Here is a 129,935-nt window from a genome sequence, read left to right on the forward strand (position 1 = left end):
CCTCAGCTTCCCACACTGGCGGCACGGCGGGCCCTGCTTTGTCGGTCCAGGGGTAACTAAAGGCTTTTCCAAGGGAAGGGCCGCCTCCATGTCCACCAGGGCAGAGGGCGGCATGGCCACCTCTGAAGAGGCACCGGCCTCGGCTGTGCTGCCCACTGTCCCCCTCCACCCTGCTCAGCCTCCGGGAGCCCCAGGGGGACAGCAGACCCACATCGTGTGTCAGGCGAGCCCCTTGTCAGCACAGCAGCCTTGAGCCAGTGAGGGGGTAGCCCCAGGTCAGGGCTGGGGGCTCATAGGGTGCTGGTGTGTGCTCTGGTTTCCTGTTGGCTTTACTGGGATTTCTGGGGAAGAAGGCAGGGTCCACCGAGTCAGACCCTCCCAGAAGCACCCCAAGATGCAGGTAACACATGAACTGGGCATCGGCCTGCTGGGACCAAGGGCCAGGTGGGGATGCCCTGCTGCCTGTCCTCGCTCAGGAGCCCGTAGGACTGAGCCCCAGTGAGCACAGCACGGACCTGAGGGGCTGGGTTTTAAGCTCTAAGGTGACTCACTTGGCAAGGACTGACCTTTCAGAGCCATCCAGCGCCTCCATGAAAGCTGGTGCCTGAACAGAACTCCCCCCACCCCACCCCACCCACAAAACCCCCACGGGCTCCAGAAACCAACTTCCTCCTCCAAACGGAGCTGAAGTCTGTGCCACTGGCTGCCACCTGCCCAGCTCCAGGCCTGTGCCAGCCCCGCCCTGCAGAAGCAGTCAGGCAGGTGAAGGGACAAGGAGGTCCCGCCCAGGACATCACAGGCCCAGAGCTGGTGGGGGACAACGCCACTCTCACAGATCGTCTCCCAGCTCCTCCGTCCTTCTGTGCCTCATCCCAGCCTGCCCACGGCAGGCACTCGGGGCAGTGGGCTCCAGGAGCCAGTCCTGAAGCCCCTACCCAGGCAGAGGCACCTGGGAACCTGTGTCCTGGGCCTGATGGACGGGGCAGGGGTAACAGGAGCCTGCCCACCTTGCCGGTTGGAATCTCGAAGCTAACTCACCCTCTAGGGCCCAGGATCCACCTTGAACCTGCCATGCTTGCCCCCCAACCTGTCTGCCCATGTTCACACCCCTCCTCCACAACCCCCTTGACCCCCGCCCCAGGCAGCTTCTACAGCACTGGTCTGAGGCAGCCCATAGGAGCCCTGGCTCAGAAGAAGGAGTCCCTGTGGGCACCATGGAGTCATGTCCCAGCCCTGGGGCACCAGAAGAGGGTGGGCTCTGGGGACAAAGTGGCTGTCAGGACTTCCTCAGACCCCCTCAGTGCTGGGGCCCCGCTGCTGTCCTCACAGACCGGCGGAGAGAGGCAGACAGGCTCGGGGCACGGCCGAGGCTTCAGCACTGCTGGGAAGAGCTGGGGTCTGACACCCAAGTGGCCTCTTAATTTTTCCTCTGAGCGTGTCCAGATCCAAAACCCATGTCCACCTTGAGCCGACAAGTCTCCCAGGCAGGTGGGCGGGCCGCTGCCAGGTGGCATCCGGGGCGACGAGGGAGGGTACCTGGAACTGACTCTGCTGGTGGCCTTATGGCATCAGGATTGTCCTTGTCAACCACAGAACCATCTGCTTTAATACAGCTAAAATGGTAACAGATAAAAACAACCTGTGGTCAACCCGGAAAGTCCATGGGCCAGGAGTGGGGTGGGGGAGTGGGGGCCAGTGCCCTCATCCTGGGCTGTGTCGGGGCCAGCTGTGGGCAGGGGCCCTGCAAGCCTGTTCACCCTGTCCAAGAGGGTCCACCCAGAATGAGCCCTGCTGTCAGATGGGCACTGCCTGACCCCAGGTGGTCAACCGCCTCACTTTCAGCCTCTGTACTGACTTTAAAAAAAGATGGCTTTATGAGTTGACTGGTGTCCTCCAAAATCTGTATGTTGGAGCCCCGGTCCCCAGCACTGGAAATGTGACGATGTGTGGAGGTAAGGCCTCCAGAGACGTGACTGTGTTATAGGGAGGTCACCGGAGTGGGTGCAATTCAACGTGGCCGGTGTCCTTATGATCAGGGAAGATCAGATATAGACAAGGGACAAGCATGGGAGACACGGGGCGGGGACGGCTGTCACATGCTCAGGAGGAGGCATCAGAGGGATCCTGCTGACGCCTTGGTCTCAGGCCTCCAGTCTCGACTGAGAAAGAATAAACTTCTGCTGTGAAAGCCGCCCTGTCCATGGTGTCGGATACGACAGCCTGAGAGGACTGGGTTCCAAGCTTCCCCGAATGACCTCAGTCCCTGTAAGCTCTGGTGTCATCCCCAAGTCACGGACAGGCCTTTCGGGCTGAGGGCCCCACATCCCTGCAGGACCCCAGCCAGGGCCACCAAACCCACAGTGGACGTGGAGACTTCCGGCGGCAAGTCTCAGGGAACTTGCTGTTTGGGGCCAGATCAGAGAACCATGAGACATTTGATGAGAAATATTTTAGTACTTCTGCTATTTGACCTCAGCCCAAACAAGGAAGTACAGGGATGCATGCCACGGAGACAGAAAGTAAAGATAACATTTTCAAAAGGAGCCACAGGTTATGATGTCTGAATTCCATAAATTCTTCCCGAGCCCCACAGTGTGTTCCTGGGCCTCAGCCCCTTCGGGAATGCCCTTCTGGAGCCAAGAGGTCAGGCTGCACATGTTGGGGGGCTGGGGGTGGGGCCTGAGGGGCTGCAGCGTTGACCAGAAAGGCCAGGGCGGCCGCTGTCTCCACGTGGGAATCGTGGGCAGGGATCAGCAGTGGAGCTCCAAACTGAGCACTGCGAGGCCCCAAGGCCCACAGTCCCCAGGCCAAGGCAGGAGGCTGGGCCCTGTGGGCTGGGTCAGGCCCCACCACCTCAGGAGTAAATCACTGACCTCTGCCTTTAAAAGCAGCGCCCCTCCCCCGTCCAACCCTGTGTTGTCAGGACATTCCTGGCTTCCTGTTTCAGCACACCAACCCCCTGAGTCACCCTCCCCTCCAGGCAGAGGTGGGGACCCACACAGCCAGGCCCTCAGGAGCTGCGAAAGCCTTTCTTGGGGGTGGGACCCTGGGCTGCTGTTGTCATAGCAACAGGGGCAGCTGGGCCCTGAGGTCAGAAGTGACATCCCACCCGTTCCCCACACAAGGTTCTGCTGCCCCTGGCAGTGAAGTTCAGGGCTCAAGTGACTGAGTGGTGGTTGTTTTCTTATGGCTGCAGTGGTTTTCTAAGAAGGTAACTCATGCTATGTAATAATAACAAAAATAATAATTATTGTTTATGCAAACTGGCATCTCCCTGGCATCTATGCACACATTAATGCACACAACACACACACCAACACACGTATATGTACCCGCACCACACACAGAACCACACATGCCTATTTGTCTGTGCACACTCACATGACACACCAACATGCATGTACACGCCTATCTGCACACACTTGTGTGCATATACCCTATACACACATGCACATACTTGTACACATATACCCTATACATGCATGTACACACTTGTGCACATGTATGTACACACTCAACCACACACAGCCCAAGTCCTCAAAAGCCCCCATGAGCAGGCGCTGTCACCTCCATTTCTCTGTGGCCTCAGCAGTCATGAGATTTGCCTGTGGTCATGCAGGAGAAGGGATGAAGATGCAGACCAAACACTATTCTTTGCCCAGTAGTGCCCTGGGTTGGGGGGTGGGGTGCTGCTGGTGGTCACAGGACTCATGTGCCCACAGCACACAGAGGCCAGCACGGACCTCCCTCTGGCATTGGGCATAGGGCTCACATGCCCACAGGACAGAGAGGCCAGCAAGGACCTCCCTCTGGCAGCTCCAGTGGACGTGGAGCACCTGGACTCCTCCAGCACTCAAGCTCATGCCAAACGTCTACCCTCCTGGAAATCCAAAACACCCAACCTGTGTTTCCTGAGGACGGGCGTGGGGCCACTGGACCTGACCGCAGAGCTTCCAGGGAGCCGGGCCTGCCTCGCTGGGGAGGCCTGTTCTGGAAGCACCTGTTGCCCCCCGGGGAGCTCCAGTCCACACATAGAAGAGCCCCCCAGCACACACAACACCTTGGGCATTTATTCCCTGTGAGACTGTTCTGGTTCTCTCTTGGATGAACAATGGCTTTGGATTTTTACATCGGTGACTCCTGAAGCCCCTCACCACTCCTTTCACTGTGGACTCACCAAGCAACCCGGCTGCAGGGCCCTCTGCCCAGTGAGCCCCCTTCTCCAGATCCTTGGAGCCCAGGCCTGCAGGCATGCATATGGCATAACTGGTTGGGGGGACTCTGGTGAGCTGGGCCAGCGCTGGGTCAGTGTGACCCTCAGGACTTGAGCTGCTAACTCGAGACCCTCCCCAGTAGGGCGGTCGAGGGCACGGGAGTCCCTGGTATAAGGAGACACCAGCCACACAGGGCTGATGAGGAAAAGGGACTTGACCATTGGCAACTTCACCTGAGGCCAGCTCACTCCCAGAATCCTCCAGGGCAAGCTCAGGAACCCCTCCCCTGTGTAAGCCCGTGTGTGTGGGTCTCGGTTTTGGAATGATGCATTCTGAATCCTTATGCCCCACTTTTGAAATTCATCTTCAATTCACATCAAGGCAGAATTTACTTAGCTATTAAAAGGCCGGGGGAGGGGGGTGCTTCCCTGGTGGTCCAGTGGTTTGTTCAGTTCAGTTCAGTTGCTCTGTCATGTCTGACTCTTTGCAACCCCATGAACTGCAGCACACCACACTTCCCTGTCCATCACCAACTCCCGGAGTTTGTTCAGACTCATGTCCATCAAGCTGGTAACGCCATCCAACCATTTAATCCTCTGTCATCCCCTTCTCTTCCTGCTTTTAATTTTTCCCAGCATCAGGGTCTTTTCCAGTAAGTCAGTTCTTCACATCAGGTGGCCAAAGTATTGGAGCTTCAGCTTCAGCATCAGTCCTTCCAATGAATATTCAGGACTGACTTCCTTTAGGATTGACTGGTTTGATCTCCTTGCAAACCAAGGGACTCAAGAGTCTTCTCCAACACCACAGTTCAAAAGCATCAATCCTTCAGCACTCAGCTTTCTTTCTGGTCCAACTCTCACATCCATACATGAAAATTGGAAAAACCATAGCTTTGACTAGATGGACCTTTGTCAGCAAAGTAATGGCTCTGCTTTTTAATATGCTGTCTAGGTTGGTCATAGCTTTTCTTCCAAGGAGCAAGCATCTTTTAATTTCATGGCTGCAGTCACCATCTGCAGTGATTTTGGAGCCCAAGAAAATAAAGTCTGTCACTGTTTCCATTGTTTCCCCATCTATTTGCCATGAAGTGATGGGACCAGATGCCATGATCTTCATTTTTTGAATGTTGAGTTTTAAGCCAGCTTTTTAATTCTCCTCTTTCACTTTCATCAAGAAGCTCTTTAGTTCCTCTTCACTTTATACCATAAGGATGGTCATCTGCATATCTGAGGTTATCGATGTTTCTCTTGGCAATCTTGATTCCAGCCTGTGCTTCATGCAACCCAGCATTTCTCATGATGTACTCTGCATATAAATTAAACAAGCAGGGTGACAATATACAGCCTTGATGTACTCTTTTCCCAATATGGAACCAGTCTGTTGTTCCATGTCCAGTTCTAACTGTTGCTTCCTGACCTGCATATAGGTTTCTCAAGAGGCAGGTCAGGTGGTCTGGTATTCCCATCTCTTGAAAAATTTTCCAGTTTGTTGTGATCCACAGTAAAAGGCTTTAGCATACTCAATAAAGCAGAAGTAGATGTTTTTCTGGAACTCTCTTGCTTTTTGTATTATCCAACAAATACTGGCAATTTGATCTCTGGTTCCTCTGCCTTTTCTCAATCCAGCTTGAACATCTGGAAGTTATCAGTTCACGTACTGTTGAAGCCTAGCTTGGAGAATTTTGAGCATTACTTTGCTAGTGTGTGAGATGAGTGCAACTGTACAATAGTTTGAACATTCTTTGGCATTGCCTTTCTTTGGAATTGGATTGAAAACTGACCTTTTCCAGTCAACCTTTTCCAGTAACAACCACTGAGTTTTCCAAATTTGTTGGCATTATGAGTGCAGCACTTGAATAGCATCATCTCTTAGGATTTGAAACAGCTCAGCTGTACACACAATGTACAGCACAAACATTTCTGCTCTACAAAGATACGATCAGGAGAATGAGAAAAGCCACTGCTGCTGCTGCTGCTAAGTCGCTTCAGTCGTGTCCGACTCTGTGCGACGCCATGGACTGCAGCCTACCAGGCTTCTCCGTCCATGGGATTCTCCAGGCAAGAACACTGGAGTGGGTTACCATTTCCTTCTCCAATGCATGGAAGTGGAAAGTGAAAGTGAAGTCGCTCAGTCGTGTCTGACTCTTAGCGACCCCATGGACTGCACTAGGAATCCATGGGATTTTCCGGGCAACAGTACTGGAGTAGGGTGCCACTGCCTTCTCCCGAGAAAAGCCACAGACTGAGATAATTACAGAAGACGTATCTGAGAAAGGGCTGTTATCCAAAACATACCAATTCTTAAAACATAACACAAAGTAAATGAACAACAGATTTTAAAGTGGACAAGAGATCTGAAAACATACCTCACTGAAGATGCACACGTGGCAAACGAGCCTATGAAGAGATTCGCCACGTCACGCATCATCAGGAGGAAAACGGAAACAGTGGCTCTTGTGGGGCCGAAAGCCCACATGTGACACACCCAAGGCCAGGGAGGGCGCGGTGCCCTCCCTCACTGCTGGAGGGCGTGCGGAACGCCACAGCCATCGTGAGGGACACACTGAGGTCTCTTTCAAACTGAAATACTCCCACCGTACAATCCAGCAGTTGTGCTCCTGGGGGTTTACCCAAAGGAGCTCAAAACTGTGTCCACACAAAACACCTGCACACACACATCTACAGCAGCTTTTTTTTCACAACTGCCAAAACTTGGGAGCAAACAAGATGCCCTTCAGGTGGTAAAGGGATAAACAACGGGTCCATTCTGACCATGGAGTATCGTTTCAGCACCAAGAAGAAATGAGCCACCAAGTCAAGGCCTAGAGGAACCTTAACGAATACAGTACGTGAAAGAAGCCGGTCTGAAAAGGCTACAGACTGCTTCCAACTGCACAGCATTCTGGACAAGGCCCAACTCTGGAGACAGTAAGATCAGAGGCTGCCAGGAGAAGGCTGGGAGGGCTGCCCAGGTGGAGCTGTTTTAGAGCAAACCCATCTGTATGACACCACCATGGTATCACTGTCATTACACATGTCATGGTATCACACGTCATCACACGTGCATCTCGACACACAGGCCGTCCACCACCAGGAGTGACCCCCGGGCACACTGTGGACTCGGGCGGGCGGGGCATCAGTGCAGGCCTCTCAGCTGTAGCAGCTGCACATCTGGTGGGGTTGCTGACAGAGGGGGAGGTTGTGTGCATGGGAGGTGGGAACCCTGTACCTTCCCATCAACCTTCCTGCAAACTAAAGACTGAGATGAAAAATAAATCTGTGTAAGACAAACAGAGAACCATGTTATCACAGGAAGTCCTGCAGGAAGAGGAAGCTGCGGAAAAGCAGGTCTGTCAAGCGGAGGGGCCACGGGGCAGGCCTGGGGCAGGCTGAGGGCAGTACCAGGGCCTCCATGTGAGCCCCACCCCGGCCAGCAAGCTGCGCAGCTTCCGGTGCCCACTAGTAAGCTCACAGCCTGGTCCAGGGGAGACCGAGGAGCAGTCCAGTGTCTTCTCTTTCGGAGCTCTGAGTCCTTGTGGACAGGACCACTGACAAGCCAGTGATGAGAACATGCATATGCGTGTGCACAGGCATGTACACGTGGGCGTGCGCACACACACACACACACGGGTCACAAACCAAGAGTGCAAGGCAGCAAACCAGGGGGCACCACCTCAGCCAGACAGCAGGCAAGTCCTCAGCAGGGCGACACTGGGCAGGGAGCTGAGGGCCGAGGGGCTGGTAGTCCAGAAGCAGGCTCTCCAGGTAGAAGGGACTGGAGGTGTGGTGAGGAGGTGTCCACGAAGGGGCCCAGACAGGGGGACAGGGAGAGACAGCGGGGGCCAGGAGGGCCTTGGGGAGAAATGACAAGCCCTGCCCTTGGGGTGCGGGAGGAAGCGGCTTGGGGAGGCTGCCCACCGGGCGGGGTCAACCCTGGAGCCAGCACCAGGCCTGAGGATGGCTCTGCAGCGCCCCTGGTGGCCGCCTCCTGTCAAGAAGCCTCCAGGGACCCGCAGCTCTGCCGCACCAGCGCCTCCCACCATCAGTGCCCTGCTGGGCCCCTGCATGCCACTCCTGCCAGGACCGCTCTTCACACACAGCCACCTGCTCTCTCTGCCGTCAACCCTGCTCAGATGGTGACCGTCCCCTCCCTGGCGGCCCTCTTGCCGCACATATCCCTGCCCCTTGCACCCCAGCCAGGGGACACTGCCTGGCATGAGGCAGGCACTCAGTCCTTGTCAACTGGACTCGTGCCTGGACTCCCTCTGGCTCTGGTTTGCTGGTCCCTCCAGGGCTTCTAAATGTCTCAGATGTATTTCCAGAGCCACGTTCTTCGCTGGTCTTGCTGCCTGACCTAGGCCCCTAGTTGAGGACCCCTCCTACGGCTGGAACCACGGCTAAACAGGCAGATGCACAGCCCACACGACAGCGTGATGGCTGGCACCTGGACCTGACACCCACGTGCTTTGTGTGGAAGAGTCCAGCGCAGACAACGAGGAACCACATGACAACACCCAGTGACCACACCAACGTCCTTGGGGGGCTTTCTCATGAGCTCTCCCTGCCCTCCCTGGTCACCTGCACTCTGGGCAGTTCACGGCAGGTGGCAGCAGAGGAGAAATCCAGGGGCCCCACCCCTTGGACACTGAAGCTCCACAGCCCACAGCCTCGCCCCCAGTCGTGGGATGAACCCGAGCAAGCAGGGCCCCTGGTGGCCTCGTGGTGATGTTTCTCAGGCCGCCACACCACGCTGCTCCGTGGGCATGGCCCCGGGATTTCTGGAAGAGAAGGATGGAATGCAGAGCAGAGAGTTCCAGACCAACCACTGACCTAACACGGACGCAGAGTAACAGCAGACCCAGGTTTCAGCGGAAGCACAGGAGAACGTGACTTCCTTCCTGGGGAGGAAGCTCTTCCTCAGGACAGAAACGCAGGCAGCAAGGGGAGATGCACGCCTGACTCTGCACTGTGCGACGTGCATACGCAGGCACTCAACGGCACACACACATTTGTAGTGAAATTGTCCGTAAACAAGCTCCGTAGGAGGAGTTGTCACCCTCAGCTCCCTGACCTCCGCAGGCCCTGCGAGCCCTCTGCAGCTGCCTGGGGCAGGACAGTCCTGGCCAGCCAGGCTGGTGGCCCCAAGCGGGCCCAGGGGCTTGTGTCCCAGGGGACCCAGCCTCGTGGGAGGACGACAGGCAACCAGAGAACGAGTTCTCGGGGAGGAAAGAACGGCGGACATGAGACACGGGGGCGCTGAGGGGACTGGGCAAGCATGGACTCAGGCTCCACCGAGCCTTCCGCAGGCCCCTGCCCCACCCACGCTACCCAAGAACCCAGACAGCCGCTAGGGGGCGCGTTGTACCTGATGTGGGGTGGGGGGCCTGTCCAGGCCCCTGCCCAGGCCACCCAGACACAGCTCAGTGTGGACTGGGTCCAGCAGCCTTCTCGGGACCAGGCGGGGACGTGGCGGCACTGAGCGGCGGTCCCTAAGGACAGGCGGGCAGGGCTGTGCTGTCATGAGCGGAGCCCTGGGCTCTGTCCCGGGACAGACACCACCCCCGCTCAGAGGAGGGTGCCAGCCGGCACAGCTCACACTTCATGGCTCCGCCCTCACGTCCCGGTCCCCTTGCCCCCCTGCTCAGGGCACCACCCCCAGTGCCCACCCTTCCTTCCTGAAAGGAGCAGACCTGAGCCCAAGGTGAGGTGCTCATGCGGGCCGCCCCTCATTTGCGGGCTCAGGCCTGGACAGGGCGTCCTTATCTGTTTTGGATACAAGTTTACCCTCCCAGGCGATGGCCTGCTGCTCTAGAAAAGCTGCAGGTCGTTCTAATCAGGACACGTCTACTCCAGGTGAGAGAATCTTTAATTACCGATGAGATGGTATTTTGGTTTTCTAAATATGAGATTTGTAAGCTTCAAAAATGTTTCTTCCAAACGCTACATAAGGTGCCCTGAAGCGAGCCTGACCTCAGCCTGGCGTCGCCTCAACTGCTGCTTGTGCTGAAGAGCAGACTCGAGCTGAAGCCTGAGCCTGCAGAGCAAGTAGCCAGCGCTCCTCAGAGGGTGGGCCCTGCCACCCGTCCCTCCTTGCTGAGGGAATCTCTCACGTCAGCCTCCCAGCCGCGAGTGTGTGAGAAGTGGCCTCCTTACAGAGACGATGCCTACATGTTTAAGCAAAGAGTCAGCCCCTGCAAGGTCCCAGGCCGGCGGGAGGGTGGCTGTGCGGGGAGCTGGGCGGGCCTGTGCCGAGGCCTCAGCGGCCAGAGAGCTCCAGCACCTTCCGCACCATGGCGCCGATGCCGTCGTGGATATGGTGGAGGGCAGTGTCGCACATGAAGGCTGGGGTTGTGACCACCTTGTTCTTCTGGTCCACGTGAGCCTCGTGCACACAGGTTATGGAAAAACACCCGCAGGCAGGACCAGGATGATCTGGTGTCCAGCGCCACCCCGTGCCCCCAGAAGTGCATCCCCCTCTCGCCCTGCAACAGCACCTGGAAGGGGCTTCTGGCACTGACTGCGCTGCTTCAGCAAAGACCCGAGACCAGCCAGCGAGCTGCTGAGACTCCACGAACAGAGCGCTGCTTCCTGACCTGCATCCCAGTGGCAAGCCACTGAGGGGCCTGCTGCAGGGCATCTCCACACCACACAGCCACCCCCACCCCCACCCCCGCCATGAGCCCAAGACCGTCTCCTCGACCCACCCACGAAGCCCGAGTCTGAGGTGCGCTGAGGTCAGCGGGCACCACTGCGGGGACATGGGAACAAAGCCACTGCGCAGGAGAGCCATCAGCCTCTCTGCCACACCCATCACTCAGGTGCCCTGGGCACCCACGCCCTGCAGTGCCCCAGAGCAGCCCCGAGGGGCCGGAGGGGGTCCCCACACCACGCAGGCTGTTGGAAGGATATGGTCACGCCCATGACACAGTGCTTGGCACCCAGAGCTTTGATGACCTCCGCGGTCCCGGCATGTGGCCACTTGCCGCCTTCCTCCTGCTCATGGCCCACAGTGACCTCGACGCCTCTGAGCACTTTGGCCGCGAGCACGGGAGCGATGCAGCACAAGCTGAAAGGGGACGAGAAGGGGTCAGCTCAGGACCACACGTGGCCGCCTGGCCCAGGGCACAGTGAGGCACCTGGGGAACACAGTGAGCCTCAGAAAGGAGCGTGACCCCCGTGCCGTGGGCTCTGCCGGCTCCGAGGGCTGCAGTCTGACCCCAACCCCGGGCTGCCCGCGTGACTGACACCTGCGGAGCGTGGGGCAGTGGAGGGCCCGGCGCCAGGCTGGGGAGCCTTGGGGGGCAGTCAGCTGAGGCCCTGGCTGCCACACGTGCACCAGGCGCCCGGCAGCGTCCCGTGTCCCGGGGAGCAGACCGTACATGGGAGCACTGTCTCTGGCCAAGGCTTTCGGCCGGTTTATCACACAGCGCAGAGAAGCCGTACAGTACTGACCGGCTCCAACCCGACCTCCTTCTCTGGAGAGAGAGCAGGGCCTGGGGAACGTGGTCCAACCAGCAGCCTCGCCTGGCCTGTTGAGGGGAGGCGAGGGCCCTGTCCTAGCAGCAGGCCGAGCCCACCCCTGCCCCACAGAGCAGGCTGTCCCCAGAGGCGCCCAGCAGGTTCATGGGGACACCTGCCACGTGGGTGCCTGCTCTGAGGTCCTGCTCTTCATCGGGGGGCTTCCAACTGGCAGCTCCTGAGCCCCTGGATCAGCAAACACTGAGGCCCACGGGAGCCAGGGCTGCACCAGTGCCCTGCTCCCCAAGACAGCACGCGTGACACCTGCCACAGCAGCTCCGGGCCTGGCCAGCCCCACTCCCCTGGGGCCCAAATGCCCCCAAGGGGCTGTGCCCCACCTCCCCACCTGTTCATCTGGTCCTGAGCTGACCTTAAGACCAAGCGTGCACTCCCTGTCATAAAACGTCATAAGAATATAATCTTCACACTCACTAATTGGTACCCCAGCATCTGGAAACAAGAGAAATCCCTGCTGCCTGGACCAGGTGAGTGTCATCGGAACCAGCGCCCTGGGGGCCTGTCGTGTCACCAGGTCATAGGCACCTAACTCAGCAGGCGATGCCGAGGTGCAGGCTTCCAGGGGCTCCTGCAGTGCGGGGATGAATGCAGAGGCCTGGCACAAAGCTGGCTGCACCCCTACACCGTCCGTAATTCTGACGAGCAGGCCGAGGAGTGATGGGCAGGCGGCTTGGAAGCAGGATGTGAAGAGCCCTGACCTAGAAAGGGCATTCGCTCACGGTCAAACAACACGGCCACTCACAGAAACAAACGGGCGAGCTGCTGTAGGAGGCCCCGAACAGAGCTGCCCAGAGTGACCTGGCAGCCAGCACAGGGCCATGTCCCCACCCTGCGCCTCCCCCCGGCTCCCATGCAGCTCGGCTGAGGCGTCTGCTCACTGGAGCAGGAGTGCCCACTGGGAGGTGGAGGTGCGCCTGCCGGGAGGTGGTCAGTCTGCTGGGGACCCGTCCTGTTCGTCGTGCCATCGAATTCTTAAGAGAAAGAGCGCGAGGCCCTGCCTCAGCGAGGCGCCAGGGCTGATCAGCTGGGCTCTGCAATTGCTCGGCACCGCCTCCCACGGGCAGTCAGAGCATCCAGGGTCTGGGGCAGAGGTGTTGTACGGGCACATGCCCTCCGGAGCTATGGCCGCTGGCGCAGCAGGATGTGTGTCCTGGACGTTGAACCCTTGGTAGGCTGTCCTCTCCAGCCTCCGTGCTTCCTCCAGACTGAGCACTCTATACCTCCTTCTCCAGTTGGCCGAGATAAAGCAGCAAGCAGCTGTGTGATGGAGGACTGGCAAATCTTGCTTTCAATGCGTTTGTGCACCACTGTGCTCCTGGGAGGACTTCCCCACTCAGGGATGATCCCATCCCACAAGACCCATGCGCTCCAGCACCACTGTCTCAATAAAGCAGAACCAAGGAGCCCCCTGGGGATGCTCGTGAACAGGACAGCCTGATGAGCAAGTCTGATGATGACATGGCCATTTCTTGTCCCTGAGAGCCTCCTGGTGTGAGTTATAGCCAGTCTGTTGGGACCAGGACCGAAGACCAAGGACCAGGCGGTGAGGAGTGGCTGGCCCTGAATGTCGGCCCAGTGTGCGACCGCCACAGGATCTAGTCCCCAAAGCAGCTCAGCTGTGTCACAGGGGCCAGCATGGTGCTCAGGGTGGCTGTGGCTCCAGGAAGGACAGGCCAGCTAGCCTAGGGCCAGAGCAGGACCAGGGAACCTTCTAGACATGGACAGACTCAGCCTCTCCCCTCTCTGTTATGTCACCCAGAAACACTAATGCAACCACACAACTTCAGAATTCTCAGAGCTGGAAGGCTTTGTGAACTCACACAAAATCCCCTGAGTTACGGTGAGTAAAGGGCCGAGAGTTTCCAAAACCACACGGCTCCAAGCCCAGCTCCTGGCTGGGGGACCCGGCATGGCCACGCCGCGGGCTCCACCACGGCCCTCCCACCACCCGGCTATGGCCGGCCCTCCCAGCCGCACCTACCCAATGGGCTTTCCAGCCTGGTGGAACTCCTTCAGCACGCGCTCTACGTCTCTGTTGACCTTGCAGGTGCCCCCATCCACGGCAAATGTGCTCCTGCCACGAGAAGAGGACTCCTCAGACCTCGGGGCTCCACCTCCGCCGGCCTGGGGAGCACCCCCTCCTGGATCCCGAGTGCTTCGTCAGCTTCTCAGCAGCTGAAGAAGTGACATGTGTGCACACACGTGTGGGTGCTCAGCCGTCTGCTCAGTCAGCCCCGGAGCAGCAGCAAGTGCCACTGGTCTGAAACCCACGACGGAGCCTGCGTATCACTAACAGGGATGAGAGTCAAGTCAAACATGACCCGTCTTCTTCACAGGACAAGAGCACCGAGGGTCTGGATGGTCCCCCTCCAGCAGGTGGGCTCAGACCTGGCGACGCCACAGCAGTCTCTGCCACGAGCCCCCTCTGCCAGGCTCATGTGGTCAAGGCCTCTGCCCTGGTAGGCTCTCAGGCTGTGTGAGAGCCTCAAAACGGGTCGGACTTTACACTTTAACCAAATGCACATCAGCTAAACCCCCACAAGTGATAAAGAGTCCCGGAGTCTCGTCAGCCCGTCACTACATGATGGGATCTGCATGTACGGCACCTGTTAAGGGACAAGTCGCAGCTTTAACTGAAAAATACAAGGTGCAGAACAAGAGGCTACCATCTTACTGGATTTTTAAGACATGTGTGTAAATCTCGTGGAAAACAGAGTTGGCAGCGGTGCTGGAGAGGGGTCCTGGGGTCCCCTGCTGGAAGAACCGGGGTTCCACAGGGAATGGGTCACACTGAGCTCGCCTGCTGCCCCATGTGTATTGCACAGACCACTGGCAAGGAGCTGGCCTTTCTTCTGGAAAGGTCAGACAGAGCTCCCCGGGGTCTGTGAGCTCAGACAAGGATGCTGACCCGAGGCCCCGCTTCCTCACGACCGCTAAGTCACCTGAGGCAGGTCGTGAGCCACACCAGGGACACAACCCCAACCCCCTCCCCGGCACACACACAAGGACACACTGGTGCCGCTGCCCTCAGACTGGGCAGGGTCTAGGGACTGGGGCAGGCTCTGTGAATCCAGGCATTCTTCAGAGATGGAAGCCTGGTCCCACCAGGCGGACAAGCCCAGCTGACGCAGACGAGACCTACTACCTCCTGCCAAGAGGCTCGGGAGCACAGAGACGGTGGAGAGCACCCCAAGGCTCGCCGTGGAGAGGCAGTGGACACGAGGTGTAGCAGGAGTGCGAAGGAAGGACTGTGGAAACTGCTGGGAATGTGGAGAGAGGAGGCTCTCCAGGGACGTCCGCGAGCAGAGGGGAGCCTGGAGGTGAAGGGCCGAGGGCAGGGATAGACTCGGAATAGAAGCACCTCTGCTCTCGCTTCTGGGGGCACAGCACCCGGGCACAGCGCCAACTGGGAGGCCATCGTGCTGCAGCAGAACCACCACAAGTGAACGGCTCAACGGAGGAGAATGGTGGTGTTGGGCACAGTGCACCGCGCTGGAGCCCCAGAGCAGTGGGCACACCTGTCTGGTGCCTCCTGGCACAGCCCCAGCTGCAGTGAGCCCCTCCGTCATGGGAGCAGCAGCCCTACGCAAGGCGGAAGGGATGTGCTGGGCCCGCGAGGCCAGCGTAAGAGGACTTCCATGAAACGTGGAGAAGAGAGTTAAAGGAACGGAGAACAGAAAGAGGACCTGAAAGCCAAAACACGTCACGGCTGCGGTCATGACGGCCTCCCGGCTCGAGGCCCAGTTACCCTCTGGTTCCCCACGGGGCAGAAAGAACAGGGTGCCCGGCCTCATCAGGACCGTGCTCCAAATGGCCCCACTGCAAGGTCCACAGGAGGGCGGGTGTCTGTGGGGAACAGCTCCAGGGAGTGGCCTCCCAACTCCACGCCTGATGGCCTGGTCCGGGAGCCTCCTCCCTCTGGGGTCCCCTGTCCTGGGGCAGCTACATCATCACTGTCCCCCCACAGCTGCTCCTGTCACCATCGTGTCCCCACCCAACGCCCCGAGGGAAAAGGAGGAGAGCCCAAGCAGCAACACATACAGGTTTTTGGCGGCCCCGAAGCCCCCGGGGAAGATGGCCGCATCGTGGTTGACGGCAGTGAGCTTGGCCAGGTCAGTGATCTTGCCTCGTGCGATCCTCGCCGACTCAGTCAGAACGTTCCTAGGGAAGAGCAGAGGCCCCAAAGGGCCAGTGCGGACAGTCCATCCCTCAGCATGGATGGGGGTGGGGTGGAGCTGCCATGACCAAGAGGACCCATCCTTCCGGCTCACAGGCCACACGGTGACAGGGACCACTCAGTCTCCAGACCCTGTCAAATGGTGCTCAGAACCACTACACCTGGTCACTCAGACACCAGCGTCAGGCAGGGCCACCAGGTGGCGCTCAGTGAAGAGAGCAGATGGGACGGAACTGTGGGCGGAGTGTTAAGAGGTGACTTTGAGGGAACTTCTTCCCACCCTGTGGGCAGCCCAGGGCCAGGGTCCTCACCTGGGGCCCTCAATCCCAGGAGAGGGCACCACGCTTCCTTCCCACCACCCCGTCCCTCACTGTCCACACCCTGGCCTGAGGGCACCTGGGAAACACAGCCTCCAGGGGCCATCACCCCATAGCCCAGGCAGGACGGAATCCGAGAGCAGGGCTGCACGCCCTCAGAACAGAAACGCTGGTGGGAGTTGCTCACAGATATCTGGGGCCCAGGTGGGTGGATGAGGTTCAAGGCCAAAGGAACACACACGCCTTCGGTCAGAGGCAGGTATGAGAGCTCACTGCAGAGACCCGCCTTCAATGTTTCTGTAGCGCAAGAAGCGAGAACACCCCGAGGCCTGGGACAAGCCCAGGACCACTGCTGTGAAGTCCACCTGAACACGGACTCGGCTCACAGCTAAGACGAAGCAACTGTGGGTGGGCTCTCAGGGAGTTTCAACCCGCCCCGTCCTCACTGAGGGATGAGGCAGAGAGCTCGTACCTGGTCTCGCCCTCGGAAGGCTGTCCCTTGATGTGGTCAATCACGTGCATCTGAGGGACATCAGGGGCGAAGATCTGGACCTCGGCACCCCCGCGGCTCAAGTGGACCAGGATCCTGCATGGGGGGAATCAGACCAGACTGACCTGTGCCCAGCCCAACCTTTCCTGCCCACAGGTGTTTGTAAACACAGGGTTTCAGCTGACTGATAGGTGCACACTCCTCACACAGCTTAAGTCTCCTTGGTCTGAAAATAGCTATAGCTGGCTCGCGAACAACCCAAACGCCCTCCATGTGAGTCGCCGTCACTGACCTGGAGGAGAGCAGCCAGTGCCCAAGCTCCTTCTACAAACCAGGGTGTGGGGACGGGCGACCAGCTGTGGTCACTGCCTGGATGTCTGGGTTCCCAGGCGGCCTCTGGGCACTTGTCCTCCCACAGGCCAGCTCGAGGGTTTGAGGAGGGCTTCTGGTGGTCCTGGTCCCCTCAACCTTCCCCTCATGGGGGTGGGAGGCAGGAAGACACGCAGGCATCCTGGGAGCTGCTGATGATAGCAGCGTTGCCCAGGGCTGCTTGGTGCCAGCCCAAGCCCAAACACTGGCTTGTGATCCATCCCTGGCAGGGCTGTCACCACCCCCTTCCAGGGAAGGAGGTGGCATGAGAGCATGACCTCAAGAGAGATCACAGCCATCTCCTGGTAGGGCTGGGAATCCCTGGATCTGGTCTCCACTCCTCAGACCTCGTGTACATTCGACCCATGAAATTCACTCCCTGTCCAGCCAATACCAGCACACGCTGGCCACCCACAATGGGAGGGCTCAGTGCACACACCAGCGTCAGGGTCCTCTGGGGCCAGTGAGGTCCCAGGCTTGGCGGGGGGGGGGGGGGGGGGGTGTTCTCTAACCACTATCTAACTCTCCCGTCCAACTAACTTTGAATCTCACAGCCTCTTCAGTCCTGCTCACAGTAACTTCTCAAATAAATAAAAAGCCAAAATATAAACTACTTGGTAACAACTGACAGGCTACACCAGTAACACCTGTCTACAGTGAGGTCATTGCTGCTGCTGAGTCACGTCAGTCGTGTCCGACTCTGTGCGACCCCATAGACGGCAGTCCACCAGGCTCCCATCCCTGGGATTCTCCAGGCAAGAATACTGGAGTGGGTTGCCATTTCCTTCTCCAATGCATGAAAGTGAAAAGTGAAAGTGAAGTCGCTAAGTCATGTCCGACTCTTCCCGACCCCATGGATTGCAGCCCACCAGGCTCCTCTGGCCATGGGACTTCCAAGGCAAGAGTACTGGAGTGGGTTGCCATTGCCTTCTCCAACAGTGAGGTCACTGCACCACCCTTAACAATCACACTGTAAACACGGGATGGAGCTTGATCTCCAAAACACAGAATCTTGTGATTCCAACGTGTGTAACACAGGGGTGTGGAAAAACAGGAGGGGAGAGGGTGTTTACTGCTGGGTGACAACATCAGAGGTGACGCTAAAAAGCTTATTTTTTGTCTCCCTGTATTTCACATGCATGATTTCAAACGTTTTCCTTCGCGTCCACCATGGTCTCTGCCTTTCTAACCAGCAGTAAGGTTTCTCCAGACGGTTCAGGAAAAGGGGGACCGGCCCTCCCGAGGGTGAGCCGCCCGGGGGCTTACGATGAGGCCTCGTGGAGCTCGGTTCCATCATAGACCCCGCATCCAGACAGCACCTGCGGGGATGGAGGGCCGGTCACCAGGGTCAAGGGGTCCGCCGGGCGGCCGACCGCCTCCAACGTGGGTAAAGGACGACTTCGGGGGCGGGGAAGGGCTGGATAGCCGAGGGAGGGCGTGGGTGCAGAGGAGCCGACCGCGGGCAGAGACGGTGGGAAGGCGGACCTTGGCGCTCGGCCCCCACGGCCCCAAGTTCCAATCTCCCCAGGTGCCCCCGTCCGCTCACCACTGCAACCCGGGGCCCGGGGCGCGGCGCGGAGGCGTGGAGGGCCGCGCGCGAGGAGGGCACCGGTCCGCCGAAGGGCAGCGGCCACAGGCCGGGACGCGGCGCGAACCCGGGGGTCACCGCCAGCCTTGCCGCCGCCAGAGCCCTGAACGCCGCCATGCTGCGCAAGAACAGGGTCACAGGTCACGGTGGGCGGGGCCGCGCCTGCGCAGTAGCCCGGGAGTCGGGCTCCGCCCCGCGAGCGCAGGTGGTCCCAAGTGGTCTGCGCGGTCTCGAGCGCTGTCGCAGCTCCGCGCCGGTTTTCCCGGGGCGGGACGACGCAGGGTCGCAGCCCCCGAGAAATAACGTGCTGAGATACCGGTTCCGGAAAGTTAACTTCAGTGTCGCCATAAGGCCTCAACCTGACTGGCGTCACCGAGTGGCTGGCGCCCGCTTGTCCAGCTCTCATCCACGGCCCCCTTTCCGGTTCGCTGAGTTGGGACGGAGTGAGGGTCCCGACTTCAGCGGCCTGGCGACCTTACCCCACCCCGTCCCACCCCCGCCCCGCCCCCGCCACCGTTCCCCAACCCCCACCCCCCGCCGCTCTTCCAGTTTCCATTGACCGGGTTGTGCAAGGGGAAGGTCAGGTAGAGGCCAGGTCTTTGCGGAGAAAGGGCTTTATCCCACGGGGCCAGGCAAGGACCAGGGGGTGAAGCTCAGATGTGTATACCTGAGGGCTTCGAAAGGGCAAGGGAAGGGTAGGATTGATGGAAAGTAGCACCCAATTGCTAGGGTGTCCTGGGTTGCGGATAACGGCAGATCCGAGCTCTGTAGGGAGGCATTTCAGTACATCGTTAAGGGAACTGTCTAGTGGTGTGTGGGCTTTCCTAGTGGCTCAGTGGTACACAATCTGCCTGACAATGAGGGAGACATGGGTTCAATCACTGGTTAGGGAGGATCCCATTTGTCAGGGAGAAAAGTAAGCCCGCGTGCCTGAACTACCAAGCCTGCCTGCCTAGAGCTGGTGCTCTGCAGTAAGACAAGCCACCGCAGTGAGAAGCCTGCGCGCAAGGAGGAGTGGCCCCGCTTGCCACTAGAGAAAGCCCGCATGCAGTGCAGACCCAGCGCCGCCAAAAATAAAGACGCAAAAATCTTTTAAAACGACGAGAACTGTATAGCCGCATGTAAGGGGAAGTCAAATTAACACAGAATTTTGTTTCAGGAGTGGTCAGTCCTCTTTTGATTATTAGTCGGGGAGCCTGACTCCTAGATGGGCGTGGGAAGACAGACCCTACACCGCTCTTCACCGCCTGCTGCTGTAGTGGCTTTTGACAGTGATTCAGAGTGTTTGTGTCCCAATCTTGGTGGGTGACAACCACCAGCAGCGAGAGGGGGAAAAAGTCTGTCTGAATTCTTTTCAGGACCACGGGGATAGCTTACAGATGTGTCTGTGTCTGAACATACATAACCATCCATGTGTTTATTTTATAGCTTAAGACCCAATGATGGAAGAGGATCTGATAGATATTTTATTTACAAAAGAAAGGATTCCTCTGGAGGTAGCACACACGTTTCACAAGCAGATAGAAGGGCACCGCAAGGTGACGCACGGTCCCGACCGACAAGCAAGGACCTGCCTGCTGCTCTTCCCGGTAACAGTCCAGTGACTCCTGGCCACACCTCTGGAGACCTGCAGGCTGGGGCCTGTGTCCCGACCCTGGAGGCCGTCACTGCTGAGAGGCCAGGCGCCTGGCTGTGGTCTGGACCACCCTCATGGTGACCCTTCCTGATGGGCCTTGCGGGATGGAGTCCTCCTTGGAGCTGGCAAGCAGGTCTGACAGGTCTCCCTGGGAAGCCCATCCAGGCCCAGCCCTGGGGCTCCCAGGCCGTCTCCAAACTCAGAGTCCAGCAGATGCTCCCTGCTCCAACCCTGTGCAGGGAGATGGGGCTGGTGGCCAGGCCACCTGCCCAGCTCACCTGTTCGCTGGCATGGAGGTGCCAGCACGACAGTCACACCCAGGATACATTACAAACACTTTAAATTCAGAGATCAGCCTTAATACCTGTGTTTTAGAAATACATGTCTTTTTCATCCCTAAAATTATCAAAACTTTATATTAAAAATATAAAAATCCTCATACAAAGTTCGCATCTACACACGTTGGCCCACTAGCCTCTCTGCAAGGTGTTTTCAGCAGCAGCTGCTCCCGGGCCTGAGTGCTGAGCCGTGCCCGCCGGGAACCCGACCCCACGGCGGTGTTTGGTGCCTGCCGCGGAGCGAGTCCCAGTGCTGGGGCTCTGGCTCTCGGGACAGCTGCCCCCCGTGGTGGTGGCCCCTCCTCGCCCAGCGTCCCGACCAGAGCCGTGGGGTGCGGCCCTAGGCCAGCGGCGCGTCTGCGTGCCCAGGCCCTCCCCCGAGCAGGTGCAGACTGTCGTCGTCGTCGTCCTCGGACGCGCCTGCCTCCTCCTCGCTGCCCAGCGGCTCTGAGGGCCGCTTCAGGCCCCGCTGCTTCGAGACGGCCAGCGCATACTGCAGGTTGTAGCGGTTCCAGTCGCAGCTGTGAGGACACACGGGACTCGAGTCAGTGAGACTGACGCGGGGCCTTTGAGGCCAGGTCTGACAATGTGGGGAGCAGCCCTGGCTGGACCAGCTGGCGACAGTAAAAGCCCCCCACCCCCGCCCCCGGAGACGTCACGTACAGTTTGGAGACATCGTCCAAGTGGCGCTGGATGCTCTTCTGAAGGAACTGAATGGCCGGCAGCAGCGTCCCCACTCTGGAAAAAGACGTTCCTCAGCACGGGCCACCACCCGAGGCCCCTGGGACCCGCTCCACGCTGTCCCTGGGTAAAGACTGCTGCCCCCACCCCGACCAGCAGCCCCAGTGACGGGAGTCCATGGTGAGTGGGCAGGGTGTACCTGGACTTCAACTTCTGTCCGTGCACCATGAGCAGTTTCTGAGTCCATATCAGGTAGAATTCTAGATGGCGAGATACTTCAAAGGATGAAGCTAAAAATTCCAGCACCTTCTCCACGTACAAGTCGGGCAGGGAGGAGCTTACGACCTCGACTGTGAGGAAAGGACAGGCGCACTCAGCCCGCAAAGACCCCGTCAGGAGAGACGTGCTCACAGCTTGTGGCTTCTGAACGTGCAGAACCGGCCAGCACGTGTGAACGCAGGCCCCCAGCCCCCCCGCTCCTCCGGCCCAGGCTCACTCTCGTCCCAGGGCACCGCCTCCAGGGTCTCCTGCAGCAGCTTCCTCTCGTTGAGCCGGAAGGCTAGGAGGATGGCCCTGGTGAAGTCCCGCTGGCGCAGCGCCGCCCGGATCCGCACAGGGGTGACGCTGGTGTCCAGCTCAAACGGGTCAAAGAGCATCTGGGCATCCAGGGAGTAAATGAGGAGCCCCTCAGTGGTGGTGGCCGCCCAGCAGCGCCCTGCAACGAAAAGCAGACTTGAGAAAGGCTTCCTGAACGTTTTTTCCACTTCCCCCCTTTTTTGAAGAACAGGTCCTGAACACATCTGGGACCCCGAGTGCAAGTGTAGGGGGAGCCTGGGGATGCTGGACCCTCAGGAAGGGGTGCCTGGCCTCTGCTATGGCCCTTGTGAACCCCAGCCACTGAGACCCTGTCCTGTTCTGCCCCTGCCGGACACACCAGGGGTGGGGGCGGGCAGGGGATGAAGCCCAAGGATGACACCACTGTGGGGGGGTGGGGGAGCCGCCTGTCTCCGTGGCCCCATGCCAGGCATGTCTGCAGCCACAGCTGCCCTCCAGCAAGGACACAGATGACATCTGACCCCAGGGGGACTGCGGTGCCCAGAGCTGGCCCTGGGAGCAGGGTGACAGGCCCAGAAGCCCATTGGGACCAAGCCCACCTCTCCCACCCTGATGACCCAAAGCCCAGGGCTCACCGGTGGGGGAGAAGCGGAGCGAAGTCACCCTGATCTCAGGTTTGAAGTGCCGGGAGCTCATGTCACCTGGGAACAGAGATCCCCCTACTCACAGGGCTGCACACACCTCAGCACCCCCTACAAAGGGAGGCCCATGCTGCAGGGCCTCAGGTACTGCTTCACGGGTGCCAGCGGCCTCCAGAGGCAAACCCGCAGTGTAGACACTCCCGTGGGCTAGGGCCCAGCCTAGAGCAGCCCCCCCGCTCCTAGGGAAAGCCCCGCCCAGCCCAGGGCTGCCAGGCAGCGGGTTTCAGGGCCCGCACTCCTGACACAAGGCTTCCTCTCTGGCCACATGGGGGCAGGTACTAGGAGCAAGGCACAGGGCTGGGCACCAGCCAGACGTCCAGCTGCTCACAGAGGGGGCACCCAGGCCAGGTTCCTGGACATCAGTCGCTATAGCCTCGACAAGGGAGCAAAGCGGCTATCACCCAGGAAAACGGCCAGGGAGCAGGACGGCCTGCCACGGCCTGGCTGTGGGACACGAGAGAACCCCCTGCTCACCTTTCTTCACGCCTGGCAACGGTATGGCAACCCCGCCCTCCTCCGCAGCATCTTGGTCAATGAGCGCCAGGTTGCCGAACTCCGTCATTTTCCTTCGGTTCAAAAATTCCTGAAGGGCGAAACCCAGACGTCCCACTGTGGGAGGTGGGAAGGGTGCACTCATCTGCCCCACCTCCCCCTGTATCACCAACATGGGGCCCAATCCTGCCTGGAACCCAAACGGGACACAGGGAGCCCGAGACCAGACAGCCCGGGGCCCACAGTCAGGCCTGAAGAGGGTGGGTTCTTGTAACTCAACGTCTGAAGAGGGTGCACGTGACCTGCGAGGGCGGTGCACGTGGGGAGCCTCTGCTGCCACTTGCCTTGGCCTGTCCTGGGACAATGAGGACACCCCGGCCCTGACAGCTCGGAGGGGTGGGCTGCGGCTGCACAGATTAGCCCCTCACCCGGCACGAGGCCAGGACAGGTGAACCCAGGCAAGCACGCCTGTCTGGAGGGTCCCCAGGTTGCCTGTGGGGCCAGGGTGTGAGGAGGCCTCCAGGTGAGGCCGGACAGCTCTGGGGACCACGGAGCCCTGCAGCAGCCCCGGACCTCACTCACCTCCATGGCGTCCAGTGACAGGTTGCAGGAGATCTCGAACTTCTTCCTGAGAATCTGCTCCCTGACGTGATAGATGCACACGAACTTGGACATCCCTCCCGCCAGGATGCTCTGGCCATCCGCGGAGTAGCAGAGAGTGGTGAAGGCCCTGGGCAGAGGGCATGCAGGCTTAGTCACCACCCAGAGGGCAAATGGCACGCGCCCCTGCCCCCTCCAGGGCTCCAGCCCAAACCCTGCAGCCCCGTCACCCGGCTCCCTGGGGGGACCATGACCCCTGGAGGAGGTCAAGGACCGCGGCGCTGCGTCAGGGCGCTTCCAACTGAAGTCAGCACGGAGATGGGTCAGTCCACCCACTACCCCCACAGCGGCTGCGGACAGGACCAGAGCTCAGGCCTGCGCTGCCCTGGCTGGCTCCCAGAACTTGAGACTGCAACCTGGGGTTTGGCAAAGGATTCTTAGATATGACACAAAGAGCTCAAGTGACCAAAAGAAAACAAGTGGGCCTTTGTCACAATTAAAAACTTTTGTGCTTCACATTAACATCCTCGAGAGAAGTGGAGACAAGCCACAGGGGGAGGAGGTACCTGCAGATAGTGTATTTGATGCGGCCTCATATCTCGAGTCTGCAGAGAGCCCTTGCAACTCGGCACCACAGACATGCACCCATTAACACAGCCCACACACGATGGCCTGTCAGCCGACGAGCAGACGCCCAGAACACCAGTGCATGGGAGACGCCAAGCCCAGGCATGGCTACACCACCCCGCCGCCCGGCCCCCCCAGCGCAGCTGTGACTGTAAATCAGAGTAAAGAGCACTGCTTATGATATGAGGAGACCAGAAGCCCCTGCCCTGGACGGGTGTAAATGGTACAGGCTCTTTGAAAAACGGCCAGCGGGGCAGTAGACTGCCACGGATGCACCCCTAGACCTGATAACAGGACCCACAAACACTCATCCTCAGGGTGTGAGAACATGGACACCTGTTAACCCAAATGGACCCCAGGACAACCCGCTCCCTCTGGGGTCCCAGCCAGGGAGCCCCCAGGCTCCGGGACACACCCCGCTGGGCACTCACTTCCCCTTGGCTGAGTGCTTGGCGGTGATCTTGTCCAGCTCCTTCCGGCCTGTCTTGAGGTCGTGCCTGCCCTCGATGGAGCCCGTCTGCACCGCGTTCTCGGGGTCCCAGAAGGTGATCTGTGAGTTCAGTGTGGCCACGGCCAGCTCGGCACCATCAGGGCGAAAGGTCACAGCCAGAGCTAAGAAGAGATGTGTAATCAGGGCTGGGGAAAACCCTGGGCTCCAGCCATTGGGCCACTCTGCCCTGCCCTCATCCTGGCACCCTGAGGGTCTGGGGGCTGCAGGACCCACACAAGCATGACCGAGCCGGGCAGCCTGGTGACAGAGTCTGGGCAGGAGGTGCCATGTGGAGGCCGTGGGCAGGCTAGAAACAGACCTGCTGGAGGCAGGGTCAGTACAGGCCCCAAGAAGACGCAGGGCCCACAGCTAAAAGCCTGGATCAGGTCCATGTGGGGCAGCAGGAAGCCATGACCACCACAGAGACTGAGAACCCCAGGGCTGACGACTGGGTTCTGTGAAGGCTGGGCCCGGGCAGGCGGCGGGGTAGGGCCTCGCTCCCAGGAACAGGAGGGAAGCCAGCTGCAGCAGGGCCCTCGCTCGCTCGCTCTGCTGCGGAGCCTGATGCCAAGCCACACGACTGGGCTGCCAACCCCAACAGCCCACGAAACTCTGGGGCCGCCAGTCCTGACAGCACATGCGCTTGGGACCCTGGGTTTATCCAAGCACGTGACTAAGACCGGGCCTTCCCCTGGGTGCCACTCACCGTCAGAGGTGAGGGCCAGCGTCTCTGTGGTCCTCCAGCTGTCCGCCATGTCCCACAGACGCACTGTCCTGTCCCAGGAGGCGCTGGCCAGGACTGACTTCATGGGGTTAAAACACAGTCCGCTGATGGGCCCCTCGTGGCCGGACAAAACCTGTGGCCATTCAGAAGAGAGCTCTGAGGACCTGAGACCCTCGGGGTCCCTCCACCCCGGGGCCGGACTCGCCTGCTGGATGCTGGTGTGCCGAGGCCACGGCCCCTGGGCTGGGGGTGAGGGAACCCCACCTTGGTTGGGCCAGGGAGTGGAGACTGCCAGGAAATGCATGTAAATGGTGCCACCTGTGCTGGACATGACCCGTCCCCCACTCCTCTCGCGTCAGTAAGGCCCCCTCCCCACACCCTGGCCCCTCCCAGACTTGCGGCCCTTACGTCAAGGAGCCGGCCCGTCTGCATGGACCAGATGAAGACCTCGAAAGAGTCCTGTGCCCCAGCAGAGACGATCTCCCCGCTCGAGTCCACAGCCACGCAGGAGAACTGGGTGGGGCGTGGGGATGTGAAGGTGCGGAAGTTCCGGTACCTGTGGGAGGACGGCCCAGTTGGAACAGTTCCGGGGCCACATGCCCTCACCCATGTCTTCCCGACAAGCCCCGACCCCTTGACCTTGGCCTGAAGAGCCAAGGTCCCCACAGGAAGTCACCTGTGAAGATCAAAGGCGCGCACAGTCCCGTCCATGGAGGAGGTCACGATGACGTAGCCAGTGGTGGTGAAGGTCACGCCGGTGACCCCACTTGAGTGCTCCGTGAAAGTGACAAAGCAGAAGCCACTGAGGGTGTTCCACACCTTGACCTGTGCGGAGAGGCCACGGCTCAGGACAGCCCAGGTGGGTGCCCTAGTGAGTGAGGACTGGGGGCTGCGGGGGGGCCTCCCATGTCAGAGCAGCTGCTGGCAGCACGGACCCGAGCCACATATGGAAAATCAAGTCAGGAAGGGAAACAGACGCTACAAGGCTCTTCGTTCCCACCCTGGTGAGCCTGTGAACAGCTTCTCAGGAGCCCGGGTGGGGCCTTGCTATCGGGGCCAGACCACCAGTGCAGTACCCCCCGGCCGGTCAGCAGAACAGAGACAGGAGGGGGATCCCCCCAACCCCGGATGGGATGCAGCCGGCCCACCTTGCCATCGTCCCCGCCGGTCACGATGTACTGCCCGTCGGGGGAGTAGGCCAGGGACACCATGCTGTTGAAGTGGCCCTGCTGCTTGAGCACGTAGGACTCGCTCTGCCACTCCCACACCAGCAGCTGGCCCAGGCCTGCGGGGCGCACAGGACCGCTCGTGACCCCCGTTTCCTGTCCGGGCCTGAACACGGGGACCCAGAGCGGAGATGCCAGCCTCCCACATCGCCTCCAGAGGCCGGGGCCACAGACTAAGAGTTCCAGGTGGCAACGGGGCTCAGGACTCAGAGGAGCCTTTGTTCTCAAGGTTTCATCGGCTGCTTCTTCACAGTGAGCCAGTAGCCTGCCAGCCTGGCCCTGGAGCCTCGGAAGCAAGGTGGGGCAGGGCAGGCTTCCCGGGGAGGAGGAGCTCCACTCGGGTCACCTCATAAACCCAGGCACCAACCTGAGCACCCAAAGGCGATCCAGTCCCCAGAGCTGTTGATGGCGACGGACGCAACCCTCTGATCTGAGATGCTGGGGAGACACACGGGACCCGGTCAGCACAGCAAGGCCTCCGTCCCCACCCCAGGGTGGCTGCACGAGCCAGGACGGGCCAGGTCTCCTGGCTGGCAGCACCCACCTCCTCCCCACCCGGTTACTGTTTACTTCACTCGGAACAACAGAAAACCCAGAGCTTCTGCACCCTGTGTTCAAAAACTCGGAGCTTTTGTGGCTTCATGAAACCAACACTTCGATTTCCTCCACATTCCAAAGATACAGGCGGGAAAACGAAAACGGAAGATAAGAACATGACCCACATACACCTCCCTGTGACTGGGGGTGGGAGCGGCACATCTGAGATGGAGGGTGGCACAGCTCCCCAAGCCCCTCAACCCAGGACAGAGGTGGGTACAGGTGTTCTGGGAAGCCAACCATGCAGCCGGTCAGGCCTCCTGATCCCTCCATGGCCTCAGTCCTGGCCTCCTGATCCCTCCATGGCCTCAGTCCTGACAGGCATGGTGTGGCTTCCACCCACCCTGCCCGCCTGGCAGATGGAGAGCACAAATGTACACACAACTGCACACATAAGTACATGACTGCACACACAGGCACATGACTGTATACACGTGTGGACACGACCGCACACACAGGTACACGATCGCATACACACATAGGTACACGACCACACACACAGGTATATGACCACACACACAGGTACACGACTGCATACATACACAGGTACACGACCGCACACACAAGTATATGATCGCACACACAGGTACACGATTGCATACACACACAGGTACACAGCTGCACACACAGGCACATGACTGTACACACGTGTGTACACAACAGCACACACAGATACACGACCGCACACGAAGGTACATGATCGCATACACACACAGGTACACAGCTGCACACACAGGCACATGACTGTACACACGTGTGTACACAACAGCACACACAGATACACGACCGCACACAAAGGTACATGATCGCATACACACACAGGTACACGACCGCACACACAGGTACACGACTGTACACACATGTGTGTACACAACAGCACACACAGATACATGACCGCACACATAGGTACACGATCGCAAACACACACAGGTATACTACCGCACACACAGGTACACGATTGCACACACACACAGGTACACGACTGCACACACAGGCACATGACTGTACACACGTGTGTACACAACAGCACACACAGATACACGACCGCACACATAGGTACACGATCACATACACACACAGGTACACGACCACACACACAGGTACACGACCGCGCACACACAGGTACACGACGGCATACACACACAGGTACACGATGGCATACACACACAGGTACACGACCGCACACACACATGTATACAACTGCCCACACACAGCAGAAGCGCTGACCTCAGCGAGTGGATAAGGTTGAACTCTGGGAGCTCGTGAAGGTGGAAGATTCCAGAAGCAAAACCAGTGACCAAGAGGTGGACCTTCTTATGATATGCAGCAGCCGTCAGATTGTTAAAATCGCCTTCTTTGTTGAAAAAGTACCTAAACAGACAGGAACACAAGAACTGTTGGAGAAGGACCAGAGAGCCCGGCTGGTCCCACACCCTCACCCCAGCCTCCTCCCCGGCCCCCCAGGGCAGGTGGAGACCCAGCCCCCGAGGGCAGGCAGGGGACAGCAGGTTGGTGCTGCCCCGCAGTGCCCCAGGTCCTCACCCCCTGCCCCGGTGCAGGACAGGCACCTACTTGGCCACCCGCGAGTACTTCACTTTCCCCTGCTGCTCCTCGGCGGCCGGCGTGGCCTTCCCGCGGATGGTGGTCTCGCTCTCTGCCCCCTCCTCCTCCTCCTCCTCCTGCTCCTCCTCCCTCTGCAGCAGGTCTGCCTTCCAGCCTGTGGGGGCCTTCAGCCTCAGGCCCTCAGGAAGGGTGTCGCACTGCCACACGCACAGGGCACCATCCTGGCTGAGCGTGTACAGCTGCAGAGGAAGACGTGTGAGCCCAGGTGGTTTCCCCAACCCCCAGCCCACACCCACCTGGGCTGCGGGGACGAGAACATGGCCCGGTGCTGCCGAAGCCTGCCTGGCCCCCAGGGCTCCCACGTCCCCAGGGGAGGGGCTGCGATGGGGACATACGTCCAGGCTGCTGGCCTCGAAGAAGCAGGCCACGATGGCATCCTTGTGTCCCCCCAGCGCGTAGTAGATGAGGTTGTCCCAGCGCTCGGCCCCAAACACCCATGTGGACATGTCTCTGCTCCCGACTGCAAAGCACCTGGGGACAGGGGGTCACAGCTTGGCCTGGGTTCGCGGGTGTCCACCTTCCACAGCGTCCCGGGGCACAGGGGTGACGCCCAAGGTCGGCTCGGGTCTGCATCTGCCCTGGGCGGGGCCAGGGTCCACCTGTGCTTCTCCCAGGGCCAGGAGTCTCACTGCACGTGTGTTGCTGCCCCTCATTGCAAAACGGTCTCTCCCCTTGGCCCAGGGGAGCCCAAGGACCGACCACTGAGCCCAACGGAGGGCTGCCTGGGGGATCCTGTGCCTCCCATCTCCCTGACCCCAATCAGAGCCAACTGTGCTCTTGGCAGGAGGAGAGCCAGGTGTGGGCCCAGGCCATGCAAAAGGGCACGACCTCTTGGCTGTGGCAGCCCACAGCCCACCAGCGTCTCCCACGGACACACTGTGAGCCTGGGGCTGTTCCTGCACTGCAGCCCAGAGAACGTGGGAAGAGTTGGCCTGCCTACAAAGTGGCAGCCACCTCCAGCCACACCCCCTTCCCTGCCCCCACCCCCCGAACGCAGGGCAGCAGACACAGCCCCAGGACGCCTTTGAGGACAGCTGGGGGAGAGCACTGCCCAGGCAGCCCGACTGGGAGGTACTGCCAGCGCTCCCGCTGCCCACGGCCACCCTGGAAGCTGGGCCACAAGGCGCTGGCTCGGGCGGCCCTCACCCTGGGCCATGCTTCGCGCTGCTCTCCAGTGACCAGGGCCAGGCAGACCTGACTCAGACTCAAGAGCCAGGCCTGCATCCAACCCACACGAGAGGCTTGTGAGAGGCCATTTGAAAAAGAGCCGGGGATGTGACAAGTCACCCCACGTGATGAGACACTTCACAGGTGCCCCTTCAGGCCCCTCCTATGTCCAGTGCCCCTGCCTCACCGGGAATCGTCCGTCCAGTCAATGCATGTGGTCTCGTCGTATGGCCCAAAGTAGGTTTTGTCCAGGACGAATGCGTTGAATTCCCGCTTCCTCCCAGGGGCGTGGTACACCTGAGCAATGTTGCCTTTCGTGACGACGAATTTCCTGCCGTAGAAACGGTGTCGTCAACATCCGACACCAGGGCAGGTCCTGGGCCAAGGCCGGCTTCCCACAGGAGGCAAACCTGGGTGGGGCCCTGACCCTCACCTGCCTCTCACGGACCCCAGTCCCCTCTCCTCTGGGTGGACAGTCGGGGAAGAAGCAGACAGACTCTAGGTCACGCCACACTTCTGCCCTTTCAGGCCCTCCCACCAGCCTGGGAGGTGGTCGCCAAGGTCAGGGCAAACTCGGACAGCCCCGGCCCAGCACGCCCTCTACTGCGTTTCAGAGTGTGGACACGGAGCCGGGGCTCACAGCTGACCACTGGAGCGCCTCCTCCCCAACACGGCCAGGCTGGCCCAGGTGTGAGCAACCCAAGATCGAGCCCCCTTTCCTGCAGTCCAAGAACAGGCCAGGTCTGGCCCCATCGTCCTCATGGTGGACATTGAGGCCAGGGGCCCATGCCACCCAACACCATGGCTCCCTCAGGGCTCAGGGGCCGTCTGTGGCTCGGATCGTGGGCCATCCGAGCCCACCACATGAGTAATGCAGCTCCACGGCTCCCACCCTGCCCGCAGATGTGTACCTGCCATCGGGGGAGAAGGAGACGCTGTGCACGGCACCCTTGAAGTGGAAGTGGTGCAGCACAGACCTGCAGACCAGGCTGACCAGCAGCGCATCGCCCCCTGTGGGAAGGGAGAGCAGACCGAGGCCCCACACGTGGCACGCACGCACCAGGCCTTGAAGGCAGGCCCTGGGCCCTGCGGTGTGGGCAGCACACCGCCAGGGAGGATGCCTCATATGCCCACCCGAGGCCCACCCAGGCCCAGACACAGAAGCAGCCGAGGCAGTGGAGGGACTGTGTGGGCCTCGACCCCCAAGGGTCTCAGTGTTGGCCTCTAGTCATCTGGACACTACCACACCTGCCCCCAGTCAAGGCGGTTACCTTCGTCAACAATGATGGCCAGGCGGCCGTCCGGGGACAGCCCCACACACTTGATGTTGTAGCGAGTGGCCAGGGGCAGGGTGTTGGACTTGTTGCTGGGAGACAAAAACCAGAGCTGAGTCACTATGCTCGTGTCGTCGGGCGGGGGGTGGGGGCAGGCCAGCCTGCACCAGCAGCCCTCACCCCTGCACAAAACACATAAAAACCTTACAAATGGGTTTTGAACATGTCAGTTCTGCTTCTAGGGCCTCATACCAAGAGGACCTGCAAATATACAGTCAGGAAACCAGAAATGACCGAGCTGCCCAATAAGAGGGTAAGCCCAGGGATAGCACGCCCAGTAAGGCCTTCTGCAGGAATGAAAAAATGTAGAGTCATGGAAAACTAAGTAAAGATAAATAACCCCTGGATCACATTCTAATTCTGTCCTTTATCGTATCACTTTCCAGTTCTTCTTCAGCAGCCACAGGGCCTCGACCTTGGAGTGCCCCTGCCACACATCACTTAAACAGTTGACACCAGCAATGACCTGCCAGGAACTGGCCCAGGGTGCACCCCGCACTTCAGGAAACAACTCACAAGCAAGGCAGGTACTATGGCCCCATCTTATAGATGAAAAAACTGAGGCCTGCAGAGATTCAAGCAGCCTCTGCAACAGGAGGGTCTCACCCAGGCCACACTCATCTGAGAAGACAGGAACAGAGCCACGTGCGTGCTCAGTGGAGACAGAGTGAACCTGAGCAGGCTGGCCAGGCAGCAGTCCAGGGCTGGTCCCATGCCCAGGCATCCTCTACCAGATGTTTCAGCCAAGTGATACAACCTCAATACACAAGGTCCAGTGGAGAGGATAGAAGGGAGAAACCGGGACCCCTACAGCCAGTCCCGCTGCTGACCCATTGGCACTATGTGAATCTGCAGGCCCCTCTTGAGCTTTAGTAAAAGTAAAAGGTGTGCTTTAGACAGGTGAGGAAAAAGCTGTTTTTACTTGCAAACCACAAGCATCACTATTGCTAAGATCATTTTAGCATACTTACTTTTTCAAGTCGAACACAGTAACTCTGTTTCCCACAGGGCTGATAACTGAATTCCCATCACAGGTAAAACTTAAGTTTCCACACCGATAGACTGTCCCCAGCAAATTTGAAAACTGAAAAGAAAACAAAACTGTCTTTATAATATAAAGAAAACACAATTCTTGGAAACGACAAAGCGAGGCTTCTGGTCAAGGAGATGGTGCAGACTCTCACAGGCTCCCTGATTATTCCCAGGGTCCCTCGAGCCACCCCCCCTCCTCCCAGGACAGTTTCTGGGCACCTCTCAGTCCGGCCCCGAGCAAGAGAGAATACATAAACCCAGTCCCCAGGGGCTCTGAGCTTCCACTGGGGTGGACAAAGGGCAGGGTCAGCGCAAGGAAGCCTCCAGATAGGAGGCGTCTGCTGGAGGGAGGGGAGGACAGGACTCGTGGTGCAGGAAGAGAACTGCTGCGGAACAGCCTCCCGACTGCATGTGGGGTTCAAGGCTTCCTGAACAGGGTAACCTGCTGGCAGCCCATCCGTTCGATCATTCATTCAACCATCAACCACCTGCAGGTCCCATGACCCGCGTGTGGGCCACTGAGACGGGAGGGATCACCAAGGAGCATCTGGAGCTGCAGGCAGGCAGGGCCCTGGGAACCCCAGGAGGCTACGGGGGACTGGAGAGCCGAGGATGAAGGGCACACCGAGAGGAGCTGGATGGGGAAGGTTGGGTTCACAGTGGGGGAGCATTCTGAGCAGGACGACCAGATTGGGTAGGGGCAGCCTGGATGTGGGGTGGACCTGAGGAAGCTCCCGCTGAGGCTAGGGCCAGGCCAAGCCTTGGACGTGAGGAGCTGGGACCTGACAGAGAGAGAAAGGCTGGAAACGACGAACCTGCGGAAGAACAGCCTTCAGGGCAGTGGCAGCAGCAGGCAGGGCCGCGCAAACGCTCACGGCTCCAGACACACAGGTGGCCCGCTGTGCCAAGGGGACCGAGACGCGGGGAAGATGCAGAAGCGCGTCCAGCGAGCTCGGCACCCAGGTCCCGCCCTCTGCCCCCGCGTCCTCCCCACGTCTCTAGCTGCGGAGCCTGGGAACCAGGACTTCCGTCCGGGCTGGCCTCCGCTGCCCAGCTCGGATCTCGGCGTGACCCTTCCTTAGCGCTCCTGCTCTTTTCGTCCGCGCGAGCCGCTCGGTCCTAGTTGGGGCTCTGCAGCCCCAGGCCGCTCTCTCAGGCTGCCAGGTGAGGAACCGGTCGGTGGTGCCTGACCCAGTCAACCCAGGCTCGGTTCCCGGACCCCGAGGGAACAGTCTCGAGAAGCGACTCCATCCGGACCCCGAATTAAGAACCCCTCACCACCCTTGGCCCGCGCTCACCCTGTATGCGAACTTCATCCCGGCAGCCACACGTGTGTTGCTTGCAGTCTCTGCGCCCCGCCCCTCGGCCCGCAGCAAGCACTTCCGGGGTGGGAGCGCGGCCATGCGCCACAGCGCCCCCTCGAGGCCTGGAGGAGCGGCGCGGCCCGAGGTGGGGTCCCAGCCGGCCGACCCCGCCCCAAGGGTGGTTTCCTGGCTGCCGGTCCAGCCCCGGAGGCGAAGCCCCACCCACCGGCCCCTCCCCCAAGCGCGGGTTCTTTGCAGCCAGCACGGTCCCAAGGCGCAGCCCCAGCCCCCGCCCGCTCCGCACCCCACAGGTCAGGCTCAGGTCCTCTTGGGCTTGGGGTGGCTTGCCCGGCTGCTTTGACAAACCATCCCAGCACTATGGATGATTAGATCGTCCGATTCCACGTTTACTTGTTTAAAAGCTCTAGGTTATTAAGTGGGGGGCAAAACAGCAAGACTAAGTAAATGGAAAACCTTTTCCGAAGAAAAGAAATTGTATTAGTGAAGATACCAAATGTGACAGAGGCAGCTACCTTATCAGACTGTTGTTCAAGGGGCTAAGTGGTGTCCAACTGTCTGCAACCCAATGGACTGCAGCCTGCTAGGCTCCTCTGTCCTCCACTATCGCCCAGAAAATGCTCAAAATCATGTCCATTGAGTCGGTGATGCTATCTAACCGACTCTTCCTCCGCCACCCCTTCTCCTGCCCTCAACCTTTCCCAGCATTAGGGTCTTTTCCATGAGTCAGCTCTTCACAAAAGGAGGCCAAAACCCTGGAGTTTCAGCTTCAGCGTCAGTCCTTCCAATGAATATTCAGGGTTGATTTCCTTTAGGATTGACTGCATTGATCTCTTTGAAGTCTAAGATGTCAAACTGTAGGATGGCAAATATGTCTACAAAAAAACCTCAAAAACTCTCTAGACTCAGATGTCTTACTTCTAGTGTGCTATTGAGCAGTAAGGGGCTTCCCTGGTGGCTCAGCAGTAAAGAATCTACCTGCCACTACAGGAGACACAGGTTCCATCCCTGAGTCCGGAAGATCTCCTAGAGGAGAAAATGGCAACCTACTCTAGTATTCCTCCCTGAAAAATCCCATGGACAGAGGGGCCTGTCAGGTTATACAGTCCATGGGGTCGCAAGAGTCAGGAACGACCTAGCCACTAAAGAACAACAACTGGGCAGTAAGTTGTGAAAAACAATCCCTAATGTTACCCCCCCCCCCCAATAATTAATGTTTAGTAGTCAGGAACAAGGATTAGGGAAAGAAAACAAGAATATTCGTTTTTACACACTCAATTTTCACACGCCACAGGATAAGAATGAAGTCCAAACCAGCAGGTTTCTTCTTAAAATGTGTATTTTCAGAATTATAATGCTTACATTTTAAACAGTCTTAATACAATGGCTTTAGTCTAACAATATATTACAGAATAATGTGAAAAATGACTTTCATAGTAATCTATGAAAATGGAGTTAATACCTGCAGTATCAAAGTCACCAACTTGTCACCTTTTCCAGCCACGGAACGCCAGCAAACCATCTTGACCACACTCTCAGGTCTTACAGCCTGGTGCACAGGGTGAATACATTTAGAGAAAGGGGCATTTTCATGAAAAGTCAAATTTTAAAATCACATAGGATTTCTTTTAAAGATTACAATTGACAATAAAACATTTAGATCAGGTTAGTTTGTTGTTTTATAAAAAGTAGTACAAGTTTTCATTTCATATACACACCTGGAGTGTTTTAACTTCATTTTGTAACTCAGTTTTATTTTAAACACTACTAGAATTGACCAGAAGCCTGTGTGTCTTTTCTCCGCCAACTCTGGGATACCCAGCCCCATCACCTAAGACCAGGATGGGAACCTGGCCCATGAGAGGCTGAGCTGATGATGGAGTTGCAGGTAGAAGTCATTTTCAGATTAAATACAAGAATTCCCACATTAAGAGTTATAATTTTTCCAGTCATAGGAGACCCTATGAAATTCACCAAAATTATAACTTATTTCCTTTTCCATTGGCTAGTATTTACATCTTCCACAGATATTTGTAAAATGGCTGCATACCGCTTCTTAGGATGCACATTTCCGGCTTTACAGTTGTTTAACAGCTGCTTCATTTTTACCTACAAAACCAGCTTGTCTCAAACACATAAGCCTTATTTTAAACACAACAAAAATTCAGTTACAGCCGTTTAGACTAAAAAAAAAAGTTTTAGGTGACATTCTTCATTTATGTTAAAAACAACAACAACAGAGGTAACCATGTAACTTAGATTGCAAAAGATCTTCTTGGGTAATCAACAAGGAAAAAATAAACCTGTGATAAATTTCATGTCATTCAATTTTCAGACATAAGAAACCACCATAAACATTTTGTACTTCCACTTCATTTTTTCCCTTCTGAATATGTATATAATTAAGAGAATTTCATAGTGGAATCAGAACCCAGGGCAAAAGTCAACTGGGTATCGGGAAGCACAGACCCACATCCCCCTCTGGAAGGTCACACATGGAGGAGGGTGCCGCCCTGGACTCTTGAGGCTCACCATGCAGATGGGTGAGAGGCTTTTCCGACACTGGCGGATCTGCAGGGCAATCACCAATTTTTACAATAAAGCAAACTCGTGTTAGAAACTGTTAACTACCATTAGATTCTGAACTTCTAATTTGCTTAGTTTATTAGCTTTAAACTGCACACAAGGAAGGTAAATTTCTGAAAAATTTAATTAAATGTACCAGTATTTATCTTCTTTGTACATTTCTCCAATTTCTATAATGAAAACCAGGGGAGCAAGGATCACCACCTTTATTTGTTAAACAAGCCGGAAGACCATATACTGAAGAGACTGTGATGCTCTGCTCTCTGTTCATTTTGCCCTGTGCCTTCTTGCCCTCAGGCCACCAGGAGGTGACAGCCAGGGGCAGTGGTGGCTGCAGAAGCCTCCTTTTTCTCTAAGGCTCACACATCTGAGGTTATTCGTGAGGGCCCACCCTCTGCTGGACCGACTACACTCACTTGCATTAATCTGGTCAGGTTCAATTCCAAGCACACTTTCCTAATGAATTAAGAGTTCTCTATTTCATATGTACAAAAATACATCGCTTTGGAGAGCTGGAAAAGGTTTAATACATACAACACTTATTTACAAGCTGTGACTTTCACACCAATAAAAACAAACACACATTTATTTTGTCCTTGATTTTTGGTGCAACTTATACATAAACATCAGTTAGTATGTACTTTTAAAAATAATAAATCAACCATATGTACAATTAAATGTACAACCTAAAGCAAATTAACCCATTTGTATGGTATGACTGCCATGTAGCAGGCAGGAGAGTAATAGTCCAAGACTCTTGCCCTCATACAACCAGACTAGAAATATGCTGAGAAGACCCCTCTAATCGTTGTTTAAATGGAACCTCTTAATTTCTGAGACTTAAGGTGCAAAAGAAAAATACTGATTATACAGAAACAATTACATGTAAAGACTCAAAAGGAGAGAGAAAAACACAACATATTAACCCCCACATATAAAATGATAATTAAAATAAATATATATTTAATTCCAAGTGCCTATGATACCTAATCCACATGGGGGGAGAGGGGAGGAAGGGCTCCAGAAACATTTATGCCTAAATCATCTCAGTGCCGAGTGGTTTCTCATGCCCTGGCCTAGTCTTTAAGTACCTTTAAAATGGCTCCAGCTGTCAGATGCTCCAGGCCCTCCCAGTCTGACGTCCCAAGGCACAGAAGGGGTTTTTATTCCCTCCTCACCCCCATCCCTCTGCCCAGAGAGGGAGTTATTCTAGAAAAGCGCGACTAGATGACCTGGGGTAAAGGGCTGTGCTTTCCTCCTGAGGAGACACACAAGCCCACCTGGCCCAGAAACTGGGCAGCCATGTGGCAGAAAGGCATACGCGCCACTAACAAGCCCACAGGGCCTCTGTGTGTCCACCTGAAAGACATCTGGGATTCAGGTGAAGACTGGTAGATGACAGACTGCTCAGACGAGTGGGCTCCAGAAAGCTCTCCAGGGAGCAGGGAGGAGGAGGGAGGCGGCGGGGCTCTGGGCAAACCTGGAGGACATCAGGGGGCAGGGGGAGGAAGTTAACGGCCTCTGACACCCCGGGTGACATGAACAACCAGCTGAGCACGGGGACTTCTCTGACACTCCCACGGCCAGGCAGAGTCACACAAGGCAGGCTAGAGCGAGGAGGCTGCCATTGAGTCAGGATCCTTCCGGCGCACACACGCCTGGCCCGGGGACTGTGTGAGCCCTGTGCGTCATGTGACGCTGACCTCGAGGACGTGGTCGTCTTTGCTGGGGATGACCAGGACCTGCGTGCCCGCACTCGAGTTGAAGGCCTGGCCGGGGGGCAGTGCTCGGAGCCGGGGCATCGGCAGGCCTTTGTGCTCGCTGCTGGCAGCTGAGTGCACACTGCCCCTGCTCTTGACGCTGCCGCTGTCCAGCTGGTCATCCACGTGCTTGTCCACCGACAGGCTGTCATTTTCTATCCAGCTATCTGCAAAACGAACAGGAAGTGAGACAGAGGCTACCCTGCGGTGGCCTCTCCCCACCCCGGGGAGCTGCTTGCCTCCCAAGCCGCCCTTCAAGGCACAAGGATGTCAACAGCCGCCACGCCTTTGGAGAGATGCCAGTACACAGGTCCCGGGTGGATCATCCTCGGGAGCAGAGGCCCAGAACGAGTGACCCTGACCAAGTGTTTGGTACTAGAGCACCCCGGTTCCGAGTGTGGGGCTGTTGAGCAGCACGGAGCTGCCACACACCCCGCACCGAGGGCGTGCTGTGTCCGTTACCCAACAGGGTCCCTACCCGCGTCCAGCTGTGAGGACTGTGCAGAGTGGTGGGGGAGGTACTTGAATAGCCTGACGTCAGGGAGCGGCAGGTAGCCTGCAAAGAGCGGCATCACCTCCATGTGGACTCGGTGCGTGGCCTGGGCCGTCACGGGCATGGAAATGACTCCGGAGCTCTTCCCGCACACTGCCCAGTTGCTGCTGTTGTCCACAACTGAAACAGAGAGGGAAAGCGCCATGTTTACCCAGAAAGGGCCTCCAGAGTTCACACCAAAGAAGAGGCGGCCAGTCCACGCTCGAGTGAAGTCCAGAAGTGGGGGTTTGTCCCATATCTTGGTGCCCTGGAGCTGCATCTCAAAGTAGAACACCTCTGACTGAGAAAGGAAGGTAGAGGCTGGCTACACGGGGGAAGATGGCTTCTTTCTCCTCACGTTCGTAAGTGAGCAGAGTCAACGCTGTCTTGAAAGCCCCTTGAAAATGCGGTGTAACCTCCCACCCAGCACCACGGAGGCAGCATCAGGAGTGAGGATGGAGTTGGGCGCGGGTTCCTCCATTACGCGTGGTACTGACCAGCGCATCTGATCCGAGCTCTGCCGCTCACATCAGCCCCCAATGGTTTGGGAAAAAACGGTACACATGAAGCACGGAGCTCCTCTTCGGGAACCACGGGGAGGCCGCACACATGGCAGGCGCTGCTAGGGATGCTGAGAGACCGTGACTGTGATGTAACTCAGTGCGAGTCAAATGCTGGACTGAGCAGTCACCCACGGGCAAGGAGGGCAGGATCCTCGTTGGCTCAACAAAGGCCGATGAGGAAGCAGGGGCAGCAGAGGGCAAGCTGCCCGCAGCTGAGGCCGTGCAGAGGCCACAGCAGCACGGGGAGGGGCACACTGAGCAGCGGCTCACAGAGCTGGTCCTCAGGGTGCCCAAGGGCCCCTGGCCCTGCCTCACTGTGCTGGTGCGCCCTCTGGCAGGAAGCCCGCAGCCTGAGTGCTGGCCGGGCCACTGGCTCTCAGAGCAGAGGCACCGTGTTTCCCACCGCTACAGACTGAAGAGAAGAAACTGCTGCTGTCAGTTACGGATGCTCTGCACGTAACAGTCAAAATCTAATCAATTCAGCCCTTTCGTACACGTCGTTTTTTTAACTTTAACTCTGAGATGATTACACACTCACAAGAAGTTGCAAAATAGTTGTAGTGAGAGGTCCATGCACCCACCACCCGGCCTCCTGTGCCAGGGGACACAGGCCCAGGCCCAGCACAGGTCACCAGGCACTGGGCTGGCGGCCCTCGGAGGCGAGCTCCTCAGCGTCAGGTATTCAGCAGATACCTTCTTAAAAATCAGTGGCACAAGCCTGGTGCTTGGAAGAGGCTGCCCGTGGTACAGTTCAAAACTGACCAAAACTCAGCATTCTGGGAAACGTGCATTTGCCACTGTGAGCTTGGTAGAGTCCCAACTCAGAGTGCGGTGATGAGCCCAGAACTAGTGTGAACACACAACTGTTCGGAAAATAGTTCTTTCTCAAGAGCACTATCATTAATGGCTTTCCTAATATCTTAAAGAAAGTAAATGAAGACTTGCCTCCCTAAGCATTTTTAGAGCATAAAGGGCCTGACACCAAAACCTGAGAACCTTAGAGAAGCAGCCCAGGCCCCAGAAGAGGAGGGCTATCGAGGGGCGTCTGGGAGGCGGCAAGGAGGAGGGGCCAGGGTCTGGGTAGAGGGGTGAAAGGGGTGAAAGGAGGCTGGAGGGAGAGGGCGGGAGCGTGAGCACAGGATGCCTGGCCTGCTGAGCGAGGGGGCCTTGACTCACAGGCAGAGGACAGAGCAGCTCCAGGCATCACTGTGCCCCAGCCCCGAGCCCCACAGCTCCTTCAACACCTCTCAGAGCAACAGCTCTGCAGTAACCACCTTCAACACCCTGTGAGTCCAGGGCCACACCATACAGTGGGACATTCAAACATTCTTTCAACTCTAGAATGTTCTCTCTTCAGATGAGGAGCACTGCACGTTGTGAACGACAGGGCCGAGCACAACAGTCAGGGCCAAGAAGCCTCCAGACCCACCTTCATACATCAGCTTTGTTGAAAAATACTCGTCGGATTCCGTCAGGGCTTCATCCTTATCCACCTCCAGGAGGTCCGAGAGCCGCGTGATGGACACGTCCAGGGAGCAGAGTGAGCCTGTCCTACAGTGCTCCGTGCCCGGAGGGGGCGATATCTCCGCTCTCACGTTGTACAAGGTCTGGGCCAGAAAGGAGAGAGGGCAAAGGAGACAGTCAACAATCTGAGCAGACAGCTCTCTGAGGCCGTCATGGTGCTGCCTGCAGACTCGAAATTTCGAGAATGGACCAGAGGAGCAGCTGTGTGTTGGCGCCCTCTGACCGACTGAGTCCCTGTGGAGACATGTCCTCGGGAAGCCCCACCCCGAGAACCTTAAACTCTTCTTAACGTGAACATGGTCAAGCCTCTCAGGAGGAGGGAGGCTGGCCCGGTGACTCCGCACAGGCCTGTCACCAGTGTCACGCTTCACGAGCCTCCTCTCCCCACCAACACACACTGACTTATCTGCCGGGGCTACTGTAAAGCAGGCTCTGGACCTGCCATGTCACCCTGGACACTTCAGATGCGTCACTAAAGGACACAACGCATTACCACAACCAGTAAAATGAACAGAGTTCCTTGGAACTACCCCACAGTAAGTCCATCCTGAACCTTCTCCACGATGTTCCGTCTCTGTGACCTCCCTACCTGACAGTCACACCTGCTCACACTTGCTCACCACCCAGGACAAAGGCCCCAAACCCGCACAGGGGATGAGAGCCTGCCCCTCCATGTGCTGGCAGCCCCACTGCCACAGGAGAGGTGAACGGCCACACCAGCAGGGCGGAGGGAAGAGGCCCGGCCGGGGAAGCCCACGGCTGGAGCCCAGCTGTAATAAAGGATAGAGTCCTGACACGCTCCCCAAGATGAACGAATGCTGGAAACATCACGTCATATCAAAGCCGTCAGTCTCGAGACGATCACACTGAATGCGACTGTCCTTGCACAGGCAAGGCTCAGGCACCCTGCTCTAGAGCGGGGTAGCTCAGGGCTGCGAACAGGAGGGGGGCGTGTGAATGGGCACAGGCTTTCCTCTTGGAAGAATGAATACGATCCTGGTGCTGGTGGCCCAGCTCTTTCAATATACTAACTTCAATGAAGCGAACGTCCCTAACGGTGAACTTAATGGTGAAAGTGAAAGAGCTAGTCGCTCAGTCATGTTTGACTCTCTGTGATCCATCCACGGTATGGCCCAGGCAAGAACACTAGAGTGGGTTGCCATTTCCTTCTCCAGGGGATCTTCCCGACCCAGGGATCAAACCCAGGTCTCCCACATTGCAGGCAGACTGTTTACCATCTGCACCACCGGGGAACTTCATGGTACAGAAACGAAACTTTAAAAAATAATAATAATTCTGTATTTCTGGTCTTCAGAATACCAGTTTTGAAGACAGCAATCCACCAGGTATTTTTCTCTAGCTTTTTTACTAACCTTGTACAGGTCTAAAGGAAAATTTTTCCTATGCTCAATTTGAAAAGGAAGCAAAAAAGACAAAGTACCAGTGGAATCTGCTAATGAGTTCACTGTCACTGGCAGTAAGCAAACCACATTAAGTTTCTGCTGACTCTTCACCATGTGAATAATCTAATGTTCAATAGCTATCACCACACCAAAGGGGCATCTGCTTGTCCACAAAATGATGAACTATGCTAGTAGCTATGTTTAACTTTAAGGCCAATATGGAATACTCAGGAAAACAGGTGGGTTTAAACAGTCTTTTGGTCAGAAGGAGGTATTAAAAAAACCGCTAATATCAAGAGCTATGCACACAAACACCTTCTCAAATGAAGCGTTGCTTGACAGTCTCCGTCGTTTAGAGAAGAAAACACCACAAAGCTGTGTGTCCACACTCTGGTTTGCGTAACACCAAGCCCAGTCGTCGCACTGGACAAACAGCGCACGACGGCCTGACTCACCCAGCTCCGGGCTGCTGTTAGCTCCACACCTAACGTGCACGTGAAAGAAGATCTGCTTTCTTTTAAAAGCCTAGAGATGTAGCCGCTAATGCTCCAGATGAAAAGGAACAGGTGCAGGACACGAGGAAGTCAGTGTAAGGAAGACAACAGGGAGGAGAGGCTGCAGACGGTCATGCTCAGTGGGGGTCGCGCAGGAGGGCCCAAGGGGCAGACGCGCCACTGATGGGACCAGGGCTCTAACCACAGCTGGCCATTGCCCCCATGCCCCTACCGCTGGCCTTTTCCATGACGGGTTGCTTCATTATACTGGAAGATTTTGTCTGTTTGATTTTTAGAAGGTAAAGAATATGATATCACCTTCCATGCTTCCACCCCAGAACCCCACCAAAAAAATAAGGCGATACATACAAAAAAATTTTCCACTTGAAATTCATAGGTGTAGGGCTTTAAGGAGATAGACAGCTGTTCTTCGGAAGCTGGGGAGAATCCAGTGGAGAAGCGGCAGTGCAGAGAGGGGGGAGGCTCCTGTGTCCACTTCAGCTCCCAGACAAAGAACACGGCCTGCCTGCTGTGGATGCACTGCAAGAGAGTCGGCTGTCGCTGTGCACACGCACACACGCACACGCAGGCACACACACACACCAGACGCTCAGGGCAAGGTGTGTGTGCCCCACCAGGCGAGCGGGAGGGAGCTGGGAGGCTGTCCCCAGGCCCGCCTCCTGATACACAGGTGTGTGCTGCTGCAGCCCCACCTCCCAGCACCTCCCGAGGCCCTGCCTGCAAAGACCATCCGGAACTGGTCAAAGGGCTCGATTCCTCAGGATTCCCTAAGCTCGACAGCACAGGGGTAAAGAATATTTCTTAGTACACAGTATCCCATACGTTTCCCAAGTGGGAAATGTCATCAAACAATTACAGGGACACCTTTACACCATGACAATCACTATGACCTACCACTAAGTGAAGTGGGGAAAAGAACTGGTGCACCTCAGGCATCAAGTCCGCATCTTTAAGTGTGGACAGACTCAGGAAGCACTGAGGTTGGCCAAATGTGGGGGAAAGTCCTTTGAAAATGCTAGACATCAGATAGCCTTAAGAAAACCTTTGATCTTCTAAACACTCAGCACTGACTGTCTAAAAACAAACGCAACAAATGAACAGAAAGGCGGGGCCAGGATTCAGCCAGGCAGCATGAACACGAACGTGACTCCTTTACGAAGCTACCCTGACAACCCAGAGCTCGCCACTGGGCAAGGCAGCGTGTGACTGTGGGCAGGATGCAGCAGCCACTGTTGCTGGGGTGATGGCATCTACGCATCACCATGAGACTCGAGGAAGAGCTTAGAGTAAATCTGTGCGTGGAGTCTGACAAATGCAAGATTTAATTCTTCTAAAAACACAATCTGTTTCCTACTCTGTGCGCTGTGCCCCCTGGCCCACAGAGGACCCTGAGCGGGCATGTCAGGGTGCTCCTCCCTGGGCGTGCACGCCCCACTACTGCCTGCGTGGCTGCTCCCTGTACATGGTCAGCTCCATGACGCCAGCACACGCTTCTCACTCTGCATTCTACTGAGAGGTTACCTGTTCAGATTCCGTGTTTAGCGGTATTAGTCGCAGGTCGGTACTATCATGGGTGTCTACAAGACGACTATCTGACAGTTGAAAGTCAAGTTCTGACAAATTCTGGACACACACTTGAACATATTTCCTAAAGGAGAAAAAAAGATCCTGATGTTTGGGAACCTTATTAAATGCACTTTGGCTGTGTTAAGAAAACACTGGGGCACTTTCCTCGTGGTCCAGTGGTTAGGACTCCACCTTCTAATGCAGGGGGTGGGGGTGGGGGGCGGTGGCTACGATCCCACATGCCTTATGCCAAAAAACCAAAATGTAAAACAGAAGCAAAACTGTAACAAACTCCACTAGGTAAGTAGAATTAACTTGAATTTCTGTTATACATGAGAAATTTTGAAAAATCAGTCTCAAATGCAGCAACTCAGATTCTCTGTAAAGTCATTGGTGTTTTTAACCATTAATATCTACAGAATTGCTGAATCATTAATATCTGTAGAACTGTTGGTGTTTCTTTTTTTTCTAATTAATCTTTGGCTGCACTGGGTCTTCAGTGCTTTGTTCAGGCTTTCTCGAGTTGTGGAGAGCAGACGCTACTCTCTCTAGCTGCGGTGTGCGGACTTCTCATTGCGTCTCTAGCTGCGGTGTGCGGGCTTCTCATTGCGGCGGCTTCTCTTGTTGCAGAGCGTGGGCTTCAGGGCACAGGTGCCCAGCAGTTGTGGTTCCCTGGCTCCAGAGCATGGGCTCAGCGGTGCTGGCGCACAGGCTTAGCTGCTTCATGGCATGTGGGATCTTCCCAGACCAGTGATGAAACCTGTGTCCCCTACACTGGCACCACGGGAAAGTCCACTGCTGGTGTTTTCAAGCACCAGACACTGCATCTCCTGATGCCCAGACACATGAAGGGTGGGACGACACCCGCGGACTTCCTTGTTCAGACACTGAATCTGAACTTGGTCCAGCCTCCAAAGCAGCGGCTCTCAAGTGGGGCCAATGTCTGGAGACATCTGCGGTTCTCACACTGGGGGTAGGGAGGGTGAAGAGTGCCCCTGGCAAAAAGTGGGGGAGAGCCAGGGGTGCTGCCAATCACCCCCCACGTGGGGTTACCTAAGGGAGTGTCAGAAGAGCTGAAGTTGAAAACCCCACCTTTGAGGTAAGAGATGGCAGCTGACAGGGAACTAGTTACACAAACCCATGATGATGTGATCAGTGGAATCCAGGTTGGCAGCTGACCCAGGTCTGTCAACGGGCCAGTGGCTTGAAAATAGGGAAGGAGGGATAAAAAGGGATCTCAGAAACAGAGGAGACTGTCTGAATCCCACATCCTACAAACCAGCTGTGCAAACTCACTCCTGAGAGAGCTGGGGAAATCTAAGTAGAGCCCGTGCACTTAGGATACAGGGAATGACTGTGAATTTGACAGGTGGACCGCAGCATTATGGCTGTGATAAAACACGCTCAGCGTCACCAAAGTCAAGCTCTGAACAACAGGGCCTGCGTGTGGGGGAGAGTGGGAAAGAAGCAGGGCCTGAGGTCCTTTACCGTGTCCCGGACGACAGCAGGGAGTGCGTGGTCCTGAAGGGCACGCTGAATGTGAGCGCGATGACGGTGGAGTAGATGGACCATGGGCAATCGATGGACACCTGAGGAGAAACCGGGAACAGGTCTTCAGACCACTCGTCACAGGGACAGCCACCGCCACCCCTGGCCGGCCAGATCTGTGGTGGCTGCCAATTCCTAGACCGTTAATGTGTTTACCATTCCTTATTCAGAAAGAAAAACCCCACTGAACATACCACAAAGGAAGGAGAGAAAAGGGAGTCACCGGCATGTTTCAACGGCTCCCAAGCAGACACCGCAGCTGAAAGTGCAGCCACCACCCCGCCGAACATACACACACTATTCTCATATATGCGTGGCCACAACACTAAATGCGTTCTTTAACATGCAGGAGGATATGACAAAGTGCTTTTAGTCACATATGTGCAGATGACGCTAATCAATCATTAACTATTATAAAATTAAATGAATTGTCTAAACTCTTAATCCACATGACACTGACCACATAAACCAATCAATCTGAGGGCATCGTGGAGACCCTCCACGATGGAGGGTATGGCAGATCGACTTTTAATTTTTTGAGGAAATTCCATCGTGGAGGGTCTCCACGATGCCCTCAGATTGATTGGTTTTCAGCTTAAGGAAGCTACTAACTTCCTTAAGGGCAGGAACCAGGTCTCAAACTTCTATTTATTTCCCTCATGGAACAAATGCATATACCGAGTAAAGAGCGTGCACATATTGATGTACGTCTCGTCTCTGCTTCCTGACTCTGTATCAGGTAAGGAGGGAAGAAATTCCAAGGACTGAAAATTAAAACATTATTCTTCAGGTGCTGCCCTGTCTGATATTTGATGCCATAATCCTTCTGAAATGACTGCGTTTATTAGCCTTTTATCTTACTGCTTTTGTGCATATACTTCTTTTTGCACAAGTAACAAAAAACAAAAACAAGTAACAAAAAAAATTCACCCCTTTTTCTCAATCCCTTCTCCATACCTCATGCAGCCACCAACCTATTCTCCGTCTATGAGCTTGTCTTTATTTTTATTTTCCAGATTCCACATATAAGTTAGATCACGTGGTATATGTCTTTCTCTGACTTATTTCACTCAGCATCATGCCCTAGATCCATCCTCCACCCATGCTGTCACAAATGGTGAGATTTCATTCTTCTTTATGGCTCAATAATATTCTTGTGTGTGTGTGTGTGTTCATCTTAAACTCATTCATTGGTGGGCGCTTTAGTTTGCTTCCATATCTTGGCTACTATTAGCAATGCTGCAATGAACATGGGGTGCAGATATCTTTTTGAGTTAGTGTTTCTGTTGTCTTCAGAAAAATACCAAGGAGTAGAATTGCAAGATTGTGTGGCAGATCGATTTTTAATTTTTTGAGGAAATTCCATACTGTTTTCTACAGTGGCTGCACCACTTTACATCCCCCACCAATAATACAGGAGGGGTACCCTTCCGCTCACACTTGGTATCTATTGTCTTTCTGAGAACAGTCACTCTGACAGGTGTAAGACGTGATCTCATTGTGGCTTTGGTTAAACTTCCCTGATGATCAGTGATGTTGAGCATTTCTTTCATGAATTTTTTGGCCTTCTATATGTCTTCTTTGGAAAAATGTCTGTTCAGATCTTCTGCCCATTTTTAAATTGGATTGCTTTTTTTTGCTATTAAGTTCCATGAGTTCCTTATATACAGACACTTATCACACGTATGATCTGGGAATACTGCCCTCCGCTCAGCAGGCTGCCCTTCCATCTCGTTGAGTCTCTCTGCTGGGTAGAGGCGTCTTAGTTTGATGGAGCCCCATTTGTTTAGTTTTGCTTTTACTGTTTTTGGTGTCAGATTGAAAAAACCGTCACCGAGGCCTATGTCAAGAACTTACTACCTGTGCTTTCTTCTAGGAGTTTTACTGTTTCGGGCCTTACTTTCAAGTCTTTAATTCATTTTGGGTTCATTTTTGTGTACCGTGTAAACTCCAGTTTCATTCCTTTGCATGTGGCTCTCCAGTTTTACCAACATCTTTTACTGAATGTCCTTTCTCCAATATATATTCTTGTATCCTTTATTATAAATTAATTGACCATATATGCAAAGATTTATTTAAAGGCTCTCTATTCTGTTCCACTGATCTAGGTGTCTATTTTTATGCCAGTATCCTAGACACTGTTTGAATTACTATAGCTTGGTAATGTAATTTGAAATCAGAGAGCATGTTATTCCCAGCTTGTACCTCTTTCTCAAGACTGCTTTTGCTATTTGGGGACTTTTGTGGTTATGCACAAACTTTAGGATTATTTCTTCTATTTCTGTGAAAAATGCCATTGGAATTTTTAAAAAGGCTGCACTGAATCTGTACATTGCCTTGGGTAGTATGGACACTTGAACAGCACTAATTTTCTAACACATAAGCATGCAATATCTTTCCATTTATTTGTGTCTTCTTCCATTTCTTTCATAAATGTCTTTTCAGTGTCAATATACAAGTCTCTTACCTTCTTCGTTAAATTTATTCCTAGGTGTTTTATTTTTTTGATGCAATTGAAAACAGGATTTTCTTAATGTATCTGACAGCTCATTATTAGTGTAAAGAAATGTAACAGATTTCTACATATTGATTTTTTATCCTGCAACTTCATGAAATTTGTTTACTAGTTCAAATAGTTTTTTGTTGGAATCTTTAGATTTTTCTATATATAAAAAGGGGCTTCCTGGTAGCTCAGCTGGTAAAGAATCCACCCACAATGCAGGAGACCTGGGTTTGATCCCTGGGTTGGGAAGATCCCCTGAAGGAGGGCATGGCAACCCACTTCAGTATTCTTGCCTGGAGAATCCCCATGGACAGAGAAGCCTGGCGGGCTACAGTCCAAGGGGTCACAAAGAGTTGGACACGACTGAGACTAAGCAAACAATAGTTTTTTGTTGGAATCTTTAGATTTTTCAATATACATAATATCATGTCATCTTCAAATAGTGAGTTTTATTTCTTCCTTTCCAACAGAGATGACTTTTATTTTTCTTGCCTAATTGCTCTAAGATTTCCAATACAATATTGAGAAAAAGTGGTGAGTGTCCTTGTCTTTTTCCTGATCTGAGAAGAAGCGCTTTCAGCTTTTCACCGTTGAGTACGATACTGACTGTGGGCCCACCATATACGGCCTTTATTATGTTGAGGTACATTCCCTCTATTCTGACTTGGTTGATAATTTTTATCATAAATGGATGTTGAATTTTGATACACCTTTGCTGTATCTATCAACAAGACCATATAATCCCGTTTGATCATGGTGCATAATATATGCTGAATTTGGTTTGCTAGTATTTGGCGCAGGATTTTTGTACTCATGTTCATCAGAGATATTGGTCTGTAATTTTCTTTTCTTGTGGTGTCCTTATCCGGTTTTGGTATCTGGGTAATGCTGGCCTCATAAAATGAGTTTGGAACAAGAGTTCCTTCCTCTTCTATTTCTGGGAAGAGGTTGAGAGGACTGGTACTTGAATGTTCAGTAGAATCACCAGTGAAGCCATCTGGTCTTAGACTTTTGTTGGGGGTTTTCTGATTTCTGATTCAATTTCCTTATTAGTAATCAGTCCATTCAGATTTTCTATTTCATCATGATTCAGTCTTGGTAGGTTGTATGATCCAACAGATGTTGGCAATTTGATCTCTGGTTCCTCTGCCTTTTCTAAATCCAGTTTGAACATCTGGAAGTTCTTAGTTCACATACTCTCGAAGCCTGCCTTGGAGAATTTTGACCATTACTTTGCTAGTGTTTGAGATGAGTGCAACTCTGCGGTACTTTGAATATTCTTTGGCGCTGTCTGCCTTTGGAAATTGGAAAGAAAACTGACCTTTTCCAGTTCTGTGGCCACTGCTGAGTCTTCCAAATTTGCTAGCATATTGAGTGCAGCACTTTCACACCATCATCTTTTAGGATTTGAAATAGCTCAACTGGAATTCCATCACCTCCACTAGCTTTGTTCATAGTGATGCTTCCTAAGATCCACTTGACTTTGTGTTCCAGGATGTCTGGCTCTAGGTGAGTGATCACACCATCTGAGTGGTTATCTGGGTCATGAAGATCTTTTTTGTATAGTCCTGTGTATTCTTGCCACCTCTTCTTAATATCTTCTGCTTCTGTTAGATCCATACCGTTTCTGTCCTTTATTGTGCCCATCTTGGCATGAAATGTTCCCTTAGTATCTCAATTTTCTTGAAGAGATCTCTAGTCTTTCCCATTATATTGTTTTCCTCTATTTCTTTGCACTGATCATGAAGAAGCTTTCTTATCTCTCCTCGCTATTCTTTGGAACTCTGCATTCATAGTAGTCTCTTACGACACTATCTGTGAGGGCAGCTGTAACATCTCTTTCCTTTCTGATTTTGAGTTCTCTCTTTTGTTCTTGGTGAGTCTGGCTAAAGGTTGGTCAATTTTATCTTGTCAAAGAACCAGCTCTTGGTTTCACTGATCTCTTCTACTGTCTTTTCAGTATCTACTTCATTTGTTTCTCCTATGATCATCTGTAATTTCTTCCTTCCATTAAATCTGGGCTTTGCCCTTCTTTTTCTAGTTCCCTGAGGTCTGAAGTTGTTTGAGATTTTATTTCTTAAGGAAAGCATGTATTGCTATGACTTTCCCTCTCAGAACTGCTTACAATGGATCCCAGACATTCTGATATGTTATATTTCCACGTGCACTTGTCTCAAGGTAGGTTTTTATTTCTCTTTTGGTTTCTTCTTTGACCCACTGGCTATTCAACAGCACATTGTTTAATCTCTAGATATGTGTGCATTTTGCAGTTGTCTTCATGAAATTAATTTCCAGTTTTATACCACTGTGGCTAGAAAAGATGCTTGATATGATTTCCATCCAATTAAGTTTACCAAGACTTCTGTTGCAGCCCGATATACTCTATCTCGGAAAATATTTCATGTGTAATTCAGAAGAATGTGTATTTTGTTGTTTCTTGATGGTATATTCTGTAAATGTCTGTTAAATCCATCTAGTCTAACACACTTAAGGCCAATGTGTCCTTATTCATTTTGTCTGAGGGATCTATCCATTTATAGAAGTGGAGTATTACAGCCCCCTACTATTACTATATTGCTATTTCTTTGTTTAAATATGTTAATATTTGCTTTATATTTTAGGTGCTCCTGTGTTCGGCGCATAAATACTTACAAATGATATCTTCTTAATGGACTGACCCCTTTATAATTACCTAACATCCTGCCTTGTCTTTTATTAATAGTCTTAAAGTCTCCTTTTTCTGATGTAAGTGTAGCTACTGCTTTTCATTTGCATGAATTAGCTTTTCCATCCCTTTACTCCGTGTGTCCTTACATCTAAAGTCTCTTGTAGGCAACTTAAAGATGGGTCTTTTTTTTTTTTTAGTATTTATTGTTATTTACTTATTGTTCATTTGGCTGTGTGGGGTCTTCGTTGTGGTTACGTGGGATTTTTATTTGCAGCGCAGGAACTCTTAGATGTGGCACGTGGGATCCAGTTCCCTGACCAGGGATCAAACCCGGGCCATTAGCATAATTAGCATTGGGATCGCAGAGTCCTAGCCACTGAACCACCAGGGAAGTCCCAGATCTTGGTTTTTTAATTCATACAGCTACTTTGTCTTCTAAGTGGAGAACTCAGTCCATTTATATTTAAAGTAATTATTGATAGGTACATACTTACTGTCATTTTGTTAATTCTTTTCTGGCTGTTTTTACAGTTCGTCTTTGTTCCTATCTTCTCTTGCTCGCTTCCTTTGTGGTTTGATGCCTTTCTTTAGTGGTATGTCTATATTCCTTTATCTCTTGTACCCTTACTATAGGTTTTTGCTTTGTGATTATCATGATGCTTATATATAACAAATTATATTTATAACAGTCTATTTTAAGCTGATTAACAACTTAAGTTTGATCTCATTTTAAAACTCAAAATTTTAACTCCCTCCTCCAATGTTTGCTTTTGAGATAATCATATTTTACATCTTTTTATCTTGTGCATCCATCCCTCTTAAATAATAATTATAATCATAGCTATTTTCACTTTTTAAAAAACCCTTCATACTAGCTTTATAAGTGACTAACCCATTACCTTTATCAAATCCATTACCTTTCCATTGTGTTTCTGTTACTATAATTAAGAGTATCTTTTCATCTTAAAGAAATCTCTTTAACATTTCATAGATGGCCAGTTTAGTGGTGATAAACTCCTTTAATTTTTACTTGTCTGGAAAACGCTATCTTTCCTTCAATTCTGAATAACAACTTTGCCACGTATTCTTGGTTGGAAGTCTTTTTCCCCCCAGCATTTTAGTACATTGCGCCCCTCCCTTCCGGCATCTAGTCTGCTGCTGACCCCCTCTAGTGTATTTTTCAGCTCATCTATTGTACCCTTTCGGAGAAGGCAATGGCACCCCACTCCAGTACTCTTGCCTGGAAAATCCCATGGACGGAGGAGCCTGGTAGGCTGCAGTCCATGGGGTTGCTAAGAGTCGGACACGACTGAGCGACTTCACTTTCACTTTTCACTTTCAAGCATTGGAGAAGGAAATGGCAACCCACCCCAGTGTTCTTGCCTGGAGCATCCCAGGGACGGGGCGCCTGGTGGGCTGCCGTCTCTGGGGTCGCACAGAGTCGGACACGACTGAAGCGACTTGGCGGCAGCAGCAGCAGTGTACCCTTCAGCTCTGAGACTTTTATTTGGTACTTTCTTATGTCTTCTCTCTATTTGCTGTTTTTGTCCATTTTTCTCCCAGTTCAATACGCATCTTTACGACCATCAGTTTGAATTGTTTATCAGATAAATTACTGATCTCTGTTTCATTAAGGTTTCTACTGAGGCATTACCTGCTCTTTCATTCTGGAACACGCTCCTCCGTTCCTCTGTCTACACGGTGGCTGAAGCAACCACCTCTCCCAGTCCTGACAGAGGCCTCACGTAGGAGACAAACAGTCCGCTTTGCCCCAGCTCTCGGTTGTCTCTGTGTTTGCCCAAGCAGCCTATTAGATTTTCAATGGCTCCAGAAGCTGAGGATGCGCCAGGACCTGTCACAGTCCCGAAAGGGAGGATCTCAGCAACTACATTCAGGCTAGACTGAATGTTTGGAAGCTAGACTCTCAGGCAGCAGCTTTTAAAAGTTTGCCAGAAAGACAGTCCCATGGGACCACAAGTATACACTTCAACCCTTGGGTTGTTCAAAAGCCCTCAGAACGGGTATCTGTGTTACGAGACATGGACAGAATCAGAGTAAGCATGATGCAAGTACAGGTTCTGCGAGCTGATGGATTGTGGACTTAGGACTAATGTTATGAATCCCTCAAATAACAATCAATAAATACCCATATCAAAGGATAAAATGATAGCACGTCTTCCTTGCTAAGTACGATGTGATGTTTCAGGGAACAAAAAGTGAAGCACACCAAGACACAGAACTCCATCTAGCCTAATCACCAGGACAAATGGACCACAGAGGCAAAACTACTGCCTTCTAAACAAAACCTGTATTTCTTACAGTGAACTGTCCTTCCTCAAGGTGCGACAGAAAAGTTAAAGCCTGTTTGTCTCTGTCTTTGAAAGATGTACCCCTTATCTAAGGCTGATTCACAGATATAAACGCTAAACCCAACCAGAACCTGTGGTGTTAGCAACTGGGAAATCTGCCCCCTCAACAGAAGTCATTTCGAATATGCTATCTTCAAACCAAGGAGGACAGGCAGAAGCTGCCCGCACAGGCTGCACCTCCAGTCCCTCCTTACTTTGTGGTCCGTGGTAGCCATGCAGTGGCCAGTCTTCTGCGCGTCCTTATGCTTCCCGTGGGGCTCTGTCACCCCCAGCAGGGTGCTCTCCCCTCCTGCTGCTGGAGCCGAAGGTAAAGAGAGAACTTCCAGTTCAAATTCGATCAGGTGGTATGTGGGTGCAGCCGGCAGACTGATGCTCGTGACCTTGTCGGATGACTGAACCCGGAGCAGCGCGTCAGAAACCTTTTCTAGGAAAGAGAAAAAGTCACCTTTAACACAGTGCCTCCGTTTCCTTGTTCCTTTCTCCTCTCGTAGATGACAGCCCTGTAGTGAAGTTCCAGCCCAGCTCCTGCTGCGTGTACACACGTGCAAGGGTGTAACCAGGAAGGATTACAGAGGAAGAGAGACAGGAAAATCAGGAACAGAATCCTGTGAGACAAAGCAGCACTGCATGAGAGCTGTCTGGTAGAGCTGGGCTCAGAGAACTGTCACTCTGCTCTGTCTGAAGACAGAAAAGAGACACTTCCTCACAGCCCACCTGAGATGGCCTGTGTCCCAGCGTGATGTGGCCCCACCCCATCCCACCACCAGACCAATCCCCACTCAGGAAGAGTGCTGAATCCTTCCGTCTCCAACCTCAAGGCTGGGGACTGCGGGAGATGGGATTTTTTTAGGGCTTCCAACCAGTGCCTTCATAGGTTGATTTGCTTTTGCTTTTTGCAGATGCAAGTTGAGGGGGGTGGAAGGAGGCTGGAGGCCACCAAGGCATCGCCAGGGAGCACGAGCCAGGAGGTAATGCTGCATCACAGACTTGTAGCAAGGTCCACACCGCCTGGCCGCAGGGCGCTGCACAGTTCTATGTCTATCCCCTCAGATGCCACGCCGTGTCTGGGGCAGGGTTACTGTCCACCTACAGGCGGAACGCTGCCAGCAGAGAGCTACAAGGAGACAGGTGCTTGGATGCCACCTGAGGATGCGCGGATGACAGAGCCTTAGAGCCTGATGGTGCACACCAAGGCCAAAGGCCTGCCTTCACCCGTGAGTGCCCCTTACCTCTTGTGTTAGAGTAGATCACGGCTCTGTTCTCCTCAGGACACAGGATAAGCATAGCGTCTACGTTGCTGAGCTGTAGGCTGTCTCCATTTTTTACTGTATAATGGCCAGTAGTGACAGTGAACTTGACCTTCTGAGGAATACCAGCCAAAAGGCTATCTAAAGGGAAAAAGACTGCAATTAGCATTGCTATCAACCAAGAGGACCAATGGAAGGCCTACTGTAAGTTAGAAGAGTGTGTTTTCTCTTCTAGAAAAGATCTGTTCACTCTAAATACTCCATCCGTTCACTCAGTGTCCACCTGTCCACCCTCACTTCTCATCTCAATTACACAGACTGCAGAGCTGACGGGCCCTTGCCTAGAATAATCTGTGAGCCTGGGGGAACCTCATCACCACCTCGGTTCAGAAAGCTAGGGGTCATGGTGGCAACCACGTCTATGAGGTTCTCACAATGTACCTGCTTGTCAGTTACTAAGAGAGAATCAGATAATAACGACACTAAAGAAAAAAACTAGTGAAATCGCATGTGCTGCTGCTATTCAGATTTTCCTCTGGCTTTTTTCAGGTCAGGCCTCCTCCAGATCTTTGGTTCAGAAACAGCTTGGCAGAAGATACAGCTACATTTTCTCCTGGATGGAAATGGAGGGGAGGGAATGGGCTGAGGTTTCTGAGAATCGGCTCCAGGGAAGGCCGAAGGAAGAAGCAACAGATAAGACACAAGGAGGACGAACAGCTGCCAAGAAGCAGGGAGGGGGAGGTGAGAGGTGGTGAGGGAGTGGGGCCCAGAGGAGGGCAGAGGCGCAAGCCAGCACCTCCCAGCCACACGGCCCAGCCTTCCTCACAAAAGGTTCTCTGACGAAGAATCATTTGTGAGACTCTGTGCTCCACATCTGAGGGCCTTTCCAGGAAGTCAAGGGAGCAGTTTACCAGTGTAAAAACGGGGAGTTTGAAGAGATTAAACAGCAGAAAAGGTTTCCTTGATTTTCCCACAAATGGAAGAAATGAGCAACGAAATGCGCCGCTCCCACCGCTCCCAGCTATTAGCTGAGGCACCTGATCGTCAGCGTTTTGCTGAAGAGGCTCCCACCGCTCCCAGCTATTAGCTGAGGCACCTGATCGTTAGCGTTTTGCTGAAGAGGCTCCCACCGCTCCCAGCTATTAGCTGAGGCACCTGATCGTTAGCGTTTTGCTGAAGAGGCTCCCACCGCTCCCAGCTATTAGCTGAGGCACCTGATCGTCAGCGTTTTGCTGAAGAGGCTCCCACCGCTCCCAGCTATTAGCTGAGGCACCTGATCGTCAGCGTTTTGCTGAAGAGGCTCCCACCGCTCCCAGCTATTAGCTGAGGCACCTGATCGTCAGCGTTTTGCTGAAGAGGCTCCCACCGCTCCCAGCTATTAGCTGAGGCACCTGATCGTCAGCGTTTTGCTGAAGAGGCTCCCACCGCTCCCAGCTATTAGCTGAGGCACCTGATCCTTAGCGTTTTGCTGAAGAGGCTCCCACCGCTCCCAGCTATTAGCTGAGGCACCTGATCGTTAGCGTTTTGCTGAAGAGGCTCCCACCGCTCCCAGCTATTAGCTGAGGCACCTGATCGTTAGCGTTTTGCTGAAGAGGCTCCCACCGCTCCCAGCTATTAGCTGAGGCACCTGATCGTTAGCGTTTTGCTGAAGAGGCTCCCACCGCTCCCAGCTATTAGCTGAGGCACCTGATCGTTAGCGTTTTGCTGAAGAGGCTCCCACCGCTCCCAGCTATTAGCTGAGGCACCTGATCGTCAGCGTTTTGCTGAAGAGGCTCCCACCGCTCCCAGCTATTAGCTGAGGCACCTGATCGTTCGCGTTTTGCTGAAGAGGCTCCCACCGCTCCCAGCTATTAGCTGAGGCACCTGATCGTTCGCGTTTTGCTGAAGAGGCTCCCACCGCTCCCAGCTATTAGCTGAGGCACCTGATCGTTAGCGTTTTGCTGAAGAGGCTCCCACCGCTCCCAGCTATTAGCTGAGGCACCTGATCGTCAGCGTTTTGCTGAAGAGGCTCCCACCGCTCCCAGCTATTAGCTGAGGCACCTGATCGTTCGCGTTTTGCTGAAGAGGCTCCCACCGCTCCCAGCTATTAGCTGAGGCACCTGATCGTTCGCGTTTTGCTGAAGAGGCTCCCACCGCTCCCAGCTATTAGCTGAGGCACCTGATCGTTAGCGTTTTGCTGAAGAGGCTCCCACCGCTCCCAGCTATTAGCTGAGGCACCTGATCGTTAGCGTTTTGCTGAAGAGGCTCCCACCGCTCCCAGCTATTAGCTGAGGCACCTGATCGTTAGCGTTTTGCTGAAGAGGCTCCCACCGCTCCCAGCTATTAGCTGAGGCACCTGATCGTCAGCGTTTTGCTGAAGAGGCTCCCACCGCTCCCAGCTATTAGCTGAGGCACCTGATCGTTCGCGTTTTGCTGAAGAGGCTCCCACCGCTCCCAGCTATTAGCTGAGGTACCTGATCGTTAGCGTTTTGCTGAAGAGGCTCCCACCGCTCCCAGCTATTAGCTGAGGCACCTGATCGTTAGCGTTTTGCTGAAGAGGCTCCCACCGCTCCCAGCTATTAGCTGAGGCACCTGATCGTTCGCGTTTTGCTGAAGAGGCTCCCACCGCTCCCAGCTATTAGCTGAGGCACCTGATCGTTCGCGTTTTGCTGAAGAGGCTCCCACCGCTCCCAGCTATTAGCTGAGGCACCTGATCGTTCGCGTTTTGCTGAAGAGGCTCCCACCGCTCCCAGCTATTAGCTGAGGCACCTGATCGTTCGCGTTTTGCTGAAGAGGCTCCCACCGCTCCCAGCTATTAGCTGAGGCACCTGATCGTTCGCGTTTTGCTGAAGAGGCTCCCACCGCTCCCAGCTATTAGCTGAGGCACCTGATCGTTCGCGTTTTGCTGAAGAGGCTCCCACCGCTCCCAGCTATTAGCTGAGGTACCTGATCGTTCGCGTTTTGCTGAAGAGGCTCCCACCGCTCCCAGCTATTAGCTGAGGCACCTGATCGTTAGCGTTTTGCTGAAGAGGCTCCCACCGCTCCCAGCTATTAGCTGAGGCACCTGATCGTTCGCGTTTTGCTGAAGAGGCTCCCACCGCTCCCAGCTATTAGCTGAGGCACCTGATCGTTCGCGTTTTGCTGAAGAGGCTCCCACCGCTCCCAGCTATTAGCTGAGGCACCTGATCGTTCGCGTTTTGCTGAAGAGGCTCCCACCGCTCCCAGCTATTAGCTGAGGCACCTGATCGTCAGCGTTTTGCTGAAGAGGCTCCCACCGCTCCCAGCTATTAGCTGAGGCACCTGATCGTTCGCGTTTTGCTGAAGAGGCTCCCACCGCTCCCAGCTATTAGCTGAGGCACCTGATCGTTCGCGTTTTGCTGAAGAGGCTCCCACCGCTCCCAGCTATTAGCTGAGGCACCTGATCGTTCGCGTTTTGCTGAAGAGGCTCCCACCGCTCCCAGCTATTAGCTGAGGCACCTGATCGTTAGCGTTTTGCTGAAGAGGCTCCCACCGCTCCCAGCTATTAGCTGAGGCACCTGATCGTTAGCGTTTTGCTGAAGAGGCTCCCACCGCTCCCAGCTATTAGCTGAGGCACCTGATCGTTAGCGTTTTGCTGAAGAGGCTCCCACCGCTCCCAGCTATTAGCTGAGGCACCTGATCGTTCGCGTTTTGCTGAAGAGGCTCCCACCGCTCCCAGCTATTAGCTGAGGCACCTGATCGTTCGCGTTTTGCTGAAGAGGCTCCCACCGCTCCCAGCTATTAGCTGAGGCACCTGATCGTTAGCGTTTTGCTGAAGAGGCTCCCACCGCTCCCAGCTATTAGCTGAGGCACCTGATCGTTAGCGTTTTGCTGAAGAGGCTCCCACCGCTCCCAGCTATTAGCTGAGGCACCTGATCGTTCGCGTTTTGCTGAAGAGGCTCCCACCGCTCCCAGCTATTAGCTGAGGCACCTGATCGTTCGCGTTTTGCTGAAGAGGCTCCCACCGCTCCCAGCTATTAGCTGAGGCACCTGATCGTTCGCGTTTTGCTGAAGAGGCTCCCACCGCTCCCAGCTATTAGCTGAGGCACCTGATCGTTCGCGTTTTGCTGAAGAGGCTCCCACCGCTCCCAGCTATTAGCTGAGGCACCTGATCGTTCGCGTTTTGCTGAAGAGGCTCCCACCGCTCCCAGCTATTAGCTGAGGCACGTGATCGTCAGCGTTTTGCTGAAGAGGCTCCCACCGCTCCCAGCTATTAGCTGAGGCACCTGATCGTTCGCGTTTTGCTGAAGAGGCTCCCACCGCTCCCAGCTATTAGCTGAGGCACCTGATCGTTAGCGTTTTGCTGAAGAGGCTCCCACCGCTCCCAGCTATTAGCTGAGGCACCTGATCGTTCGCGTTTTGCTGAAGAGGCTCCCACCGCTCCCAGCTATTAGCTGAGGCACCTGATCGTTCGCGTTTTGCTGAAGAGGCTCCCACCGCTCCCAGCTATTAGCTGAGGCACCTGATCGTTAGCGTTTTGCTGAAGAGGCTCCCACCGCTCCCAGCTATTAGCTGAGGCACCTGATCGGTAGCGTTTTGCTGAAGAGGCTCCCACCGCTCCCAGCTATTAGCTGAGGCACCTGATCGTTCGCGTTTTGCTGAAGAGGCTCCCACCGCTCCCAGCTATTAGCTGAGGCACCTGATCGTTAGCGTTTTGCTGAAGAGGCTCCCACCGCTCCCAGCTATTAGCTGAGGCACCTGATCGTTAGCGTTTTGCTGAAGAGGCTCCCACCGCTCCCAGCTATTAGCTGAGGCACCTGATCGTTCGCGTTTTGCTGAAGAGGCTCCCACCGCTCCCAGCTATTAGCTGAGGCACCTGATCGTTCGCGTTTTGCTGAAGAGGCTCCCACCGCTCCCAGCTATTAGCTGAGGCACCTGATCGTTCGCGTTTTGCTGAAGAGGCTCCCACCGCTCCCAGCTATTAGCTGAGGCACCTGATCGTTCGCGTTTTGCTGAAGAGGCTCCCACCGCTCCCAGCTATTAGCTGAGGCACCTGATCGTTAGCGTTTTGCTGAAGAGGCTCCCACCGCTCCCAGCTATTAGCTGAGGCACCTGATCGTTAGCGTTTTGCTGAAGAGCCATGTTGTCTTCAATAACTCGTTTATGCCAAGCCCTCCTAATTTGAGAACTTAACTAAAAGGACAGCAGCACTGAACTCTCAAATGCCACGCCAGGGGTCAAGATTAATCAACACTTTCAATGAAAAGACTTTTGATCACAGTATAGATCATAACTAAATCTAGCATTTAGCCTTTGGAATTCTAAGCAGGAAACTATAATATTTACTGATTAAATTCCATGCAGCAGACATCAGCTGATTTAGCCAACTTTTCCCTTATTTTTCATATTTTTAGATACAGAATGTTTAGTAAACATGAAAGCAGCAATTACAGAGAAGCAAGTATTCAGATGAACAAAAGAGCCACAGTTCCCAGGCAAAATCTCCACGATGCTCCCAACAGTGTCACCTAGAGAGGACACGGTCACAGAGGACTGGAATGTGATGCAGGAGAAAGCCTCCTCCTATGTGACTCCCTCCAGTAAAGGAGCAAAGCGCAGCCCTGACATCTGCACAGCGCCTTGCCCGCCCCGGCCCCGCCCGCCCCGGACCCTCAGACATCCATCCGCACGGCGCCCCACCCACCCAGGCCCCCTTACCGGCCAGTGGTTCCACAAGCAGCTGCGGCTCCTGCGAGTACACGTCGTACTGCACCAGCGGGTAGATGTGAGGAAGCACAAACCACACTGGGCCCAGCGAGGCACACAACTGCCGCAGCGTGTACGTTCCCGGCTCCCTGGCCTACGGGTAAGACAAGCGTTGGCACAGTCGTCCCCACTTGTGACAACGAGCTTCTCAAGGGAAGGCTGAGCCATAGCGGTCCCTCTTCTCACCCTCTTTATCCTGCTGCTCTGTGCTAACACGTCTACATTCGGGCTCTTCCAAAGATCCCTCAGAATCTCTTAGTTGAGGTCTGGGTGAGTAACTGGTGGTTAAGTTTGACTTGACGCTTCTAACAGTGCTTTCTCAATTTAACAAGCTTTATCTGTGGCATTCTCTTCTGGAAAAGGTAGTCAATGGAGACACGGAGCATGAAATTTAAGACTTGCTCCAGGACTAGACTGAAAACGTGCGTGGCGAACAGCGGTACTTTCCACCGACCCAGCCTCTGTGCAGGCTCAGAGGAACCAACGGAACACGCTGTGCTGGCTGGGGGGGCGGGGGGAGATTCATATCGAGCGGACAGAAGAGACTGTTCTGACATCCATCTGAGCCGCCACAGAAGGAAAAGAACGTTTAACGTGAAAGTGCTGCCTCTTTGAAACATCCTCATTTTAACAAATGAGGATGCACTTTAATACAAAGGGGAAAAGTCTAAATCCAGTGAGAACACAAATAATTATCTACGTTGAGAACTCTATCCACAACTTATCGACTGCCTTACAACTATGCAAGTATAGATTTTTTTCAAAACACCAATCTATTTTTCTATAAGGATAAACCAGAGCCAGGCTAATGCAGCAGAGGCCACCACTGGACTCTCAGCTTCTCCAGACGGTGCTTGCAAGCACCACCGTTCTGACCGCCCCAAAGCCAGCTCCTGCTCGGCACATACCTGCGTCCTGAACACGATGGTATTGGGCCCCGGCTGCAGGGTCACGCCGGCACACCTCAGCACATGGGCCCCGTCCTCCAGAGCCAGGCCCGAGGATGCCTCCAGAGACGTGCTGCTCTCCTGCCTCCGCAGGAGCATGTGGACGTTCTTGCATATGATCCCTGTGGTGTTCAAGGAGTTGTCGGAAGGACTCCTCTCAAACATCTCGTACAGCTCCAGCGCGGGGAGGCTGCTCTGGGATGTGGGAAAGGGTGAGGCCTCCGCCGGGAAGTTAACAACCCCGTTGGCCGTCTTGTGCTTGGTGAGCCACTCAGCGGTCTTCCGGTAACTGTTCTTCTCTATGCTGAAGTGGACGTGGATGGCGATCTGCTCCACGTGGATGGGCACAGGCATCTGACTGCACACAGTTATCTCCACAGACAGGACGCCACCCACGTGGACCACGGCGTTGGCAGGGGTGAAGCGGAGATCGCGCAGCTGTGCGAAGGAGTGCATGGGGAGGGCGACCCTGTGACCTGTGGACGCACAGAACACGTTTCACTCCCCAGGCACACTGTCAGAGGCTCAGAGTCACGCCGGCCGGAAGCAGTGATGAGTGACAGAGATAGTTTGGACCCTCCCAACCCCACGCCATCTTCACACACCAAAAGGAGTTACTCTGTCAAAAGCAGTTGCTTTGTAAAAAGCACAACAGGAGCACATGCCCAGATACCTCCTGGAAATCATAAAACCTGAAGAAATTTAAGGTCTCTAACTCCCGTTTTGGCAAACCCAAGGTAAATACAGATCAACTAACTCCTCAATTTCAAAATGAGATTTGTAAGTCCAACTCCTAGAGCTGTTTCAGGAAGTCCACCACCCTCCCACTCACACAAGAAGTTCTCTAGTGAAAACGCCTGAGTTCCCCCCTACATCTGGCAATAAATAAGCCCAGGTGTGTGCCACCCTGGGGGCTCAGCCAAGGATGCAGGGAGTCAGGAGGGCAGCAAGTCCCAGCCCTCGGGCACCAAAGGGGCAAATCCACTGCACCCTCCACCAGCACTGTGCGTCGAGAGAACCCACCAGGCCGCTGGACTGACCAGGAGGTATTTATAAACACTCAGTAACTGGAGGCTGTGCTGAGATCGACGGTATAAAACCACAAGAAAACAGGGACAAGCACAGTAGAGTTTCTTCACAGAGAGGCCACGGAACGGTGGAAAAGTGGAAGTCCGTGGTCTCACACACAGCAGACGTGGCACACAGCCCTGTGATGCCAGTCTGGGCACTCTGAAGAAACTAATGCACAAACCAATGCCACACTGGCCCTGAGAGCCCCTCCAGATGGCTGTGTGTGAGGGGCGCGCACCCAGCAGTCAGCAACGGCTGTGGACAGCATGTGATCCCCGCAGGGTGACGGTGACTAGAAGTGGCTCCCCGGGGGAAGTTATTAGGGTTGGGTGAGGTCAGGGATGGTCATGCCCTGACAGAAGGATGCACCAGAGAGCCCTTCTGTCTCTGAATCTACCCCTCTCTCTCCTGTCTCGTCTCTCCTCCTGCGCCCCTGGTCATGAAAGGACAAGTTAGGAAGAGAGGAGGCCTCATCAGGAGCCGGCCACGAGGGCATGTGGCCCTGGGCGGTCAGCCTCCAGAAGCCACTCACTCAGTCTGCAGCACTTTGTCATGGCCGCCAAGACACACTGATGGAGATGGTGACTGTTTAAAATAAACCCTCATCTTGATGAACTGAATGTGAGAAGCCAAGTATTACCATAAACCTAATCTTACCACACAGCGATGTGTATAAAGTATATTTGCTAGAACACTCAGAAGCAAAGTCTTTCAGATTTACTCTCCTGCTGGACATGCCCACAAGGAAACAACAAACCTCCGAAGGTGAGCTGGTCTATGAGACACCTGGCTCTATGCCTTTCAGAAGTCAGTGTCTTACAACCCGCAGCTGCTGAGGGGATGAGTGTGGTCCACCGATCCAATGGAATACTGTTCAGCCACGAAAGGGAATGAAACGCTGGCATACGCTACAACACAGGCGAATCCTGAGATGTGCTGTGTGAAATAAGCTGGTCACAAGAAACTACACACTGCATGATTCCATCTACGTGAAATACCCATAACACGTATCCTCAGACGGAAGGCAGGCTACTGACTCCCAGGGACTTGGCGGGGTCGGGGTGTGAGAGAAGGTGGGGGTGGGAGAAGGTTGGGAGGAAATGAGTATGGGACGGGCTGCTTTTGAGGGAAAAGTGTTCTAAACTTCACGGTGGTGATGGCTGCACATACCTGTGACTAGACTAAAACCACTAGGCTACACGCTGCAAACAGGGCATGACACGATATGTGAATTCTATCTCAATAAAACCTATATTTTAAAAGGTCAGTGTCTGGAAAAAAAGATGGGAAGATGGTAAAGGAGAACTGAGATGTAACAATCAGATGCAGTATGTGATCCCTGATTGGACTAGTACAGGCCAGTGATTTTTAATATAAAATAATCATAAAAAAAAAAAATAATAAAAACACTGTTTGAGACAATGAGGGAGACCTGAAGAGAGCTAAGTTGGAAGCCCGAGCCAGAACATTGTCCTTCTGTGGGCAAGGAGTTTCAGAGACCACTCTTGTTTTCAGAAGATGCGACGCTGTCCAAGGTGGAGTGGCCCTTGTGGTCTGGAGCAGCTCTGAAGTTCAGCACAAAGCAAAAAGTAGGAAGACAGACACAAGGGTGCTACGCAGCAAAACGTTAGCAGCTGCGGAATCCAGGCGGTCAGCATACATCACCTATTATACACAGTGTTATTCTTTTTACTTTTCTAGGGTATTTGACATTTTTCACAATGAAGTTTTTTAAGCCTTTATTGAATTTGTTACAACATTGCTTGTTTTAAGGTTTGGGTTTTCTGGCCGAGTGCCATGTGAGATCCTACTTCCCATATCAAGGCTGAACCCAAAGCCCCTGCACGGGAAGGTGAAGTCTTACCCACTGGACCACCAGGGATGTCCCTGTAACAAAGTTTCAGAAATGCGTCTCACCTGGGCTGTCCGTCTGCTGGCTGGCAAAGCTGAGGATCTCTCTGCAGAAGTACTCCCGCTCGTCCGTGGTCAGGTGCTGGTCGCTGGCCAGGAGGCTGCTGGTCTGAAGGTAGCTGAGTGCAGAGTCAAGGGGCCGGAGAGGACCACGCGGTGGGGCGCTGCACACACAGCCCCCAGTCCCAGGGGGTGCAGCCGGCAGGTGCGCCCCTTCCTCCAGGGTCCTAGGGACTCGCGCACAAGTCAGACAGGCAGACACGTGACCAGCTTCTACCCAACAGGGGCACATGTCAAGGCAGGCTTCCCTCTCTTAATATCCAGGCACCTACGGACATGCGACTGTGGGCCCTGCTGCTATATGGACAGACAGCAATTATCCTATTCCATGAATGTACTCGACTTAAAGGATACTTCTCAATCTGTCCAAGGCGTTTCTGACATTCGGCAAGCTGCTTCCTTGTGTGTGTGATTGGCAGCGCCCAGCCCTCAGCCAGGTAATTTTTCAAGGCTCCTTGAAGATACATCTCTGCCTTCTGAGGAGACTTCTTCCTCCTTGCAAATCAACAAACAGAAGCTTTCATAATGGGTCACGATAATCAACAAACTCAGACCTTTCATGGCTTGCTCCCCACCCTTGGTGATCTCGGCGACACCACGACACTGGTGCCATCCAGAGTCCTCCTGACCACTGCCCCCAACCCAGCCCCCAAGGTGAGAAAGAACACAAAATCAGGAACACATAACCAGACCCGAGAAACATGCCAGGCTGGTAACCCCATGCATGCTGTTTGTCCAGCATCCTACACTAGCTGAAGGGCCTTCAGAGTTCAGTCTCTGGATAAGAGTGTGAGGGCATCGCTTATGACTTCAAGCTGCTGTGAGGCCGCCAAGCATGAAGGAAGGGGATGGATGTGCCCACCAGCACAGAAGCAGGTATGGAGGAAGCTAGAAACCTGGGCTTGAAGCCACCCTAGCTCCTGAAGACAGACCAAAACAGAGTGGTTTCCATGGACCAACCAATGGGAGCTCGGGCTAACTCCAAAACGCAGGCCAATGCCCTGAGCAGAGGGCAAAGCATCTGCCGGCAATGTGGGAGACCTGGGTTCGATCCCTGGGTCGGGAAGATCCCCTGGAGAAGAAAATGGCAACCCACTCCAGTACTCTTGCCTGGAAAATCCCATGGACAGAGAAGCCTGGCAGGCTACAGTCCATGAGGGTTGCAAAGAGTCGGACACGACTGAGCGACTTCACTTCACTTCACTTCGTGAAGGATTTAAATAGCAACACATATCACATAAAAGAACATCTTCCCAGGCCCAATTTAAACCTCAAGATATTCAGAACAAACCAAAGTTTAAAATATGATTAATGAAGCTTGCCCAAGCTTCAGTGACAACACGGATGCCCTGGCCTTTCCCAGAGGGCTTGGGACTGCTGATCTTGCAGGATAAAGGCCAACAATGAACAAGCATCTGCTCTCCTGGCATCTTGGGAAAACATCCTAGTCCTCAGGACCTTACTCTGAAACAGTAAGAGTTTCCAAATTCTCAAATTTCAAATGCCAGTTTTTCTAGACTTTTCTGGTCCTCTCTCATCCTGTCATTTGAAGGGGCCAGAACCTTCCATACTTCTTCAGTTAGTATCTCCAGCCAATGATTTGTACACTGTAGTGCAGGATGCGAGACCACTGCCACCCAGCCCCTAGAGATGCAGGCCGAGGGTCACCCAGCTGGCTAGTCCATGGTGACACCAGAACCAGAACCCAAGTCTCCTGTTAGCAGGCCAGCGTCACCCCACTGCAGTGCCAGCCTTAGGGGGCTGAGCTCATAGCATCTGAGGACATGGCTTCTTTGTTCCAGTAACCAATAATTTCATTCCTCAGTACACCAGATGGAGACTCAAGAGACCCCACCTCAGCTCTGACTGCTGGCTGCTCCAACCACACCTAAAACATCAGGACGTTCCCTTAGATGATCTACTAATCCCTTCCCTGCCTACTCAACCAGTTACAATAAATTACTGTTTCCTGTTTCATCTAACAAAATGACAAACTGTATATATCCAGATACCACTTCAAACACATATTTCTTTTGAGAAAACAACCATCTTTTCCCTCATAACTTGTATCTTTTCCAGTGCTTTGAATTAGCAGCTGCATTGCCAGCCAGGGTTCTTTTCTTTGATAGGCTATTTACCAAATCCATATGAAATATACCAGGTTTTGAGTCTTTTCTCTGGAATCCAACTTGGAAGCGGAGCCAGATTAGAAACATTCACCATCTCTGTACACTCCGGCTCTCGGGCACTCACAACTCAGCCTCTCTCATGGAGGCGACACATGCGTGTACTCCACGCCACTGACCTCACGGGGACACTCACGAGCAACCAGGGAAAATGGTGTAGAACACACACCATATGCTGCATACAACAGGGCACACATTATCTACATACGTGCAACATTTATGTAAAAGTTCACCAAATTAATTAAAGAAACACACAGATTAGTAACAATTACTATCATTAATAATCTCTGGTATTCAGAAGGAATTGTCTAAAAAAATGATGATGGTTGGTTAACAGTTTATATTTTCATTCTACAAAGTTAGGTACACTTCATATTAACTCCTACATAACAAACCTCTTACTACACTTGGGAGATGTCTGAAATTCAGAGAAAAGTTCAAAATCAATTACATGTAAAACTCTGCCAGATCCTTTCCAACAAGCTTAGCAGATCGAATCCTTCCGATACTCGTGAACATTTCGATGGTGGCATGGGACAAGTCCTGCAGAAAAGCAAAGACCAAGTAACTCTGTACTTCAAATTTAATGCTATACAGACCCGACATTCATTTACCCAAAGCTGAAGCAAAAGACTTCTTTATTAATATAACATTTTTTTACTCTGGATCTTTTTGTGTTGAGTTTTTACAAAACAGTGATTTATACAAAGTCATCAACTTGTATATAAAGTATGAAGCATAATAATGAAAGAAACATAAACTCAGCAGGCATAGAATAATTTTTTTGGTGTATTTTCCACATGCAGGTAACATTTTTAGCGTTTTTTCACTCTCTGAGTAACAGAGGCAACTGTCAGATGCTCTCCAATTAACCGTGACTTGGGAACGCAGGTGGTCCACTGGACTTCTACTGCACTGCTTTCTAAGACGCCCAAATTTAAGTCCTTTAAAATCAAGTACAACAAGCCCTGTTCAGGTTCAAACTGTTCCTCTGTGTACAGAAAATCCTTCACTAGCCTTTCTTACAATTTCTGCTCTACTGAATGAGCAATCCCATGGGGAACAGAATGGTAAATACCCAAGGATGCTTTTATGCCTGATTACGGCACTGTGGATACCGACCCAAGTACTCCAGGTGCACTGACAATTCCCTAGGGCACTGAGGAAACTTAACCCTCCAGCAAGGAGGAGGTCCCCGACACCAGCTCACTCCCAGTCCAAAATGCTACAAATGTAGCAAAGTCTCACAGAGACAGGCCCTCTGCCGCCAGTGGACAGGGAACACTTGAAATACTTACTAAGTAGTGCTTTTCAAAAGCTTCTACTGATGACAACGCTTCTTTGAGTTTCTTATAAGGACTCTGAGCTGTGTTGGCTTAAACAGAAAGAAATAAGAATCCTTATTCATCTTCATTACATCCAGTCATGACTTTATGTTCAGCCTCAAATGTCACAGGTACAGGACTTTGTCTGATGCTTGCGGAAACTACCAACACACCCATGTCAGCTGAAACCACACTACTACTCACGTTCTTGTCCAGTTAATATACTCATGAAATAGTCTAAACACTTTGTGCAATGCTTTTATCTTTAACTGAGGCCAGAAGTTGTTAAGCATGTATTACAAATCCTACAATGAACTGAATTACTTTCTGAATGCTGTGAAGTGGTCTCAGGTTGAAACAGAGCAACACACATCACACACTTTCCCTGAGGAACTGACCCGAGCCGGCGGGAGTCCCCTTGGGTCACTAGGTGTGCTTCAGTCAGCAACAGCCCTGCTAACTCACACTCATCATTATGCTAAACGAATCAGTAATGCTCCTTTCAAAGTGCTCTATTACCTAGGAGCAATTTACTCCATAAAAGGACTTGGCTGGCCATATTATCAGAAAAATAAATCACCTGTAACTGGGGGAGACTGGCACATTTAAACTTCATGAGGGCTGTACAAAGTCCTGACCAGCTCAATATAAGCCTACCAGAAACTCAGACACAGTTTTAAGAACGCTTATACTTTCTTAAACTATTTCTGACATCTCTTTATGTGATTAAAGGGTAAAATATCCCGTGTCTTAATCTGGTCAGCTAATAATGAGTCTAATTTCCCAAATGGTGAGTAGTCCTATTGCCAGAATCTGAGTTATACATGACAAGCACAGCCCACGTTCTCGGTGCTTTTGGGTACATTTCAAAAAGTACCTGTCTCAGGCCGCTCGGCTCCCAAACCCGCCAAAAGATCCACGGTCCTATTGAGGTCCTCTGAGTTAGGTCCCTTTTCTGACACAAGTCCACACAGATAGCCCAGGGACTTCAGCTGTTGAGATAGACCCCAAATATCAATTAATCTGCTATAAGAACCAGTAGAGAATTTACAAATTTAAAGTTAACATCCATCTAAATGCAAGAAATTTAGCTTTCCTACCCAAAAGATTTTTATCTAGATATAAAAATACATCTTGCTATGATCCTTTCAAACTCAAACCTTCTACACAATCATCCTGGGAGTGCCTCTGACTCTGGTCATTCCCAAGCTGCAAGGTCCCCTACTCTGTCTGCATTGCCACCAAGCTTTCCTGCTGCCCACACAGGACCGCTGTCCTCATCTGATTTCTGCACAGGTTTCACGCTCACCCTGCTTTGTCTTCACCACCCTCATTCCTGGTGCAGAGTCCACCTTTTGCACGAGCGCAGCAAGTGTCTGACTCCAGTCTACTGGAGTCTACTGGAGTCAGACACTGGCAGGGACCCACTGCGTCCATGTTGCTACTGGACGCCCCTGAAGCAGCCAGAGCCACAGGAGGGACCACGTGTGCAGCACTTCCCCAACAGCGAACTCCAGCCCCACCCCAGGGGCACAGCCCAGACAGGCTCCCTCTGTACTCTGCAGCTACCTTCTCCATGGCGTAGCTCCACAAGCCCACGGTGTGGGCAATGTTCGAGTCTATCTGCGCCCGGTCACAGCACCCTTCTATCCTCTGCAGCACCTCCAGGCAGCTCAGGAACACCCAGCAGTCCAGGGCACCGGGCGGCACGGAGACCTGGGGGCACAGGCGCGGGCAGTGAGGAGGGCGCTCGGAGAAGCCCCTCCCGCAGCCACCCAGATTCTGCAAAACCACAGGGAAGAGAAAGGGGTATAATAACAAGGGCAGTGGCTCAGCTACAGGAGGAAGGGCTGTCTGTGCCCAAAAGGACTCAGTGGCTCACACTCCCGATGATACGGAGGGCCTCGGCAGGGGTGTGATCTCAGCAATGTACTCAAAAGCTTATTAAAGATGCCTGCAAGGCGAGCTGTCAGCACGTACTCTAGGCTTGGAAACTGGTCACTTCTCAGTTTAAAGAGCACACATCATGAAGGTGGGAAGCTAAGACCTCAGATGACCACTGGAACACATTTCAGATCATGTATCAACATAGAAATCTAGTATTAAGTAGATATTTGATGGTATTTGAGAACTGCTATTAATTTTTTAGGTGTAATTATGTTTGTAAAAATGGACGCCTGTTGCTTGGGGATGTAATAAACACTATACTGTCAGATATTCAGAAGTATCCACTGTACGTGATGGGTTCTAAGGTGGGCTTTCCTCTGCACTTCAGGGTCTTTGAAACAGGAGTGTCTCACAATTGACAGCACCTTCACGCCACACCTGGCAGTGCAGACTGCCTTTTCAGGGGCACTGACGTCATGAGGTGTCTCACAGCTGGGGCCCCAGCTCTGGTGAGACCCGCCAGTTGGTCCTAGTCACAGTGGGGACTAAGAAGTGATACCACATCAGCTGACAGGGGAGGAGCTGCACAAGCTGACGAAACCAACTTTTGTAAGAAACACTTCTTCAGCGCACCCTGAGCACACACAGAAGGACCTGGCACCAGCTGGAAAGGCCCAGAGAACGCCATTAAATGCTCCCACACGTGCTCAATGCCCAGTCTTTGAAAAATGAGACAAACTACTTAGACCCTTCAAATGAAAAATCAGTACGGAAAATAACAACGTGATCAGAAGCAACTTTCATAAGGTGATAAAGTGGTATGACTCTCTTGTCCAGACAAGGGATCAACCTCAAAGGGATACGGAGAGCTGGTCGGTGGGATGCAGCTCAGGGACCCTGTCCAGAGCACATATCCTCCCCCGAGTCGAACTGCAGTGCTCCACAGGGGGCGAGGCTGAGGAGTACCAATGGCCCACAGGGGTCTCACCCAAAAGCCACATACCTTTAGACAGTGGCAGGCTGAGTTCCTCTGACGGCCACCCACCCCAGTGCCCCACGCCTGACAAAGAGCAAGCCCTGCCTCCCACAACGGACAAGCCCTAGGCAAGCTCAAGGCTCCGCCAGTCCACCTGGAGCCCAGTGGCATTCTCGGCAACTGGACACTTCATGCACCCTAACGAGAAAGACACTGAGTGCCTTTCCATAGACTGTGGGGCCCTCTGGATAAACTCCTTTGTGAACAACAGACTTTTTAAAAATAATTTCTTCATAAACATTCTTTATCTTTCTTCAAACCTCTCTCCTTTTCTAATATCAGTATTATTGGTCACGGCAATAGCTGTCTGACCATTTTCCAAGCATAAAATTAAAGACATTCTTTTGTCTTTTCTTTTTTTTTTTTCTCTTTTGTCTTTTCTAAACCTATGTTTTAAAACATAACGCAAACCCCAGTGTCCTATATGGACCACAGCGGGGCCATGCCCACCACACAGCTCCCAACACACCACTGGTGCCTCCTCATGAACTCATACGCACGAAATCAACATGCAGGCACGTCTTGTGTCTGACTCCTCCAGCTAGACTCTGCGTTCACAGCCTCGTCCACTCCAAGTGTGTTGATTTCGGCAGCCACACCCGTCTGCTGTCCACACAGACAGCAGTGACTGCTTCCCTCGTACAGGGTGGACATTTGGGTTATTTCCAGGGCCTGGCAGTTACGGTAAGGCCACCACGAGCGTCCCTGCACTGCCTCCTGGACAGAGGGGGACAAATCGCAGGCTCACGGGCAGCACAGGTTTGGCTCCAGCAGATGCTGCCAAACAGCTCTCCTAAGACGGGTGCCCATTCCTACTCTTCTTGTCAAGGAAAGGACTCCAGGTGCTCCCTGCTCTCACCAACACTTATCAAGCCCTTCCACTGTAGCCACCTGGGGGGTAGATTTCACTGTTATTGTAGTTTGCATTTCTCTATAATGAATGAGACTGAGCACCTTTTCATCTGCTTATTAGCCAACTGGATATCTTCATTTGCCTAATTTCTATTGATTTTTCAGTCTTTTAAGCTGATTTGTAGGGGTTCTTCCCATACTCTGGGTAAGAGTCCTCCTTAACTATACAGCCAATGGACCTCTGACCCCTCCTAGCCGCCCCGTCACCCCTCCTCCGTGGTGCTGATTGATGACGAGAGGCTCTGATTTCCAGGCTGCCCATTTTCCACACTCTTACCTCCTGGCCAAAGCCTTTCTGCCCTATTTAAGAAACATTTGCTAATCTCAAGGTCATAAAGATACTTTCCCACATTATCTTTCAGAAGCTTTCTTGCTTTATCTTTCATAAACTAATAATTATTTGTGGGTGGTATGAGATTCAGTTACTCAGACCCATTTATTCATTGAATCCATTTATATTCCATTTGTTCGAAGTCTACCCCAGTGCCTTTGCTCCAACCTCACATTTCTCCCCAGGTCTCAGCTGAGTCTCCAACTCTTCTCTGCATCTTCTCCTAATCGGGAGCCTCTCTCTGCCCTCACCTCTCACAGCACCCCAGCTTTCAACCTATGGGTGGCTCCCCACTAGCTGTAGAATAAAAGCCAACTTTCAAGGTGATGTATGCTTTCAAACCTGGCTTCCAAGACCTTTGGAGCCTCACCTCCATGTCCTGCCTCAGCCCTAAGTTCTACCAAGACTAAGCTCCTCGAGAGTTCTTTCTCAACAGTGAGTTCTCTTCCTGAAACTCACTCTCTCTGCCTGCCACCCAGGCCACGTCCACCTGGTGGGTCCTGACTCAGCTCACAGGGTGAGGAGGGGTGATGTTGGTCTGTCGTGCTCGCTGCTAAAAGCACAGCTCCTAGAGTGAGTGCTTGGCTAGCACAAAACAGGTGCTCAACAAGTAACTGCTGAATGAACGAAACTTTAAAACCCAGCTCACACAAGACCACCTCTTGACTCCCACCCCAGACATGTCAGGCAGTGTCCATGTGCCCACGCAAGCTGCCCCTCTCTCCTCGATTTCACCCCCACCCACCCACCCCGCCCTGGAACAGCTTGCTCTGATGGCCCGGCAGCTCTGGGCTCTGAGAGCCCCCTCACACAGCTGGCTCTGTGCACAAACTGGGGGTTTCTTGAGGTCAAGCAGGACTCGTTTCTTCCTCATGAGTGGGCCCTCTCTCCCCTCACCACTGTGTGTGGTCAGCTGCTTTCTCAACGGTGCTGGGCAGTTCCTTCTCTAATCCTCTTTCCCTCTTCCTGAGGCTCATCGGCTCTTATTGACATCAGCGCCCTCCCCGGTTGCCTCCTGCTCCGTCCACTCCCACTCCTCTCACAGTTCGGGTCCTCCCTCAGGGCTCAAGGTCACGTGATGAGCAAGTACTTGAGGACCCTGAGGTTCGCTCCTCTGCAAAGCCTCTGCTCTGTCCTCCGTGGGGCCTGAACCCAGGAATGCCAACGCCAGCTGGCAGGCCTGGATGGCAGGCCTTGTCCATCCTGCTCAGCCTGCAGCTTCTCCCACACACAGTCTGGGCGCAGGCCTCTCACGCATGGCGCTGGCCAGGCTCTAGATCCTGAAGAGTCCTGATCTCTTGGCCAGCCCTGTCTGTGAACATAATCAGAACCTATGCTGATAAAAGACAAGCCGGTACCGAGAAAAACACATTAACACAGAAATCCTCTGGGGAGTCACTATAACAAACATAGAACGACATTCTAGAAAATATCTTCCTTATATTGTTCTCACTTACCAATCTGGTAAAGATGAAAATATATACACGTATTACTTTTTTTTCTTACCAAAGATGCAGGGAAAGAGTATTACTAGTGTAAGTAAAAACGGGACGATCTTTCTAGAAAGCAATTTGACGACGTACACTAAAAGTGTTAAAGACAAGTGCAGTCTTCAACTGGCCACCCTACGTGTGAACGCACTGAGTAAGGGTGACGGACCAGGACACACACTCCTGCAACGGCAGACACTGCTGAACAGTCCCGAAGTCCAAACAGTCCTCTACACACACAAAGGCCACAGACCAACAAGAGAGCCTCTTACTTTAGAATAAGCAATGACATTTTCTTCTGCACATCTGTCTGTATTTTCCAAATTTATGCAGGAAATACACTAGACTTTTGGTAAACAGGTGGGGGAGGGTTTAAATGTTGTAGACAACAAAGAGATACTCTGTGACGGAGTCATCTGAGCCCCCACAGACCTGGCGCAACCTTAGGGCTATTGCTCCTGACGCCAGCAGCACTGTGGGTAGGCACCCTTTCCACACTCACACACTGCCAAGCCGGGAGCTGGTCCCCGGCCTCAGCAGGCACCGCCGCAGGTGACGACCCCAGGCCACACCACGGAGGTGGCATCTGGCCACCTCAGTGTCTCCTACTCTCAGAGAAGATACTATAAATCAACTGATGCACCAACAAGGAAGTCACCACAACTTGCTTTACAAACCACAAAGAGCAAACACAGGCATCTTCTGCAAAAGAAACATCACAATAAGAAATGCACAAAATGGTTGCAATACATATGCTTTTGGCTTAATAAGGATAAATGACCAAACCTAACCCTAGAAGCACCACGTGCTAGCCCAACCTGCAAGCTGCCTGAGAAATGACTCTGCAGTGGCAGTTCTGCCCAGCTCTGTGTGGGGGAACCCAAGGCTCTACGCTGGCCTCTGGCCACGGACACGACTGTCAACAACAATCATCAGAAAGAAAGCTAGCAGACACAGGAAATGAGTTCTAGTTTTGAGAGCGGAATCAAATATGCAGAAAAAATAAATAATTTTGAGTCTTGAATTTTCATTGTCTCCATAAAAATTTAAAGAAATTCTAAGAATAAAACTTATCCGCTTTATTGCCAACCGCAAAACTTCTTTAAGATATAAGGACCACCCCCAGCTCCCAAAACAACCTAGAGAGAGATCTCAGATGAGAAAGTAGAGAGAGTTCTGTGCCTGGCGCCCCACATGCCCTCTCCAGGGAGAACACCATCACTAAGTCCTAAAGAGCCCTCCTGGGTGACCCCAATTTGAAGGTGCCAAGGCTGGACTGCTTGGGCTCTTAATACACTCCCATGTTTTCCCCTGATCCACTAACAAGAGAAAATCTCTCAGTTAGTAAATCTCTAGGCATCCCTGTCCCATTAATGAAGCAACCCCCTCAGCCCTGGAGTCTGTACAACTAGACTGGAATAGCCAAAGATTATCTCAACCTATTTGGTGACAGGTGGCCACAAGAACATCACCTCAAGGTGGAAAGTGTTCTTTTTTTCTCATATGTTCGATTAGATGTCCAAAGAAGAAAAATAATTTGATAAAATGTCCTAAATTCTCAAGTTTGTGGCTCAGCTAGGCTAGGCATCTCTTCTTTAGAAATTAGCACAATAGTTTATCTTATTGAGTCTGTTATTTAGCTTTTTAGGGAACATAAAACAGAAATGTCTATGATATGAAAACTACCCCTACCACCAGTGCCCTGGGTCTTCACTAACTGTGCCCCCAGAGCCCTGACGTGGAGCCCAACAGAAAGGACCGCAGCCTGCCGGGAGGATCCGAGTCTTCGACGAGTTAATTATGTTACCTGTAAGTCACCTAACCACTTCCACACCTACTTTCTTCCTTTATAAAATGGAATTAGACCCCCCTCTCAGTTCTTAACCAGGCAGTGGGAGCGGGTGCCTAAGAATCCTCTGAAAGTGTATGTAACAACTGGAGTGTGTATATGTGCAGTTTTCCATGTAAAGAGGTCACTAAAACAAAGAAGGTGAGGACGCCCGGAATGGACAGTCACTAGCGCTCCCCTACCTCACTAAAATGTTTCCAATGCCAAGGGCAGGAAAAGAGCCCAGAGCCCTGGGGGTGTTAATCTAGAAAACCAAGTGTTCCGCTACAATGAACACCTTCAGCTAACTGTGTTCTTTCCCACACGCGTGCACACGTGTGCTTGTAACGTATCGCCATTAAACTGGGTGCTACTGATTAACGTGCACAGCTTGCTGTGTGTCACTCACATTGTCACCGGCACGCTCATGTGCAAATTCATGTATCTGAAAGGACAGCTCTGAAAGAAAACAAACACTGCCTGCGAAACCTGATTCTGCGTGTCCCCCAGATGAGTGATCTTGATCAGTGAGGCCCAGCTCCCACAGAACAAGCCAGGGTTACCTTAAAAATTATATTGAGAAACTCATCTAGGAGGCTCGCTGTGGGCCAATGTGAACTGCACTGTGTTGAGAGCAGAAGTTGTATTTTCTAGCAATTACTTAATCGGTTTCTACACCAACAGTCAGGAAGCGGGTAAATGGGGAAAAGAGACGACTCACTTCCAAGAGCTTCAGCTCCTGCACACAGCTGTGCAGCAGTTCTAGGGCGCGCTGAGCCACCTCCCACGGCCTCTGCAGGAAGAGGAGCAGGGTGCACTGGCGAGAGAACAGGTAACTGCGCAGATCTAACAGGGTGGCTTCTTGCCTCTGTATCAATTCGCGCTTCTCCATATCTATGGGCTTTCGGAGGATCAATCCATTCCAGCTCTTCACCGGCTGGCAGAAAAAAGTCAGCCAGTTGGCACCATCTAAACAAACACACATCGTGAAAGGCGCTGACTGCAGATTCCTTCACCTCACTGCGTGGGACCGTGAGCCCTAGGGGACCGATGGGCGGCTCAACTGCTGTTCGGCCCGAAGCGCCAGCCCCCCCTCGAGGCTGTGGGGAACCCAGCAAGGGACATAGGACAGAGTGCTCACTACAAGAACACCCACTCAGCACCTGGCATTGGGGGACAGGACAGAGGCCACAAGGCACAACGCCGTTGCAGGCCCCGAAGGTCGTGAACAAGCCAGGATGCGATCAGGCTGCCGGGCTGAGGGTCGGGGACACCTCAGGCTCCACAATCAGTCACCGGGGAGGAGGCAGGAGGCCCAGGCGGGAGTGTGCTATGGGGTTCCTCCCTACTGTGTGCGGGGGAGCAGCCTGGCCACGGGACAGTCTTTTTCTTCTTTCATCCCCACACTCTTCCTGACGTGTTTAAGCCTCCTGCCTGTCTGCCACTCAACCCTGTCAACACCTGAGCCCAGCTCCCAGAGGAAGGGCCCACAGGCACGAGGAAGCAGTAGTAGTGGGAAGCAGGGGGAACCTCCTCTAACTGTCGGAGATTTCCAACAAGGCCCCCCAATTCTAAGAGCCCAAAGACTCAAATATGGTTTTAAACTAAACACAAGTGTCTACAATAACAGGGTCATTCAATCTTAAGGAAAAAAACTTTTTGATCTACCGTTCTCTCTCACAGCCACCTCCCTGGACGTCCACGTCTACCCTGGCATGGTGGCATCGCTTCGTGGCTGCAGGGCCAGCGACAGCACCAGCGTCCCTCACGGACCTGAGCTGAGACTGAGGGGCTCACTGTCCATAAAGTGAGGTGTCCCCCCAGCTGTCAGGCCCTTCCTCAGCAGATCCCTCTGCTAAGGCCCCATCGGAGCCCACTGGGGTTTCCTGGCTCCCCCCCGTTTGGTCAGGCCTCTCTTGGAGGGCCTCCTAGGCCCCCATCTGACACTAACCAGCCTTAGCGCCACCCTCCCCCACACCTGCATCTGCTGCCCAGCCTGCACTTGCTACCCTCACTGCCTGACTCTAAGTGACATACTTGTTTTTTCATATGTCTCCCTTTCATGTAAACTCCATCAAAGAAGGAATTTTGTTGTGTTCCCTACTGTATTCAGAACAGGGAAGGCTCTCAAGAAGTATGTGTATGAACGAACAAAAATGAACCACCTTATCATTTCACTGTAAAAGCTGGTCCAGGCTTACTTTTGGATTTTAAATTGCCCCAGGTTTATTTTAAAACTGAGAGAACAAAGAAACTATGTGAAATATAAGAAACATGTAAGCTATCTGAGACACACACACACACACATATATATACACACATATATATATATGTATAACATGGGTATGTAAGTTATAAGAAATGTAATTTAACTCCCTTTAAGTTTTCAAAATCTAATTAGTAAATTGCTGTAGTTATATGCTTTTGTCTGTGTCTCAGCAAAGTAAGAGATCCAAAGCTGAAATGAATGAAAACTGCCTGGAAGTGGGCCTCAGTGGGTGACATCGCATCACTCTGAGAACCAAGGCGGGGCCCACAGGCCAGGGGGGCGGCCCCTGCACCTCACTCCCTACAGGTCTCCTAGCAGACACGACAATGGCTCCTGGGAATCACGCCTTTCTTCAGACACTATGACAAAGGTTCTTAAAAGAACCCCCGAAAAAGATGTCTATCATAGTACTGCTTGTGGTAGCAGAGTGGAGACAACCCAAATGCCCAGCACCAGGGGTGGCTGAATCAAGTCTAAGGAGCCCACACTGTGAAGCACTCTGCAGCTACTGTAGAAACAGCTTAGCACCTGACCTGTCCCCCTGAACAGATGCCTGCGATGGACTGCTAGTAAGAACAAGCTACAGACAAATGTCATGATAATGTGATGCCATTTCTACCAAAATAAATACCAAGCAAAGAACAGTGAGCACAATTACAAACTTTTTCTTTGTACACGGGTCACTGTGCTAGTTTCGTATTTTTAGAAAACTTTAAGACATCGTTAAAAAGATGAACACCCTTTACAATGGTGTCATGTAAGACTCACTGTAGTGAACACTCAAATATCACACAGACAACCTCTTAACCAAAGAAAAAGATCCCCCACACTATGTTAGCAAGGAGGCACAGCATCGGGAGCATCCCTAGACAGACAGCTCAAGCTGTAGAAATGACACTTTATATCTGAAAACAACTCCTTCAACACTTTGATTCCTCAAGATTCTTCCACAAGTGTGACTAACACCTAACCCTCATTTCACTCCCTATAGCAAGATGGGAATATATCCTGCATAATCTGTTTTTAAAAACCACGGAAGATTAGGTAATTAACATTAGGTAAATAACAGCAGCTTCCATACTAGTTAGAAGTGGGGAAAGCTATGGTGAGAAAAGAACTTGTTTCTAAAACTTCACTACTCACCCCCAGCACCAAAGTTGACAACATACTGAGAAAACAAGGCGTCCAGCTCATCGTACTGCACCAGAGCGTCTTCAAACTGCTGTAGCATCTCAAAGACAAAGGCAAGCTCCTCCTAGTCACCCAAAGAAAGTTTAAAAAGGAAAACACAAAATTATAAATCAGTGTTTTGAAATAAGAAGCCAGGAAAGATCACAACAGAGAAAAGCAAGCAGCATTCTGAACAATGTTTATGCTAAGAAACAGAAAATCAAGTTAATGACCAGGCACAGACAGAAGCAGGAAAAGGCCAGCATGACTCCTGGAGTCCCTCTGTGACGTGCCAGGCCTGAGTGCTCGGCCTCTTGTCCTTGGTGCTTCCCTTGCTCCCCAGACAAACACTCTTTAATTAGAATTCTGCTCTATGGAATAGCGGAATCTTCTCCTTCCTTTACTTATTAAACCAACTACTTATTTATATCTATGGAGACACAAGGATGCTGATTCTATCCCACGGGGTGCATCTCTGGTCTGTCACTACTCATTTGCTGCACACACTGCTCCTGCTTTGGATGTCAGGAGGCCCCTGGAGGTGCTGTGTGTGCTCCTTTGACAGACCTCCAGCTTTTTCTTGAGCACCTGCTTACTTTCTGCTTCTACAAAATATTGTATTTTCCCTACATTAGCCCTGGAACCAATCATGTCCAGGAGTCCTGGCAACTTTTACTGGAGAATGCAGTTTAGAAACCAAGATCTTAGCACTAACTCTGCTCACTGCTACTGAGGTGTCATTTTTTCCAGACCCCATCAGAGGAGAGAGCAAAGCAATATTTACATGCACACACATTAACTGCCACCCACACATACATCAATATTTCTGAATCTATCTACCCAGCCACCCAGTTATCCAACCACGAGTTCACACTGATTCTAAACCAATACCACTGTGTTCATTTGGACTCTTCTCTTTCCTTGTCACTACTCTTAGGAAATAAGTTTAATACGATTGAAGGGTAAAGAGACAGGGTGATCTGAAAGTTTTGTCATAGTCAGCCATACAGGAAATTATGAACACGTTCAAACTCCCTTATGTTGCCCAAAATCACCCAAATATCACCACGACAGGAGCATCAGAATAAGAGACAAACTTCAAAATTTCTAATTAGGGTCTTTTATTTATTCAAGGTTCATTATTTCTTCAGTAATTAATATGCAAGTGATATTTAAATATGAAAATTACAAAATATGAAAATCATGCTTTTCCAGGCAAAACATGGTGAACAAAGAACAAGGACCCTAACAGCAACACTCTCATCCCTCTGCAGTGCACAGAGGGTCTCCTCCCCCTAGCTCCTCTGTTTCACATCACTTTGTTCACTTAACACACTCTTCCTCTTAAAAAACAAGAGAACTGACTATAGACCACAATTTCTGGAAACCTAAACACTTTTGTAAGCTAGAGTAAAGAAACCAGCTTAAGACAATCTTTCATTGGAACCCAAAGTTATAAAACTATGGCGGAAACACACTTGGGACTCAAGTAGTTCAACCACAGCGCCAGGCAGGCAGTAGACATCTCATCGTCAGGGCCGTCACCAGTGCTGGGCCCCACGGCCGAAGCCAGGCCCATGGTCGACAACCAGGAGGCCCGAGGCGCCGACAAAAGCAGACCTGCTCTGAGGACAAGGTCATTTCATAAAAGGCTAGATGCCAAGCTCTGAAGCAGCGAGGCAGCTGACACAGTACCTACTCAGGAGACCACCTCCGATCTTCCTTAATCAGCCATGAGAATGAAGCTGGCCACTGCACTGTCACTTGGTCTTATAAGCTACATCCATATGAATGACCGCAAGAGAGCTGCCTTATTCACAAGAATGAAGAGGGAGGGAAAGAGAAGGAAGCAGTCTCACTCTGCTTAGTCACTCAGGTACCTGCACCATGAAGTATTCACAGAAGCTCCAGCCTGGCTCGGTCCTCTTCTCTCTCAAGGTTCTCATGTCATCCTCAAACTTGCCTAGGTTTTTTGTAAAAGACATAAGAAGTAATGTCCTGAGTTTGGTCAGGAAGGCATTCCAGGATTCCTGAGTTCGGGAGGAGTCCTTCAAGGGATCGGAGAGTACGACACACCTGGGAAGACATGAACAGATTATGCAGAAAACACTCCAGGCACAGACCACCGCCCAACAGTGACCACGATCTTGGGATGCAAACGGGCTTCCTCCCTCCTCTTCCTTTCTTCCCTCTAGAACTGGTGAAACACATCAGGCAGGTGATGAGACATCAGATGAGGAAATGGTTTCATCGTGAGCTGGTCTAAGGCTATGTAAGCAGTCAGTGAGTGCTGTTATGAGAGAGGTGCTGCAGAATGGATGGGGGGGTTATGATGAGTCACAAGACTCAGACCCTGTCTACAGGGTGCACTGGAAAATAAGGTGACTGCGCCTCAGTTCCCAAACCCCAGGTGCCCTGCCCACTTCAAAAACCTCTTAGGGTTCCCGGTGACTGACAGACTAAAAGGCAGGTGTTTAACATGGCACCTGAGGACCATGACAACATGGACCAGCCCGGGTGTCCAGCTCTGATTCCTACTCTCTCCAGTTCAAGCCCACTCAGCTTCTCAGGCTCTCCTGTCCTTCTACCCAACACGTTCCTGCTCGCCCCACACAACCCTGCTCGCTGACACACCCTCACTGACCCTCCCCCAGCCCCGCCCCAGCTGCTCCGAGCTCAGCCCCCCGATCCAGGACCAGCGCCATCAGCACACTCTGCAAACACTTCTCACTGTTAGTCTGTCTCTCCCACCAGCTGAGCTCAAGAGTAGCGTCAATAAACAATAAATAAAGGCTCAGAAGGACAGGGCTTAACTTATGGGACTTCCCTGGTGGCTCATAAAGAATCCACCTGCAATGCTAGAGACTCAGGTTCGATCCCTGGGACAGGAGGATCCCATGGAAAAGGAAATGGCAGCCCACTCCAGTATTCTTGCCTGGAGAATCCCAGGGACAGAGGAGACTGGTGGGCTACAGACACAGGGTTGCAAAGACTCAGGGAGAACTGAGTGACTGAACAACAACAACAAAGGTATGATACAATTTCACTACAAAAAACTCTGTATCCACGGTGTACAAATCTCAAAGGCTTGTATAAGTTACAAGTGTTTCCAGTGGACCTGGAAAAGATAACCTGTTCATCCAACAGGTGAAAAAGGTAAAACTTTCTTTATCCTTGAAAACAATATAATCTAGAGAGATGGGTAAATTTGAACTTAGAAATAACTTCTAAATATTGATGCTATGAATTTCAACATTTCTCCTCTATAAATACTTCACCTGAATTACCAGCAAGTGGCAAAATGAACAGATTTTAAGTTTCATTTCCTTTGGGCCCCATCATCCCCCCTGCAGGAAGGACTGATTTACCAGAGGACAAAGGGTGAAACAGCCACAGTCTAGACAGCCCACCAGATGAGTAATCAGTACCAAGAAAGAAATTTTAAAACTTGTAGCTGGCCTTAATTTCAGTCACCCCACTCACCTCACTCCACCGCATTAGATACTGTTTCTTCCCCTGAAAGATAAAGGGGTCCAGGCAGCTCACTCCTAAGCCCCATCCCACCATGGAAGTAACATCATTTGTTCACTGTATGAGCTGCTAGGGTCTGCTGGCTCAGCAGTTTCTCCTTAAGGCCTTAAAGATTGCAATCATCCACATTTATTTCTGACCAGATGCAGAGTTCTCTACTACAGGGGTGGATGAAAAAAGAAACCTACATGAACAGCAACCACCGAAACAATATTTTCCTTCAGTGACCTGGTGCTTATCAACCAGACAATACATCCTTTACACTCTCCGTCCCTCATTAAGACTTTCAACGTTTACTGTTTCCAGATCTTCTCCTTATTAATTAAAGCAACAAACAAACTAAGCTTCAGAAATTCCCATCAAGCGTTGTTAACTCAGAGAAGGAGAACCCAAAGCAGCTGATGAAGTCAGGGCTGGTGGGGGCCGATCTGAGCAGAGCAGCGTCCACAGAGCAGGCACCAGTGTGGCAAGGAGCTCCGCGCAGGGGCCTCCCTGTCACTGGGATGCCGCTGCAAAGACAACACGTGACCCTGTGTCAGCAATACTCACCAAGAGCCTGGAAATGCACAAAAAGTTTTACCCAATTTTCCTTTTAGGGAATCCATTAAGGAGACAATTAAGGAGGGGCCTGGTCTCCTAGGCTGCATCCACCACATGCTCAAGCATCAGGCACAGGGCAGGCACTCACAGAGCAAATACTTATGATCACCTGGAAGCCAGTCAACTATCTCACCTAGATGTCAGCCCAATGAGGTTAACAGCAAACACACACGTACCTGTCACTCTGTTTATTACAGAAATCATTTCTTATTTTGTCCACAATGGAAGCTCGGGGAAGTATGTTGGTTTTGTTTTTTTTCTTGGCATCATTTTCAACCACCACAATTAACCAGTCCACGGAGCTATAAGCTTTCAGAACATTCTGCCACTTGGTGAGGTCATCCTTTACCGTAGCTTTATACACTTCAGTATCCTGAAAATAAATGAGTCAACGTGAACACAGATTTATCAACAGCCTGTAGTTTATAGGGCAAAAGAGCCTGATAACAGACAGCAGCAGGCTTTTCCGCTCTGGGGCACGGACACTCCATGGAGTCTGCGGCCGGCCCAGCTGCGGCGCTCAGGGCAGGCTCCCACCATGCCCCAGGTGCACGTCGTCCCTGAGCCCAGGGGCACCGAGGGGAGGTCCTCCAACGTCATGAGGAAGAGCTGGAAAGGCAGAGGGCCCAGCACGCTGCCCACCGAGACACACTCTGCTAAGAAGGCTGGGATTTTAAAACCCAGGTCTGCAGGGCTAGGGCCCTGGGCCCAAACACGGCAGGGTCCCCTCCGGTCACGGCCCCACCATGACAGGAAAGGGGAGCGGCCGGTCCCGCTGCAGGCCCACTGCCATCTAGGGGCGGGGGCTTTACCGTGGCTTCCTCCACAGCCCCATGGCACTCCAGGAGCCCCCAGAACCACTCCAACCTCAATGCCACTCGCAGGCCATGTCAGAGACAAGGCAGCTTTAGAGGTGACCCAGACAAAGAGGACAATCCAGGACTTTTGGAAATTTTTCTCATTCACATGGCCTCAACAGCGGAGCCAACATGGGCCTGGAAATCAAAGCTACTCCTGACTCGGGGCCTAAACGGCAGCCTGCTGGAGACGGTAGTCCTTCTGCCCCGGACATCAACAAGCCCAGCCTCAGCTCTCCTCCAGAGAGAAGCAGGGAGACACAAATTCTCCTTGCTTTGTAACTCTGTTTACAACTGATCTTATGCTCCATGAATCCACTCAGCAGATTAAGAGCGAAAATCGAAACCAAGATGCTTAACTCATTTCAGTATCAGATATTTTCAGACCTTTGGAAACTAATTAATAGCTACTGTCTAAATATATTCTTTCCCTCTTTGAAGAAAAGGATTCCTTATTATTCTGCCCATATTTCCTCTGGATTTCTTTAGTCTCTTTTGAATAACACTCATGTGACTGATCCATGAATGAGTTAAATCTCAAATTCTGTATCAAGTCCCTCCCTTTCATTTAATCAGTAAGTGAAAAGTTCCAATAGGCAGTACTTAAAAACGTTAAAAACTGCTAGGTCCTCAGTGTAACTCTGAAACAACTACAATCTGAAAAAGAACTTTTGGTTAAAAGGAAAACCATCCCGCAAAATTCTGATTTCTGTGAATTAATATCCAACAGTAACACACTCACAAACTGCTTATTTTCCACACAATGGCAGTGCTTAGGACCAGAAGTTTTACAGGGCTGGTGTTTTGTCAGAACACAGATACCTGACCCCTGGAAAGTGAAACCAGAAGGCCAGGGGGTGGCAGCCCAGGACCCAGCAGTTTCAAAATCAAAGCACAGATGCAGATCTCAAGGCCCACTGGACAGGGAGAGGTGAGGCAACATGATAAGTTCCAAGGAGGCCTTCCCAGGCGCTCTTTGCCAGAACCCACCACAAGGGGGGCAACCACACACCAAGGGGACACCAGCCCCTCTCCTGGGGACGCTGTGGGTGGCAGCCTGCAGGGACTCTCAGAAGAGGCCTCAATGAGCAGCAGGAAGGACAGAGTCCCCCGAAGTCCTAGAGGAATCAGGACAGAACCCAGGCCATGGCTCACGATGGTGAGCAAACAACAAACATTCCAAGAGAGGCTCAGTGACTCTGCAGAAGAGGAACCCAAGCTGAACCCGTGGGGCTAAGGGTCTCTCAGGAAACCACAGTGAAGAGAGGAAAACCCCATCATGGAGGACAGTGAGTGCCTGGCTTCTCTGAGCTGGAGAAAGTCACACACACACAAAGGGAAGGAATGAGAACTGACCCTGGGTGCTGCACTGGAACTGGGTTGTGTGTATGCACACGTTCACATGCACGGGCACAAAGAGTTACATATGGAGGTGTAAACACACGTGTGGGGACACATACACACATGTATCCTCCAACCTATGCTGTCCTTAGTCGCTCAGTCTTGTCCAACCCTTTGCAACCTCATGGACTGCAGCCCACCAGGCTCCAATCTAGACAGCATATTAAAAATCAGAGACAAAGGTCCATATAGTCAAAGCTATGGTTTTTCCAATAATTATGTATGGATGTGGGAGTTGGATCATAAAGAAAGCTGAGCACTGAAGAAGATGCTTTCAAATTATGGTGCTGGAGAAGACTCTCGAGAGTCCTTTGGACAACAAGGAAATTAAATCAGTCAGTCCTAATGGAAATCAACCCTGAATATTCATTGGAAGGACGGATGCTGAAGCTAAAGCTCCAATACTTTGACCACCTGATGTGAAGAACCAACTCATTGGAAAAGACCCTGATGATGAGAAAGGTTGAGGGCAGGAGGCAGAGGATGAGATGGTTGGATGGCATCACTGACTCAATGGACATGAGTTTGAGCAAACTCCAGGAGATAGTGAAGGACAGGGAAGCCTGCTGTGGCTGCAGCTCATGGGGTCACAAGGAGTCGGATACAACTTGGCAACTGAACAACAACAACAGAAAGGATCAAATTTAAACATAACTTAAATAAAGCACAAAGAAATTTTCTGGGATTACATAAAATAACAGCACCAAACAAGATAAAATTCACAATGTCTAGCATCCAATAAAAAACTGCCAAGCAGGTAAAGAAATAAGAATATATAAGATCTATAAAAAGCAGAAAAACCACTCAAAAGAAACAGACTCAGTAAATACAGATAACAGAGTTAGTAGACAAGGCCATTAAAATAGCTATTGCTGCCATATTTCATATGTTCATGAAGGCAGAGAAAGACTGATGCTAAGCAGAGACAGGAAAGATATTTTAAAAGAAGGAGAAGACCCCTGAGGAACTCAAAGAGATGAAAACCACAATGTCTAAACTGAAAAATACACTGGGTAGGACTAAGAGCAGATTAGACACTGAAGAAGAAACAACCCGTTAACGTGAAGGCACAGGAACAGAAATTATCCAAATGAAACACAGATGAAGACTGATGACGCGCCCACAATGCAGTGACTCGGGAGGCGTCAAGTGACCTCACACAGAGCTAACGGAGTCCCCAAAGGAGAGAAGAGGAACAGAAAAAATAGTTGAAGAAATAATGACCAAAAATGTGCCAAATTTGATCAAAATTATAAATCCTGAAAGTAAAAAAGCAAAAACAAAAACCCAAAATCCAAGCACAAGAAATGAAGGTCCACCGTGGCACATCATAATCAAACTGCTTAAAATCACTGATAAAGAAAAAGAATCCTAAAACAACACAGGACTTCTCTGGTGGTCCAGTGGCTAAGAATCCACCCGCCAATGCAGGGAACACTAGTTCCACCCCTGATAAGAGAAGACCCCACGTGCCATGGGACAGCTGGGCCTACGCACCACGACGGCTGAGCCTGCGCTCTAGAGCCCACAAGCCTCAGCTACTGGGCCCGCGCACCTCAGAGCCTGTGCTCCACAAGAGAGGCCACCACCACAAGAAACCCAGGCGCCACAACTGGAGAGAGCCCACGGGCAGCAACCAAGACCCAGGGCAGGCGTCAATTAGTCCATCAATTTGAAAAAAAAAAAAAACACCAAAGGAAAGACATTTTATGTACAAAATAACAGTCAAAATTCAAAGATGTTTCATGGGTAACAATGGAAAGCAAAAGACAGTGAAGCAACATCTTCTAAGTGCTAAAAGCGGGGTGGCGGGGGGGGCGCAGAGCAGGGAGAACCTTCGCACAAGACCTATCAGGGAAATATTCTCCAAAAATAAAGGCAAAATAAATAGCTCCTCAAATATTTAACGGCTGAGAAGAACTCATCACCAATGGCCCTGCACTATACAGAAGCAGAAAGAAGTCCTTCAGGCAGAAAGAAATGAACACCACCTGAAAATCTGGATGCACACAGGAAGGGGGTGCACTGGAAATGCTAAACACGCAGGCAGACATGAAAGACACACTTTCCCAGGTTTATTCTCTTTACAACACACTTGATGGTTTACAGCAAAAACAACAACCATGTACTGTGGGTCTACCACACACGTAAGGCTGAATGTACGCACAGTCACATGAGGCAGGGGCGAGAAAGGCAGTGCTGTGACCCCGCATACTGTCTCAAGCAGCACAGCAGACGTGAAGGAAGGAGGCGTAACTTACAGTGTGGACTACAAACCCGAAAGCAACCACTAAAATAACACAACGGAATTTTACTTCTAAATCTAAAATCCTAAACATTGTCAACTTGCTCCAGGAATTTTTCTTAATAAAAGGAAAAGTGAAAGTGAAGTCTCTCAGTCATGTCTGACTCTTTAGGACCCTACAGACTGTAGCCCACCAGGCTCCTCTGTCCATGGGATTTTCCAGGCAAGAATACTGGAGTGGGTTGCCATTTCCTTCTCCAGGGGATCTTCCCAACCCAGGGATCAAACTCAAATCTCCCACACTGTGGGCAGACTCTTTACCGTCTGAGCCACCATGGAATCCCATGGTGGGATTCTTTAGCCATGGAAATTTTCTTACTAGATGATAACCAAAACTAAAACAGAAAAAAAAAACCTCCACAGGATTCCTACTAGGAAATGTAAGTTTAAGGAGGAAAAAAATCATCTATAATGTCCACCTGATGCAAAGAGCCAAATCACTGGAAAAGACCCTGATGCTGGGGAAGACTGAAGGCAGGAAGAAAAGGGGACAAGAGAGGATGAGATGGTTGGATGGCATCACTGACTCAATGGACACGAGTTTGAGCAAAGTCTGGGTAGTGAAGGACAGGAAAGCCTGGCGTGCTGTAATCCATGGGGTCACGACGAGTCAGACATGACTGAGTGACTCAACAACAACATAATGTCCACAAACACGAAATACATCTTGCAGTAAGAATGCAAGACTTCTATGAAAAACATTACAACACATTACAGAAGAACATTAAAAAGCCATGAAGAATGGTTCCCAGAGGAGAAGATCCATCATCATTAAAATTCTTCTCAGATGAATGTATTAACAGTTTCAAGGCAGTCCCAATCAAAACATCTCCAGTCTTCTGGTTTTTCCCTTTTCAATCAGTTATCTATGATTTTGTAACAAACCACTACAGAACAGACTGGCCCAGAAGACTGACTGTTCCCAAGTCTACAGCTCGTCTGCTCCACCTGGTGTCAGCTGTGGCCCTGGGATATATTTAAATTCACATCTTTAAAGACCTATATCACTAAAAACTTAAGAATGAAGATAAATGTATTTCCAACTCAAAACAACTAGGAAAAGAAAAAGTAAACTATAAGAAAACAAAAGGAAGGAGACAGTAAAAAATGAAAGCAGAAATTAATGAGATAGAAAACATACCAACTGTATATCAGACTAACAAATGAAAATCCTGGTTCTGGAGGAAAGGGGAGAATCAAACTAGCTAATTTCATCAAGAAAGAAAGAAAAAAAAAACAAAACACCAATACACAAAGTAAGAAATAACAATGGAGAAATAACTATTGACACAGAGCACACTTCAAAAGTCGAAAAAAGACTATTCATACGTCTCAATGGAAAGAGATTTTAAAATTTAACTGAAATGTAGAATTTGTAAGAAAAACACAGTTTATCAAAGTAGACAAATGGTTAAAACAGACCAACCTTCATGGAAGGGATACAGAACATAATCAAGAAACTATCCCATGAGAGTGCCAGGCCCAGACGATTTCTCAGAACTCTGTCAAGTTATGAATCAAGCATAACATTGATAGTGAAGTTGCTCCGTCATGTCTGACTCTCTGCGAGCCCATGGACTGCAGCCCACCAGGCTCCTCCGTCCATGTGATTTTCCAGGCAAGAATACTGGAGTGGGTTGCCATTTCCTTCTCCAGGGGATCTTCCCGACCCAGGGATCGAACCTGGGTCTCCCGCATTGTAGGCAGATGCTTTACCGTCTGAGCCACTAGGGAAGTAGCTAAACCTTATAAACACAATACACAAAAAAGTTAAAGACCAATCACTTGTGAATGCAGATGCAAAAAATCCTAAATAAAATGAACAGACACCAATGTCACATTAAGAAAATAATACTCTGACCAAGTGGAATATACCAGGAATACGAGTATGGTTCAAAAATACCCATTACCAGTAATGTAATTCAATGTATTAGTAGATCTAAGTGAGAAAAATCATATGATTATCTCCACCAGGTATGACAAAGCCTTTAACAGAATTCAACAGTGTATTCCTAATTTAAAAAACTCTCGAGAAAATAGGAATGGATGGAAGTTCCTTCACACACTGACTCAAATCCACCTGATTCCCACAGCCAGCACCCTACTTACTGGGGGGTACCAATCACAGGCATTCCCACTGAACCAGGAACAAGGAAAAGATACCCACTGTCTCCACCACTAACAGACAATGTCCTAGACCAGGAAGGTAATCTGAGACATAAGAACTGAAAAGGAAGCAGTAAGACTCTGCAGGTGGCAAGATAGGATGACTGGAAAACCCTAGACTTTGGGGCCTGCAGACACTGGTTTTGAGAACCAATGACAAAACAAACTCAAACAATAAAAAAAATTCAGCAAGGTTAACATGAAAAAAAAAAAAAAAAACAAACCAACAGTCTCTATATACACAAAAAATCACCAACTGGAAGAAAATGTGAGAAAAAAATCCTACTGACAATAGCAACAAAAAAGGTAAAATACTTAGAAAAGGAATTGAATACTAAGGTTCATATGAAAAAATAAACATGCCAGGGCAACTAGGCAAACACTGAAAAGAACGACCCCTGAGAGCGACCAGCCCAGCCAGGTCTGAACGTGGACTGTCAGGCCCGGGAAAGCACGCACTGCACACAGGCTCTGAACTCTTCTCAGCCAGCCTGTTTCAGGCAATCATGTTTATAGCAACTCTGAAACCATTCTATGCACACTGCAGCCCTGAGCAGGTTAAGTGAAGGTGCCCATGTTGTCAGGGCCAGGGTGGATATAAACACAGTACAGGTTAAGGCAAGAAAGCACCCTGGGGTTAGGCTAAAATCAGAGGCATCGGTATCAAGTCATGATTTCTAAGACATGTGCTTTCAGAGCCCTGTGGAGTCAACTGGCACAGCAGCAGGGCCATTCCCGCCATGCCAGGGGGATCAAGGCATTGAGAAAAAACGGCTGATTCCAACACAGGGGTAGCAAAGGGACAAGAACCCAGAATATTCTGTCATGTCTAAAGTTAGAAAGTGCTCAGAAGGCCACAGGAGCCAGTTTGAAGTGACTCTCACTGGCCAAACCTGAGACAACTTGAACATCAAAATAAAGACAATGAACTGTAAAGCACTAAAAGAGAAGCCCACATGGGTTTCTGATAACTTGGGAAGAGGTGTGTGCAGGCTGTGGTGATGTCTGGGTCAGGAAGAACCAGCCTTGTGCTAAATCCAATCTGGATGTTGGAGGATTCCCATCACTGTGCCATAGGAAGTGCCTCCCTGCACACACACTGCACCCATCACATGGCTTGTGCTGACCCCTGTGTTCCCCAGGAGTTCAGAGCACTGCTACGTGCCAGGCAGAGGTTGCCTATGTGCCTGGTCCAATAAAACCCCAGGCGTCGCATCTCTAACGAGCCCCTCTGGTGGACAACACCTCACATAAACTAACCTAAGAGTTTGCGGGGAAGAAGCCTGTCCATGTGACTTCACAGGGAAAGGCTACAAAGTAGAACTACAATAACTACTCTGCATCCTCAGATCCAGGTTAAAACGTCACAATGTGTAATGATTCATGTACTCTGTACACTGCTAACTGCTTATTTTATTAGAGTTGAAACAGATAGAACAAATGACCCACAGAATTTTCCATTCGTTCATGAAAGAATTCAGGTTCATGAGTACAGAACTGCCAAGTAAAGGCCAGGGTGCCCACAGCAGCAGTGTCCGCTCTCTCAACGGGCATCACAAAGCACCTCCTGCACCAGACTCGGGGGGTGAGTTAGGAGACAGCTCCCTGCCCACAGAGAGCCTGCCAACCAGCACCAGAGACAGACAAGGATTCTCAAGGAGAATAACAGCCATGTGGTGACTACAGGGTGCGAGGAAAACAAAGCTGAAAGGAACTGTTAGAAATAGCTAGTGCCCACCAGGACACAGGGAGATGGCTCGCAAGAACTGGAAACGTAGGAAGTAATTCGGTGACTGTATTTGGTGATTACGATGAGTACATGCACTGGGCCAGAGCAGAACTAGGCCATGGCAAAGTCATACACTTGGCTGAAGAATGGAGAAAAGAGAATACCAAAAAATTAAAATAGTAAATTTCAAAAAGTATAGCTGTCTCAGCAAAACCCAGACCTGTGAGTTCTCAACCCATTATAATGTTCCCCACAATGAATACTCACACAGCACTCCGTCCAGTAAATGTGCAGGAAGGGGAAGGTCAGCAGGGCTTTGTTCCCTTCTTTGGGCAGCAGCTCCTCTTTGAACTGAACAAAGTTAGACTCCAGGTGAATCATCTTTGGAGCCCGGCCATAGGACCTATCAACAATTGTGAACGAGTCACTGAGAAACATGAGAATGTTCAGCAGAAGGAAAACGAGAAAAGACAACAATCTCATCATATCTATGCGTTCAGAAGTGCATAGGTGATACTAACCCTGAATTTTAACTATTATATGTTCCATTTGAAAAGATGCTATAAATTACTTTAAACACAGTTCATGTGTCAAAGCTCTTCATAACTCCATTTGCAACAGTACAGACTTCTGAGAAAAATGTCAGTATACAGTCACCATAAAAGAAGCACAGTGTTTCCCAAATGTCAAAAGTGCAGTTTGAAACTACCAAAGCTTTAAACTGCTCTAATATTTTTGCAACAAACTGCATTATCCAAAAAAGAGAACTGTCTGGTGAAAAAGAACAGGTTTCTGCTTGCACAGCATAAATAGTGGTAACCACCCATCCTTCAATTTTTTTTTAAAGGACATCTCAAGGAAATTTTTAAAAATAATTTTTAAATTTATTTTCGGCTGTGCTGGGTCTTTGCTGCTCTTCATGGGCTTTCTCTAGTTGCAGCAAGTGGGGGCTACTCTTCGTTGCAGTGCTTGGGGTTTTCTTGTTGCAGGGCACGGGCTCCAGGCAGCAGGCTTCAGCAGCTGCAGTGTGTGGGCTCAGCAGTTGCTGGGCTCTAGAGCACAGGCTCAGTAACTATGGCTCACAGGCTCAGTTGCTCCATGGCATGTGGGATCTTCCTAGAACAGGGATCAAACCTATATTGGAAGGCAGATTCTTACCCACTGCATCACCAGGGAAGTCCCGTCCTCCAATTTTCCTCAATCCAAGAACCAAGATCCCACAAGCTACACATCTAATCGATGGCTATCATAGAGTATGGACACTGCTTAATTATACTTCTAAAAATAAATTAGACCACATACATCTCTTTTCCACACCTCTATTTTCCACCTCTAGTGAGCTGTCTCTTTTACATATCTACAGATAGATTTTATTCTTTTTGTCTAACCTAAGGATTCTCCATGATGAATAAACTGAAAACAACCATACTGAATGTTATTATGCTTTAACTTGTGGATTTTCTATCTCACGCTAGTTTTTTCTGTCCTTGGTGAGATTAATCAAGTTTTCCTTTTCCATCCTTTTTCTCTGTTAGCTTGAAAGTTTAATCTTCTATTTCTTTTCTGTTATTTACATTTTAATTTTTAATATGCATAAACTTTTAATTTCCCTTTCAAAAAGTACAGTAAGTGTCTATATCTCTCCTTGAACAGGACAAAGATACGACACTGTTTTCTTTCTGCTTTCTTCCACATTCTGAAATTTTAGATTTTTAATTTTTAAAAGCATTGACACCATAAAATAGTGAAATCTTTGTTATGACTTGCTTTCAGGCAGCTGCTCCCTTCACCCTGTGAATTCAGGGTTCATGTTCCTGACACATGTGTTTTCCTTGAGACACATTCCTTAATTACTTCAGAGACAGTAGTACAGCTTCTGATCATACACACCTGAAGGTGTTCCTGTTAACAGCATGTTTCCAGCTATTTCCATGCTGTGGCAGCAGCGAATATAAGATGGGAGCAGGGCTCTAGAGAGCACGGTGTAGTGGTGTACGGACACCCCGGGCCCAGCCGGAACCCTGTCTCTCCAAGGCCAGGGGGAGGCTGAGACAGTCTTCCCGCTGTGTGAGTGTGAATAATACACAACTCTAGAGTCAAGGTGGGGCTTCTCAGAACTCAGCTCTCAGTCTCCTCAGGCTCAAGTCAAGGTGGGGTTTCCCTTGTGGCTCAGCTGGTAAAGAATCTGCCTGCAATGTGGGAGACTGGGGTTTAACCCCCTGGTTGGGAAGATCCCCTGGAGAAGGGAAAGGCTACTCACTCTAGTATTCTGGCCTGGAGAATTCCATGGACTGTATGGGGTCACAAAGAGTCAGACACAACTAAGAGTCAAGGTACAGCCTTCAAGTCAAAGTACTCCTCTTAAATGCTCTATCTTAGGCTGCATTTTAAATGCTGTTAGAGACTGCAGACTCGGTTTTTCTTTTCTCCCTATTTCTTGATGTGGCTTTTTGTTTGATTGCTTTTGTTTTCATTCTGCTTGACATCCAGCAGCCCCTGAAATCTCTGAACTCACTTCTGGGAAAACCTGGACACCAATTCCTCAAGCAGGGCCCATCTCTCCACTCGCTGCACAGTCACTTCTGAAATACCAACTACAGGGATATGGAAACCTATGGACTTGGCCTTCACGGCTCAGCTTTCCTCTCGGACCTCCATCTCTGGCTCTCAGCTCTCAGCTCCGGAGTTCCCAAGTGCAATCTCCCAATTCATCACTCTGTTCTTCAGCTACACAGAAGTTCAGTGTGTAAAGTCAAGTTTCTGCTTCAATTTTGTTTCCCAAGATCTAATCAATCACATTTTTGCCAAAGTGAAATACACACACTTTAACATGTCAAACAATACTAAAGAGCCACACATACACACACACCCCTCTGCACTTGGTCTTGCCCTTGCCTCCCCAGGTCCTGGGCCCTTTCACCTGTCAGGGACCCGCCTGCTTCTCAGGGTGTCCCCTCTGCAGACACACAGAGGGCTTTCCCTCCCATTCCTCTGTCCATCCTTCTGCTCCCAGAAAGATATCCGTGTCTCCGCTGCTGCCGCCTCCGCCTTCTCTGTCCTTAAACGTTTAGGCCTTTCTAGTACTCTTCTCTCATTTAGTTTTCAAGACGGTGAAGCAAAGAATATGCACATTAAATCTATGCAGGGTCTCTATTCCATTTTTTTCTCATAAGCCCATTTCTCATTTATCTTTCTGAATGTTTGAATAATGTATACTTGTTTGAAATCCTTTCCAGATGACTCCATTTCTTCAGATATTATTAAATTCTTCCATTTGCTGAATTGTTTTCTCTCATTCACAGCACTGGGCCTCTTCAATAGTTGAATAATTTTTCTGTAAGGGAATTCTCCCAGTTCTGTACATTCTTTATATTACATTTTGGTAAATAAATACATTCCTTGTAACACTAAGCAGGCACAAAGATTAGACTAGATTCAACAGAGAGCCTGGTAAAGTCATCCAGAATGTTAATTCTTCACGTTAGGAGGGTAAAAACTGGTGGTCAGAAAGGAATAATGTAGCAAGAATCAGAATTACACGAGCATGAATAACAACAGGAAATTTTTCATTCACCTTGGTTAAAATCAGACTGCCAGTATTAACAGGTATTAACAATATTAATATTATTAATAAACAGTATTAACAATCCAAACATTTTCCACAAATAATATCTAATCTTACCAGAAGTTAGTTTTTCAGTAAAATAATTCAAAGTCAATTATTTCCTCAGAACAAGTCATTAGAGGAACAATTACAAACAACAGGGCCAATGGGAGGACTGATCTGATGGCACTCCTAATTTTAAAGATCATCCTTCTGTCCACTTTCTCATCCTTAAGAGAAGAGCCCAGGCACTCAGGGTGACGAAGTCCTGGTTAAGACGCAGAGGCACCAGCTCCTCTGAGGAATATGGGTGCCCATCTCCTTAACCAAATGCCACCACAAGTCAGAAGTCACCTCTATACGAGGGGCCTGTGAGTCCGAAGACATGTCCCATTTCTATCATTGCAGGTCTTGTTCAGAAAACAACACGTTCCTTAAAAAAAGGCTCACAGATTACGGGCCCTTCTTCTCAGTCTCCTTAGAACTCAGGCTCTCACTTTCACTGCTTCACTCACTCACACTGACACCTACAAAACAAGGAGGGGGATGCCATACCTTCTCCATTCCATCGGATCTCTTGGAAGCTGCTGGGAAAGTGTCGGGTAAATGGAGGTAAATAAATTCTGATCTCCAGCACCTACAACAGGAATAAACATGGCACTGTTAGGTAAATATAGGGAAAATGGGCTCTCAAATGTATTAATTGGTATTTTTACACAATTGAATAATTTAGCAAAATGACATCACAAAACAGGTTGTTTTGTATCTTTAAAGAAGTGGTCTCTAGAAAATCCAGCACTTGATCTAACTTCGCCCCCACCTGGCCTCCCTGAGGAGATAAATTCTCCCTAAGAGTAAGAGGAGGAGGAAGAGGTCTGACAGCTAAGGAGGGCGGAGCTGGACCAACCCTGCCCAGCCGCGCACCTGTGTCAGCTCCTACAGCCACTTCTTCAACTTGGATAAAACAGCCATGAAACTCCAGGCAGAAAAGGAAGCCAGGACAAGTGGATGTGAGTTTCTTCACCAAATTCCAGCAGGAGCCAAGACACACAGGCTACTCTCTGGTACCCAGGACACCAAACACACCTGCTCTCACTTGTCCTCATGGGAAGCCCTGGAGGCAGATCCAACCGCACATCAAGGACAGAGGAGCTGTAAGGGCCCCGCGCCCAGAGTACACAGCTTGCTGGTGGCAGAGACCAGTGAGGAACTCGGGAGTCTCTGACTTCACAGCTCAGCTGTTAACTCAGCTCTTTCATCCCGGCCTTAACAGAACTGAAAAATCCACTTAGCTCTCCTAAAATGACAGTATAGCCACATCCTACTTCAGCCTAGAAAGAACCTTTCAAAATCAATGGCTCAGTCTTACACTCAGGATCCGCTACCGTTAAGCGAAACCTTTTTCCAACTGTATTTATATTGATCTTAAAGAAATCATTGGGAAGTGATGTGGGCCACTGACATACATACTTATTTTGCTACCACGAGCCTAAAAAAAAAAAAAGAAAACAAACAAAACGGAACCTTTCCCAAACCACATAACAATGTCAAGTCACTACAGAGAGGAGTGATGTTTCTGGGCAACTGAGCTGATCCTCAGAGAGGCAGTGGGGCATGGGGACTGGACACAGATGCTGCAATGTTGACCACCTGGGTCCCTTCTGAGCTCCACCACCTACTAGCTGAATACACTTGGGAAGACCATCCTTTCTGTGCCTCAGGGGCCATCTGTGAAATGGGAAAATACGAATAGCTTCCAACAGGGTCATTGTGAGACTGAGTCAACACAATAACCTTGAACAAGGCCCGACGCAGAGTAAATCGTTAATAAGGGTTACTGTTAATAATTTATTGTTGCCATAAAAACAGCTTTTAGGTTTTAACTCATCCGTTTTCACTGCATTCATGTATTTGGTAATTGTCTTAGAAATCATTAAAGTAAGAAAACCTTTAGTTAGCTTCTAATTTCTTATCTTTGAGTGCCAACTCCTGCTGCCTCTTGAAAAGGTTCTAGAATTAACATATAAAAAAAATGACTACTCTCTGCTAAAAAGAAATTAGGGCAACCACAGGGAAGCTTTCTTCTCTTTCACTTAACTTTTTATATATATGCTCCTTGCAATAAAGTCTCACATAAAGGTACAAGTAACCTCTGCAACAGGGAAAACAAATGAAGTGCCTCCTACACACCCCTTTCTCAAGTGTCTCCCACAGGAAATCCTGTTATACAATATAAAACTTGTCCAACTGGAGGCTGTAAAGTAACAATTTTTCTTACATTCAATCATGAAATAAATCTTTAATCTGTGTCCTAAATTTAATTTTAAAAGATTACAGGTCAATTAACACACCTGTCAAGGGCAGAGACATCGTCTGATAATAACTGGGCGCTGAACATGTGACCATTTGATCTCAGCCCCTGTAAAGGAGCTGAACTGTGTCCCAGCAAAATTCACACATTGAAACCCTAACCCCTCAGCACCTCTGTTATGTGACTGTATCTGAAAGAGGTGATTAGGTGAGAACAAGGGCTTTTGAATGGGCCCTGATTAAATCCCTTCAGAAAGAAAGTGAAGTCGCTCAGTCATGTCTGACTCTTTGCAACCCCATGGACTGTAGCCTACCAGGCTCCTCCATCCATGGTATTTTCCAAGCAAGAGTACTGGAGTGGGTTGCCATTTCCTTCTCCAGGGATCTTCCCAACCCAGGGATCGAACCCGGGTCTCCCACATTGCAGCCAGACACTTTACCATCTGAGCCACCAGGGAAGTTGATTAAATCCCTTAGACATCCTTACAAGAGAAAATGTGGACACGCAGTCACTGGGGCAGGAAAGACCACGTGAGGATGCAGCAAGAAGACATGGCCACTGACAAGCCACCGAGGGAGGTCTCACAGCCAGCCCTGCTGACACCTTGACCTCGGCCCTCCAGCCTCCAGACAGCGAGGAAACAAAGTTCTGCTGTTTCAGCTCCCCCCACCCCCAGCCTGGAGTATTTTGTTACCCCGAGCACCCCGAGCAAACTGACACAGCACCCTACTTTTCACTCCCATCCACTGAAACCCTATGTTGACTGAACGTGAAGAAAAGCCACCGTGATTTTCTCAGAATGCATGGCTATTATTAATGATAATACTCTCAAGTTTTTATACTGAGTATTATGGAAAACAGAGGGAGGTATCTTTGAAAATGGGCTAGAAAGAGCCATAAAAGACAGACAGGAAAGAGCTTATATGTAAAACCTCAGAAGAATAAAATCTCCGTTCACTTGATAGGTAATTAACAATGTGTATTAATACTTTGTAGTGCCCCAAAACAGCCCAACCAGTTAGTAGAAACGCCACTGGCGTGCTGAGGTCTGAACTCTAAGAGCAGCTTCGTTTTGATCCCGTGGGCTGCACAGGGGCATGAGAACAACAGGGGCTCTGCTGTTAGAATACAGCTACTAGAAGCAAAAACCAGGCTAAGATGATGTGTTGAGAGAACTTTGCTCAGAAAACTGCTGTGTTTATTTTTCTTTCTCAGGAGGCCTACGAAGATTCACTCGAGCTTCCCTGGTGGTCCAGTAGTTAAGAATCCGCTTCCAGTGCAGAGGACGCAGGTGCGATCCCTGGTTAGGGAACTATGATCCCACACACACGCTGCGAGGCTACTAAGCCCATGTTCCACAACAAGAGACGTCTGAGAAAAAGGCCGGCGGAGCTCTGGGCTCCTGACTACCTATGCCTCTCTTCCCATGTCTGCCATTTGTGATCAGACTCTGGTCCATGCACTCAGATATCTGAGGCAGACCTTCACTATTTTCTGAAGTCGGACTGCATTCTCTGAGATTTTTAGAAGCATATATTTATGTATTAATCACATAATTTTAAACTTTCTATGTTAAAAGCAAGTAAGAACTAATTAAACATGGCCAGTTGGGGGGTGGGAGTTAAAAAAGATGATTTCAGTGACTTAAGTTTATGTGGGTCACATTTCAATAAACTCAGCTGAACATTTTCTTAAAATTTTAAAAACAGAAGTACTTGGGAACTCAATTATAAAACAGTTAACTTTTACCAATATTGAGAAGACACTAACACATGTCCAACAGAATATAAATAAATATAGATAAAGATGTGTCATTTAGACTTTCACATGCTAGCAAGGTAATGCTCAAAATCCTTCAAGCTGGCTTCAACAGTACCAGATGTACAAGCTGGATTTAGAAAAGGCAGAGGAACCAGAGATCAAATTGCCAACATCCACTGGATCACAGAAAAAGCAAGAGAAAAAGAAAGAAGAAAAAGCAAGGGAATTCCAAAAAAATATCTACTTCTGCTTCACTGACTAAGCTAAAGCCTTTCTGACTGTGTGTATCACAACAAACTGTGCAAAATTCTTAAAGAGATAGGAATACCAAATAGGAGACTTACCTGTCTCCTGAGAAACATGTATACAGGACAAGGAGCAACAAGTAGAACCAGACATGGAAAAATGAACTGGTTCACAACTGGGAAAGGAGTACATCAAGGCTGTATACTGTCATCCTGTGTATTTAACTTATATGCAGACTACATCATGCAAAATGCCAGTCTGGATGAAGCATAAGCTGGAATCAAAACTGGGAAAGGAGTACATCAGGGAGAAATATCAACAACCTCAAATATGTGGATGATACCACTCTAATGGCAGAAAGTGAAGAACTGAAGAACCTCTTGATGAAGGTGAAAGAGGACAGTTAAAATACTGGCTTAAAGCTCAGCATTCAAACAACTAAGATCATGGCATCCGGTCCCATCACTCATGGCAAACAGATGGGGAAACAGTGAAAACAGTGGCAGCTTTTCTTTTTTGGGCTCCAGAATCAGTGTGGACAGTGAGTGCAGCCATGAAATCAAAAGACACTTGCTCCCTGGAAAAAAAGTGAAAGTGAAAGTCACTCAGTGGTGTCTGACTCTTTGTGACCCCATGGACTATACAGTCCAAGGAACTCTTCAGGCAAGAATACTGGAGTGGGTAGCCTTTCCCTTCTCCAGGGGATCTTCCTAACCCAGGGATCGAACCCAGGTTTCCCACATTTCAGGCAGATTCTTTACCAGCTGAGCCACAACGGAAGCCCAAGAATACTTGAGTGAATACCGGAAGAAGAGCTACGACAAACCTAGACAGTGCGTTAAAGAGCAGGGATACCACTTTGCCGACAAAGGTCTGTATAGTCAAAGCTATGGTCTTTCCAGTAGTCATGTAGAGATGTGGGAGTTGAACCATAAAGAAGGCTGAGTGCTAAAGAATTGATGCTTTTGAATTGCGATGCCGGAGAAGACTCCTGAGAGTCCCCTGGACTCTCCTGGACAGCAAGAAGATCAAACCGGTCAATCCTAAAGGAAATCAGTCCTGAATATTCATTGGAAGGACTGATGCTGAAGCTGAAGCTCCAATACTTTGGCCACCTGATGCAAAGAGCCGACTCACTGGAAAAGACCCTGATGCTGGGAAAGACTGAGGGCAGGAGGAGAAGGAGGGCAGAGGATGAGATGGCTGGATGGCATCACTGACTCAATGGACATGAGTTTGAGCAAGCTCTGGGAGATGGTGAAGGACAGGCAAGCCTGGTGTCCCTGGGGTCGCAAAGAGTCGTAAACAACCCAGCGAATGAACAACAAAAAGAGACAGTAAGAAATTGGCTATTTTTGAAACAACTCTAATTTTCAAAGAAATCAATTATAACTAAAAATAGAAACCTGTAGGCCAGTCTTTTAGAGCCAACACACCATCACTAAGATCAGAGTCTAAGCAGAGCCGAGTAACATGTCCAGACCAAGCCCAGGAGGGCGCAGCAGACCCGCCCAGCCGCACTCAGGGCCACTCACAGCTGAGGTCAGTCGCCCAGCATCGGCTTCACCCTTCACCAATGCAAACAGCAATGGAAACTTTCACTTTCAATCATTTTTCTGCACAAAACTTTTATTTTAGGATCCACTAGAACTGCAATGTCACAAGGTTATTTAGTGCCAAAGCAATTTTAAATCCTGATCTTCAGTTAACAGTCAACTGCGACCAGAGCAGAATCAGTCTTATGCTGATACTTAAAGAGCAGAGGATGAGTCCAGGGTCCTGTTCTGTGTGAAAGAGCCTCCAGCAGAGGAAAGGCACATGAAGCTCAACCCTGCTGGAATCAACATCCAACCAAACCGTGTGAGCTGGCTCCGTCTGGGGTGGAGGTTAGAGAGAGATCCCCGTCTGCATCTCAGCAACACTGGGTGTCTAGACTAGGCTAACATAAAGGCACCTATTCTCTTAATTGAGAAGAAAATATTTGTATCTCTGTTCAAAAAGCTATACGTTTGTTGTTGCTAATGTAGCTGCAATATTTACGGTTATTTATATGCAGTATTTATGTATATGTAATATTTATGTAATTTTTTTTTAATTTTAGGATTTGATGATGACATAAGACTGCATTTAGCACTAAACCATCTACAGAAAGGGTGGCATAAATTAACAAATGTGGTGCGAGTGCTCCAAAGTTACCAATCATGCCTCAGGGGGAGCCAAAGGTTAAACAGAAAAGTCACCTATTTGTTGGGAAGGACACAGGGCTTTCATACTTATAGAATCAGACATGTGCCAAGGGCATTCAGAAATTGACAGAATCGTCCTGCTCCCCGGGGCCTGTGAACATGTTACATTACACAGCAAGGAAGAATCAAGGTTGCAGATGGATTAAAGCTGCTAGTCAGCTGACCTTAAAATAAAGAGATGATCCTGGCTTATCCGGACAGGCCCACTGTGCTCCCAAGGGTCCTTACATGGGGAAGAGCCACAACCAGAGAGATGGAGTCACGAGAAAGACCGAACTGGGGCCCAGAGAGCCAAGGGAGCAGGCACCTCCAGCTGCCGGAAAGGGGATTCTCCCCTGGAGCCCTCAGAAGAAGCAGCCCTATCCACAGGAACCATGTCCAGAGAGGACCATGTCAGACTTCTGACTTCCATGACTTGGAGAAAATACCTCTGTGTTACTTTTAGGCACAAAGTCTATGTAATTTGTTACAGCAGTCACAAGAAACTGACACAACCATAGAAAGTGAAGTCATAGGACTGATTTAAAACAAAGAGAAGCATTTGATTTGCCCTCCCCACCCCCAATCTATGGACTATCCCAATCTGATGATCCAGGAGGACTTGCTATTAGCACTAGAGGGTTTGGCCCCAGGTGAGAACTAGCTGACAGAAGTCGGGGGGGGGGACCATTCGTTTACTGCGCAGGTGCTCAGTCACCCGGAGTCCTCCCAGCAGCCCGAGGGCCACCCCATACCGGGAAGCCCAGGCACCCACGGCTCCCCGCCCAGGTGAGTCAAGCAGCTCATCAGAGTACAGCTGCCCACTCTGACTCAACAGTATGCACTGCTGCTGCAGATGCTTCTTTCTCTCATTTTATTGTTTCTTGGGCTTCCTGGATGGTTCACTGGTAAAGAATCTACCTGCAATGCAGCAGATGTGGGTTTGATCCCTGGGTTGGGAGGATCCCCTGGAGAAGGAAATGGCAACCCACTCCAGTGTCCTTAAATCACAACTCGGCCCATCCTGCCATCTCAGCACTAACTTTTCCTGACAGGTCTGGTCACCAGCTCCCCAGCCTGCCGGTGACAGACACCTGCTCGCTCTCCCTGTGCTGCTTCCCTCGCTTCGCAACCAGCACCACCCTGCCCGAAGGCGTGACCAAAGGGACGAAGTGCACTCTGTGAGGGTTAACCGAGTTCCGGACTGTTTGCAGAAAAGAAACTACAGCCAATGCACAGAGGCCGCTTGAGACAGAAAGTCCCAAAGTCTCCTTTTTTTAAGAAGAAAGACAGGATAGTAATGACCTTCTCTAGCACTCAGAGACCACATTAGACCCAAAACTCAGGAATTTAACAGAAGAAAGACTGGATAAGTGCATCTATATATAAGAAGACCAAAAAATCAGCCTTTGAAAGTTTACGTATTTTTAAAACACAGGGAATATAGTCAAGCTACAGCCGTTTGAATCACAGCATTTGAGATTCAGGAGGATATCTTGCTTGTTTCAGGCACTTGGACCGGAGGCTTCTCCCAAACCGCTCTTCCCCTGGATTTCCCTCTCACCTCCTTAAAAGTCCGTTTGAAAAGATCACTCACTTTCTCAGTGGGGTCTCACTATCATTTTCAAAAGGAGCACTGTTTTGAAGGGGGATCTGAACCAGCAAAACTGTGGTTACCACAGCCCCAGCAATCCTCACAGTGACAGACCCCAACAGATACATGGGGAAAATATATTTGATTGTAAGACTGTGTCACACAGCAAAAGATGAAACCATTCAAATTCCACTGATGGATGGCCAGAGTAAACCATGGCATATCGACATAACAGGGCTCTGCTGCTGCTAAGTCACTTCAGTCGTGTCCGACTCTGTGCGACCCCATAGACAGCAGCCCACCAGGCTCCCCCATCCCTGGGATTCTCCAGGCAAGAACACTGGAGTGGGTTGCCATTTCCTTCTCCAATGCAGGAAAGTGAAAAGTGAAAGTGAAGTCGCTCAGTCGTATCCGACTCTCAGCGACCCCATGGACTGCAGCCTACCAAGCTCCTCTGTCCATAGGATTTTCCAGGCAAGAGTACTGGAGTGGGGTGCCATTGCCTTCTCTGTAACAGGGCTCTAAGGACTGTAAACAAGAGAGGGCACCATCTCTACACTCTGTTCTCCCAGAAATCTTGGGGGGAAAGTGAAGTCGGGAATGTGTATGCAGTCTGCGATCTCTTATCTAAGAAAGGGAAATACTAATACAACATGTATGACTATTTCCTACAGAAGGAGATGCTTCAGGTCAGGGAGGCACAGGGCAGAAAGGACAGGGCTACACACTAGATTGTTGCACTGCTGGTGGCAGTCACAGGGCTATCAGAGGCTGTGTGAGGTGGACTGAGGAGGGCCCTGGACCCACAGCACCAGGATCACCTGGGCATCTGTGAGAGGTCCTCACTCCCAGGCTCTACCCCATCCTGCTCCATCAGAAACTCTGGCCCCCCATGAGCACTCCACGGGACCCTGATCCAGTCTGAGGACCTTGTTCTATCATCCCCAAGCATGCCTGCAAACTGGAAGAAAAAATACACGAGAGAGAGAGAGCAGGCAGAAACCAAATACAGAGGACAGAGCAGTTAAATAAAGCCCTAAATTTCTGAATTTGAACTGAAAAGATCAGAATGAATTTAGAACCCAGCTCTTCCCCCTATAAAGGCCCAGCAGCAACTAGAAGCCCAAGCACACAGACTGGGGTCTCCAAATATGATCTCCCACCAGAAGGAATCGGGGCTCCCCGAAGAAGGGCTGATTCCCGGGCCAGAGCAGGAAATGCACAAAGTGAGTCTGGAACATCATGTCACACCAGAGAGCAAAGGAACTAAAGATTCCTACAACAAGGATTCCACACCTCAGAAGCCAGCGGGCAAACAGACACAAGGCACACCCCCCAGGCTCTTCAACAAGCGATAAGGAACCAGAGGGTGAGAGGGAAACTCAGACGTCAAGACAGAATGAAAACATCAATCTAAAAACCTACTGACACTAAATAATTTAAAGAAATTTTTAAAAAAAGACACATCAGACACTGGAAATGTAAACACTCAATATTTGATACTAAGGAATTGTATTTTTAGACGTGATAAAGATTTTGCAGTCTTATTTTTTAAAGTCCTTATCTTTCAGTGCTCCAGGCTGTCTTAGCTCAGGCTGCCATGACAGAACACCCCAGATGGAGTGGCTTAAACAATACATACAACTGTCTTCCTCCTTGTTCTGGAGGCTGAAGTCCAAGGTGCCTCCTTGTGGCTTCCCAGTGAGGGCTCCCTGCTTGCTGACTTGCTCTCCCAGCCTCTCCTCCTCTTCTTACGAGGCCAATGACCCCACCATGAGGTCCCCACCCTCGTAATCCAAGCCAATCCTAATTATCTCCCAGAAGGTCCCATCTGCAAATACAACCACATTAGTGGTCTGGGCTTCAATGTAGGAATTTGGGTGGGGCATACAAACATTCAGTCCACAACACATAGACTTACTGATAAATGTTCGATGCCTGAGATTTGCTTCAAAATAACAACAGGATTGGAAGGAATGGGCAGGGGTATAAAGAAGCAAGACTGACCACTTAGTTGTTGAAACTGAGTGACAGGCTTGGAGGGGTTCTTCATACTATTTTCTTTTAATACAAGTTTGCAAGTTTCTATAATAAAACGTTTGAGATGTTAACAATTCTCCCATTTCTCTTACCCTTCTCTCTTTCTCCTTTCCTCCTAGCATGCATCACCTATTACATGATATAATTTACCCTGTATGCACACAATCTACGCTCTTGCTGGAACGTAAGCTCTAAGAAGCCAGGAGCAGATGCTGAGGACCTGCTCTGATGGTGAATCCAGGGCCTCGTTCTACACTACACAGCACATGGCCCCCAAAGGCCAGAACATCCTACAGCAGATGGAGCGATGGCACTGGCTGTCAAGTTCTCAGAAGACGGATTTAATTTTAGAATCAGTAAGACTACACTAAAAACCGCCAGTACGGCTACCCTACTCAGTTCTTCAGCTGCTGAACTAAAGAAAGTGATGTTTCGATTCTGCTTAGTTCTATGGCAAAGGCTTTCCCTCAGGGATAACTTGAGGGACAAGCCCTTTCTGTGTGGGCAGACGGGGTCTGACTCCCCGAGCCCTTGGAGAGGTTGCGGTGGACCAGGAGTCGGCCACCTCGGGCCTGGTCCTCGCTGCGGCACTCAATACTGAGGGGCCTTGGTCAGGCACAGACACTGGCCCTCAGGTCTTCAGCCTCAAAATGACCTGCCTGCTGGCCCTTCCCGCTGTTCACCTCAGTGCTTAAGGAACTTTCAAGCTGACCTAGCCAGACTAAGAGTGCCTACAAATGGTGAGCTGTGAGTGTAGTAAAAATTGTTACCACAGGCGTTACTGTTAGTTCTAAGACTCTACCTAAAATTGCAGCTCTGAAATGTATGCAACTACTTCTAAACACTAAATAGATCTGTTGGAAAAAGGAAAAATTTCCAAACACATGACATGACACTCGCTGGTGAAAGCAAGGTATAAGCCTGTTGTCAGTTTCTTCATAATTTTTCTGTTTACTGTTTTTAAAAAATAATTTTATTTACTGATGCATTCATTCATTTATCTTATTTCTGGCTGTGCTGGGTCTTCGCTGTTGCACAGGTTTTCTCCCATCGCGGAGAGTGGGCTTCTCATCGTGGGGGCTCCTCTTGTGGTGGAGCACCGGCCCCAGGGTGTGCGGGCTTCAGCAGCGGAGGCACGTGGCTCAGCAGGCGCAGCTCGCGGGCTCTAGAGCACAGGCTCAGAAGTTGTGGCACACGGGCTCAGTTGCTTCATGGCCTATGGGATCTTCCTGGATTAGGGATCGAACCCATGTCTCCTGCATTGGCAGGCAGATTCTTAACCACTGAGCCAACAGGGAAGCCCTCCCTGCTCACTTCTTCAAAAAATTTGGCAAACGAGGGCCTAAAACAACACTGAGGAATGAAACATCATGTAACACGTGTGCAGGAAGCCAAACAAAAACATTTATTTTCTTGGGGGGAAAAAAAGGAAAGAGAGGTTGTATAATAGGTTCATCTTTTCTTAAGAGATCATCCCACCTTAAGTCAACATCTCAAGCCCAAAATTCCAGATACCATGGACTTGCTCAGGGGTCAGGAGCACAGTAAGGACATGCCTCTAGACGGAGAAAGTGTTATAAAACCAGACACATGTTGGACGCTGCCGACGTGCACCTGGATGCCAGTGCAGACGCCGTGATCAAGGAGCTGACCAGCACCCCTAGAAGATTTGTCCACATCCTGACCCCCCCGCCCCCCCGCCAACCCAGGACCTGGGAATGAACCTTATTTGGAAAAGGGGTCTTTATAGATATGATTAAGTTCAAACTCTCAAATAAGATCATTCTGTATCATATACAGATGGGCCCTACATCCAATGACAAGAAGTCACTTGTCAGGTCAGATAAGAGGCAGAAGGGAAAACACAGGGAGAGAGAAGGCCATGTGAAGACAAGGCAGAGACTGGAGTGATGTACCTACTAGTCAAGGAACAGCAAGGATTTCTGGGCACTGGAAAGAGGTGACAAAGGACCACCTCCACCCCCAAGGCCTCAGGAAGAAGCACAGCCTTGCTGATACTTTGATTTTCAACTTATAGTCCCCAGAACTGTGAGAAAATAAATTTCAGTTATTTTAAGCCACTCAGTTTCTGATAATTTGTTACAGCTATACTAGAAAACGAATACATGTGGCGTAAAATACAAAAATCAAACGCACATCTTCCCTAGTGCTCTTCCAATCCATCTTTTAGATATGCTTTTGGCTATACCGCGTATATGTTGAAATAAACACAGATGAAGAGGCAATTCTCAAGAGGTACAAGCACGAAGAACCACATAAAAAGAACCTCACTAATCATCAGGTGTATAACACCAAAACAACTATGATGGAAGATGGCCTTGGGCTGGTCAGAGTTCTTAGATACGATATTGAAAGTATAAGAGAAAAAAATGGGTAACTGGACTTAACATTTAAAATGTTTGCACTTCTGAAGACAGATTAACTAAAAGACAATCAAAGAACAGAAGAAAATATCTGCAAATCACATATCTGATAAAGGAGTCCATGCACTGGAATACTAGACAGCAAGAAAAGGAGGGGCCAACTGTAGCTGGAGTAACACGAACGAACCTCAGAAACACCGCAAAGTGAGAGAAGCCAGATAGGAGACTGCATGCTACACGACTCACTTCTGCGCAACATCTAGGAAACGCCAATCTATGGAGACAGAAAGCAGATCAGAGGTGCCTACGCCTAGGGGCAGAGATTAACTGCTAACAGTTCTTGGGGTGATGGAAATGTCCTAGAACTGAACCACGGTGGCGGCTGCACAACTGTGACCATTTACTAACAGTCTGTACACGTACAACAGATATTAATTTTATAATATGTAGACTAAAGCTCAATAAAGCTGCTCAGAAAAAGAAAAAACAAAAAACTATAACCTGTCCACTAGACTGGCAAAAATTAAAAAGATATCTCCGACCCAGTGGGGCAGAGTATAACTCGGAGGACAGCTTTTTCACAGGGCGATTTGGGGTCTCCCCTTCTGACCTAACAATTAAACTTCTAGATTTCATTCTTCATAATGAAAATGTATTCCTGCTTTATTTATATACTTTTAAGGTTAAAGTTTCATTTCTGAAAGTTACAGCTGTATCTTTTTCAAAGGCTTCACCCAAATGCCAGGTTGACAGTCCCTCAATCCTAAATGCTCCTGAGCAGAAGCTGAATCACAGACCTGAGAATGCCTCGGTTTGTTCATACATTTCTCCTGACTTGAAGTAAAGAAACCATACTTGAACACAACTCAGAAGGACTAGTTCAAACATTATGGGCCATGGAACTTTTCTTCTACTAGATTAATATGTATTTCCTCGATTCAAAAACTCCAAAGAGAAAATGCTCCAGCACCAAAAAACAAAGAGCCACGTAAGTGCATAGTAGTTTACCTGAAACCAAGTCTCAGCGGCCAGGACTCAAACTCTCCAAACATTTTCCTACAAAGCTATCTGATCCTGACAAAGACATGTATTTAAAGAAAATAACTACACCATTAAAAGCTCCTACCTTACATATAACACAGTTTCCCCTTTAGAGTAATGTTTGCTCACTTATTAATTTCCTCTACAAATATTTACTGAGCACCAACTATGTGCCCAGCACCATCCAGGTGCCACAAATACAGCCATGAACATAGCAGATAAAGTTCTGAACCTCACATTCTATTCCAGGGCAGCCCAGGTTGTGGTGGAGAACAACAACCATGAGAAAAAAAAAAAGTTTGTCAGGGGTGCTGAGCCAGAAGACTGAGCAAAGTCCAAGAGATGCCAAATCCTCGCAGGCCTGGGCGGTGACACATGAGCAGCCCCAGTGTGCGAGGGAAACACTGAGGGGGTCAGGAGAGCGACAGGGCAGGGGCTGCTGGGCCGTGTGCTGTGTGAGGCCCAGCCAGGAGGCCAGGTGGGGGTGGAGTTTGGGGACACGGACAGAGGGTCTCAGAGCCCACAGGAAGCCCTGAGAATACCATGACGAGAGAAGGTGGGTGGCCCCTGGAGAGGTGGAAGCCAAGGAATTATGTGCCAACTTCTCTCTTGGAGGGACTGCCCCCAACTCCAGAGAGAATCAGCTTCAAGGGTAAGGCCAGAAATGAGCCGGCCAGCTGGAAGGCTGTGGGGGTCCCAGGGAGAGGTGAAGGGGGCCAGGGTTTGGGGGAGCAGCAGTGAAAAGGGGCTGAATCCTAGATCAATTTCAAAGACAAAATGGTATTTGCTGGTAGACAATGTTGGTTGTGAGAGAAAAAGAGAAGTCAGAATGACTCCAAGGTCATCAATGTTAAATTTAAAAACCAAATATTCTCAAAGAGCTAAATACTGCGAATACACTTAAAAGTCACATGAAGCGCAGTCCCACGGGGACGATCTGATTGAAAGTGGGGACCAAAGGGAGCAAAGACAGGAAGGCGAGGTGAAGGAAGGGGTGACAGGGAGGATCTGTGGGGGCCCGGGTCTGTCATCCAGACCCCCCAGGCCAGAGCAGAGGGAGGGGGGATCACCAGGGAGCCCTGGGAGACAAGGCACCAGCACTCCGTCAACTGGCAAAAATCTGTTTTTAGACAAGAAATTCTCAGGTAAGTCACTTGCTTTTTCAATAAAAGGTGACCAAGGCCCTTCCTACCTCTTGTGTGGACCAGCCAGCTGGCTGTCCGCTCCCTTCCAGGTCAAGACTGGTTCCTGCATGGTGTGTGCCATGCTTTTTTCAAAGAGCTTAAAAAAACTCAGACCCTTGAGTCTTACTGCATAAACCAAACTTCACTAGAAACTCTTCAGTAACACACCTTACAAATCAAGCCCATGAGCTGAAGTTCAAATGGAAAAGGAAGTTTTTCACATCTAAATGATTGGTGCAGATACACCCTAGAGTTGGGCTAACATACTAGTAACATTGGTTCCCATACTTACCAGGTGCTCCAGGATACTGCAGCAAACCCACAGAGGCCCAACGGATGTCCCAAATCTACAGGGAGAACAGCAATACCAAGCCATTCCAGGCCCCAGGAGAGTCAGTTTCAGTACTACGTAGGCTGTATTTCTTTCAGTGACATCACTATCATCACAAAACAGGGTAACTGTTGTGATGAAAGGCAAGTACCACCCCACCCCCACCCCAAATAAAGCGAGCCACTGCATCCAATCTGATCCCCTGCTTAGAGAGGTTGTGCTGTGCCCAACAGGTGCAACCATCCCAAGAGTATGCTACTGTGGTTATCTAAGAAAGAAGTAAAAACTTTTCTTTCAATTTATGTGTATTTTTTTTCAAATAACTTCTGTTAAGACATAACACTTAATAAAATTACCTGAATCTACTTAATAAATGGAATTACTAAATACTCTTTTGAGTCTAGAAGTGCCATGGAAAAATTACTGAAGACACTAAAGCCACCATGGAGAGAGAAAACTGAGGAATCTGTGCTGAGAAGCTAACATTTTTTGGCACATTCATCATTCTTCTGAGTACTTTATATATACTCATTCAAGCCCCTATCAACTCTCTGTGACTGGCACCGTCCCTGACCCGGGTCACAGGTGAGAAAGTCATCACACAGTAAACCACGCCTGCTTTTATCTGCGCACAGGTGGCAGCGCCTTCTAAAGCCAGGGAACACAGGCAGTAACTCCTCCAACCAAAGTCCCTACCTCCAACCATGGCCCAAGGAACTGAGGTCTCCTAAGGAGACACGTTCCCCCCTCTTCTCAACTGTTACCTCTCTGCTGACTTAAGAATGCACTGTGGACCAAGACCTGCATTTAAGTGTATCAGTTTAAAAAGAGGACATTTTAAGTTACTTTTCCAACAATGAAACTGAGAGTGGTTAAATCACAAATGCCACACTTTCATGCTCGGTAGAAAATCACAACGTGGGAATTTAAAAACTTTAACCCACAGGGAGAGAAAAACAAACTCCAGCCAGGTACAAAGTGTTACAGATCTACTCATTTCTTCTATCTTTTCCCCCACTATGAAAATTCATAATGTCAGATACAGAACTCTAAATATAGAGACTGAGAAAAATTAAAGCGGCAACATCCAGTGCAACTGGGAGAGAACAGATCATCATTTGGATGGAACACTGCTATTTTTCAGATACTACACAATCTCATGTTGATGCTTTAGAATTGTAGGGCTGGAGAAGACTCTTGAGAGTCCCTTGGACCACAAGGAGAACCAACCAATCAATCCTAACAGAAATCAACCCTGAATATTCATTAGAAGGACTGATGCTGAAGCTGAAGCTCCAGTATTTTGGCCACTTTTTTCAAAGAGAGGACTCACTGGAAAAGAAGGGGGGCGGCAGAGGATAAGATGGTTAGATAGCATCACTGACTCAATGGACATGAATCTGAGCAAACTCCAGGAGATAGTGGAGGACAGGGGAGCCTGGTATATCACAGTCCATGGAGTCACAGAGTCAGACACAACTGTTCAGTTAGCAACTGAACAATTCTGGGTAGGATAGCAACAAATCAGTGGAATTACCATAACTTTGCCTGCTAAACGAGACAGCTGGAAAGGAAACACCTCTTTCCTAACGTATCCTTAGATCAGAAACCCCAGTCTTTACTCCAAAGCAGAGAACTGATCCAGTGGCTGAAAGAAAAAAATCAAAGCTCCAACTTAAATTTAGACTAACCGGATCTGCTGAATTGGTTTCAGTTTCATGGTGCATCTTTCATGATTAGTAAATTATGCTATAGATGTTCAAATTGCTACAGCCAGGTGATTCATCACCCAATGTCATCACACCAGCAGCACCATTGAGAGCTTGGAGGACAACCCCAGGCATTTCAGACACATCTCCCAACACTGAGAAGTTTCTCTAACCCTGGAAGTGTAAGCAGGTCCTCGACTAAGGTGGTCACTCTGCACCAGAGGCAGATGGGCAGTGGCTTTGGAAAATTTTAATTATGAACTGAAAGTCATTAAAACTTCTAGACAGCTTCAGAATATTATTAAAATAATTTAACAAGGTTTTCAAGTAATGATGTATCCTGTTTACCCCTAATCTCTGGGGACTTTCCCCTCTTCTCACAGTTGCAAATAAACAGTTCTTAAATTTATCTGAACCAGTAACATTCTACATTCTTCTCAGAAAGGCTGATGCACAATTCATTCAGAGTAAAATGTTCTAAATTATGTGAAAAAAAATCTGAAAATGAGTTATCAACTCTGCTGTCATTTTTACAATGAACAAACACAGACTTCCTGAGGGTGCAATGGCTGCAAGAAGTAGTATACAGACTTTTGAAAATTAAAATGCTGCTAAGGGGGCTATGTACACAACAGCCAAGCCTCCAGATGGACTTTGAAAGCAGTTTTTCTACTACCTTTATCTACACTGCTTAGACCAGGGGCTCCCATCAAACGTGTGCTGCAGAAGGAATGGAACAAAACGAAGAAAGTATGATGCAAAACCAGGACAGCAAGTGCTTACTGGAGCTCCAGTCCAGACACACCAAAATGGAATTTCAAGAGTGAACTATAAAGTCAGCTCTTCTAAAAGTTAAAAAAATCTTTAAATTTAAAAAAATCTTTTTTATTTTTCAAGCTAACTCTCTCTGAAAGTTTACTGAAGCCGCTTTCTTCTCTGAGGCACCAATGAATGAATGGTTGTGCCTTTGAAAACAGAGATACCATCAGTACAGACAACAGCTTTAAACACCGGAAAATCCTCCACCAGTGTAGCTTTTACAAAAGGAAACTTTCCCAGAGTTGTCTGTCATGTACGTGAAATGAAACTAAACACGTCACGTGTATCTCTAACACCAAGAGGATAACAATCTCCCCACTAAGTCAAGGCTGAACCAACAGAGCTTTAGGAACCTTCTCTTCAGGTATGTATTTACACAATGCCTACAGAAACACTGCCAGGAAAATGGAAGCTAAAGGCTATGAGGTATAATGAGACATCTGGATGTCTCCACAAGTAATACTGATCCAGCACTCAGAGCATGCAGGGCACTTGGGGAGAAGTCTCCAGGATCTGGGAGACACTGAACCCGAACACGAGCACCATCCAAGTTTGGCTCCTCTTCCCTCAGGATACAGAAAGCACCTGGGGATTAACTGCAGGGCCTCCAGATGACCACTGCATCTACCCGCTCTCTCAGACTGAAGGTGCAGTCCTGAGTATGACTTTCAGTTGGTAAGTGTCCTGGTGAAAAGAGAAAACTTGGCTGAATTATGCAAGCGTCTAAATTCAGATGTGACAACAGTCCATTTTTCTAAGAAAGTTTATCAGCTAAACATAAAGCAACAAAATTCGACTTTAAATATAGTTTCTCAGCAATATGACAAGAGGAAACACACAAGGAGAGTATCGATTAATCAGAAGAAAAAAAAAGTGAAAAAGAATGAAACAGAGAAACTTTAACTTTTAAAAGGATCTTCTACCTACAGAACTGTCTACTATGGCCTAAGTGCCTGCCCCCGGATGTTGCTATAGAAAGAGTGCTTCCTTTCAAAGTATAGAAGACCATCTGAAAAAAATTAACTGACGACAAAAGCACTGTCAAAAGTCAAAACTCCTAACAGTCTGAAATCTCTCTCTGCAAGTCAGCAAAACGTCAGCCAACATTTCAACACTTTCCATAAACTCAGTGCTTTTGAAAGTACTGAATTCTGAGGTCACGACTGTAAATATTAGAGGGAATTTTGTAGAAACAAACAGTTCCTTTGTGGGTGCATAAATGTGGCACCAAAAAAAAAAACCAAACTGACAGCCAAAACGTCGAAACACCCGTCTCCGTCCAGAGCGCGGAGAGCTCGCCGAACCTTTACACGCCATCTGTGAAATGGGTCTCTGCTCTGTGCCGGCGTCGCGGGCGGGGAAGAGTCCTGGCCCGCGGTCCCAGCCAGGCCGGCTGTGCACGGCTCTGCCGGGCGTCCTGCGTCTCAGACCCACCACTTAATACGTTCCTGAAGTGCACATCCCGTCTCCTAACACCACAGCCGCACGCAAACTTCGTCCACGCTTGCGACCGAGCGCCGGGAGACCCGCTGCGGGGTCGGAAGGCACAGTGTGCCCGGAGGAGACAGTCTCCACCGCGAAGGACGGGCCGCGAGTGGCAAGCTGCCGACCCTGTGGCCGGACGGGGCTCACGGCGGGGGCCCCTCGGGGCGCACTTCGGTCAGGGCCGCCCCGCGTCCCCGGCGCTATCAACTGCAGCCGAACAACCTGGAGGGCGTCCCCAGGGAGGTCAGAGGTCGCCTCCAGGAGAGCTAGGAGATCGGCCCCGGGGAGGTCGGAGGTCGCCCGCGGGGTCAGAGCCCAGCCGCAGCCGCCGCCCCGGCCACACCTCTATTCCAGGAAGTGGCCGGGCCAGAGCGCGGGGGCCCAGGAGCCGGCGACCTGGGCCGCGCTACTCGCGGCCGCCGCCCCCTCCCTCGCCGCCGGGCACTCACAGGTGACGATGGGCTTGTTCTCCATGGTGTATATCACCGGCGGCAGTGGCTCCTCAGGGGCGTCCATGGGCGTCCGGCGTCACCGGCCCGGCCCCTCGCCCCCCATGGGCAGCCCGAGGCCGCGCCGGGCCAGCCCAAGCCTGAGCGGCGCCGCAGCCGCCACAGCGACGCCCGCCCGGCAGCGCTAAGCAGCTCCAGAGCCGGCCGCCCGCCGCCGCCGCCCGCCGGCCGCATCCACTTCCGGTACCGGCGCGCGGCGGGTACCGCTTCCGGGGCGCGCGCTTTAAAGGGGAGGCCTTTCCGCCGTGCGGGCGCAACCCTCCGACAGAACGGTAGCTGGGGCTGAACGAGGATTGGTGGAGCGCTCCTATGCGCCTGGGGGCCGAAGCACCCGTGAGCCGGCCGTGGGCAGTTGTGCGTCCCTCCTGGGCCCCTAATGTAGAGGCTGGACGGCCGAGAGCCGCCACCCCAAGCCGGCGCCCTCGGGCAGACTGGGCTGGCTTGGAGAGGGCAGCCCAAACTCGCCGCCGTGGGGCGCCCAGGAACATCAGCGCCGCCCTGCCCCACGCCGTGTACCCGACGCCGAGGACGGACTCAGGGGTCGCTGACAGCCGCGTGCGGACACGGAAGCCACCTGGGGGTCACTAACACTGACACATGGGCCCGGGAGTCACCAAGAACAGCAAGTGGACATGGGCATGTCAGTTTCTAACAGGTGTGGGACTGTCGCCCATAACCTAGCATTGTTATCTTTACCAAAGACCTGATGCCTGGGGGGATCAGTTAAGACACCGGGTTAATTCCCACCACTGAGCAAATGGCAGTTACCCCTTGCAAAACTCTTGGTCTTGTGTTTCTTGTCAGTCTGGTTTTATGAAGTAATATTGCTGCCTTGAAGTAGAACAAGATTATATACCTTCTCGGTACAACCTGAACCCTCCAGCACCACCTCCTCAGGGTTCACCTGGGAGATCAACCCCCATAAATCCTCTCTCTCTGGTTGGAAGCAACCATCTCTGAATTTCCACAACTCTGGTTTCCTGTCTCCATGGCACTGAAAACTTCTTGGAGTAGGGGTTGCCTTTTACTTTTGTCCCCAACCCGCTCCCCTCTCCATACCCACCAGGGCCTTCCGTGGCTTGTGCACCTTTGGGGAATGCACAAAATAAAACCTTACTTTAACTGCATGTACATTTCTTATGAAAGGAAAGTAGGTTTGGGGTACCTTTTACAAAAGCAACAAATGTATGTGAAACAGTTTGAGTGTGAACACAGTTGCTAAACGTGTGTGCGTAGTGTGCTCTGTGGCTGGGTGAGCAGGCAGAGGGCAGAATCCTGGACAGCTGGAGCCTGTGAGGCAGAGCACCGATCTCAGGATGGGGAATGAGAAGTCGGCGGGGGTGGGGGGGGGGTACCTTGTACGTGCCCCATGCCAGCTGGCCTCAGCACTTTCTGGATGAGATTCCAAGAGACCCACTGAGAAGAGAGTGAGAAGAGGGCAGAAGTCCACAAACTTGATGATAAATGTTGACTTACAGATTCAGAAACTCAGGACAACTTCAGTAGGATACCTGCAAATAGACTTGACAGGGACAGAATGGACAAAATAGGTGATTAAATAGTTAATCCCACTAGTAGATTTTAAGTAAAAAGAATATGGTTGACCCCAGTAAGTTAATGATTACTCAAGAAAGCAGGTTTGCTTAACAACAAAATCTTGCAACAGAAACACGAGACACGCCCCCAAACAACAAAACAATGGTGACAGGAGACCCACATCCTACCCAGTGAGCTGAGTGAGTTAGGAGCCCCCGAAACATGTTCTTTGGCCCCCAAGACAGGTTTTTTACACAATGCCCACAGAACAATAAAACAATAGTAGAAAAAGGGGCCTGCACTCTGCCCAATGGTGTCAACAAGTCAGTGACCCCAAACCAAGCTCTGTGCACACAGAAAACAAATCACTTATGGGAAGGTGACTTCAAAATGAAAGACCTTCGTTGTACTGAGACCTGAAAGTGTTTTTCCAAAGTGCTATGACACTCCTGGCCTGACCATCTAGGGAGGGACAGGTAAACTCTGCCCCACCCAAGGAGGAACTGATGACGGAAACATGGCGTCTACTGGAGAGAGACAGAGAAGTTCTCCTCTCCTCCCCACTTTTCCTTTGATTAAAACTGTGTCCCCTAAGTTATCAGGGTATGGCCTTTCTCGTCCGCCTGCTCGTAAGCCTCACAGTGTCCTGTTCTAATAAATCACTTCTCATCTGCCACTTTGCTCTCACTGTATTCTTCTCTGCAGAGACATAAAGAGCTGTGGTACCTGAAATGACACCAAGTGATCTCAAAATCATACCTAGGCACGCTACAGTCAAACTGATGAAAACCATAAAGAAAAAAGTCCTGAAAGCATCCAGCCAAGAAAGACAAGTTCTTTCTTGTCTTACTTCCAGGGGGAAAATGATAAGAATTTCGACTAACTTTTCACCACACAAAAAACCCACTATATAAAACTTTAAAGTGCTGAATTTTAAAAACTCAGCCAAAAACTATATGTTCAGCAAAAAAAAAAAAAAAAGCTATAAAAGAACAGATAAAGCTATTTCCTGATAAAGTTGAAAGAATCTGTGGCCAACAGGTAGAGACTACAAGAAATGCTTTAGGATATTATTTTTTTTGGTGTGGGGGGGTGGAATTCCCACTTTAGGATGCTCTTGAGGGTGAAAGAAAATAATATATCAATAATACACTGGAAACTTAGATGTATGGGAAGGAAAGGATAGCCCTGGAAATAATCAACAAATGGGGAAACATAAATTATGCTTTTTTTCGTCTTCCCATAGCTTTCTTAACAGACAACTGACTGTTTAAAGCATGCTTAATAACTTTGTGTGATGGTTTTAAAGTGTATATAGAAGTAAATGAGGGACTTCCCTCATGGTCCAGTGGCTAAGACTCTGTGCTCCAGTGCAAGGGGCATGGGTTCGATCCCTGGTCAGGAAGCTAGATCTCACGTGCCACAACTAAGATCCGGCACAGCCAAATAAATAAATACTTAAAAAAAAAAAGTAAATGATATGACAGTGATAATACAAAGGATGTGTGGATAAAGGACATCACACGTTTGTGAATGGGTTACGTTGTCAAGTGAGAAATTTCAGGCGTGAGGTGATAAGTGGGAGATGAGAAATGTGTATATGAAGAGGTGTGTGTGTGTGTGTGTGTGCGCGCGCGCACGCGCACGCACTCTGTCATGTCCGACTCTTTACACCCCCCTGGACTGTAGCCCACCAGGCTTCTCTGTCCATGGGATTTCCCAGGCAAGAATACTGGAGTGGGTTGCCATTTCCTTCTCCAAAGGAAGTAAAATGGAATAATATAAAATATTTGTCCAATCCAAAAGGAGGCAGGAAAGGAACAGCAGAAGGAAGAAAAATCAGAGGAGACCAACTCAGGGAGCTCCCAGGACTCTGTGCCTCCACTGCTGGGGCCCATGTTCAGTGCCTGTTCAGGGAACTGAGATTCTGCAAGTCTTGCAGCCCAACCAAAACTTTAAAAAAATGAGAGAGAGAGATTCAACACAAACAGCCAATTATCACATGAAAAGATGCTCAACATCCATTAGGTATCAGGGAAATGCAAATTAAAGTGGCAACAACATATCACTTCACATCTACTCAAATAAGAAACATAAAAATAAAATGAAACGAATGATACCAAATGTAGACTCCAAGGCCAGGTCTCCACGTCTTAATCTATTCTAACAGAGAAGTAAATGCCGAGACTCTGAAAAGATAGACACTAAAAATTCTCCCTTCATGGCAATGCTGTGTCCTGGCCTCACTGGCCAACTCTTGTTTGGAAGAATTTTCTTTCTGGACAGAGGGAAGGGGAGGTCAAAGTTCTTCCAAACTCTACTAGGCAACACTCCAGCTCACGAGTGGTAAGTGAGCTATTTTTCCCCTAAGCAGACCTATCGGAGGTTTTATTTTTCACATGGGAATTTAGAAAACGGTTGAATTTAGCACACATTCTGGTTTAGTGATCCCTTTTAATACTGGTGAAAATGATGCTATTCCTATTAACTGATGTCCACTGAATGTTTTTGTTTTTTCCCTGGATCCTTTTCTCCTGAGATAGCATTTGCTTTTTCAAAGGTTGCTGGAACTGGAGCCCAAACAGTCTTTCCTGGTAGCCCGTTACGCTGTCTCCAGGCTGCAGAGAGCCTGATCAATTATGTATTGGGATATTGCAGATGCTTCGTCCGAAGGGAGGCCTCACAGAGTTTGCTCTGCCCCACCACTCAGGCCCTCACCACAGAGGGCTGCACCAAAACCGAAGGCCAGGAAGCAGCTGCTCACAGCAGGTTTATTCCTAGTAGCTGAAAACTGGAAACCACCGGGTGTCCTTTGATGGGTGACTAGTCTGACAATGTGTGGTCCATTGGCACCGTGGATGCAGCAAAAAGACTAAAATGTTGATATATACAACCACCTGGATGGATCTTGACAGAATTATGCTGAATGAAAGAACTCCAGTCCCCAAAGGCTATATATCATAGAATTCCATTTCTGGAACACTCTTGAAAATGACAAAATTATAGACATGGAGGACAGTTTAGTGACTGCTGGGGGTTAAGGAGGGGCTGGGGTAAGGAGGGAGTGGATGTGGCTACAGAAGGGCAGGAGGAGGGGCCCTGGGGGCACACAATGTCCTGTGTCTGGGCAGCACTGGTGTCAGCTCCCTGCTGTGATGTTGTGCTAGAGTTTTACAAGACACTGCCACTGCCAGAAACTCAGGGCATTTTACCCAGTCCAGGCTTGCACTACATACCGCTCGACAACCCAATAAATTGAGAGACCAACAGAAAGCCAGCAGACCGAGGACAGGGTGGACTAGTGTCCCAAAGAACCATCTTGCCCAGCTTTATCTTTTTTTTTTTTTTAATATTTACTTATGTATTTGACTGTGCAGGTCTCAGCTGGGGCACTCGGGATCTTTGATTGTAGTTTCAGCATGTAGGATCTAGTTTCCTGACCCCACCCCCCGCCAGCGACCCAGCCGCATTGGGAGCATGGAGTCCTAGCCACTGGACCACCAGGGAGGTCCCATTGCCCAGGTTTAGGTGCTAGTTTCTTTCACAGAGCAAAATGGGGGGGGGGTTGGGGAAGAAAAGATTTTTTTTTTAAAAAAAGGCCCTAAGTTGTTGCAACTATTTCTTCCTTCTAGCCAGACTCCCAGAGGGGATGTGTTCATTTCTTCTTTCCTGCAGGAAAGAAGACCACCTTCTTTTTTACAGGCGGTCCTGGTCAGGGTGTTTCCTGCGAGCTGGGAAAAAAAAAAAGGTATTTCAATTTAACCTCAGGCATGGGAGGCAGGGCTCCTGGAGTTGGGGCACTATGTGTACTTCAAGCTATAGGCAGCATCCCTTTAGTGACTAACTTGTAGCAAAAGCAATAGAACACACAGGTTCAAGTGAAAGAAAGAGACCCGGCACAGAGTCAGATTGGGTTTTCCCTATTTTCCCTATTATGTAAAGGGTGTGTGGGACCTCTCTACAACAGCATATGACTCTACATGATCTCAAAGTGGAATTTTAATAAACTCACCTGACTTTGAAGCCATAACACACAGAGAACCCGGTCAGTGAACACTCCCATTTCATGGCACTCCGGCGCTTCTCACTGCACTTCCTTCCCTCACCTGGTGTGCAGGAGCATTGTTGCATGTAGCACTCTGAGGAGTGAGGCAGGGTGGTCCTGACCTCAGGGCAGGTGTTCCCTTATACTTAATCCAGCCTTCCGTGAAAGGTAGCCTCAGGGGAGCACATGGTCCACAGAGGGAAATAGAAGTAGAAAAGCTGTGACAAACCTAGACAGCATAATAAAATGCAGAGACATCACTCTGTCAACAAAGGTCCATAGAATCAAAGCTATGGTTTTCCCAGTAGTCATGTACAGATGTGAGAGTTGGATCATATAGAAGGCCGAGTGTCAAAGAATTGATGCTTTTGAATTATGGTGCTGGAGAAGACCCTTGAGAGTCCCTTGGACTGCAAGATCAAACCAGTCAATCCTAAAGGAAATCAAGTCTGGATATTCATTGGAAGGACAAAAAACATCAATGTACTCTTGCCTGGAAAATCTCATGGACAGAGGAGCCTAGTGAGCTGCCATCTATGGGGTCTCACAGAGTCGGACACGACTGAAGCGACTTAGCAGCAGCAGCAGCTGAAGAAGACTCTTAAGAGTCCCTTGGACTACAAGGAGATCAAACCAGTCAATCCTAAAGGAAATCAACTCTGGATATTCATTGGTAGGACTGACGCTGAAGCTGAAGCTCCGATACTTTGACCACCTGATGGGAAGAGCCGACTCACTGGGAAAAAACCCCTGATGCTGGGAAAGATTGAAGGCAGGAGAAGGAGGGGACGATGGAGGATGAGATGGTTGGATGGCATCATCAATTCAATGGACATGAGTTTGAGCAAGCTCCAGGAGATGGTGAAGGACAGGGGAGCCTAGTGTTCTGCAGTCCATGGGTCGCAAAGAGTTGGACACAACTTAGTGACTGAACTGAATAGTTATGTGGAGAAATATCTCCTTCGTGAATTAGAGAGGAAATGCCATATAACCTTTCTTTCAACTAAATTAATAATTAAAAAAAAGAAAACTTGGGCAGTGGGAAATGAGAGAGGTGAGGGTGTGGGGAAGCGAGCAGCTCAGTACCCCTGCATGGAGGTTTCTCTGCTTCAGTGGATTCTCTGAGATGCCAGCTTTTTAAAAAGCAATTACACCCTTTCATCCTCTGATGCAACAATTCCACTTCTAGATCTCTTTAAGGAAACAGCCTCTCCCAGAACTTTATAGATGAAATTCATGTTGCAGCATCGATGGCCAAAAATTGAAAACAGCAAAAACATCAATAGCTGTTATGTAATTTAACAATTACCCTATGTTTATTGATGAACTATTATGTCACCATCAAAATAGTGTTTAGAAAGGGTTTGTGATAGTCTGGAAAGTCTTAAAATGTTCATTGTTAAAGTAGATTCCCAAATCATTAAACTTTCCCCCTTGCCATGATGGGGATTGCTATTTGCACTGTTTCTCTCCTTCTTTTTGGAGTGGTACCTTTGATGAAGTAAGCTGAAGTCAGAGGAATTTGTCACCCCCTAACTAGAAGAATCGTGGAGGTACAGAACTGAGCTAGTTGAGATGAGGCTTGAGCAACAGGAAAACCAACAGTCAGACATGCCTGTCATCTAATCTGAAACCTGGCTGTCTTCAGGCCTTTGAATCTTCTCAAAGTCTCTTGAGCATTTTATTTATTCTGATTGTTTTGGGCCACACCACATGGTATGCAGGATATTACTTCCCTGGCTAGGGATTGAATCCAGGCCCCATGATGTGGAAGCCCTGAGCCATAACCACTAGACCACCAGGGAAGTCTCCCCTGAGCGTTTAAAAATGAGTCAACGTGAAGGAGTGATATGATCACAACTACATAAAAGTTAAAAAAAAAAAAACTATTTTAAAAGAGAGTGACTCTGGAGAAGGAAATGGCAACCCACTCCAGTATTGCTGCTCATGGACAGAGCAGCCTGGCAGGCTACATACAGTCTAGGGGGTCACAGAGAGTCGGACACGACTTAGTGACTAAACAACAGGACATTCAGAGCGTGAAGGAATCTTCATCTTTTATTTCTCAGAACCAGAATCACAGGATATAGAGACCAGTTTTTATGATAAAGGTACAGGGACGGTACCGCTGCTGGGGTTGAAGAGTGCGGAAGAGAAGGTGATGGGGCTTCTCCTTTCCCTTGAGGTGAGTCCTCGTGCTGGGCCTGGGCCATCTCCGCCCTCGCAGCCTCCCCAGCGCCACCACTGATGTCAGGGACCCCCAGTGCTGCACTCTGCGACTGTCAGTTAGTACCACACCTAAAAGATCCGATATCCTACATGCCACAGCGAAGACCAGGTGCAGCCAAGTAAAAGAAATAAAGAAGTATTTTAAAAACTGTCAGTTATGGCAATGAAAACACTTCACTCCCAAACAACCATTCATCAATAATAATAATAATTGATACTATAATACAATGGAGGAATAACCTGTTTGAACCAATATTTATCATGTATGTTACTTGGCTTTTATGAGACAATAAACTATTGGAAGAAAAAAAAAAAAGATTGGAAGGAAATGCATCAGAATGCCAGGGGTGACTGTGTTGGACGAGCGGTGACTGCCGCCCCCTGGTCTCAGTAAGGTTCACTGTCACCGTCTCAGTGCAGTGCTTTCCGCCTTCGTTTGTACCGAAACAGTATCCTCTCCCTGGGCTTTATTCTGTGCTCTGTGACTTAAATAATTAGCAATAATGAATCAAACCTGGCGCTGTGGTTGGCATTTCCAGACATTCTGTTCAGCGCTCCTATTTTCAGCTCTGCTGCCTTTTCCCTTGGCTTTCTGACAGCCTGGATTCTTGCTCTTCCCTTTCAAGCTGAAGTTATCCCCCGGGAGGCCTTTCCATGCCCAAACCGCCTGTCCCTCACCTGAGGTCCTGCCAGATGGGTTGGGGGGGGGCAGGAGCAGATGCGACCACCCTGCACTGCAGGTGGCCCTCATATGTCCTCCATCCACCTGCTCGGGCTGTTTTTCTAGCCCAGGAGACCGCCTTCCCTGGGGTCAGAAGCTAGGGCAGGCCTAGTGCCTCTCATGTCAGCACCCAACACATCTAATATGTGGTTCAAGGGCAGAAGAGAGTGATGGGAGGAAAGGGCGTGTTATGGGCTGAGCCACCCAGAATGCCAGCCTCCAAAGGCCACAAACGGTAAGGCAGGGTGGTCAGCTAACCCGATCTTGTGTGTCTCTTCCCCCCAGTTGTGCAGTCACAGTGGCCTGCGTGGTGACCCAGACTCCAGCAGACACGCAGGGTACCCCAGACCCCGTGCCGGCAGTTCACTCTGATCAGCTGCTGCTGGGCGGCCGGGCACTGGCAGGGTCCCACATCCAGGACCCGCTGGGAGCTCCGGAGCAGCCAAGTAGGATGTGGTGGGACGTGGACACCGCTGGGCTCTCCCTCAGTGAGTGCTGGGATCACACCCCAGAGTGTGGGATGCACAGAGGGCCCGCAGAGACAACCAGTTCAGTGACGGTCACTGTCGCACTCCTCATGCTCCCCCACCTCACCCTCCGTCACATCCTTCCTCCTCTTTTCGGGACCCACAAAAAATCCCTTCTGCACCCAAGTCTTGCACACGCCCGTCCTAAGACGCAGCCTGATCGGTATCACAAAGGAGGTATGCTGCCCTCAAGTCTAAAATAGACACGCCCACGGCCCGGCCTCTGAAAGTCAGTGACTCGCTGATTACGTACATGCTATATGTTTAGTATGCTGACCAGGAACTTGGCTAGCACACGTAATAAATGCTCTTTTTGAACTTTACTTTCTGGGGGTAGGGGGAAGGTCACACCAAGCGGCAAGTCACATCTTAGTTCCCCTACCAGGCCCCCTGAAGTGGAAGCGAGGATTCCTAACCACTAGACAGCGAGGGAAGTCCCCGAATGCTTTGTTTTGAACATCAAGAGTATTTCAGTCAGTCAGTCAGTTCAATCGCTCAGTTGTATCTGACTCTTTGTGACACCCTGAACCACAGCACGCCAGGCCTCCCTGTCCATCACCAACTCCCAGAGTCCACCCAACCCACGTCCATTGTATCGGTGATGCCATCCAACCATCTCATCCTCTGTGTCCCCTTCTCCTTCTGCCTTCAATCTTTCCCAGCATCAGGGTCTTTTCCAATGAGTCAGCTCTTTGCATCAGGTGGCCAAAGTATTGGAGTTTCAGCTTCAACATCAGTCCCTCCAATGAACAACCAGGACTGATCTCCTTTAGGACAGACCGGTTGGATCTCCTTGCAGTCCAAGGGACTCTCAAGAGTCTTCTCCAACACCACAGATCAAAAGCATCAATTCTTCTGCACTCAGCTGTCTTTATAGTCCAATTCTCACATCTATACATGACCAGTGGAAAAACCATAGCCTTGACTAGATGGACCTTTGTTGGCAAAGTAATGTCTCTGCTTTTGAATATGCCGTCTAGGTTGGTCATAACTTTCCTTCCAAGGAGTAAGCGTATTTTAATTTCATGGCTGCAATCACCATCCACAGAGCCCAAAAAAATAAAGTCAGCCACTGTTTCCACTGTTTCCCCATCTATTTGCCATGAAGTGATGGGACCAGATGCCATGATCTTAGTTTTCTGAATGTTGAGCTTTAAGCCAACTTTTTCACTCTGCTCTTTCACTTTCTACTTACTAAATAGGAAACTCATTTTCTCCCTGAATCTTTTAATGAATGTTTGAGGACCATGACCCTGAAGGAGGCCTGGCTGCCCCGAGGCCTCGGCCAGCTGTCCTGACTGGCCAGGCCAGGAGCCCCAGACCAAAACACAGAAGGCAACAGAGCCGGGCCCACCTGCGGGTGGCGAGCTTGCCAGTGTCGCTCTGCCCTGCTCTGGCCACAGCTGGCACAGAGGCCCCAGGCGAGTGAGGGGCTCACCACTGTCTCTGGTCTGGCCCCCGGGGCTGCTTCTCCAGGCCCAGCGGCCCCTTCTGGCCCCAGGCTCCTCCTCGCCCCTACCCTCCCTTTGCAGAGTTCTACAGACTCGGGCAGCCTGACAAAATGGCAAGGGTTGGGGGAAGATATGCCATCCTCCCAGAAAGCTCAGACAGAGCATGTTTTCTTCAAGGCCACTGTGTGGAGGAAAGGAATCGACGTTGTTTAAGACACATCCTTGCGCCAGGAGACACAGAGAGAAAGTTGGCCCTTTGGTAAGAGGGGCCTTTACTCTCCTCTGCGTCCACAGCAGAACCAGCACTAAAGAAACTGTACTCACAGCCCAATAAGATGACCAGAAAGTGGAACTGAGGGAGACGTTGCCGGTGCCATCTCAGGGACGGCACCACCTCTCCATGTGGCCCTGGAACATTCTTAGACATTGACAACACATTGAGCCACAGGGAGTTTCAATAATTTCCAAACTACAGGAAAAGACGAGATTTTCTGATCATAATGCAATAATACCAGAAATTGATGGGCTTCCCAGGTGGCACTAGTGGTAAAGAACCCACCTGCCGATGCAGGAGACATTAAGAGGCATGAGTCTGATCCCTGGGTTGGGAAGATGCCCTGGAGGAGAAAATGGCTACCCACTCCAGTACTCTTGCCTGGGAAATCCCACGGACAGAGGAGCCTGGCAGGCTATGGTCCACGGGGTCACAAAGAGTCGGAAACAACCGAAGCAACTTAGCACACACACACCAGAAATTGATAACAAAATAAGGAAACAGAAACCCCAGCAGTTGCTGCACACCAGCCTTTCTCTAGCAGCTGTCACTAACTGCTGTAACTTCCTGGAGGGTCCTGGGCCGACGGGCCCCTCTCTCTCCAAATTCCTCATCAGCCAGTTTGCTCAGGGCTCACTTCCTGTGGACAGAGGAGCCTGGAGGGCTGCTGTCCTTAGGGTCGCACAGAGTTGGACACAACAGAAGCAACTTAGCATGCATGCATGCATTGGAGAAGGAAATGGCAACCCACTCCAGTGTTCTTGCCTGGAGAATCCAAGGGACAGAGGAGCCTGGTGGGCTGCCGTCTATGGGGTCACACAGAGTCGGACACGACTAAAGTGACTTAGCAGCAGCAGCATTTCCACAAGTGGAGGTTCAGCCCTGGCCACTGGGCTCTTAAAGCTCCCTTGGGACAGCCGTCCTGAGAACACAGGTGCTGGGAGGCCATGCATGTTGCAAAGACAGCCAACTGACACCCCAGGGCCTGTCACGACCTCTGCTGTGGATTCTGCCAGGCCAGGCATGCTCAGACCCAGCCACCCTGGGCTGGCTGCACAGACAACACACTGGCGCTGACCTCGTCAAGCTGCAGAGCAGGTCAGCACGGACCTGGCTCTATTTCGGCATGGGTAAACAACTGACTGGTTTAGGGCACTGTTAGCAGGGTCCTGATCACTTGCAGCTAATGCCATGAGTCACAGACCCTGGAGTGGGATGACTAAGTACTCAGACAAAGTGCCACCCACTGGGCTTGAGTGCAGAGCCTGGCTCACTGGTGCCCTGAGGTGACATAAGGGTGCTCCGGGCCATGCTGGTCACTGCAGAGTCCTGCGAGAGAGGCTGGACTCAGATCAGAGGGGCCTTCAGATCTGAAGGCAGAGACAGCACTTCCTGGGAGGAGCCTCCCTCCTGGTAGGGGAGCTGCAGCCCCAGTCCATAATCTAGTGCCTTGCTGGGTTGCCAGAACCAGATCCTGCAGCCTGAGCAAGGCTGGGACATGCTGGGAGCTGTAGGGGATGGGTGACGGGAAACCCACCCATGGGGGTTATTGATCCTCTGGTGTCTTTGCGTGGGAAATGGGCCACTCAGCAGCCTCGGCCCTCGCAGCCTGAGGTCCATCCTGGTGCCGTGAACACGCACAGTCTCTGAACCAGCTGGGCAGACAACCATGAGACAAGAGAAGCTGGTGACAAAGCTCAGGGCAGCAGTATTTGCCCCAGGAGGGGTGAGTCAGAGGCAAAGGGAAGGTGGGCGGGAGGTGAAGCTGATGCTGGTTCCAGGGCCCCTGGGACCCTGCGGGAGAGACTCAGGATCAATCTTCCCAATGTTACCCAGGACCTGGCCGGAGCCAAGGTCATGCATTTTTAAGTGGCCATTAGTCTAGGCCACTCTCTAAGTGAGTTGTGTGGTCACAGAGGCTCCAGCCGGGTGGCAGAAAGGCCCTGGGGTGGCTGCAGGAGGTGGTGACCCCTCCATCCACCAAAGCCTGCAGGCAGGGTCCCAGCATGCCCACCAAGAGCTGGCCACTGTGCTCATCCTTGCTCTGGCTGTGTCCCCAGATGACCCCTCAATCTTCACTGGAAAGTCTCAGAGGAGCGCTGGGCCGGTTGAGTCCCCCAGATGAATTCAACCTCAGTCCCTGAACTAACTAGTCTCACTTCCTGTACATTTGTTAATCCCTTTTTTTCCTCTTTCTTTTTTATGTTTTAAATTGTGAAAGTATGATAACACATTTACTGGAGACTTGGAAAATACAGAACAAAGTTACATATGGCTCCACTACATATTACTACATTTGTTCATTCTTAATTCTGCATTTTTGAAGTAAATGAAAGCACCTATTGCTTACTCTTGGGGTCCTCAATTCCCCTTGACTGAACGTAGTATTAGTTATGAGATAGTTCCCTGATTTAAATGACCACGGTTCCAGTGCCCCGACCTGTGCCCTCAGCAAGGGTCTCAGTTTCTGTCCCTGGATCCCCAGTCACCAGTAATCCACCTGTCCTGAATTGGAACCAGGATCTGACCATAAGCAGGTGACTAACTCTGGGAGACAAAAGGGCTTGTATCCAAGGCCATGGGACTTTCAGGACAGTCTCAGGATCACTGGGATGGCCAGTCACACAAAGGAGGCAGAGCCACAGGCATTCTGGCCATGGACCGGGCCACGTGACAAGTTTGCTGTGCTGAGGACTAGGCACGGGGTGGGGATGGGACCCTGAGACCCGGGAGGGAAACTCACTAGACCAGCCCGCAAACCTTGAGCTAACTCCCCCCAGCTCTGGTCCAGGAGAGCAGCCTCCCTCGCGCTTACAAGGGGAGCGCCCCCCTTTTCCCTGGAGACCTACAGGGGCCCCACCTGAGTCAGGTGTCACAGGTGACACCAGTCCCTCATTCCAGAACAGTCAGGAGAGAGCCAGGCCCGAGCATAGCCTGAGCAAAGGAACGCGGGCTCTGTTCACTTTAGTGCAGGGTCTGGCTCCTAAGAGGGCTTCCCAAGTGGTGCTAGTGGTAAAGAACCCGCCTACCAATGCAGGAGATGTAAGAGATGCAGGTCGGATCCCCAGGTAGAGAAGATCCCCTGGAGGAGGGCATAACCCACTCCAGTATTCTTGCCTGGAGAATCCCATGGACAGAGGAGCCTGGGAACTAAGTTCATGGGGTAGGGTTGCATAGAATCAGATATGACTGAAGCAACTTAGCATGACTGGCTCCTAGGAAGGCACGGTCTTTGGGGAACTGGATGGTAGGGGGCAGATGGTGGTGCAGAGTGTAAGGCCGGGCAAGGAAGAGGGTGTGAGCCTGGGCTCTGTGCCCCAGAACTTGGGATCCCTAATGCACTGGGCGGGTGTCTGGATGACCCTGATGAGCTGTGAAAGGGCCGGCCGGTTGGTGTGGCCACGGTAACTCCCTGTAGCCCATAGAGATGCTGGCACTGCCTGCCCAGGGTGTGGAGGAGGGGTGGGAGGCTCAGGGGGCAGAGACTTGCAGCAGATGCACCTGTGTGGTCGGAGAGTCCTCCATCTGACCAGTGTCCTGGGAAGGCCAGAAGTCCCCCGCTCTCCACTAAGCAGAGGGTGGGCACCAGTGTGGGCCCCGCCACTGCACAGGCGCTCTGGCGGCCACTCTCCATGGCCAGTGCCGTGGTCCAGGATGCAGACACCAAGCTGGGCTCCCTGGGGGTAGCAGGAAGGGCCCCCCTGGGTTGTACTGTGATGCCAGTCCTTCTGGCTCAGGTCCTGGCAGGTCCTGAGGACTCAGCACCGACGTCGGGTGTGACTGGAACTGCCCCTCCTGAGCTAGGGGCTCTCAAACCCCTGTCATAAGGTTAGGCGGGTACAAAAGCCGCTGTCCTGGGATGGAAATGGGACGTTTGGGTTCAAGCCCAGGGATGAGGAAGTTACCCAGACTGTGGTCGAGACCTTCCTGTCACCTCTGTCACCCTGACACCTCCCCCTCAGTCTCACCTTGGCCACTTGGGGGTGTCCCCTAAGTCCTAAAACACTATTGGGGGGCAGCCTAGTATGAGTGGCTCAGCCTGGTAAGATGATAGTGCAAAGGAGCGTACACATGGCTGCACCCCAGCCCACACAGGTGGCCCGAGGGCCAGTGAGCAGAGATCACAGAGGTCATGGTGCCCTGCCTTTGGATGGAAGGAGAGGTGGCTTGAGGGCATGCCACGAGACGACTTCTGGGCAGTGGCGAATGGCCTGGGAGCACCAGATTGGAACCAGACCGGAAGGTCTGGGGGGAAGGCCTTGGTATGCTGCCTTAGGGAACATGGATGGGTCTAAGGGGGTGGGCCAAAGTGTGTGCATCTTTGTGTCCCACCTCCGTCCACAGAGAACATCCGCACAGAGGACAGCAGGTGGCCAGATGGCCCAGGGGCCGGTGTCAGCATATTACTCCCCGGCCACTTGCAAGGCGACTCCCACTCCAGCTCTCCAAGGGTGATGTGGCCGAATGTCCAAGCTGCCCGCAGAAGGCTGTGCTGCTGAGTCCATGACAAGGGTTCCTTTCTCAAGGAGCTCAACCAGCCAGCTAGGGGCAGACTGGTGAGAGGAGACCCCCGTC

The 129,935-nt window shown here is 50.8% G+C and overlaps 3 protein-coding genes across 8 annotated transcripts; all 3 read right to left on the reverse strand.

Moving 5' to 3' along the window:
* Positions 1–10,061: 10,061 nt before the first annotated feature.
* GATD3 (glutamine amidotransferase class 1 domain containing 3) lies at positions 10,062–18,833 on the reverse strand. Of its 2 annotated transcripts, XM_086332269.1 has the most exons (8): positions 18,649–18,833; positions 18,369–18,421; positions 16,716–16,829; positions 15,791–15,910; positions 13,731–13,823; positions 12,164–12,447; positions 11,123–11,279; positions 10,062–10,598 (listed from the first exon to the last, which is right to left on the reverse strand). In XM_086332269.1, the coding sequence occupies exons 1-7, from the start codon at positions 18,805–18,807 to the stop codon at positions 11,125–11,127; spliced, it is 978 nt and encodes a 325-aa protein (XP_086188395.1). In that variant the 5' UTR covers positions 18,808–18,833; the 3' UTR covers positions 10,062–10,598; positions 11,123–11,124. The 2 variants fall into 2 exon arrangements, with proteins under 2 accessions (XP_086188395.1, XP_086188483.1); XM_086332357.1 differs by lacking the exon at positions 12,164–12,447.
* A 1,310-nt stretch (positions 18,834–20,143) lies between these two features.
* PWP2 (PWP2 small subunit processome component) lies at positions 20,144–33,956 on the reverse strand. Its single transcript, XM_086332128.1, has 21 exons — positions 33,812–33,956; positions 32,453–32,565; positions 31,419–31,513; positions 31,059–31,158; positions 30,335–30,478; positions 29,316–29,451; positions 28,930–29,159; positions 28,585–28,728; positions 27,128–27,198; positions 26,683–26,819; positions 26,211–26,359; positions 25,943–26,090; positions 25,517–25,667; positions 24,752–24,932; positions 23,676–23,823; positions 23,076–23,184; positions 22,536–22,601; positions 21,842–22,060; positions 21,545–21,695; positions 21,328–21,402; positions 20,144–21,185 (listed from the first exon to the last, which is right to left on the reverse strand). The coding sequence occupies exons 1-21, from the start codon at positions 33,914–33,916 to the stop codon at positions 21,005–21,007; spliced, it is 2,853 nt and encodes a 950-aa protein (XP_086188254.1). The 5' UTR covers positions 33,917–33,956; the 3' UTR covers positions 20,144–21,004.
* A 1,200-nt stretch (positions 33,957–35,156) lies between these two features.
* On the reverse strand, positions 35,157–114,773 carry TRAPPC10 (trafficking protein particle complex subunit 10). Of its 5 annotated transcripts, none has more exons than XM_086332662.1 (23): positions 114,518–114,773; positions 95,494–95,575; positions 91,602–91,737; positions 83,053–83,249; positions 80,626–80,821; positions 78,719–78,830; positions 76,028–76,275; positions 69,392–69,538; positions 68,700–68,814; positions 67,796–67,872; positions 66,949–67,040; positions 64,666–64,806; positions 64,258–64,370; positions 61,231–61,745; positions 60,275–60,416; positions 54,602–54,760; positions 53,567–53,796; positions 45,773–45,873; positions 44,240–44,366; positions 43,067–43,237; positions 40,706–40,883; positions 38,660–38,854; positions 35,157–38,348 (listed from the first exon to the last, which is right to left on the reverse strand). In XM_086332662.1, the coding sequence occupies exons 1-23, from the start codon at positions 114,582–114,584 to the stop codon at positions 38,110–38,112; spliced, it is 3,780 nt and encodes a 1,259-aa protein (XP_086188788.1). In that variant the 5' UTR covers positions 114,585–114,773; the 3' UTR covers positions 35,157–38,109. The 5 variants fall into 5 exon arrangements, with proteins under 5 accessions (XP_086188788.1, XP_086188709.1, XP_086188948.1 ...); XM_086332583.1 differs by having other exon boundaries at positions 91,602–91,761; positions 114,518–114,748; XM_086332822.1 differs by lacking the exon at positions 76,028–76,275 and having other exon boundaries at positions 114,518–114,736.
* Between the last annotated feature and the right edge of the window lie 15,162 nt (positions 114,774–129,935).

This window comes from Bos grunniens, chromosome 1, assembly GCF_055505025.1.
Source record: "Bos grunniens cultivar Pamir isolate PY7600 chromosome 1, Bosgru_T2T1.0, whole genome shotgun sequence".
Taxonomy (NCBI): Eukaryota; Metazoa; Chordata; class Mammalia; order Artiodactyla; family Bovidae; genus Bos; species Bos grunniens.

Coding starts and splice junctions, on each gene's coding strand:
- GATD3 (XM_086332269.1), bottom strand. CDS start 18,807: ATGGCGGCGTTCAGGGCTCTGGCGGCGGCAAGGCTGGCGGTGACCCCC. Junction 13,824..15,790: donor TTCGGGGCCGCCAAAAACCT/GTATGTGTTGCT, acceptor TTCTCGTGGCAG/GAGCACATTTGCCGTGGATG. Junction 12,448..13,730: donor CAGGCTGGAAAGCCCATTGG/GTAGGTGCGGCT, acceptor TGCCCTTTCTAG/GTCAGGGCTCTTCACATCCT.
- PWP2 (XM_086332128.1), bottom strand. CDS start 33,916: ATGGCCGCGCTCCCACCCCGGAAGTGCTTGCTGCGGGCCGAGGGGCGG. Junction 26,360..26,682: donor CCGGCGGGGACGATGGCAAG/GTGGGCCGGCTG, acceptor CTCTCCGCACAG/GTCAAGGTGTGGAACACCCT. Junction 22,602..23,075: donor GTTGCCAGGCGTGAAGAAAG/GTGAGCAGGGGG, acceptor CTCTGTTCCCAG/GTGACATGAGCTCCCGGCAC.
- TRAPPC10 (XM_086332583.1), bottom strand. CDS start 114,584: ATGGACGCCCCTGAGGAGCCACTGCCGCCGGTGATATACACCATGGAG. Junction 67,041..67,795: donor CTTTTGAAAAGCACTACTTA/GTAAGTATTTCA, acceptor GCTTTTCTGCAG/GACTTGTCCCATGCCACCAT. Junction 64,371..64,665: donor CGCCTTGGACAGATTGAGAA/GTATCCTTTAAG, acceptor CTCTGCACTCAG/CTACCTTCAGACCAGCAGCC.